Here is a 144,179-nt window from a genome sequence, read left to right on the forward strand (position 1 = left end):
CGTTAGTAGTATATAAAAGCACGAAATTTAAAAATGAGGTCTTTGCCAAAATGCTAGAACTGAAATTTTTATTTGCTCGTCCATACGTCCGTCACAGCTTATCGATCGATAGGTAGGAACTTGTATTCAATATTCATTCTACTACAACAGATCTGTATTCATTAAAGTAAAAGTATTTAATTACAAAAGACTACTAACACGCGTCGCACAACATTTTGTTCGGAATATTAATAATAATTCAATGATACCTACCATTTCATTTTATTTTTAATCCGTGCATAGGTAGATATTCTTCATAAAATGTTTACAATTGATAAAAATCTTTGTTGCATATTATAATATTATATGAGTTCATAAGTGCAATAGCTTCATTGTTATATTCTCGAAGCGTTTCGTGACTTAAATGAATACCAAGCGCAGGCCTAGGGCTTATTAAATAATGTCCAAGATGAAAGATAACTCGGCCAATTGTTATTCTAGGATTTGCTACATGACAAACGCTATGTCTGAATAAATAAGCCTCCAGCTAGTCGTGGGTTTAGGTAATGTAGCATTAAAAAAAAAACTTATCACGCGTACCTACTTACCTAAATTATCTACTATTCATTATTATACCCGCTATTTTATTAGCTTATAATGAAGCCTAAAACCGTGCTCGTTAAGTCATTATCCGTTTAAATCCTTATTTTTTAAGTTAAGCTAGAATACTTCAAAGTACGCAAAACCCTTTTCCTACTGTTTTGTGAGAACCACTTGAGCTTTTTGAATACAGCTAAGTAGGTATACTGCCATATTCTTGTCTTATCTCATAGAATTAGGTTATTCTATCTAATATTTTACTGGTACACATAATTATTACATATATTACAAACACATAATAAACCGCATACGCCATCGTTACTAAGTAGGTATACTATATATATACATGATCAAAGGTAACCATTTGTTGCACTGTAAGTATTGCCTGACAATGAGAAGGGGAACTTGAACCAACGAATAACACACGCGCGCCACTGTGAGTAATATGCAGTCGAACGGAGAAAAGAAAAAAATACCTTATATGCATGAAATTCTAATTGTTCTATCTGACCATGTAGGAAACAAGGCAATGAGTTGGATAAATAATTCAATCGCAGAACAAAACTAACTGGAATTTCTAGGCGTAAGAATTTATCTGAAATTATGGAGGTTTATCTCCTAAACCAGGAAAGCAAATTGCTTAAGCTAAAGATAAGGTTTACCTAGTGTAATTAAATTGTCAACGTGTGAAATTGTTGACAAATACGTACCTATACCTAGGGGCAACACACGATCAACTACGGTATGCCCAACTTCGAGAAAGAGGTGACCCACCGAATTCAACTCGAATGGGCAGCGTTCGGGAAACTCCGTGACATCTTTTCGTCCAAAGTATCTGATTGCCTAAATACCAAAATCTTCGAACGTGGTCGTGGTCACTGACTATGGGTCTCAAAAGAAAGCTCGAAGTAACTCAGCAGTCGATGGACAGAGCTATCCTCGGAGTATCTCTACGTGATCAAATTAGGAATGAGGAAATCCCTAGAAGAATCAGAGTTACAGACATAGCCAAACGACTAGTGGAGCTGTAGTGGTAATGAGTGAGGCACATAGCTCGGAGAACGATGGACGTAGGGGTCCTATGGTGCTGGAATGGCGTCCCCACACCATAACACAGAGGAAGACCCAGACACACATAATACATATGGATGGAATGTGTGGAAGAGGATCTCTAGAGAGTTGTGAAGCAGAAGGTGAAAGAGAGAACCCAATGGATAAAAGAAATACAGGAAGCTAAGAGCCACAAAGGGTTTTAGAGCCGAAAGAGTACGTTAAAAATTAATACTTATTTGTTTCATATTATTTGCAGTGCTATATGCATAATAAAAACTTAGAAACCGTATAATAGTTAACCTAAGTCGTGAACAGTAACTAGGTTCTTTAAACCCTTACATCGGTAAACGCAAAACCGTAGAATAATCAGACTACTAATCAATTCCTAATAACAACTGTATCTCCCTCGTATATCTCCCTATAACCCACGCACCCTATAACTCAAGCATAAGTAAGGTAAGCATAAATATGAAACTTTCACAAAGATGTTATAAGGATTCGAAAAATAAGTTGTTTTCCTTGTTTCCACGGCCTCCTTCAGAATTTGCAAAGGCTTCGACTACGTAATATTCTCTCACTCGCCAATTTAAACTTATTCAGTCGACCTCGAGGGATTGAGGAGAACGGTCGCTGGTCGGTACTCTGTCACCATCTTGTAACTTCAAACTGCGCGCCAAATGTGTTGTGATTAACTTTGAAATGTATTCTTAGTGTTTCAGTGGGTTTCAAGTGCTACATATACCAGCACATTTGTTTTCAGTACTACTGTGTATATGATATATTTGGCGATTGCTTGTGGTTAGTGAGTGTTTGTTTTCGTCTTTCAACTGTCTTTGCCGGATACGTTTTTTAGGTGAGTCTAATTTTATTAGTTTTTTCATTCCTGTTTTTGTTTATTTCAATATTAAATAAAGTGTTTCAATACTAATAAATACCTAATCTATTTTTTTATACTACCTACTAGGTATCGTGTTTCTTTTTAAAGATTATAATTATATGTGATTAGGTACCTATGTGGTCCTAGGTACCTACTAAGTTTTGTAGGTATAGGTATATAATATAAAAAAATTAGCGATATTTATTTTTTATATTTATACCTAGATGTACGTTCCTATACGACATATTAATATCCCTTAATGTATCTTCTCTACGTTCTCTACAATTTAAGCTTTTACAGATTTACACTGTTAGGACGTTATTAAAATCCGAAGAGTCATAGGTTCGGTCCTTAATATTAGCCTATAAAAGCGGTGATAGCCTAGTGGGTAAGACTTCGGCTTTCCTTTCGTGGAGGAGTTACCTATGTGCGTTTTAATTTTAGCAATTTAAATATGACTTACTTTAAACGGTGAAGGAAAACATCGTGGGGAAACCTGCATGCCTGAGAGTTCAACATAATGTTCTCAACGGCGTGTAAAGTCTTCCAATCCGCACTTGGCCAGCGTGGTAGACTACGGCCTAAACCCTTCTCATTCTACGAGGTGACCCTATAGTAGGCCGGTAATGGGTTGATGATGATGATGATAAAATAAATTTAACTATCTTTACAATAGGTAGTACTTACGTATGTACTTCTACGTATTCAATAATATTTTACCTTTATTTTTTTCGGCACGGCTCAGAATCGTGGAACTTGGAACTCCCTACAAAAGACCTATGTCCAGCAGTGGACGTCTATCGGTTGATGTGATGATGATGATGATTACAGTTGTTACACAGTTACCTTATACAGTTCGATTTCAAATTAAATTTTAACTCAAGTTTTATGCAGGTAGATAGCTGTATACTAAAACCTCTAATAAACAAAAAAATATTACACAATCAAAACCTTAGTGCCAAAGAACTCGCCGCTCGAATCTAACCTTTCCGAACAAATTGAAAGTTATCTGTGGTGGTAGGTTTCTGCTTCATTTACTTCGTTCTTATTGACGTCATTCAGTTTCATATATTCGGACCTACATAAATATGAGTGTACCTATTTATTACATAAGCTCCCATTAATTTATATAGACACTAATGATAAGTTAATTTCTGTCTGGTGGAAAGATTTCGGCTGTCATCTACCGAAAAATACGTGCCGCCAAGCTATTGAACGTTCCGGTACGATACCCCTTAGAAAACAATTGGATGTATGGGTTTGATATAACTGCCACATCTCTTTCAGCTTGACCCGCTTCCATCCCTGGCTGCATCATTATTTATCGGCAGGTGATATCGCAGTCAAAGGTGTTCACTTTAATAAACTAAAAACGAAATATTTTTTTTTTCAATTTCAATTACATTATCTAAGTACACACGTTTCGCTCTGACACCGCATCGCATCGCGTCTGGCATCGCATCGCGTCTGGCATCGCATCGCGTCTGGCATCGCATCACAAAATAAAATAAAAGTTAATAACAAAATTGAAACACAGATTTGTCTGGTTCTCACGAATAAATAGCAAAGTAACTTGTAACCCAGCTTTGCTTCAATTCAATAGTCCTTTTTTAAGTTACTATTTTCTTTACTTTCCTTGTTTACTTTTTATTTTTGGATAAGACGTACCTACTTAGTTCTGAGTCCATTTCTGCATGCCAAAACGTGTATGCAAAATCTCATGATGTCAGTTGACTAGCTAAGTTTTGTAAGCGTGACAAACAAGCAAACCCACATAATTTTTCAACAGAAATTATTATCATTATTATTTCTTTAAGTATCATTGACTTTTGCAAAGTGCCGCCTTTTTCCATCCAATCACATCTTTTGCGTGTCGGCCATTAAAAATCCAATGAAGAATAAAATAGAGGAACTTTTTGTGGTCTTTCAAATAATTATCGTTCGATAATTTGCTACGAATTGCAATATCCGAATTCGTTGAGCGAGAAGCCGTGCATTCAAAAAGCTCCTTTCATCATTCGATAAAATTTAATCCCGAAACGAAAACGAGGAAAGTCTAAATATTTTTTTACGTTCCTTTTTTCTATACATACCACAGTTCTTTTTGTCAGACAACTACCTACTTACTATACCTACCTAATAGCGTTTTTGTTAGTAAAAAGTTCCAATGTACAATAAAGAACAGAATGTCGGTCTGTTACATAACTACTGAGTACTGACTGGATTTCGCAGAATAGAAGAAAACTATTAACTCTGCCTCTGTAATGCCTTTTTAGGGCCGGAATAATATAAACAGTTTATTTTTTCAAGATATTGCTATATCTATATATATATGTATATGTATATGTATATATATATATATATATGTGTATATATATACCTATATATATATATATGCACCCTTCAACAGTATTTCGTAATTCCGTTACACGTTGTATATTATAGCCAAGCGGGCTATATCTTTTGGATGCCTGAGTATATTTCATGATGATCTCAATGTACAATTTGGCCAGCGTGGTTGACTTCGGTCGAGGCCCTTCTCATTCCGAGAGAAGACCCGTGGCATGTAGTGGGCTGGTAATGTGTTGATAACGATGATGATGTCTGGACTTAGTCCTCCTCTTTCATAGGAAAGAGGGATTTAGAGTGTACGCTGCGCCCAAACGCGAGTTGAGGGCTATGTTAATTGTTTAATGATTTATGTTTTCCCGGAAAATATTACCACCTTTAAAGGCCTTCTGGATATATAATAGCAAAATGAACTACCTTTTTAAACATCTATACTATAATAGATGTTGGTATATTTATCTAAGTTATAGGTAAATGAGAATGACGTCATGTCACTGTTGACTGCTTCCAACCTACGCGCCACCCGCGCTTCACACCTCAACAAAAAAATGTATGAACATCTTCAAATACGGGCAAATATTGCTCACGAGTTTTTTGTTTGCACTGCTTTGGTGTATGGCCAGGGTAATCTAAAGCGGAATAAATAATCGGTAAAAAAACAATAGTAATATCATTGTCTTAGGCCCGATTTCGTTTATAAGATCAAGCTGTTTACGTAGCGTTAAACTGTGTTGAGGGCTACAGTTTGAGTATGGAGGGTAGAGGTAAGGAGAGTCATCTGTGTATATGAAAAAGTGTCGTCAAAATGTATTAAATTAGGATGGCGCAACATTTGCATCAGGGTAACTCTTAAAAGAAGCGCCAAATATAAATATTGTTAGAGTAGGCTTGAAAAATAAACAAGGAAGTATGGAGATACAAGGAAGTAAGGTTATATTTACCACAATATTTTGTACAACGTAAGTTGTTGAAATTCTCAATAATTAACTACTTTAGTCGATAATGACATTAAATTTTTTAACTCGGCATACTTCAATTCATCTACGATTGCTACATTCATACCATACCCTGTGCATCCACCAGCGCCATTGTGGAGGATTTTTGAACTGTTATTTAGCGCATACACTGGACACTTTTTCAACTTTTCTGCTATATAAGATGACTCTCCTTACCTCTACCCTCCATAAGTTTGAGCATTTGAACGTATCGCCAAACGTAGTTATAATGGTTTCCAAACCAATGGCGAAAGCCCTTAGTAGGGTTTGTAGATGTGACATTATGACGGTCGATTTATTTATCTAAAGAAAACGATAATAAAACTGTCATGAACTATTTTGCTTACAATATCTGAAGTATAAAACTAATTACAAACTGAAATATAAAATATTTCACGAATGCTATTTTTTAGTAATCTTTTACTCTTTACTTTTTTACACGTGCCAACCGTTCTTATCCTTTTTACACGCTTTTATTAGCTTCACCTGTATGTTTGTTTCTATGTTTGTATATTTATATGTTGGTATGTTTGCAACCGACTCCTTTTGACTTAGTTTTGACCCTCTTCAAAAATTCTGATTTCGTTAAAACCTTGTAGATGTTTTGAGGACCGATGACAATAGACAAATTTTATAAGATTATTCCATTTTTCAATATGCAAAATAAGTTTGTTAATTTATATTAGTTTACTATAGTCGATAAGGTAGGAATAATGCTTAAGTCGATTAGTTTTGCTCTAATAAAATAATAGTTTAAACAAAAATCTAATAAAGCACGCTGTTATAAATAAAGTTTGGATTTTATACCAAGCGTGTTTTTAGTCTTTTTGAATTTTAATTTTTGGTTATTCCCAAATAAATGGATACGAAAACTTCGTGATTCCTTGATTACTATAAATCCATCATCAGGAATTAATTATCCTCGTGGTACTTTTAGAATCGCAACGAGCCGAAAATTCTCCTGCTTTTCGTGGAGTAAGCGTAATTTTCATAGTGGAGAAACCTCGAAAAGTTTACAGTTTAAATCCGTATCTTCTTTTAACCTGTGCCTAGCATCCTGTAATATGCTTTTGCTAGACTAAAAGCCTCTGCCAACGAGAGAGTTTGCCGATAGTCACCAAGCTGGGCAGAGACGGGTTGATGATCGCAGTAGCTGATATCTGGTAGTGTTCTGATCTGGCGCTAAGAATTCTATACTTTCTATACTTTTTTAAAGGAATATCTACACTAGATTGCCTTAGGGTACTTACTCAACCAAAAATACCAACACAAAGTGTAATATCAGAATCTAGTTTTAACTTTAAGGCTTAAGTGTGTCGTGCAGACGGGCAAGTCCACCTGCGATCGAAGGTCGTGTGTCGAAAGCTTGTTCTACATTCGCCGGTAATTGCATGGAACAAACCGTTTTGGGTTTGTCTCTTAATGGAGGCATGGTTAAGTAGGTAGGTATCTGTCAGAGTTAGCATTGTTCCAAATTCATCTGTGTTGCCATTTTTAGCTTACTATTTTTTTATAACATGTTTAGCTAACAAATTTTGTTCTACTGCAAGTTTCTCCTTGACTTGCAGTTACCTGGTAGAAGTGATCATACGGGTTCAATGGCTTTACCTGGTGAGTGGTTTTACCTGGGTGAGGTATTAAACCTATTAAGAACATACATGATACAGAAACCGTATACACCACTAATATTAAAGCATCAAAAACTACTCCACTTTAGTAGTGTTTTTCGAACAGGCGGTTAGTCACTTAATTACATTTAGCAATTCAATTATTATTTTACCTCTTAATGTTCTAAATTTTATAATAAACAGGTAAGTGGGAAAAGTTTGTGAACTAGCAACATTCCACGTGCGTGAAGTGAAACGTGCGCGGGTCGTTATCACTGTTTTCGCGCACTCCATGAAATAATGGCTGAATGAGGGTTCTGTATGTTCTTAATTCTGTGCCCATACTATAACTTAATCCAGTTTTACGTGGCATCTTAGCTGAATGCTCAACTGCCTAGCGGCACGTGTTTGTCGGTAGCTAGCCACGGCCTAAGTCCCCTACCAGGCCAGATCACAGGATGTTAAGAAATTATAAATTTTTGCTCCCGCCTGATTTATTTTGGAAAGGCCTCCATACTAAGTAAGGGTCAGGGTCAGGGTCCAACATTTTTACGACTTCAGCGAACACAAGTATTTTAATAATCAACATTGACTTATAATTATATCGACGTAAAGATCCTTTTATGGATTCTTCTGCGTAACCAATCGGCTACACGTGGGAGTGTTAAGGAAGGTGACTTTGAAACATCGAGTTCTAAGGCTGGTAATATAAAACATTTACATTTAAACGTTTCCAAAATTACGTAATTACGTTTATTGCATTAACGTTTTAAAAGGCTTATGTGGGCACGAGGTCTGCAAAGGACAATGAAACCATTCTTTGAATCAATCAAGCCTTGATCCATTATCATAATTAGATTACATTGATATTTAATTTTACCATCAAAAACCATCGCCTATAAACGCAGCAATAGTAGGCAGAGCATGCAAGGAACACGTTCTACAATTTGCCGCCCTGTGCACATTAACCTGAGACGTAGGTGTTATTTCCCATGTGCCTGTATTTTCACCAGCAACACCAACCTTCAGATCAGAACACAGCGATGCTTCTTAGCGGCACAAATAACGAGGAGCTCTGCAACAAAAACTACTACTAAAAACTAATTTTAATGAAGAGAACTAGTAGAGACCCTTATTGTTAATGTTACGGTAAAGTCCCAGAACGGTATCTTGCCTTGCCGGCACTTAACATTTTTAATTAAACGCGAGGGTCCGGTAATGAACAACGCAATCTAGGACCCATGCATTCTATTGCTAGCCTCTAAATACCTACTTGCAAATAAAATAAACGTAAACTCTTGTTCAACTATTTTTTACGAAAGCTGTAGGTTATCTTTTATTTTCTCTAACTATAAAAGGCTTTGCCCTGACTGACAGACAGCCCAAACGGCGGAACTGCGAGATTCGAAATTTTACTAAGATGTTTTTTATTTAAACCGCACGGGGTTTAAATAAAGGTTGAAAGTTTGTATGAACAGAAAATTTATATTTTAGATTGTATTTGCTTTAAGTTTGGTGCGTAGTTGGTTTTCTAGAGAGGGGCATTGGCACCGCGGGATTTTTTTATGGCACGAAGCCCTAACCACTAGGCGATCACTGCTTCAAAAATATATGTATTTAAAAATATATTAAGTTAAACATTAAAATAAAATTGCAAAGTTTATAAAATTGACCGATTGGTTTAATGGGGGAGATTTTATTGAGTAAATGTTATCTAGTTAGTTACAGTAGCAAAAAAATCTAGGTTCCACGCAAGATATTTAAAACATGCCTTCGAAATGTTGACTTATGGGCATGGTACCCAAAAAGCTTGCGCTATTAGTAGCTCTTTAAATAGCTAGACTTAGTTTAAAAAAAGAGCCGAATCCTTCCGACACCGCGTTATGCCTTTTCCATTTAGTTTTACTCACTTTAGCTGACTACTCGTTAAAAGCTCAAAGTAAAGTAGGTATTTATTTTTTAGTATATTTGCGAAAATCTGTGTCTTTAGTTTGTTTTTTACCTATCTTCGGTATAAACTGATCTTGCTGACATTTGGCACACATGTCGCTTGCATGGACGTAGAATATTTATCCCGGCATGCTTGCAAGCTGCAAAGTAAAGCTGCAAAGTAAAATTTTACCGAGAGATAAAAAAAATATCATTTGTTACCAATGCATGGCTTAATCTTTAAATTGGAGAAAACACCCAAAATAAACGCGGACATAATCGCGGGCAACACACACACAGGCACACATTAACCAACTGCTATTTACCTAGTTCAGCATGTAACAATATTGGATCATCTTAGTACCTTACGTTTAAGCGGCACAAAATAAATGTTGCGTAACACGATCCCATCCTCGGAAAGTACGCGTGACGTTTAAATAAAGCACTCGTAATACTTGGAAGCTCAGTAACCAAGGTAAATCTAATTTGACAACAGCTTTTATGCAGGTCCATTTATCCATACTTTAATATATTATCATCCTTACTAATATTTTAAATGTAATGTAATCAACTTTGTTTTTAGCAATGAGTTAGTTTAAAAGATTGTGTTAAAGGTGTTATTGTTGTAACAAAGGATACATTTTGTCCCAGGAAAACAAACGGTTTTCAAGGGATTCGTAAAAAACAGTAATAAACATAGACGAAGAATCGGTCAAACAGCTAGTAATGTATATTTCAATTTTTTTTGAATCAAGTTTAGTAACTGGTATGTAATAAAACATAGTTTTGCCCTAAGTTTATAGTATTAAGTTTTTATAGTAAAAATATAATTTTACGAAAAATATCAAAAAAGGTTTTTAGCTATCTGGTAAATCACCCAATTGTTGTGGATGTTAAGTAATTCTAATTCATATATTTAAGTGAGACGGTGACATAAAATTTTCCTACGAATGTCCGGGCTTGAAACAGCTCAAATCTTGAGTTTAAATTGGGTTAATGTAATAAAATAAATGTTATTTCTGGAGGGAGAAACATATAAAAGTTACAAAACAATATTATCCTCCGTACCTTAGTTTTGAGATCACGTTAAGCCTTAGATCCCGGATGTCAACATCACCATAACATGATATAAATCTTTTACTCATGTCACATTACTGTATAAATAATATAGCATCGCAGATCTCAGAATTCCATCCAGGTTTGCTTACCAGCGATTCAGCCTAAGTCGGGATGAACTTGCGGAACACTAGAGGTAATAAAATCTCACTGGCAATACAGGCCCTGATACAATTTATCAAGACTGTCGTAACATGGTTCTAAATACATGAATGGTGGCAACTCTTTAGCAATAGACCTAAATGCGAATCTTCACAAGTAATGCGTATTGTACAAACATCACGAACTTGCTATTCTTTGACAGATACAAACAATTAGTCGTGACATTGCCTCAGCATGTACCCCATTATCATCTAAATTACTTGCCCCTAAATGCTAAGTTTGCTTGAGCGTTTCGCAATCGTAGATACTAGACTTTTTTAGTTATAGTCAAAACATGATCTATTATCTATATATGATTTAAGTGTCACGATGTTTGTCAGGGATAAACTCCGAAAATACTGTACTAATTTTACCTTTTTTTTTAATCGTGTATTTTATTCCTACTTAAGAAATAGGATACCTCAAGCTATAATTTCAATATTGTTTTATTGCAATTTAAATAATAATTGAACGAATTACAAGAAAACCACAGCAACGCGTGGCCGGGTCTGCTAGTTTTACCATATGTTTAAAAATGCCATCATGATATTAAGTGTTTTTAATTCAACTTGTATTTAATTGATGGTGATAATTTCGTCGAGGGTTCATTGCCTTATTGAAAATAGTTCTCATTCTATATCATTGCAGATGCAGATAAAAAGAGTTATATTACTAGTGTTAACCACATCAATATTATGTTTTTAAAACTATACCTTCTAATTGAAACATTAAGCAAATAATTTGATGTTAATTATAAGTATCAAATTCAAAAATGTTTAATTCATATAGACCTTATCACAGGCACTTATGAAACGTTCATACAGTTAACATGTTAACACATTAGTGTTAACATGTTAACTGTATGAACATGTTAACACATTTAACTTTTAAAAACTGCATGTTAAACTGCATGTTAGTGATGGTGTTAAAGGCTTCCTTTAACTTAAAACTAAAGCTAGGAGCTAGGAGGAGGTATCTTATAAGAAATGCACAGAATTAAAAACATACCCCCCATTAAGCCATTATTGCATGCAGTTCATTGTGTCCAAAAACTGTGGAAACGACCCGCGAACATCCCTCTTCACACCCAATGACGCTACCTCACAAACTTATCCCATTTTTCACATTTTATGGTAAACGTTTAGAACATTGGAGGTAAAATAATGAAGCTAAATATAATGAATTGACTAACCGCCTGTTCGAGAAACACTACTAAAGTGGAGTGGTTTTTAGCTTCAACATTGGTTACTGTATGTTCTTAATTCTGTGAAGAAATGTATGAATGCATTAAATGACCACTTAACTATATATTTTAGTTAAATAGTTCTGACCTTAACCGCTCGAGCTAGTTCATTCGACAGCAATAAATAGCGTCGCATTGAATGTAACCAACATTCCATCCCAAAACTTCAACTGTTTAACATATGTGTATAGTTTTTGCACATATATCTTTAGACTACAATATATAAGTATTTTTGTCTACCTATATTTCCTATTATATCAAATATTGTTCACGTAGAGACTCTTATAATAGATATATTTGGGTTCAAGAGTTCTTTTAACAAGTACTGTGAAATCTAACGATATTTCTACACAACGGAACCTAGTTTTTAATAGCTGTACTGTAGACATAGTCTTGGAACATTATGTAGGTACGTGATGTCACGTGGCTGCCATGATGGTTTTGATAAGACCTACTGTGGCAAACAGCCTGTGACATAGGTTTTGCTTGAGGTTTTTTTAAACAAATGAGTTACATAACTTATTACAAATTAATTTGAGTTGCTATAATAGCCTGCCTCTTTTTGTATCATCACTATCATGCAGTGGCGTGCATAGAGAGTATGCACAAGGCATTGTAAGAGTTATCAAAAGCCTACCCTTAAGTATTTATAACTCGTATTGGAGATTTTCTTCATTTTATATCATCTGCATACCCTGTGCATACCCTCTATGCACGCCACTGCTATCATGACTACTGTACTACAGCGAAACCCAGTCCATCTCTACGCAGTGCTGTGAATGAATGTGTAACTAATGTGTTTTTTTTAAATCCCCTGGGAACGTTATCCTTCAGTTTTTTCGGGATAAAAAATATGCTATCTTGATTTCCAAGATGTAAGCTATAATGTGCCACATTAAAAAAAAAATAGTGCGCTAGATGAGTGAACATTAAGTCAAAAACAATCATACAGACACACTACCGCTTTTATTTGAATTTAGTTTGAATTAAGCTAATATAAAATAAGTATTTAAGTAAGAAACTATTTTACGTAAATTCAAATCGTGCTTACGAAGAAATAAAAGTTGGTGGGTACGCTCGAAACGACGCGGCGACGTTTAAACGGCTGTGGTTTTTCGGATTGTTATTTTTTTAGAAAAATCTCGCTAAATAAAACTCGTTTTCATATTTTTTTTAATCTATTTAAAGAGCTATTATTCTTAAGTTACTTTACTTATTAAGTTGGGCTTTTGTGTTTCGAAAATAAAATTAATCTACACGATTATTATCTTTTTCGAACGGGCTAAAGGAATGGAAATAATAGATCACATGAGGAATAGTAGATTCGCATGGTATGATGAAAACATTACCGCTACGAAGCATGTTAATTGTAAAGTAAGGAAGGAAGGACAAAGAAGTGGAGGAAGACCAAAGAGATGGATGGATTCTGTAAAAGATAATAACCCTGTAATAGCACTCCTATGATTGCGAGATGACGGATGAAGTGCAAGACATGTTCACCGACCCCACTCAGCGTGGGATAAAAGCAAGAAGAAGAAGAAGATGCAAAAGGAAATTTACTAAGTGAATAGGAATTTGTATACTAGACTATTAATTAAAACTATCCGTTTATATTACAACGCCGCAAATATTCATTTTCCCTAACAATAGGTTGTTGAGGATTCTCAAAACAGACTTTTATAATTCTAATTTGGTACACTTAAATCGTGTAAAGAAAGCGTACATAATAGTTGTATCCTTATTTTAAAAAGTTACAGTTCTGTCAAAAGTATTGTTGTATGGACGGCGACATAATATTATGTCGAAATATTATTGTGATTCATAGGTACCTATAGAGGTATTTAGGTAGGTGACCATATAGTAAAATAATAGACTATCAGTATGGGAAGTTTTCATTACTAAACAAAATGAAATAAAAATTCCTAAATTAAATACCAGAAAACAATGTATTTTAGACTATATACCTAAGGCCACGGTATGTACCTGCCGACTTACTTTTATAGGTATACTCTATGCCATTTTATTTATGATTTAATATTTAAGTATCTAATAAAATAAGCCGTCACGTTGCGCGTATGGCGATATTTTTATGGTCTCAACTAAATGCCAGAAGCTGATTGGTAGTAATTGTCACCTTGATAGAAACCGCTTTTATTTTATTATTATTATGTAACACAATTGACAACAATATGCTCCTTATAGGTTTATACAACGTGTCACCGAATTACGAAATAATGTTTAGGGATGAATAAGAAAATTTCATAAGGAATCACCCCGTAAAAATATTAAATCAAAAGGAGAATATTTAATTTTCCATAAAAACGAATTAAAAATATTCTAACTGTTTACTTATGACAACCCTATTAAAAATAAAATACCTACACGCGCATAGTACGTACCTACGCCACACGATGTGTACCTAATAAAGTGGCAGGAGTCACATGTTTTTAATTTGCATGTGATGTCAGGGCTGTATCGGACTTCTTTAAGTAAAAATTATGGCAGTGGTTCACTCAAAATCTATTAGGTTTTCGGCTTCACGGATTAGACTCAGAGATATAACATAATCTTCCTATAAAGCCTGAATTATTATTTCAGTTATATAAACGTTGTATATATAATATATGTAAACATATAAGGAGCATATTGTACTTTCATTAATTGTATTGTAACTAATCTCTCTAAACTAATCTATATTTGTATACGTGCTGGCCTTTTCACAACGTTTTATTAGGAAAGTGTTGCACTATTTTATAATTTGGGTTTACGCTTTTATAAAATGATACCGAATGTAATATTTGATTTACCCAAGTTTGAAAAACGTAGGTGGTAACCATAATATTATATATATACACAATTGTTGAATTTCTAAGTGGCAAGACTGTTGGAGGCAGGACGCTCCGCTATCGTCTCACAAGTCAAAAAATGATTGTTAAACTGTAAAATGATATTTTAAATATAGAATAATCTACTGAGTCTCTTGACGGCTTCTTCTCGCTACAAACTGCCTTCCAAATCAATGGTGGCGTAATGGGGCACTAAAACATGTACTGTTTGTAGTGCCTCTACCACCGGTTTGTAACTTGACGTTTCAATAGTGCTTAAAAACAGAATTCATTTATATCAATATATTGATTTAAGAGATTTATTTAGACACAACTGAATGAACATTCACAACAACTGAGTGAAAAATATGGCACTTCTTTAACACCTGTCAGTTTAGGTTAGTTTTTAGATTTGACTCCTACAGAATTGGCAACAATATCTTACCTTTAATATTCTGGCAGTCATGTTGGTTATATAGGTGCTTTATTTTTACCACCTAAAAGAAATCTCAAATTAAGACCGAACGAAAGTAGGTACACGAATAAGAAATTATAATAATTACAACCTACGTAGTTTCACGTATTGAGGTAAATTCATGTAAGACATACCATCACGTACCTATGCATAATTGACATTATTTTCAAATTCTGAACCGTTCTTATTTTCCAAGTATGGCATACTTACCTACCCGAAATTATAAGTGTTAACCTTATAAAGTGTTTATTTTTAATGCAGAACGATTAATGACGCTTTCACAAACATTAAGAACTATGAAATCTGACAATGCTTCTGAATCAACACTGTAGGTTTCCCCATTCTGATTATGGAAAGATTTAATTAGTTACTTAATTACTCAATAATCTATTTAATGAAACACTGTTTTCTAATGTGTGGTGAGACTTTATAAGATACCATGTTAGTGTAAATGGGAGTAAGCATAAGTTGTTATTTTCTTCCAGGTTGGCATGATTATATCTGTTTATAAATATACTCGTAATTCTTCTTGGAAAAGTACTTCATGTATTTTCAATTCATCGTAATTCGAATTAATAGTGAGTCAATTGGACGGGCGCCAAGTACCTTTCAAAACTTCCACTGCCTTAACACCCCATATTATAAATGAGAAGGAAACTATAGCTTTAAGCATAAAACCTCGAAAATTTTAATGTTACTCATGTTCGACAATCCTTTATATATTATTTCCAAAAGAATCATATTATATTAAAAATATATAAGTATAATATTTTGTTCTAAATTATTTATGCAACAACAAATGATTTACTTAGGGCTGATTTTTACTTAAAATTCAAGATTTATCTACAGGTAAATTCGTATAAAGTTTTAGAAAGACACCGTCGTCGTGTTTATAGTTATTTCCAAATATCGCCGGTTCGCAAGGCAGATTGTACGGAGAAAGTGCTGGTAAAATACGCAGCAGTTGTTTTATTCTAAATTATCTTTAATCTGCCAATTTATATCAAAATGGATTGTGGTGCGTGTAGACACACGCACTACAATCCATTTTAATCCGAAAAAGTCTATAATGGCTTGGCCGATTTGAATTTTTCATTTTTTTCCATGTTGTGGTTGTTAAGGAACAACAGATTTTTTTTTAAATAATCTGTTGAAATTGCCATGCAAATTAAGCTAGCATCGGTTTCATATATTATAACGCCCATATTAATTATATCATCGCCTAAACTTTTGTGTGACCATAGACATATTTAACGCGAATAAACTCTCGTGTATGTGCTAATGAAACATAATGACAATGTAATTTACCTGAGATCAAGTGTCGTGGGCGCAAGGACATGACGTCATGCGCAGGCGCAGCCATCTGTGCGGTTCGCGAGCTTGATTTCCGCACCTGAGGTGATCTGAGCTGATCGTGTCATAGCTAGATTATAATTATTATTAGACTCGATTGGTCTATAATATTGATTCAAACTTTTACTCTACCTTATACAGAGTATAGACAGTGCATCGCAATAAAATATAATTAAAAAGTTATATGGGTAAAGTTTTTTAATAACGCTAAAAGGTATCTAATCTAAGTACTTATAGTTGGTTTTTTAAAACATCTCAATTGCTCTCGCGTTAGTATTGACAAAATTATCGATACTAATTCTCTTCTGGTGCTGGCGAAGGAATCCGGCAAATTCGATGAAAATCTGAGATATATACAAGTGTATATTATTCTTCAAAATATTCGTCAGTCATCTTAATACCCATAACACAAGTTACGCTTACTTTGGGGCTAGATGGCGATGTGTGTCGTAGTATATTTGTTTAATATTTATTTATATATGCATATAAAAATTATCGTAACTGAAGTCACGCTTTACTAAGAAAGATTTTTTTATTTCGAAACTCGCGTTTATCTCTTGTTTCTTTTAAAGTTATAATTGACGGGCCCAGCTAATGGTAAGTGGAAAACCATTGCAAAAATACCGCTTGCCGGCAAAAATGAGCATGGCAGTAGTATGTACTTCTAGCTCTGTCACAAAATGCTCTACTGCCTACAACTGAGACTTGCTGGACTAGATTTGAACCCCTAAACATGCTAGAATATATATACTACTACAGCTACTATATGCTGAAAGTGAGGCGAGTTGATTGATTGGAACCAACAGTTGTCCAATTGCCAGACCATGAAACTAATGGGCCTCAGTACAGGTACTACCGAGCTTCGGCCTAGCCTAAGGGTTAGGTAACTTATAGTTACTATGGTCTGGACCATACTAACTATAAGTAAATGCTGGACCTTGTACACCGCTATCTGAATTAGTAGCTATCGTGAGACCTATTAAAACGTATCTGTTATCTATCCACGCCATTCGTGATTCGAATAGTTCGAAAGGTTATTAGGACCTGCTTGATATAATAGACCTTACACTGAATCCGCCTTTGAGATTTTATTGTCTAAAGCCAGCTCATTTGTTAATAGTTCACGACATGCACATTACAGGTTTAAAGACTAGGTTGCTCTTTGGATTAAGCTTTCCATTTATGCTGTTGCTGTCTAACTAAAATGTAAACATCGATATCAGTTATTACAAAATAAGTGAACTATAAAAACTGAACCCTTTAATTAGAAGGCAGGATGAAGAGTATTATGGTCCGATCCAGGACCACTAGGTATATGGTATTATTTCATCATAATGAAATTTAAAGTGATCTCAGCATCCACGCGTGACCTTTGTGACGAGTTTATTTGCATATTTGGCAGATAGGTTTTATTCAATTTATTAGTATAAATATTGTCGTTCAACGTCAAAGATTGTCGCGAGATCGCTTTAGTGATAAGACCGCCTTTGCACGCTCTATTTTCTATTCTAAGTTTCTCTGTGTATGTTTTTACTGTGTATAAAATGTGTGTCGCAATGTGTGCAATAAAGATTTCAAACAAACAAACAATATTGATTTTCAGAAAACGACCATATTCTAAGCACACTAAACGAGAAGCTCTTGCTTAAATATATTTTAACTCCCACACTCCTTTTAACGGTACTTGCGGAACATCTATCGTCGATCTATGTATACGAGAAGTTGGTATTCTAAAGCTCTAATAGGAAGCATTACAATCAAACCCTTACTCAATTACAGCCACAATGATGAATGTGTTCAGACAAAGGATAATAATTAGCACGCAGTTCATTACGACGCAGATCTCGTGCGGCGATGGGGCGATGGTATGCATTGCTTGCCAGTTGACTGCCGGGAAGTTATTATGTAAACACCATGAGAATGAAGGATAGAGATTTATAAGGTATTGTAGACAGTGGCGTGCACTTCATACATGCGCAAAAGCAGATATAACTAGTATTAAAGCTATACTAGTTATATCTGCTCTCTATTTTATCCCATCTTCCTGCTTAATGCATACCCTAGTCGCCACTGATTGTAGATCGTGTATAATAACATAAGGTATTTTGTGTGTAAATAAATAATAATAGGTAATAGTAGAATTAATAGATAGTAGATTAAATAACGACAATATTAATCAATATTTAGTATTAGTGATTACGAGTCACGAAGCTGAAGTGAAAATGGACGATGCACATAGCTTGGAGAACCTATTTGGGGTCCCAAGGTGCTGCCAAAGAATGGCGATCCCGCACCGGTATTTGCAGCGTTGGTGGGCATCCAACATGTAGGACAGACGACTAACGACCACAAACGAGTCGCTGGGAGTCGCTCATTCATTCATTCATTCATATAACAACGTGATACAAAAAAACTGTTGGACACTGGGTCCCACAGAAATGCTGTTATGGCCACCATGTGCCGAACACGCAGCTTTGGAAGACCCCAATTAGATAGACTGACGGCATAAAACGAGTCGACTTAGACGGAAGGCGCTTGACACAGGCGGCATCAGATCATGATAATTGTAAATCAATACAAATTCACACCGCCTCGCCATTTGGTAACACGAAGATTACTTACAAAATAGCATAGCGTTTAGTAACTATGGAAACAATGGTAAGCGTTCGAGTTGCGTTCTCTATTAAATACTTAATATGGTTTATTTATTAAATAGTTCCTATTTGAGTAAAATTTATGAGGTCGTATTTATTTGGTGCGACACGCGATTTGAAAACGCGAGGTGCCACTTTAATGCCCAAATGCCAAATAAGATAACATCCTAACTACTTTTAGACCGTGAACGTAGTTTACTCTTTCATAAAAAGGACTTAGATGATTTTGAAAAGGATGACGATAAGGGCACATGGCATGTTTTATTATTGACATTGTATTTGGCACCATCAATTCTGTCATTTCCATAGTATAAGCCAATAACCTTGAGATGCCAGTTTAAGCGTCCCATACTCGAACCCGTTGGCAAAAATCCAGTAAAACGTCACATTTGCTAAATATTTCAATTTATAACTTGTACCTTGCATGTCGCATGTAAGCTGCCAAACGCGGGTCAGAAGCAGTGACCTTGAACTAACGTCCACAAGAAGTCACGAAGTTTTGAAGCATGTTTTCGTACTCCGTGACAAGGTCGCTGCGACGGATCTTGTCAACTAACCTTTTAATATGTATAAGAATTAAGTAAGTCGCAATTTAAATATTCAAATGTAGCTACCTTCCATGACTTAATTGATGTAACTTCCCAAATGGAGCATGGTTAAGCACCAGTTAACGATATGATTTATTTATAAACTGTTTGATGAACGGTAAAAGCCTTGTGGTAAACACTTCGGTGGATTCGGCTTTTTGGGGAGAACCTACAACTTTTCTAAGTTTTTAATTTTTGCAATTAAATATCACTTGTACAGCTCTATTTCACGTAATGTTTTTTTTAAAGATTAAGTAGGTATGTACTATTAAAGTGGAAGAGCTTGTGGTTCGACCAGGAAGGCCCGGGCATACGTTCGAAATCGTGGTAGTTTTTATTTAAAATGCCACCCGCTGCAAGTTGCAACATGCCAGTGCATTAACTATTTCTAACACCGCGCTTTGCTACTAGGTAATTTAATTATGTTTGTTAGCGAGCCCATGAATTCAGATAAACACGTATACCCAGAATCGTCCATAAAATGTTTCCCTCAAATTACAATGTTAGAAGGAAAATATAAAGAGACAAAATATCCGTGTTAAAATAACTAAAAGTGTGTCTAACAAAGCGTTAAGAGCAAACGACTCAAAGTTCTATATATACTCGTATATATGTAATGGTACTACCTACTTATGCAGGTTCGACCTTGCTTAGAACAAGTCGTGGTTTTCCTTTATTGGTCATCTCAGGTGACGTTAAGATGTAGATTACATTGTTACATGGTTGTTTAGTGTTTACTTAGGACAAATGTATTTTGTCGTTAGCGACAAACATCTTGGGGATGTTTTTATAATATGTTTTAAGTGGAGATGGTGTATGCTCTCCCAAAGAGCAGTTTTTATGTTTGCCATTATATTTATATACATTATATATATATATATATATGTATATATATATATATATATATATATATATATATATATATATATTTATTTAGTTTATAGAAATAATTGACATACTAAGCTAATGCCCCACCTGATCGAATATGGAAACCTATCGCATATGAACAGAGCACCGCTTCGCAAGGTATGCGAAAGATACGTCCTGCAGAGTGCCGCCCTGGGCCCATCAATCTGAGGCTTAGATGGTGTAGGCCTCATGTATATAATTATACCGGCAACCAAACCTTTCAGATCGAAATATAAGAATCCTAATAAATATTACAAAGGGCTTTGGGGTAAACAAGTTGCAGGAAACACTGCAGCTTTTCTTCAATTGTGCTTGAATCTTGTCCCTACAGATCTTGACCTTAAGATGGGCTTGCATTAAGATGGGCTAGGTTGCGTTATCATTTTCTTAGGTTAATTCAAACTAATATCCATTTATATACCTACACTCACGTACGTTTGTACTTCAATACGTGCAATTCATTGTCAAGTGTCCAAAGCCGTTTTACAAATGGAGGCTTTGCAATATGAATACTAAATATCAAACGAACAATAACCCGTACCGAATCCATTCGACTGTTTGAATTGTTGTGACGTATTGGATATGCATTTTATTAATATAGGTACGTAGTTATGACGCTAGTGTGATTACAGTACACAGTAAAACACTATATATGGCTATAAAAGAATATTACAAGATGTTCTAGTCAATTCACAAAGTCACAATTTCAAGTGGCTTTGTATGACCTAAGTATCAGGTTTTTTGATATTAACTATTTTTTAAATTTCAATTGCATTGATTGCAAATTATGGAGCATGTTTGGCATTTCTTCTAATGAGAAGCGCCAATTATGGAGTCCTAGTACAATTATTTGTATTCAGCGAATAAACTTTGTCGTCAAACATATCTCTTGTACTTATATGTCGATTTCATGACTTCCGAAACCAACCGTAGTCGCACAAGTTCAGAAAGCTCTTTGAATTGTCAAATGTCAGACAATTTGCAGCAATCTGCCACTGTGGCACGACAGTGGCAGTATAAAATGTGACTTCTTTAGATATAAACATTCAAGAAAGTAATTTAAGGTTTTGTACTATTTAAATTTTGTATTCTTTTAAATATAAAGTTGGCCAGCGCTTGTTAAAAACAGGTGAAAAAAAAAAACAAAAAACGTACTTAATGCTTCATTCAAACTATTTAAACGAGGCAATTCAAAGCGCATTGCACAAATAGTTACTAAACTAGTAATTTATTTATTTACTTAATAAAAATAATGTTAAATGCCAGTCTGTACCAAAGTGATATTGAAATTATCGGGATTGTTATGATTAGCTGAACTTATGGCACTCTCGTTAAAGTTATGTATTATAGCCAATAGTTCAATAGTGTCTACCAATAATTAGAAAGCATTGGGATTGACGTATTGTCAGGTAATCAGAAACTGAATACTGATAGAAGAACAGAAGAAGCATGTAACTGTTTTAAAGAAAGATCCTCCTTTGAACATAGCTAATGGGATGATAATCTTCGCGATTACTGCTGTTATTTTGTCATCATCAGTAACCCATTATCATCACACTCTAGGGCACAGGCCTCCTCTCAGAATGAGAAGGGTTTACGCCGAAGTCCACCAAGCTGGCCCGGTGCGGTTTCGTAGACTTCACACGCCCTTGAGAATATTATGATTAACTCTCAGGCGTGCAAGTTTCCTCAAGATGTTTTCCTTCACCGTTAAAGCAACTTATATTTCATTGCTTTAATTAAAAACGCACATAACTCCGAAAGGTTATAGGGTGCACGCCGGGAATCAAACTTGGTGCCCCCGGTAAAGGATACCGATACTATGTAATTACGTACCAGTATTAGCGAATAGCGAAGTTGAGTTGTATATTTTAAAAACCCATTATTCACCGTTTGTATTACATTTCCAGTTGGATCGGACCAAGTAAGCTGTAGAGCGGTGCAAGGCCGCTTGGTCTCTCGCCTCGCCTCTCACGTCGTAATACCTTTAGTGCAAGACTTACATGCTCGCAAACGTGGAGTCGTTTTCGAATATTCGAACACTATAACATCAAAGTAAAATAGACTTAATGTGACGCATGTTAGAGTCAAGACTTCTCTACTACTGATTTATTTTTAGCACTGTTCCGACAAAAGCGCACGCTGTAAGAGTGTACACGAACTTCAGCTTTAATGTAAGTAAAACAACTTCCATTTTACTCTAATATCTTAGGGTACCAATATTCGAAAGCGACACTACAATTGCAAGCGTGCAAATTTAATACTAAGGTTAGGTATCTACCGTTTAATAAATTGTTATTGATATAACTTACTGACAATAGCTTCCTGTATTTTTATTTATTTATGTACATAGTTTACTGGAGTACGAGCGATTGATTTTGTAAATTCCTGCGCGAACTCCGAGCCAGTAAATAGATAAATTAATGGCTTTTATTCTTATTTTGTAAAGTATATTGACAGTATAGGTTGGTAAGTGAGTGGATCATGAAGTATGTGGGCATAAATATTACGTGTAGGCACGGTGTTATAATGAAGTTTCTAACGATCTTTTACGATAACTCACCTACCTTTCTCAAGCTGAATAATTACTCGTATAATATAGGTACTTAATTCGGTTATCAAATTATAAAAGCTAAAATAATACGCAGTCCGAAGTCGTAGTAGATTACGTCAATATTTAGTCTTAGCTAAAGCTGGTCTCCAAAGTTCTACATATTAAACCTATTGTTTAAATTAATAAATACTTTCATATTACTTATACCAACGCTAAAAAAAATTTTGCTACTAAGTAATACAAAAATTAAGCTCTGTGAAGAAAGTAAACGCCAATTCACGTTTCAAGGTTAACACTTCTTACTAACTGGATTGGAAAAAAAATTAAGCTGCCATATTAATTTGCATTCCATACAAACATGTAGGTAGTAAATATGTTTAACCAACCACCAAATAAGTCGGAGGCTGTGTTTTTTAAATTTAGGGAGATGTCTGGGCCGAGGTTCAGAGGAAGGAATAAAGTATAATCACATTTCTAGAGCATCCCCAATTGACCAAAAATTCATTCGATCTCGGTTACTCTTGAAATGTGTTTATTGATTGTTAACGCAATTTCCAGAGCATCTATAAAACTGAAAAGTATACTTAATTGTAAATGTAATATAATCTACCTGTACTACTGTACTGTGTGTATCTACCACCCAAAAAGAACAGGTTAGGTACCTGTCCTTTTGGGGTGGTAGACAGTGGGGGGTGTACCTATAGTCAAACAATGAGTAGTTACAAGTTATAGGATGCTGACAGACGGACAGATGGAATCGATATCTCGATTCCACCTGTCCGTCGATGATCGATTAGATATATGACTCTGTTTCAGTCGATTATGTACCTAAGTTAAATGCAATTACTGCACTTGACGAATATTGGTACAGATTAATAAATAATCAAGAATGCCGCGTAGGAGTGGATTTTTTAAAATTAAAATTGAATCAGTTGAAAACGCAAAATAGCAATATTTTACCCTAAATTATACCCATCAAAAATGTCAAAAAACAAGCATATGATCAAGTCGAGTACATAGGTACAATGTTTTAGTGTATATATAAGTATACATGTACACGGGCCGCTTTCAGTTCATAGTCAGAGCATGTCGAGATCATCGGTTGTGTCGACCAGTAAGTTTTAAAAGAGAAAAGAAGTACTCAATTTAAAAAAAAACGCATTTATTGACACGTAATTCCAGTCAAAGCTATTTCTACGTGACGCAGACTATAACGATAATTATTATCTGTCCTCGGTCCAAAATAATAATATTTCTATCAGTAAACATTGATATACCAAACAAGATCTTACAAAAGTGATATTGTAATGACATTTAATTAGCAGTTTATTTTTGTCAGCAACCGTTGATACTGACCTAGAATCTAGGTATTAGTGCGGATAATGAATTGCTATGCTACGACACTAAAAAATTGGCCTAAACCATTGCTCCGTGCTCTCAAGGGCACTGTGAAGTAGCGTTGCAGGTTTTAGTTAATATATCTCTTTATCTACTGGGCAGAAGGCTTATTTTCAGCAGTTGAAATTGAATTAACTTGATGATGGTCATAATATCCGCTAGTGTCGGGAACGAGGTTTTCGATGAGGTGCAGTAATCATAAAAAACGGAAAAATCCAAATCCGCTACTATGAATCATTAAAACTGTAGGGTAGGCAGTGCTTTTATTTCATGTCTGAATTACATACCCACGTTAGCTTAAAATTTGTTTAAAATTCTTCAGCGAGGACTAGCCAACGGCAACTTTTCATTTTGCGTTATACATTTTATCGCTTTAGCCTCTCTGTTACTAATAAATTTATTTCCATGTCTCCGTTGGTAACTCATTAACAATTTGTGTCAGAAATGCTTTACATTCGCTTTCTCAAGGTCGTAGTATAAAGCGGACTGTAGGACCTAACAACCGTATTCACAAACATTACTATGAAGTGTCACAGTGCAGGTGCTACAAGCATTTACTGGATTAAACCTCTCAGAAAAACCTTGCCGAAATTCCAGCTTCCGAGTACTATGCATAATATTATTATTTGATTATGAGAACTACAAAGCTGTTCGTTCACTCGTTTGTTGCAGTGGCGTAGTTATTACCAATGGCCCAGAGTCAAAATCATAATTGGGGCTCTGTTAAAAATTAAATACCATTGTCTTATAGTTCGTGGTTAATTGGTCTTGATTCGAATATGGGATATTATTTACCAGCTGTTGCCAGCGACTCCAACCGCTTTTTTTCCAATTTTTAAAAATCCCGCGGGAACCGTTTCTTGTGCTCCTAGATGCTAAAAGCAGCCCATTGCATGCCTTTTCTCCAGTGTGCACAGGGTTTTGGACCAGGTTAGACATAAAGAATAAAATGAAAAAATCCTACTTATACCTACACGAATTATATTAAAGCGTAGGCAGTGCTTTCGTGCATGTATGAAGTGCGCGCCACTGTTATTTTTCTCAAAGGCAAGATTGAAGATTTGCATTACAATTGTTGTTGACCAATTTGCACAGGCAGAGTTTGTTTTTAGCAAAATTGTATAGACTATAGATCCTTACAATAGCTGCAACCTGCGGTAAAGCCTCTAACAAAAAAAGAGCAGTAACTTAATATATAATAGTAAATAAATATACTACGACAATACACACATCGCCATCTAGCCCCAAAGTAAGCGTAGCTTGTGTTATGGGTACTGAGATAACTTATGAACATTTTTTATGAATATAATACACATAAATACTTATAATATACAGATAAACACCGAGACACTGAAAAACATTCATGTTCATTACACAAACATTTTCCAGTTGTGGGAATCGAACCCACGACCTTGGACTCAGAAAGCAGGGTCGCTGCCCACTGCGCAGCTCGGCCGTCAAAATATTATTATTATTATATATTGTCAAATATCTGCATGAAGCAAAAGTCGCAGTGTAGCAGCTAGTTCACGGAGCTCGTGCCATTAAACGAGCTGTCGTCTCCATCCAGGAAGCACAAAGGTCCGCCGACCGGTATTACATAAATCTGATTCGCCCGACCCGTTTCGGAGATACGGTCGGAGAAAAGGACATTGTGGACAGCCCTGTTTTTCAACAGGTACGTATTTCGGACGATAATTATGTTCGGTGTATTGTGTATATGGTTTTCTATATTATTAGAGCCTGCGCACACCGGATGTGACAGTGCAGAGCATTTCTATCCTTCATCATCATCATATTATCAAGCCACTACAAGGCACCGATCTCCTCCTGAGAAGAGGTCTGGCCGAGGAATGTCCACCGCGGTGGACAAATGAATTAATCCTTACGCCTTATGGTGGACGTTCAGGCATGCAGGTCTCCTAACAACGTAAACGATTATAGCAAATGATATATATGCTTTCTTAAAACGCACATAACACCAAAAGTTTAGCCAGAAACCAAAAGCCAGAATTCGAACTCGACACATTCAACATGATTGAAGAAAAGATGGCGATTGTGCTGTTTTTAATACATTAGTGCTGCAAGCCAATTCAAATAATTAAAAAAGGATTTTTCTATCTATAGATAAATATAAAAAATATAATGTTAAATAAATCACAATAATCTGCACATTATTAAATTAAAAAAACTTTGAAGGTTATTTAGAATTGCTGTTAAAGATAAGTATTGGTAAAGGTAAGTAAACCCTAACACTAAGTACTATTACTGTTTTCCTTGTATTTTTCCTTTTGTGTTGTGTTGCAAAAAAGTTTTTGTATTCTATTCTAATGTAAAGTTTTACAAAAATAAGATCCGCCAATTTTCACGATTATAAAGAAATATCCCGGATTGCGTTTACCATTTTTGGGTCGTACCTTTTCCGTGCGTACAATTCCTTGCAAAGAAATCGGCCGCGAAGCCCGTCGCAAGTAAGGAGAACACACTCCATGCCATTCGCGTTTTGAGTCAAACTAAATTTTAGTTTATTCTACTTATGATGATATGTCAATGTATAAAAGGTCAAATTTGCCCGTTTGTACTTTGAAGTGACTTTACCACCGCCGAAGGCAGATTTATACCTAGGGAAAACAAATTGATAAGCATAAGATTTTATCTATCTAAACTTGGAACTTTTGTACATATATGGCTATGTTATTCTCTGTGCCATGAACAAAAAATATGTCGATGCTATGTTTAAAACCAAAATAATAGTCTATTACGGGTACGGTACACTTTTCCGCAATAAAAAGTAGCCTATGTTTTACTCCAGACTATAATCTATATCTGTGCTAAATTCGATGAGCCATTTTGGGGGTGATTGTATTAATTTAAGCTTTCTCACCTAAAATATTGTAAAATCCTTACGAATTAGTTTTTAGGAATTTCTCAAGACGATGCACAGGTACGTAAAACTCTAATCGTCGATTTCAATTACATTCCAACCATAAACCTACGAATTGCTGTACCATTTGCACTTGTTTCCTAATTATGTTATTAGATAACAATGCAACCTGCAATGCGATAGTCAAATGCCACATCTAAGGTAGGTCGTCGCCTACAAGCCGAATATTTGTTACGTGTGAAGTTCAAGGGTGGTTTGACGAATATGTAAAGGTAAAAGACCTTGAAAACTCGGTAAAAACGGTTTTTGAAAACTAAATTTTACTCTGTCCCTGTATTTTGTGTGATTTATTAATGTAGAGTCTCTGTATGATTTTTATTCAGCTCTGTTTTTCTCAGATTTTTGGACGCTTTTGTTTGACGATTCCTTCGTATATTATAAATGGAAATTGTTTTTTATTTGGTTCATCATCGTTTACGCAACTGCAAAGTAACGTAATGAATATTTGCACAGAGATCATTTATGGGCCGGAGAGTCATGAAGCCTCCTTTTTGCAGGGAAAGTGCAGGATTCCTAGGAGATAAATTCGAGCGTTATTGCGTTGCTTCACACTATTATTCGGTATTAAAAATATATTAAACGCTCAGCATTAATAGCGTGAAGAGGTAATTTGTAATTAACTTCATGGTGCACTTTACCTAAATGCTGAACGGATTTTAATGAAATTTGGATATATAGGATACATACACATAATATACAGGATACTTTTCTCCTCCAAAAATGATTTCACGTAACAATTTTCGCATTTATAACATCGTTAGGAAATAGGGAAATACGCGAATAGGTACTCTTAGATAAAGCCGAATGCAGAGTCCAGTACTTAACATTTATTTACAAATTGCAGACGTATAGTATAGTACTTAATATTTACATTAATGCCATGATATAATACCAACACTTATCGCATTCTAAACAAAACTAAATAATAGCCATAAAATTAATTGTATCAATGAATTCAATTAATATGTTTTTATAAGTTTTCTTGTAAGTATACAAACAATAAACCTCATCGTAAAGTGTATCACATTTTAACAATTTATTGAGTCATAAAATGTACACAGAATAACCAGTTTGTATTTGAAAAGGTCAGATTAATTATCACACCCTAGACCAAAACAAATATTTAACGAGACTTATATTCAATGCAATATATTATATACGCTTTATGGAATTCAGGAAGTAGGAAATTCAGCCTCTTTGAATTTTTTGTTAGTAATTGGTCCAAATCCAACGTTTTCAAATGCGACAAATTCATTTTAACTTAGTACAATTTCACCTGAGAAGAAGAACTCTGAGACCTCGAGTGGATTGTACTTAATTGACCGAGCGAAGCAATTATCTTTGTATTCGCTTTAACATTTCCTACTACCGACATATTTTTTTAAAAGGTGCAGTCAGGATGTAAAAGAGGATTCAAACCAACTAATTAAATTAATATGCATGGATACCACACATTTATAAATTGCCACAGGCCAAACCAAAACGCAAAAAATCATAAGAAGAGATAGCTTTCCTAGAACTTTCTCGAACTCCCTAAATCATTTCCATATTCCTTTGGTAGTTGTACGGTGATAATAAATACTCAAAACATGAACATAGACGGCCGACTGGCGCAGTGGGCAGCGACCCTGCTTTCTGAGTCCAAGGCCGTGGGTTCAATTCCCACAACTGGAAAATGTTTGTGTGATGAGCATAAATTTTTTTCAGTGTCTGGGTGTTTATATGTATTTTCTAAGTATTTATGTATATATAATTCATATAAATATTCATCAGTCATCTTAGTACCCATAACACAAGCTACGCTTACTTTGGGGCTAGGTGGCGATGTATATGATCTATTGTCTTGGTATATTTATTATTATTATTATTATTATTTAATATGACACTAACACATTTCATGCTACTTAATGCTATGCACTAAGTACTGAACAACTAGTAAAACTCTGGGTAATCTGCGAAGTCCCCGAAGTTACCAGAAGTCAAGCTTATCGAAAAACCCATAAAAACTAAATGGCGATATAAAAAGCAAATAAATGAGCAAACACATAAATCGAATGCAGACCTAATCATTTTTTAAAAGGTTTCGACATTTCGATTAGCCATATTTTTTATTGTAATTCTTAAACTTACAGATTAAAATATATAACGCGGAAACATCGGAATCGGTCCAAGCCAAATTAGTCCCTGCCATATTGTTTATTAGCTTGAAATGTCAATATTTAAATACGTTAATTATCAGTAAGTACTATGGACGGTCATAAATTGATTGTTAACCACTATAGTTATGAATTAAAAAAAACTTCACTATCAAAGTGTTTATAGACTGCCTTTTTGGAGGCACAATTTGAATACTTACTGGATTTTGAACACTAGCTTATTAATTTTTTTTCTAAGGAAATCATTTACCAGTAATGTAGGTACATTAGGCTTAACACAGCCTCGGGTTGATGGACCCAGGAGGGAGGATTTCCCACTTTGCAGGATGTGTTCCTTGCATGTCTTGCGAAGTGTTGATGTTGTTTATAGTCGGTGGCTTTTCACCACCACACACCACACAAGCCAAAACATAAACTTTAAACTCTTAAGGCCAGCGCAATGTTTAAAGATCGACACGAGATATCCAATGACGCAATGGGATCGATCTGTAGACTTTGGAATCTGCATCATGTTATCATACACATGAAGTAACATTTTTTTTAATAAAATGTTCCGCCCTACAATCTGTGGTATGCGCTGGTAATTAAAGTAATTAAAATATCAGGTATGATTTGAAATTAAATTATAACGAAGTTATAACGAACTGTATAGAAATTAAAATTTATTAATATTACCCATTCTATGACTCTTATTTCAAAAATATAAGACGTACACACATCTTCCACCTCTATTTCATCCCCTTGGGGGTGGATATGTGAAATACTTTGTTAACCTTCAACCTAAACCTTTTTTTTTTATTTGAATCGAGGAGGAAAAAATCCCTTCGGACTTCTACCGGATGGCAGGGCATCTCCGACTTGCACGGACTAAAACCGGGGTGGTTTTAGTCCGTGCAAGTCGGAGGTCTGCCAGGTCTGCACGGAACCGCTGGGCTTCATGCCGACCTAATTGCCTAATACTTAACTAGGATAACCTTTTTTAATTTCTACGTGGTACCTGAATTTTCGTGATTTATCAGTCAGTCATTTCAGTTTTAGGTGTTAGTTAATAATAATAGTTTACCAGTTTTATCATTACCTACTAATTTGTTTTAAAATACCTCAAGATCTCTCCCCGCGATAATTATATTCAGAAAAAAATGTTACAACCGCAACTTCACGGAATTGCCGAGGATACTCGTAACTAAGTCGTGATTTATGTTTATAAAAATGCAAAAATGTTTTAAGTATATTGAATTGAATGCGAAATTAAATGGCTGTTTTAAGAATCATAATATTACGTAAGAGTTAGGCAGTTCTGCGAACCATTCTCCTAATCCCATCCTAATGTATATTTTGATCCCAAGTATAAAAATTTGCTATTGTTTTCCGGCCTAGTGGTTAGGACTCCTCCTCTCGTCCTTCAATCCGCACTCGGCCAGCGTCTACGACATTAACCCCTTCTCATTTTATGAGGAGACCCATGCCCTGTAGTGGACTGCTAATGGATTGATATGATGATTGTTGATAATTACATGTTCGATGCTCCCTAGTATCTTACTCGCTCGCAGGATGCTTGCTAGGTCACCGATTGTTGACAATTTGAATTTATGTATTTACTGTGACTTTGGGGCTAACTATTCATCGCTTATAGCAGTATTTACTTGTTTTAGATTAAAATGACATACATAGATGTCAAGAACAAGAGCTCCTACAATATACAAATAATACTTTTGTAGCTGCTTTATGCGACGGCAGTAACATAGACTCTTGTTTGGGTTTATTATGCCTGCCCATCGAGTAAATTAACGTCTTTTAGTTATTTTGGATTACCGAACTCCCGATCGAGCTTTCATGCTCGTTTATCTTTCTTTCCACAATCTTTGCAAAGTATTAACGGTTCTGCCTAAGATATATTTTAATTGAGATTGAAATTTATTGAACTCGTATACAATAAAATACTCATTCCTGCGCTATGACATAACCAATTTCTTGGAAGAACTTCCAATTATTTTTGATTCATTACCTTCGCGTGCAAAATGTAATCACATTGAACGCTGACAAAATGTTAAACAGATTCATTGCATGGAAGATGTCATTATTAGGTTATTATTTTTATTATTATGTTATTCATTAAGGCTTTATTATCATTAGAGCCCTATCATTTATGATAGTTGCACTTGATTGATTTACTTTGACTGCGTTAGATATTAAATTTATCTTCTATACATGTAAACTTATATAATATACTTTAAGCCTTAAAAATAAACCTAAAGTAACGTCGTCGGAATAGTTATTTAGTATACGCTTATATGTAAAAAGGCCTCTGGAAGCCATGGACTGCTTTTTTGTCTGCACTCTAATGGAAACATGAAATGGTGTAAAATTGTATGTTTTGGAAAAGAGTAACTACTTACTATGTTCCTTTTCGGTCACTTTAGTATGACTTCTACAAATCTATTAGTGTACGTAGAACAGGTAATCTTTGCATTTCATTAACGACCATGGACCTAAGATAACCCAGATTTTTTTAAGGACTTTATAGCTAAGACTTTCTTAGGTTGTAATAGTTACGACAGACTATCGTAGGCATTTAGGCGCAGCGACATAATATTCGATAGTGCGAAATATTGTCAAGCCGCGTTGTGAATTTTGCGCTGGCTAGACGCATCGGCTGTGTCCCACAAAAGTGTCACCATTTCGCTGTCAGTCAGACATCCAAAACAGCGTACCAGCCGAATAATGTATTACTTCTCAGTTCTCTCACTTCATCCTAATGATGTATAATTAGTTCGCACATAATTCAATAACGATCCAACAATACTGGCTCTCCTTGACCGTAACTGTTATAAATGGTATGACAGGTGAATTGGACAGCACCTGTGGATCTTAGCCCGATAAGAATAGAGATTGTTATGCAATGGCGAGGTTGCATTATCATGATCGTTTTAACATGCAAAAATTGACCGATTTAGTTGATTGTGCATAAATGTTTTACTTGTTTGTTTAGGAGCTTATGAGAAACAATAGCTGGTACTTATTGATAAAGAAAAACATGAGTCTTTAGCAATTGGTGTCAAATTCGATGCACTTAACGCTAATTAGGTAAGTACCTACACCTTCATAATTATCAAGCCATAAATGGTCTAATACAGGGCACGGGTTTCCTCTCAGAATGAGAAAGGCTTAGGTCGTATTCCACCACGCCGCCCAAGTTTGGATAAATAGACTTCACACGCCTTTGACAACTTTATGGAGAACTCAGACATAAAGGGTTTGTCACGTTGCTTTCATTATACATATATCTCCGAAAAATTTAGTGTAAATTCGGTTCCTTCCAAATCAAAGCTGAAGTTATATCTTAAATAGGTATGACTTTAGCCTATCAGGCTATCATCTTCGTTTTTTACCTACCTAGCCTACCTACCTCTTAATTCGATAAAAAGAGTTTTAAAATATCATAAAAAATCTCTGCTACTTTTGCTTTAACTAATAACATTCCATACCATACTTTAAAGACAACGAAAAAACCTTAGCTGGATTTCTGTAGCATATGCCAGTCACCACTTATGGTAATGGAATATGTCTTAAATTCCTTCCAAATTTAGCCGAAAAATTTGGCCAAGGCCTTTGTCCAAAAGTATCTTTGTAACTATGCTTTTAATTGTTGAAAACCTTGTTCCACTTGTAGTCACAAAATAGATAGCTCTAGTCAAAGTCCTTATCTCAGGCACGAGTATGGGTCAGGTCTTTCGGGATGCGGGCCTCCGGAAACCATAAAATCCGTAAGGGACTGGCCGTCAGATGACATGTCAGGGTAATCGACGGCATTAGTATTACTAGTTTTGATTTGGAGTGTGCGGCTTCAATACAGCAGCAGCAATTTGTCATCTCCAGTCTATAAACATAAGCCGAGGATAAAGAGCTAGAGCATTGAACCACAGTGCTGCTCAAATGCGGTATGGCGGGCTTTAGCGATTATTATCATATACTTACTAATTATAATACGTTTCTACTTATATTTTATACTTAGTGCAAGCTATTGAACTGCGGAATACGCTCATAATGGAAGCGGTAGTCTAAAATCTCTTGCTATGTTTTAAGCAAGCTGTCAAAAATTGATTTTATTAATGACAAGTTGCAACCACGCCCTTCAAACTTCAATAGACACAGAGAGGAATGTTGCAGGACGTGCTCCTTGCATGCCCTGTGAAGTTTTGCTCTGTTTATAGATGATGGGTTTCCAATTACTATGAGGTTCGTAATTATCACTATAAAAATACACAAAGTAACGCCTGCTTCTATGAAATATTAAAGATTTTATTATCTCATTCATAAGACACTTCAGTTTGCCTTGTCCCTATCTATTTAGCATAGACTATTTGTTACTTGACCGTAACGAATGGTTTGACAGGTGAATTGGTCAACACCGGTAGAATGTAACCAGACAGAAACACGGTTTATTAGTTATTACATTCATGCGTACTGCGACTTACTAATATTATAAATATGAATGTAATTCTGTATGTTTGTATGTTACCTTTTCACGCCTAAAGCACTGCAGTAATTTTACGATAATTTGGCATAGAGATAGATTTGGGAGACTTCCGTAATGGTGGACATTATCTGTTGAGGTAAAAAAATAACGTGAAGGGAGTGAATACAGGAATGCAACATTACATAGATCACGTTTTCTCAATATTGTGGTATATACAAAATCCCCTGTAAAGCCATTTTATTTCAGGACTAAAAGGAGGTTCAAGATCGGTTTTCCTGATAAGCCGAACATATTAATACTATTACAAAACTTATCCCGCGAGATTTTTCGCGATGAAAAGTATCCTATGCTAAATTTCATCAGGTCGTAATAAACAAGCTAATCAACAAAAATACATATTTTATCATTTATTAGATGAGATAGACTAAAACTTTTTTAACCTTCAGACATAACCGGGATAAACCTGCCTACATCCGTAGTCTGCAAATATTTCATCAAAAAATACACAAAGTTTTATCAAAAACAAGTTAGCATTGTACCGACCCACGGAAACATTTCGATAAGATGGTGGAAGCCCAAAATGGAGACGCAAGGTCCAATGACCCATTATCTGTCACCTTGTCTGAAAGGTTATGCGTAAACGGGAAAGTTAACATTTTGTGTGTTTTTTGCAACATGTAATTAAACATCCCAAAGAAAATTCAATAAAGCCCTACTGCTAAGCTTCACTTTTATCCGTACTATTTAATATAAAGGATTACTTACATACGTAAATAAGTAAACAAAAGCTTTAACAGATAGAAAAAGCCAACAAAGTGGTGCCTTATTGTGGACTTCTCGAACCTTTCGAGAGTTCTCGAACGAACTTCGAGAACTCTCAGGTATGCAGGTTTCCTCACAATGTTTTCCTTCACCGTTGAAGCAAGTGATATTTTAATTGCTTAAAACGCACATAACTCAGAAAAGTTAGAGGTGCGTGCCGGGATTCGAAATTTGCCCCACAAAATTTAAGACGTAATCCTGCCCTCTTGGCTATCACCGCGTATTTGCATATGTACATAGTATATGTACATTATACATTGTATATACTTACCGCCTGTATCATATGCGTGATTTACTTCTTGGATTGGTAAGATTGAGACTGTAGCGTGTGTGGACCATGTTATTGTATATTAAAATGCTGTTGCTCACGAATATCCAAAATAATCTAAATTTACATTTCTAAAAACGGTCTGGTGATAGGCTTATGCCGTGGCTAGTTACCACCCTACCGACAAAGACGTGCCGCTAAGCGAGTTAGCGTTCCGGTACGATTGCGTAGAAAACGATTAGAGGTATGGGCTTAGTATTACTGCCATACCTCTAACAGGTTAGCCCGTTATCATCCCAGGATACCAGCAGGTGAGATTGCAGTCAAGGACTAACCTGTGGTGGAATAAAAAAAAAATTACTATAAGTATAGAAACAATGCGTGATGTTTTAATGCGCTATCATATTAAATTAAATCGACTCTACTATTTTGAATGTTCTTATTCTTTACAGAATAGTACCTATTACTACTTTAAGTATTGTAAGTAATCAAACGTATGGCCATCCCATAGTTGGCAAATCAATACAACCAATAACTTCTTAAAAAGAGTTAATCTCGCTATAATGAAGAGAAGCACTTTGTTTTGGTTGCCAAAATGGGCAAAACCGAGTGACACCGCTCAATATTTCAATACTGACTGGACAACAGTTGAATTTTAAGTATATGACGCCATTTCGCTTTGAAATAATTCATGTGGAACGCGGATTGGATCAGTTTTTTCTTTTTTTGCGTTCGTTGTCTTGATTTATATTTTAATAGGTGCCGTTTTACTAATTCCGGTAGCTGTACTTACAGTTATTTCGATTTATATAAGAAACATAGTCGGATATATAAGGACTTGCGCAAAGGTAATCCACTTGTCAGAGTTGTGGCCTTGGGTAAACACCTACCTAAAAGTCAGTGTAAGACGGATTTAAAACTATAAAGCAAATTAATGTAGTAAAAGCGTTAAAAGCGTTGATCTGTCTGTATGTCTGTTTTGTATGATGGCATGGCAGAGTAGATGTTCAGAAAACTGGTAAACAAAACGTACATAATTATGCGGTCAGGAGCTCTGTACTCTTCTCTCAGTGCTTGACGATTATATCTGAACTACGCCGGAATGTACCAAACAACTTGCATGGAGACGGCATAACGCTTTTTCCTTACGTGACGATCTCCACCAGATAGCTCCTGTCAAAGGCCGCCTTAAGGAAATATGTCACTTCAACACTCGCGAATCGAACGAGGTTAAACTACCGTCGACCACCTACAGTGGCATGCCAAACTTGTATCCCTCTATAACGTCATCTTGTGTTTCGTAGGCGGTATTCGTGACGTCATTCATTGACCATTGCCGTACCATAACCATTATATCAATGATTCATTCATTTTCTGCTCGAGAAATTAATAAAGACCACCTTAGTAAGAAAAACGACCTCGTTGGTACGGTGTGTAATTTGGGTTGGATTTTGTTCTAGTCTGGTGTAGTCGGAGGCCGTGGCTAGTAACCACTCTACCAAAAAAGAAGCGATTTAGCGTTCCGGTACGTTACGGTAAGCGCAATGACCTATTTTGGGTGTGGTTTTCATATGGCTATAACCCACAATAGTTTATCCCGCTACCATCTTAGATCGCATCATCACTTACCACTAGGTGAAATTGCAGCCGAGGGCTAAGCTGCAGCAGAATAATGCGTCATAGGTGCCTGGTGCCTACTCGAATGAGGGTCTTTTTTATCTCTTTTGGGTTTTTTTTACTATTTTGGAAACGGAGCCCTAGAAATACTAGACGCACAAAGATAATATACCCGCTGTATAGGTTAAAGCAATAGCGATTGGCTACAATAACCTCACGGTTACATAAGGTATATTATCTTCATATCAATTAGATTGCTTATGTTAATGCTCAGAGATTACGCATTCAGTCTAAAATCGAAATGAACCAGCTTGCTGGATAAACAAATTCATTGACCTGGAAACGCGAGCAAATTACAAAACTAAGTAAGCCTACTACTAGTAAGACTAACGACACTAGAATTTAAAGCTTACGATTAACTATTAAAAAGGCATCAAACCATTAGTATGTACGTTGTATATAGTGATAAAGGTTACAGCATAGCCGCTGGACCCAAGCGCCACTAGACCGTGGTATTTAGAACTCACTACAAAATAAATGTTCAGCAAAGGACGTCCATTGGCCGACATGATGATGATGATGATATACACTTGGTGAAGGAAATATCATGAGGAAACCTGCACGTCTGAGAGTTTGCATAGACGTGTGAAGTCCACCAATCTGCACTACGCGAGCGTGGTGGCACATACGGCATACACCCTTCTCATTCTGGGAGGAGCCCCGTGCTGTAGAGGGCCGCTAATTGGTTGTTAATAAAGATGATCGTGAATAGTTAAAATGTGGTAATAAATGCGGATGTAAGAATAGTCGATGAAGAGTTATTCTATCTTTCTTTTCTCACTTGTCATTATATGATTACAGGCTTTTCATAACTATTTTGTTTAAAGTATGTTTTAAGAATAGAATAACTACGCTAAGGTAAAATATTGTTTACATTATAAGTCAGGTTAAAAAAATGGACTTAAATTTGCACTCGTAATAGTTGAAATTGTTTGGTAACTGTATCAGATTTCGAGATAAATGCGGATGTATCGTCGACGAAGAGTTGAGTAGCTCATTAAGTAGTTAATTAAGTAATGTTCAAGAAATTGTCTGGAACACGTATGTTCGAACTATAAATATAAATATGGATTATATTCTAGATATTAATTGGACAGAGTGGGTAGTAAAACAAACGCTACAAACGAAATATGCAGTTCACTGGGTCTATGAAAAATAAATAGAAATGCGCTGGACACGTGATAAGAAGAAGAGACAATTACTACGGAAAAAATGACTACGAAGACAATGCTTGTGGCCTGAATACCAACGCGAGAAAGAGAGGCAGATCATCTTCAGATGGAGAGCGATATTGTATTGTATTCTTATTTGCTCAAAATCGAAAACCTTAACATGTCCGGAAATGTAATGGTTTCTACTGTATTTTTCATTATTACCTACACAATAAGTGGGCTTCTAATAATAACAATAATGTTCAAGAACTATAACAGAATCGCCTGAACAAGAGCTTTCTAAATCTTATAATTAAAAAAAAACTCAATAATCATAAGTTGTACATCAGACAAGAAAATACAATATAAAACAAAAACTTTTTGGTTTCTGATATTTATTTCCACCGCCGTTTTTTGTGACGTCACCCACCCAGCCTCACTCCTACGGTTACATCAACCCGTTATGGCTTTAGTCCTCGCTTAATGAATACTTAGTTGAGAAGGCTAGTGTCCGCAATATTGCTGTTCTATGACGTTACCAATCAAATCGAATCGTGACACAGAATTACTAAGAATCATACTATCCATCTGAAAATTATAAAAGCGGTGATAGCCGAGTGGGTGAGGCCTCGACTTTCCCTTAGTGGAGACTGAATGCGAGCCCACTGACTTTTTGGAGTAATGTGCTTTTTTGCAACAAATACCACTTGCTTTAAACGGTATCTTGAGAGATGATAGCAAATCGGCCTGCTTCCACATCTTGTTATTAAGAAATTTCGAGTCCATTAATGGGGTGGAAATATTTCAAAAGTTTTTTGCTTATTAGGCTTTTATACACATGACTATGCTAAAAGATTTAATTATCTTTCGTGTACTAATTCGTTACATTCGATAAAAAATGACCGTTCGATAATTTCTTTCTTTGCAATAAGATCTTTAACGTATCTACTTATATGTAATATCTTTGCGTAGGTACCTACCTCGTTACGAGTAATAGGTTGGTGAAACTATATTGCAAGCTGCATTACAAAATTATTGACCGCTCAAAAATGCAAAACATTAGTGAAGTATTCATGTTTGGAGATTATCATCTATATAGTACAGGCATAGCCCCAGTGATGTGCATGATTAATGAATTACAGTCATCGATTGATCCATCATTGACAGTTTTGATATATTAAAAACATTAAAACGAACGTCTGACAAACTAACAATGTTCACATAATATTATCAGTATTCGAAAGATACAGAAAACAAATCTCTTGAACAATATTTTTGTAAATTTAATGTCTTATTTATGGATGGATTACATAATCATCGTTTTTCTTTACTTAAAATATTGATAATATTGATGTATCGTTGGATTATCGTAACAGCCTCGTTGATGTACTTATTACTAAATTACAACGTAATACCAAAAATATTATTTGAAGGGTTTAATTCCTTGAAATTCGCAGTACCATCAAAGAGACTTTGGAATTTGTCGCTATCTATTCCAGTTACTCAGAAAAGACAATAAGCGATCGGTTTCGATGATTATCACTAACGTGTGATAATAAACACAAAATAACCCGCCATCCAAAAATGGAGTAGCGTAAAGGATCTACAAGCTCAAAATCCAAACCCAAGTAAACCATCGGTCCTCGCAACTCACAACTCTAAATGTATTCAGACAATTTTAACTTTTTAAGATTTTCAAATAAAAAATTATAAAAAGTAAATGTTCAGTTATACAATACATTCCATAATGAAATCATTGGCTAATAATTCACTTAGATAATTTACTGATAGTGTTTAGTATTTATTACGAACAATTGTTTCTTTAATGAAAAAAATAATCTTGATACTAAAATATAGGTAGTCAGTTTGTATTGTTATTCATAGATGCTTTTCTTGTTTCAGAACATGATGCGGCTGCGAGTCAAAATATTTTTTTGATCAAAAGAAAAAAACTGGACTCATGTTTGGAAACAGATTAATGAGGTAAGCATTTAAATATTATAATTATTACAAAGTTCAACATTTTATCACGCAAAAGATTTAAAAAAACAATCAGTCCATTAATTTCTTAATGTAACATAAGTACACCTTAGAAGTTTGCGATCAATTAATATCGGCTTCCAAGTTGTGTTATATTAAAGATCTACTAACTAGCTCATGCAAGCAAGCTTGATTCAGTTACCAACATTTACAGATAAATATATCGATGAAGCCGAATCCGTCGAGTTAGTCGATACCGATCGCCAACCGAGGTACCAAAACTCCGGTACCTCTGAAACCGATGTCCAATGAAACTGGTATCAAGGCAGAGACCGCGCAAGTTAGCGATGGGGTAGCTAAAACCGAGACCAAAGGTACCGAAACCAAGGAGAAAGAGGGAAAACAGAGATCGGTGTCATTTAATAGGGACGTACACGTGAAACGATTCGGTGAGTGGCCAATGGTCCGAATTTCGTTTGGTAGCCCTAGGAAGTCTATTTGTTTGCAATGTTTATTTTTTCCGATATTGGTTTATCACCATAAATATTACCAAAATTGGAAACCAAGCATAGTCATGAAGTGCCTTCGGAAATTAAAGCTTAGCAAAAGACCTTCATTAGGAATTAGGAATTACTTAAAATTTTATAATTTGCGTTAAATATATACATACATATATATAGGTCATCAAACTAGGTATATGTTTAATTTTAATCTAAGTATCGATTAGATTTCTTTTGTAGGAAAAAATATTTTTAAGCTATTTTTGTGTTCAATATACAAACTAAGCCTTATCGTTCGGTTACTATGAATAGCCTAACAAAACTAGGCTACTGATATCTGTTCATATTTAGTACTTGAGTTGCGATTATGTTAACAAAACCATATAAGATACAGTTAATAAAAAAGCAATAAATTTAAAATAACTAAATATATGTATTTGAATAGATTTATATTTTTGGGTTAATTATTGAATTAATAAATAAGGGAAATGGTAATATATGATGTTGTAATAGTTGTTACGTTTTAATGATTTTCACCCAGATTTCGTAACAATCATATTTATTACGACATTTATACGTTTCTGTTCTTCTTTTTGTGTACTTTGGAACCTTCGAAGTTACCATGCATACTATTTGAAGAGCCATCTAGAAGTTCGCTCATATAATGTAGATCTCGTATAGTTATGAACATTGCAAATAAATTTACTTTTCCGTAGTGCTGGTCTCTGTAGCAGGTACCGATTAACCGACTAATTTACATAATCCTATTTTATAACATTTGGGGTATCTATAACAGCGACAACCTTCTATTACTAGGTTCTTATTCTATTAATTATATGACTAACTTAAATGACTAATAGTTCTCTCTTTGTAGAATGCTTCTGTGTTGTTTGTTTTTCTTTATAGCATGAGTATTTTAAAATGTGTTTCATGTAAAGCTATTTTTATACGTGTAACTTATTAATTAAACTTTATTAATAAATAAAGATTTCATTAAGTTAATTTGTTTGGCCTGAATTAACTTTTAATTTTTTTTTAAATCCTTAACTGTTTTATTTTGCTCCATGAAGTGACAATTATGTTTTCTGTGTAAAAAACACCCAAAAATCTTTTATGGGGAAGTCTTTTTACTATATTTTTATTGTTTCTTTCTTTCTTCTTCTTTGCGGCAATGGAAATACACTCTTTGTATAAAATTCAATTCGTGACAAACTTTCAGCAAACATTTTAGAGTTGATAAAACAATAAAAATATGTTTTAGATAATTAAGTTAATTAAATGTTTCTAGCTAAATTATTTTTTATATCATGGAATATATATTTTAGTCTTACAATTATATGTGAAGACAAAACACTGAACTGATTTAATAGAATGTAAAATAAGATTCGAAACTTAAATATATTAATAGAAAGAAACATTTATTTTCACATCACTTCCCGTGATTGTCAAGACAAAAAATCATATTACCATCATTGCATCAACGATTACGATCTATGTCACGATCGTGATCGCGATGACCCTGATTCGAGCCAGCTGTTTTTGCTCATCGTTGCCAAAATTCTTGTTATTTAATCGTCGATTGGACTATGCTTTTTGTGACGTGAAAACTATCTAAGTATATTTTATATTTTTAAAACTCTATATATTTTGACGCCTTTCTGGCGCAGTGCTGAACTATGTGGTTTTAAGTAGAAGGTCCTGGGCTAGAATTCCTTTAGGAAAAATTCGGGAATTCATAATTTCTAATTTATCTCTGGTTACCACCATAACGACAGACACGTGACACCAAGCGATGTAGCGTTTCGTACGATATCTCGTAAGCCGATTAGGGACTGGCATACGCTTATTTCCCAATCGTGCTTGAACTCACCACCGCAGTAACATACCGATTATTATTCAAAGGTTGTCCAATATCTACCAAAAAACATTATTAAAAGCTCATGGCTAGGTGATCTAGTCAAATTTTTTATTTGATTGCTTTTTACATACTCGAGTGACCTTTACTCAACGACTTCATAGATTTATATCGATGCCTTTGCTTTATCCGTCAAGTACATTTTGATATCAGATGTTATATCTTTGTGTGACAATAACGAGTATAATCGTTTTAGTTTTTAATGCCTTAAGCACATACGTATGATTAGAATTCGTTAAGAGTTCATTGTCAAGATTATCTCTTAAAGAATCTGAGAAACTGAGTTCTGAATCTGAGAAAAAAGATAAGAATTATTTGATTTAATAAATTATTATAACATGTGTAATTAAACTCGTTTAAGTGTATTAACCAAAAAAAAGTGTGTCCAAATAACTAATAACTACACCTTAATGAACTTATACTATGATTATTTGAATCGAATAACCAAATATTCGATTCAAATAATCAAGGTATCATAAAATGGTGGCTGTCTGTCTGTTTATCTGGCCGGGACTTTTGAATGGCTGAAGCGATTTTGATGAGGTACTTATAGAACCTCCAGCAGTACAATTACTACATAAAATAACTATCTTTATTGGTATTTACAACAATCACTAAAGGTGTGGAATAGGGGATGGTTGTTTTAAATACACAAGCGTCACATACTCGTACAACCGCTCTAAATAAATAAGCTTCACTAAATCGTCGTCCAATTAAATTTTTATTCCAAGCTAACTAAAAAATTGTTAATTTGGAACGTAAATTCACTTACAGTTTAATGATTTTTAAATGTGCTTCTGGTTCAGTTCACGATTTGTAGTTAGAGTTTGTCTAACAAATTTCGCAAATACCTGCAGGCGGCAGTGTCGATACGGATTCATTACGTAAGATTTGCTTAGCTACTGTCACATTTGTTCGAAATTGCAAGGAATATGTGGGCTTATTTGCCTGAGAAAATTTCTTAGTCAATTTACGATTAAGTATGTCTGTTTTGTTGAAGCGGTGATAGCGCCGTGGGTAGGAGCCGGACTTTAATTTCGGGAGGCCGAGTTCCAATCCCAGTACGCAGCTCTAACTTTCGAAGTTATGTGCGTTTTAAGTAATTAAAATTATCTCTTGCTTCGACGGTAAAGGAAAACATCGTGAGGAAACCTGCATACCTGAGATTTCTACATAATGTTCTCAAAGGTATTTGGAGTCTACCAATCCACACTGGGCCAGCATGGTGGACTACGGCCTTAACCCATTCCCATTGTGGTAGGAGACACGTGCCCTGTAGTGGGCTGGTAATGGGTCGATATGATGATGTCTGTTTTATAGAACTTTGTGTTTGCGTTTGTTTGTTATTCTGAGCTAGATTAGAGAGGCTAGAATAGTAATTAGTATTTGACCTCCACTTATTTAAATGTTTACAGTGTAACCACAGTCACAGAATCAGTTAACGATATTTTTATTTAGTACGATTATCTTTATCTATGCTAATAATAGTCCACCAATGCGCAATGGGCCAGCGTGGTGGATTACGACCTAAAACTTTCTCATTGTGGGAAGAGTGCCTCAGTCCCGTGCCCTGTAATTGGCCGTTTATGGGTTGATGATTATGATGCTTATAATAGTGGTGAACTACAGTTTAAGCCCTTCGCATGCCGAGAGGAGACCCGCGCACTTTGGTAGGCCGGTAGCTAGTTGTAGTTATAACGATAATTAAATATGCCTCATAATAAAAGTGTAACCAGACAGGGTGCCCAACTCTTTTTCAATCCCCAAAAGCTGATTACCCATCTATTTACTGTCTTGAGTTAACTTTGCGGACCAGAGTCCTTGGTCTAGCTGTTACCTGCGGTTTCATCCGTGCGTAACGAAATGTTAGAAATACCACTCCGGTACTCGTACATTACTCGTAAACGTTCCTAAGCTCCCGACCCGTACGGATTTTAATTTCTCAGTATCTCCTAAGTTATATGTCAAAATGGCATGATGTTAAATGCAAAGCTTAGCTTCATAAGATTTTCTTGATAATAAAAAACATAATTTTATAGGTCATGAAGATGACTGTCAACTTTTCATTTATAAATTGTAATGGTTAGGGCTATGCACCTTTTTTCTGACCAACAAATAAGGCCAATATTTTTGAAGGGCAAGGTTGGTTACTGCAATATTTATACAAGATCATCGTTTTCATGTAATTATTTTGTCATTGTTATATGTCGTAATAGAAAAAAACTATATTTATTTTTTACTCAGCGCATGTGAATAAAGCACCAAGTTTTCTTCTGACTCGTTTTAATAATACTATAAATCATTATTATTCAAGTAAATATTCAAAGAAAACAAAGTTAATTTGAAGCGTTTGAAATCAAATTGAAATAATCACGGTTTATCTTACACTAGCTCTAGTGTAATATGCCTAATAAATCTATCAAAGGCTCAAAACAAATACCTCCTGCTAAGCTGGCCTGCCACCAAAATTATCAATTGGGAAATGAAGTTCCCGCACTGTTAAAATGGGGCATAGACCTAGTTGTGGTGATTTTGCGAATTTTGGATTGACGACGCGCACTGGTTGGTTATACGCGTTTACGCGCAGTATACGCTACTGTAAATGTTTATGTCAGCGTTTTGACATCAAATACATGTTCATGTACTAAATGAATGAATAAACGAATGATTAAAATAATGAATAGAAGAATGGTTCAAATAAATAATAAATAAATCCCTCGCTACGCAGACTCTCTAGTGGGAAGCTAGCCTAGCAAGGACTACCTTGGAATTTAATTCGACCGACAATGATGTTATCAGCAGTTTCTTACTAATGACTAATAGTTTGTATAATGAAAATTCATCCTACGAGATTAGTTAATGTATTAGAGTTTTTCACTCATGGAATTTATATTTATGCTATATCACTTTACATCCGTTTCATTAGTAGATGATATAAATCTTGTTATATTTTATAGAATATGTGTCAATAGAATTATTTATTGAACTTTATATTATACTGTCCACTCCATCCATCTTGTGAAGAGTCCCATGATGCATTACCAGAGACGGTGCAACACTTTTTTACCTTATTTTTATAGCTCAAGCTCTTACTCGACTTACTTAACATCAGGTGTGTTTAGTTAGTAGAAAACCATCGCCTTTTACGAAGCAAAACTTCGCAGGAGCACGAAAGAAATCCATCCTACAAAGTGCTGCCCTCTGTCCATCAACATGAGGAGTACGTTTTAAACCTCATGTGCCTGTAATCACAGCGACAACCGCGCTTTAATTCTACTCGTATAATAACTCAGAGCACAGCAACGCTACTTGGCGGCAGAAATAAACATGGCGGTAGTACCTACCTACTTGCCCGGGCGAGCTGTAACATAAACTTATGTATCCCTTTGATCATTTTTTTTTTATCTTATTTTATTTTGATTAATATTTTTGAATGTATTTAGATTTCTTGATAAATATCCAGTGAACAGTGGTAATTTTAAAGTTTCGAGGTGGGCGTGTTACGCAGTTTCATACTTTAACAGTGATCATCGTTTCATTCATTAGCGATTAAGTTATGTTATTGTTCACAAATAAATTTAAAAAAAACTTAAGCAATACCTTGTGAACGTAATATCTATCGGTCCTCCGTGGTACGTGCTAGACGGTTGTAGTAAATGAATTGTGTAAAAAAAAAAAAAGTACTCTCCGAACTCTAGAAGTGTTAAAAAAAATAAACTTGCTCTTCTTTTGTTAGGGCTTAGTAATTTTGTAAAATTACTCAATATACTTTTTACTTATACTTATTATCAATGATAAGTGATGTCCCTTGACGATTTAATCGTTTTTTTTGATAAAATTTACTCATCAGAAAGTTAGAGTAAAGCGATTAACTCATCAGAAAAAGAACAGTAGGTACTTAATAGAAAGAATAACACAAAAAATACACTGGAATCGATGTCAATACTGTTTGCGTTCGGTGCCAACACTGTTACATAAACGCAATTACAATTTTACAACCGGTATCAACACTTGTCGGAGTTTCAGCTGGGATTGCTTCATGTTATACTTCAAGTAGGAATATACTTGAGTGGAAGTTGTTCTCTAAGCATTATCTTCAACCCGCGACTACTTTTGACTGTATTGTGTAACTTAGTAAGCCTAGCCTATGTTTTCTTGTTTTAACGAATTAATCGTGATGCTTATTGAAAGAAGTTATTTAGTTAGCATAACGATAGATGGTAAGCAATCTTCATACATTGCACACCGTGATAGATATCACTGAATATAAGAATAAATAATTAAAAATTAATTAGGTATTCTAAACGAGAACAAAAAAATGCTGTTAAAAGTTCACGCCAATAAATTATGTTTCGTTAATAATTAGGAAATATTATAATATCGACCAATACCGCACTTTGCTCTTTAAGTCTGCAGACAGCTAATAAACTAATAAATATATTATGAGCATCGTTATTAACGTAAGCATCTAATAACAATAAAAGTGGTCCAAGAACGTTGCCCTGCGGCGGTCATTACATTCGCGTGGGCAAATTTGGCCGGCGCTACACAGACATACCGAAAAAGGTATCCGATGACTGTGCTTAATCTAAAGGTGCAACTTCACAAACACCTCCGTATATTTTTTAAGATGATATCATGTTGTTAAATTATATTCAGCCCAGTAAGCTACACCGATTTTATCTGTACTAACATTTTGGTGCTCCACATATGAAGTCTCGTGGTTCAAAGGTGAGAATATCTACTCGTTTATCTATTGGTACTAATTAAAGCTGAAGAGTTTATTTTTAATTTGTAGGTTTGAACCAAAACGGAGTTTTGATTTTGATAGCCCAATTCTTGAGGAAGTATCTCACTATATTATTACTTTTTATATTTTCACTTCTAAGAGGAGACGTTTTTAAAGTTTTATCGATGAATATTGGTTTTTTGGTTGGGTTAAAAAACAATGAATTACATTATTTAAGAATTTATAAAATTGTGAGGACGGTAATTAAACACCACGCTAAAGGCGACGCGGTAGGCAGAGATATATTTTATAGAATAGCGAAAATTTATTTTTATGGGAAATTTAACAGAAATTTTATAATTAAATTTTATGTGGATTAAACCACATAAAATTTCGTGGACCACGAGTTTAAACAAATAATTAGGTTTTAACCTACGAGTATATCTAATCTAATCTAGTCTGGGTACAACAAACAACTTTAAAAAAAATTTCTATCTACTATCTGAGGCATGTTATATTATTTTTATTTAGAAATTGCAAAACCTCTTTTAAGCAGAATCATCTCATGTTAGCATTATTTAGAAATATTTGATTTTAAATAGAATAAAATATATTTATTTGAAAAATACACGTTTTTTACTTGGAAAATAAAACACTGCACCGCAAAATTAATTGAGAAATTTTTGAGCAGTATAACTACTAAACTTTTTTTAAGTAGCATACGTGACAAAAATATGGATAAAATAGCAGCTTTAAAGATTCTTCTTAAGTTCAGAACATATGCGACTCGGCATTGACCGGACCATCGATGGTAGACCCATTTGCGGTAATCTTACGAAACCTTTTGCCAAGTCTGGTAAAATTATTCGTTTGCGTGGATACATTGATCCGTGAGATACAAATTAATGTTTTAATTTGCATAGGAACCTTGTCAACGTAGTATTAAATATCGATTCGTTTGTAATTACAAAGCAATTAAGATTAAATGTTTGTTTTGGTGTGGACTGCTAAGTCAACCATAAATTCTAAATAACCTGATCCAGGTATAATTTTGTTTAGTTTATCGGAAAAGTCCTCAAAAACGAGTTTGTCTAAGAATTAATAAGACTTAAGAATTAAATACTAGATCACTAATCCATGGTTTATTGTTTATAATACGTTTGCTTTCGAAATATTGGTTATATCAAACAAAAGACAATTCTGGACACAAAAGTTTAGGAGAATTATTTATAATTTCATATATGACCCTAAAAGTGAAGTTGCAATACAAAGAGTTAATTGTACGTGTATATTTAATACATTAATAAATTATAGCTACGATTCACCTCTATAAATATTTACAAATCTGTAATATATTTTTGAATAAAATAATCGCATAGTGCAAATATAAACAAAATTACACAATCTGGTTTCATATTACAAGAGCCAAAATCTGTAGGTACTATGTTTGCCTTATTGTCATTAAGATTGGATTTCCGTAGCGAAAACAGATTTCTAACAGGTTTTTTCGTAACAGCGTAGGCCGAATTAATTTAGTCAAGAATTGGATTGATTACAGTTTCTGTTTTAGGATTCTAGTTAAATATGAACGATTTTTCTCATAAATTTGCGAGGTCATTAGTCTTCTACCCGTTCGTGATTAAAGGAAGTATTGATATCATTATCTGACATAAAATTGAGTTTTTTATTTTTGTTTGCTATTCGATGACGGATTTAAATTATTGTGTTAACTACATTTTGGTTCACCTGATGGCCTCTGATAAAATTCAACATAATATGTTAATAGGTACAAATTACTAAATAAAATCTTTGAGATGTCTCTAAATAAGTTCAAAATATAGAACGTAAGCTTATATAAAAATCCTATTATAGTATCAAGGATTACTCAAACGATAAAAAAGCAAAATTACTTTTAATTGTCTGTGAGATGGTGATAACAAAAAAAATACCCGGCAAAGTTTGTTGTAGGTCAAGGCGCGTATGGAACCCACGTAGCTTTAGGTTTGAGTTGGCGAACTTAGTTATCACCACTAATATATCTGTATGAACGCTTCATAATTGCCTATGATAAACATAAATGAATGAATATTTTTTTAATTTTGGACGTATCTCATCTACGGAGGTTTCTAGAGCTAGCAGGTACCTTGGCCAAAGAATTAGGTTAGCCATTCAAAGGGATAAAGCTGCCAGCATCTAGGGTAGATAAAATATGCCTCGTTGCGGTGCAATTGAAGAAGTTTTAAATTAAATTTAGTTTTATTGTATTACGTAGGCTATTTTTGTTTATAAAGGGCAATTGACAATCGCTCGGTACTCTCAAATTCTAGTATGTTGCACCAGCTGGGCAAAACAACCATCAATTATTGCCGCGAAAAGCCATCATTGAAACCCATCATCTAATAACAATTACGTCTTGATTTTAGAGGCCCTGAATGCCTGAATATAAGTCTGACTAAGCACGTTTTATTCAAAAAGCAAAATAGACTCTAATTTTGTAACTCTTGTTTATTTAATATACAGACATTAGTAGACTACCATTGGATTTACATATACCTAAGTACGAATCACAACTATTATGTGTGTATTTATAATTTTTTTTAATTAACAAAACAATGTGAGAAAAGATATATTTTTGCATCACTATTCGTCTGTTTTTACAACAGCGTGTTTCACAAATTGTATCGTTTCTTTACTCTGAATTTTTTTTATTTTAATATGTAAGTTGGTTTACATAACGTGACAAAAACTGCGTCTACAAGAGACCTATTGTTACACGTCCCACATAAAGAATTCTTCACATTGACCTTGTATCTAGCTGACAACTTGTGCCGATCACGGTCCAATATTCAGACAATAATAATATTATGTATTGTAACAAAGTGAATCACGTAACATAATGTAATTATATCTAGATAGCAGTGGCGTGCACAGGGTGTTTGACAAGGGTATGTATATAGAAGGAAGATGGCAAGAAGTGGAAAAATTCTTCTTCTTTATGAGACCTACAAAAATTTTAGGGTAGGCAGTGCTTTTGTGCTTGTATGAAGTGCATGCCACTGCTTGTTGCACCTGTTGAATATAAAGACGAAGGATTACAACTATATTCTAATGCCATCACCACATCCTTTTTTTCTTGCTGGTGTCTCTCTGTGCTACTACAGACTACTACCATCAACTGCGATCACTAATCCGTCTGCCCAGGTGATAATCAACAAACTCTTCCGTTGGGAGAGGCCTTTAGCCCAGAAGTGGGCTGCTATAGGCTATAGATGAACTTATGGAGATATAGCCAACTATATATTAAATATAATTTAACTTATATAAGTGAACTCATTTTCATCTCTCCTGTACAGTATTTATAATATAAAAGTCGTATGCTGTGTTGACGCACACTCTTAAATTCAGGTTACCGTACCGTTGTAGTCTATAGTCTAGTTAAATGTTTAATAGAATATTTAGTTTGTTAATGTGAACATCGGGGCAACTACATGTAACCTTGCTATATTGGTTTTGAAAATATGAACTTGGTTTCCACGGCACACAAGTAGGAGGCCCATCTTATTTAAACGCTGTTTTAAATACACTATATATACAATTTTCAATATGATAAGTGAAACATCTTAACGTGTGACCGGAAGCAGTCAAGGCTGACTGGTTAGAGCGCGAGTTCTTATTTTAACCGCCGGAAGCTTTTATTTATATTTAAATAGAGGCATCACCGAACCAAATAAGCATTTCATCAACGCGACCTGACATTTTCACCATTAACATAAATAGAGATATCAGGCATTGTTGTATCTTAACAGAGTGCGATATCCCGATATGAAATATTAACTCAAATCAGGAAAATTTTGAAACGGAAGCATTAATAAAATATTGGTTTCTTTCTAAAGCACGAAAATTTCATAACCAAGGTTTATGAAACGGTTGTGCTCGAGAAAGGAAACAAAAAGCCAAGTACGTAACAAAGTAAAGCCTGATGCAAAAATGTGTTAAACTTCTATTCCGTGTGTTAATTCACAGATCTAATCTTTTGTGTACATACGTAGCCAAATCATTATAATTAGCGTGCAAAGTCATAACATCATTTTTGCTTGTGATTAGGTACTTAAATATGGTAGCGAGGAAGTATTCAATCAATAACGATATTGTGTTGGAGAATTAGTACTACTTACGTAAGTATAAGGCTACCGTTTGTCGAAACGACCTTCTGTCTGTCGAATGAGAAATGACGTGATTACCTATGTATCAGTACATCGTGTGTTTGTAGTTGAATCAAATAATTTCTTATTCCAATTTTAACTATATGCCGTCTGCATATATTTCAAACTCTAGCATAAACTTAAGGCATATAAATTGCAATTTGTTTCGTCTTGAATAATAATTTTTCAAAGTTTTCATTGTATGCTAGCAGTAAAAACGTTATGCTTACGCGTTGAAGCAAGAAAATCTACGACTTGACAATCTTTTGATCCAGCTAAAAACAAATTGGCGGTTTTTTGATGTTATGTACAATTATCCTTAAAAGTATGGTTTTGAACAAAAGTTTTGCCATGTACTGTCCCTTCCTTACTATATCACACTTAAACTGGTGATTAAGTCGTTTCTTGCGGTGTAACTACCAGCTGTTCTACCAGTATTAACACTGGTAGACACACCTTGAACAGCTAGAGATCGAGAAGATTGGAAAAGGTTGAAGGAGGTTTTCAATACTCAGAATGGTCCTTTCACAAAGATATAGCAAAAGTATTATCTGTAATCATCTCGAATTTCAAGTCGAAAGCAATAATAATTACTTTTACATATTACCGATTGTGACCTCAGAATCATTCTCAGAATTTTAAATTCGTTAGTTGTGACGGATGGACAAAGTAGCATCTGTGTTTGTTTTAACATTTTGGTAAACGAAAAAAACAGTATCGTAACGACTGCCTCCGAAATTCGCTGTGCCTTGGACGCGGCCTACTCGGTTTGATATTTATAAATAAACATTAATGTCATACTTATCTTGGCTGTGGGAGTGATACTGGATTTGTATATTCACAAAAAAATGCAATATGGCGACGACATATACTCATAATAAAACACTAAAGAGTCGAACTCTGTAAGTAGAACATATTAAAAAAAAATATTTGGGGGCATTTTTGTCTGTCTATCTGTCTATATCTTGGGCGTGCATCACACCGATACTACTGCATGAATTACAATGAAACTTGGCGTGATTTGGGTTCATACTACGATTTACATAGTATACTTTTATCCTAAAATTCAGCACTGATCCCTTCCCTGAATACTTAAAATTGTTTGCGAATCCTTATTTATTTGAATTTTCAGTAATGATTAATAAGCATTCTTGTCTTTTATGTGCTATCACATTTTTTTTTTTTGTTATCGTCATAATACATTCGTCAATACAGATGTATCAGCGTACCTCGTCACGATGCATCTGTTTACACACATGTAAATTCATGGATTACAACAAGATTTTGCACAAAACTATTTATATTATGACCTCTAAGTGAAATAACGAGTTATGCATGAAATTGTAAAGTAAATTGTAGACTTTCAAAACAATAAATACTTGCGTGGCTACCTGTTTGATATTTTCGCTGTAACCTTGGTAATTTAAGAGTAGAGTTAAGGATCAGTATATCAACAATTTTAGTAGGAGTACAGGATTTGTAGCAGAGCTCGTCCGGGGAAGGACTTTTGACATGTTTATTGCTTTATTTTCTGTATGCCGCATGCCGGTGTAAAGGGCGTAATACCGGTGTAATGGAACCGGGAACTGCCATATGGACACAGTCGGCACTTTGTAGTAGGTTCGTGTTTGCATGCCCTGCGCAGTATGGCCCTGTTTATAGACAATGGTTTTCCACTTATCATCAAGTCGGCCATCTACTTGGTATCGGTCGGCAATTCCAAAAATATGAAAAAGCAAAAACTGTCACAAGCAGAAGCATGACAACCATAGCATCAGCTGTCACATTCAAGGTTAAATGGGGTCACGGATGACTATCACAAAAGATAAAATGTCTTAGACAATATTATTATATTTACTTCTTTGTAAAACTGAAATAATAAAGTAAGTAAGTAAGTAAGTAAGTAGCCTTATTTAAATTTATTGACACCACTTCAACTTTATCGGACCTTTTTTTAGAGAGCCTTATTTTTGACCACCTCCCTGGCACAGTGGTGACCGCTGTTATCATATAAGCGAAAGGTTCCGGGTTCATCCCCGTCCCCGTAATTTGGGAATATAAATTATATCCGAATTTACTCTGTTCTAGTTTGATGTGAGGCGCTCAGGCCGTAGCGATTTAGCATTCTAGTCCGATATCGCATACAAACCGATTATAAGCCATACCTCGGCTTATATCTGCCTCACCCCCAGTGGCGTGCATGGAGGGTATGCACAGGGAATGCAAATGATATTAAATTTAAAAAAAAAACCAGTACGAGCTATAGAAACCAAAGAGTTAAGGTTTTTGTGACTCTTACTGGAGACTTTTTTAATTTTGTATCATCTGCCCGCTTACTCTGTACATACCCTATATGCACGCCACTGCTCACCTCTAACATGTTAGCCCACTACCTTCTTAAGCTGCATCATCATTTACCACCAGGCGATATTGTACTCGAAGACAGTCAGTTTAGTGTAGTGACACGATAAAAAATAAAAAGAGCCAAACGCAGCCGGAATTAGTTTACTCTGATGACTCCGGTGTATATTTTCTATTACATTCAATGCCACTTAAGCATGAAATTTATAATTGAAGTAGGTATGACAGGTCAAACCTACGGCCTTTCGAATTATGACGGAATACCCGATCGCCGTTGACCTATTGACGTTCTCTATATTTTTGACACATATGTCGCAACCGGCATCATTTTCTCTCATGAAGCACTGTTGAAAACCGTGTTGTTCAATCAGCCGGTAGAATCCGTTCTAGTATTATTATTCATTCCAAATATACATACTCACATTATAAATAAGAAAGTGTATCCGTCTGTTAGTTCGTTTTTTTTTTCGTTATCTATGTTCTGCTCAACGACAGAGCACCAAGTTTGAGGAATTTTGGTCATATATATAGCAAACGTCCTGAAGATGAAAATAGAATACTATTGCTCCCGGGTAACATTTCCCAGAGTTTATAAAAAATAACTTTTGTCTGCGTGAAGGCACGGATGGTTTATCAGCTAAACCGATCTAACATTGCTGGAAATTGAGATAGCTTTTGTCAGGCAGGCCTGGAAATATCGTAATAATAATAACTAAGAATAATAGAATCTAGAAACGCAGATTTAATCTAGGCAGCATTTTCGTGTCCTAGCTATTTCTTCCAGGAATCCTTAGGATTATGACAACGTAGCGTGTTAAGGTTTAATACGCAATGATAACCCGGTACAACAAACCGCATAAGAGCAGCGTGGAGAGTCTTAGAAGCTGTAAATCTCCAAATTCTTGCACAGAAGAGCCCTATGACCAGTAGCGCGACTTATATAGGCTTGAAGATGAAAATGACTTTAAAAAGCCCAAAGTTTTTAGTTGTATTTTTCCCAAAACCATGATTTTGACCTTACAATTTTTTAACCGCAAAATCTTATCTGATATGTGCAGAACAAAAAAGTGCGACTGATATAAATTTCATGAAAGCTTAAAACGTAATTTAAATGCATTAAATTAATGAAATACATTAAGCCCCCGCAGAATCGGTAATTCGCTTCGATTCCTCCATTATTCAGTGCAGATTTATTGACGGCATTTCCCAAAAATATTTTAATTACGTCTCTGATACGGGCAGTTATAAATTAAGGGAACGATATAAATATCAGATTACGTAGTATATAAAATTTAAAACATAGTTACTCAAACCACTCTCACAAAACGTTTTATCTTGTTTTGAACTAATACACATTGGGTTAGATTTAGGGTTGAAAGTCCTTCCAAGGTCTGTGATTCCAACAACCTTTAAAAAAAAGTCAATATACAAGCGCTTCTTACCATAAACCACATAAACACAAAAAAACTCTCCTTTAAATTCTGCGTAGATAATAACGTTTTAGTACTTACAAGATCAGCAGAATAATTTCGTTTATGTTCTGTTGAACCTTAAAAACCGAACTGATGTGTTTCTGCAATCTCTTTTCCAAATTTATTCTGTTGATAATAAGCACCAGTTCCCATTTCGATGAGAAAATAAATTGGAAGGTAAACGACCCCCTAATGCCTTTTCGAGCTCCAAGGATAAAGCAAACTGAAATGAATGTGATGTATGTATGTGATTATTTATTAATTTCCATGATTGTCATTACAGCTATCATTAAATGTAGGTACTTACCAGTTATTATTTTTTTCAGCCAAACTATTTAGCAATTAATATTCATTATTCACGTATAAACACTATTCATACCTAAAACATAAATGCAACTGGACGATTTCTGTTCATTACTGAAAAACACTAGTTTTTAGAAATCGTATATACGATTATTCATGGTTTGGTAACCACAAATATATAATCTCTCCCACCGCTTATTATAAGATGTTCGTGAATAAAATGTGTCATTTTTTGAATTCCTTTTGTGAATTTGAAGAGTGCATAATCGTACTTACCTACTATGGAAATGCCGAAGGCTAATTATACCTGATATTACTATTATGTGTATATTTGCTTAGTGTAGAACCTACATAATTTTAATTTTATAAGTATTTGACCAGATTCTTTTTACTGAAAACTAGATTGAATGTCCTATTAGCCGTGAATATTTTTTATTTCAACATTATATGCAGTACTTTACCGTAAAATAACGTTGTGTATCTTATAAATATATGTCAATAGCTAAATAACTCGTCTTTACTGTTAAGGAATCCAGTTTTAGACAAACGGCGTAAATTGACCGTAACTTTACGTAAATAAAACACAAATATAAGAAATAAACGGTTTGGCCGACGCTTTACCTACACACTTTGAAGGCCTATTTACATTTTTCTAATATCGATGTTTGACTGGTACCTACTCTACGGGATTCGAAGTCTTCATCATCACCATCATTATGAATCCATTACCGTCCCTTATCCGTCCATTACTACGGAGCACGGGCTTCCTCTCAAAATGAAAAAGGTTAAGGCCGTAGTTCAATACGCTGGCCAAGTGCGGATTGGTAGACTTCGCACACCTTTGAGAACATTGTGGAAAAATCTCAGGCATGCCGTCCATCCCTCGCGATGTTGCAACACCGTTATAGTAAGTGATATTTCGGTTGCTCAGATTAAAAAACGCACATAACTCCGAAAAGTCAGCGGTGCGTTCCGGAGATCGAATTATGTCCCCCGAGAGGAAGACCGAAGCTCTACCCATTAGCTATAACCGCTTTCATCCACCGCATCATCACTAGTCTATTAAAGTCCAATGCAGGTTAATAACAGGGACAGAAGGCTTAACGTGCTTCTTTAAGCACGGGGACAGACACTGCCTATTTTCTAACTCCGGGATGGTCTTAAAAATATTAAACCGCTGAAATCAGGATCAGGACCTCCTGATCTATATAGTTGATAACCCTAGGCACTAGACCAACAAGGTCGTTAAAATTCAAAGTCATATTTATATTCAAAGATTTCTTGTTTTGTATTTTATGTATAATTATAAGTTATCAAGTCATCTTAGCCATACCTTCCCTGTGTAACAGTTTTTGTGAGAGAGTATTGACTCGTGACTAATATATGTGGGCGAGGCTGATTTTTGCACCTCGAATAATAACTGTAACAATCGACAAACGCATATCGAAGTCGTCTAAATATAATATACAGTTCATTTGTCCTTAGGCATTTCAAATGTAAACAAATCTCAGATGTATTCTCGCAGAAACACTTTGCCTAGCGCTCGATGAAAAGGCTTAACTCGGCGTCTAGCCGGCGTTTCTAGAGTCACGCGTCGTATAAAATTGCGTCCAGCGTGCGACCAATCACAAACGCGCGGTCGAATAAGAGTGTTTTGGTTGGGCGTTTGTTTTGACGTGTCCAAACTTATAGGCATGCTTCAATCTTTCTATTTACTCGTAACACGGAAGACAACAATGTATTCTTTTATAATATAAGGAAGATTAAAATAATAGCGCATAAGTATCAACGCTACACTATAGGAACAAGGCTTCTATAGGTAGGATGGCTGCGTATCATTACTCTGTCCTTACCTTGTATATCCAGGCCATGTAGGTACTCTCCTGGTGGGTAAGCGATGACTACTTTCTTTTGCCAAACATCGAATTTCTAAATCTTAAAACATATAATTGTTCTGTACTGGAGTAACAGGAACGCTTCGAATGAAATTTTGTGTAGTAGTATTTCAATTCCCAGATGTTTGGAAACACAAGCGGACCCGGTAGGTGGCGTTGTTTTATCGGGCCGGACGACACGTCTACCGGATCCGCTAGTTTTACGTTTTATGACGCAACATTGTTGTTTTCGAATTGTCGACCCCCACTGCTACGCGAGTATTTATAATTAGAGCTGTACAGTGGAGGCACATTCTGTCTACGGACACTCAAGTGACAACAAGTCTATTTAATTTACTTCTTTGTTTATATTTTGATTAATTTTGATTGTTGATTGATAATTAAATAATGATGAGTGATAACAATAATTATAGTTTTATTGAACAACGGTCACCATTCTTACATATAAATTAAGTAGTTGTTGTTCTTTTATTGGTTCTCTTTGCTTAATGTAATTTCAAGCAAAATATTCAAAATACTCTTCCTTGAGTTTATTAGGTTTAATTATATAAATTTTCTCGAACGTCTAATTTATCCGTATAGTTTTTAACAAGAATTGTAGCAGCAAAAAAGTATTGTTTTTTATCTTTAAACTTTCTGACATATATTATTATATGCTTAGTTGAATATTGTATCTGTACTTTTTATTCGAAATAAATAGTATAGATACTACTGTGTAAATACTTAAGATTTCAGATTGCTACTTACACATTTTGCGAGCTCTCTTAGTTATAAACATTCCTTAAACATACGCCGCTTGAATCCTTATCAAGACACGATTTCGGCTGCGTGTCGGAAACTAAAGTATAGCGTAAATCTGAAACATGTATATGGGTTTTGAATTTAAAAAAACATACCGTCTTCACATTCTTTACGGCAATAACGAAGATAAGTTCAAACCAATTAATAAAAAAATGCTATTATATAATTAATATGACCCTGCCTAAAGTGACAGACTTTAATTTAACACCGTGGTCGTTGCTTCTGTAATAATATTTTAGTTTTTTTATGTGTAAGCAGTAGGTACTGAATTTACTAACTATCTAAACGGCTTGATTCGGTGGCATGATAAATTGATAAATTAAGTTTACTGCTTTTTAAGAATTTACCAAACAAATCCATTTGACATTTTATGTTAAGAACTAATAGGTATATCTTTTACTCTTACTATACAGGATTAGGGCATGATTACTACACAAAAAGACATTATTGTTTTATTTTTGAAATTTTCATATTTTTCATATCTTTTACATTTACTTATAACTTTATAGAAATTTGATAAGTTAACATATATACCGAGAGTAAATTGCTTTCATAAAACAGAATTATTTACCGGTCTAAATTTTTTCGTAAGTATTACTTAAATTAAATCTTAAAATTAAAAAAAAAAAATATTTACCTTATAGACTAACTCTGCACGCATCCCCAAAAACAAACGTGTTGAGATTCAGTCAAAACCTCACAGAAGTTGTTTTCGCCGAAACCGGTTAAAAATAAGTATGATCGGTACATGACGCGCCGACGACACGTTGTACACAACTCTCATTGTAAAACAACATTTTATTTATGGCTTTTACACTCTCAGTAAAGATTGCCTTGATGATGCTAATTTTTTACGAATTATGAGAACTGACACTCATTGATTAGTATCAGAGTGCATTCCCGGTTGTTCAACCGCTCATGGTATTTATTTATTAGTTTTTACAGGGAAGCTGGATCCAAGCGGCATAGAACCGTGGAATTTGGAACGCCCTACAAAAGACCTATGTCCAGCAGTGGACGTTGATATGATGATCATGACAGGAAACTAACAGTACTATCTATATATATAAAAGAAAGTTGTGTTAGTTACACCATTTATAACTCAAGAACGGCTGGACCAATTTTTATGATATCCGGAATAGGATAATAAATATTAAAATATAACATTCATTAAAAAAAAATGATCCGCGGTGCAAAGCTCGCCGGGACAGCTAGTTACGAATAAAAATACCTAATGTCCTTTATTTTATCACATAAACGAATGAAGTTTCCATTCATAATTGGACCTAGCAGATAGTCGACCTAATGGTTAGTTGAAAACCATAGCCTAAAACATCATGCATCAAACGGGTTCGGTAAATTGCCGCCCTATGTCCATCAACCTAAGGCGTAGTAAATATTATTTTATTATACTCAGCCTATTGATTTCCCACTGCTGGGCACACGTTACGTTACGTTTCTTATGAAGAAAATAAGGGCATTGACCCACCTCGCTAATAAAATGGCTGGCGGGCTTCAGCGATTGCTATCACATATTATCTATAGTTATCGGACCCGAAGACGGGGTTTCACAGGGGTTTCAGTCTCTCAGTTCAAGGCTGCTACTGAAAATTTCTTGACAGAGTAAATTAACGTACGTCTGGCAGAATCCCGAAAATCGTACCCAGGACCTTGTGAAACTACGGTTCTCGAAATATAAACCACTGCACCAACAAGGCATATTTATTTATTTATTTTATTTATACTCTTTATTTGTACACCACTCAAACAAAGAAACAAGACAAAAAATGAACAAACACATGAAGAATGAAGCAGGATACAAAAGGCGGTCTTATCGCTAAGTAGCGATCTCTGCCAGGCAACCTTAGGATTAAGAAAACTAAAAAGTAACTAACTAAATTACTTAACTAAAAAAATCTAAATATATTGAATGATAACTTTTTGTTAAACAAGCATTCAAGCAAATGTTTACAAAAAAATATAACCTATTCTTTATCGCATTCTTTATTACTTATGATTCTATCCGGATTCTAGTGTTGTTTTTGCTTTTTGATTGAAATCATGTAGGATGATCTGCCTTTCTGATAGCAACTGTAAGAGGGAAGCTCGTGGGTGACTCTAATTACACAAAGTGGCGGGGGAATTTTATAATTCCTGAATTTTCTTTGATCTGGTCTGGTTCGAGGATTCGGGCGTAGATAGTTACCGACAAACACGCGAATAGCGTTCCGGAAGTATGCCGCGTAGAAACTGATTAAATTACAGGTTAGCCCATTTCCATCTTAGACTTTATCACCAGGTAAGATTGCAGTAAAATTGTAGTGAAATGAAAAAAAATATATTGGTCCTATAATAAAAAAGTAGGCTTAAGGCTTTCAAAGCACGAGTAACGGTTCAAATAAGACATGAAGTTTCTAAGTATTATATATCAGCATCAGATTCATAATATAACTAGAAATTTGAATTAAAGTATTCAATACAGAATTTTGAAGGAGAAGAAACACGTAATTGTACGTATAACATACAGGAAAAGAAACTAAGGAGTATACAGTACACAATGTATACATGTAAAAGCGGCCTTATTGCTGCAAACAATCTCTTACAGGCAACCTTTATAGTGCCAAGAGTGTTGATAGATATTCATAAAAACCAAAATGTAAAGATACAAATACATAAATAATTTAAATAAATAAACGTAATATATAAATATAACATATAAATAATATTTATAAATATATAACAAACATTATATATATAAGTAGATTTTAATACCTAATTTAATAGAAAGATTTTAATATAAAGAATCTAGGGTAGTAGTCCTTCAGACGACTCTTAAATATCGGAAGGTAACTACTTCCACGGATTTAGATATATTATACAAAACTTTAGTTTGTATAATTATATACCAAAAAATAAAAACTTTAATGCTACACAACCGATGCACTGTAGTAACGCCACTACTTTTTTGAATTGACATCAATTACAAGGTTACAATTACAATTGACATCAATTAACAACTAAAAGGAAAAATGGACTATATTAGTCAAGACAATCAAACAACTACGTATCACATAGAGTTCAACGGGAGCGAGGCTATACAATTTATTGAATGCGTTCGTTGGTAGTTGAATAGACGACGTAACTTTGAAGTAATTTTTCTTTACGATAAAAATATGTTCATTATTTTCTTAACTAACGAATGATTTTCAATAAAAAGTATATATAATATAATAATCTTACGCTTAATGCTAATTAAATGAGAAATTTTTTTTTCTTTAATTCCTAGGGATTTCATACCATAGACCGAGACCAATTGACAGACGTTAAAAACAAACTTTTTCAGCGACCACCTTTTCCGTGCACATGAAGCTACTTTGAAAAATACTATAGTATATTCGAAACATCTGATTCTAATCACATACTTACCTACTTAGCTAAGAAACTTTGGCTACCAATTACACTAGGTTGAACATAATTTACCATGTCCTACACAAAGCCACATAATTCGATAGTGTAATACAGAGAAATCATTGCGTAAAACTATAAAATTAACGCCTTTTTTGAAACAATAAATCAATAAAAATTTTAGGTCTGTTGGTCGGAACCAACCAGTCAATTCATTCACAAAAAATAATAAAGATGTATCCATAACATGTATATTTTGTTCAGTTTGATAAAAAAACTTGAAAACACAATCTTTGCATACGAAACCGGACTTAATTGAATAATGACCGGTGACGCAAAAACGGCTATTTTGATGTCCGAATTATCATCACACGAGGCGTCTCTAATGTTCTTTATTATACTATATTATGTTTAGTACTAATATTTCATTTTTAATTCCCTAATATGCCTTTGTATTAAAAATAAACTAAATTACATCCTCACGGTAATGGCATATGTTACTCGAAAATTAATGTTTTTCAAATTTGTTTTAATTCTAAAGTTGGATTTTATTTAAAGCGTTGTTATTTAATTTGACCAGTCCAAATCGAATCAATTATGATTATAAATTACATTTTGTAAAACCATATATACTATTAAGAACAAAACAAAAAAAATATTCAAAACATTCCATTGCTTTTACTACTATTGTAACTAAACATAATTTTCATGTTATAATAACATAGATGTAGTAGTTATTAACTTTACCATTTTAACAAATTAAATCTTTATGGATTTCATGTGGTTTGTAAAAATTACTGACCAATAAAATATAATCAAATTCTGAGAACTAATAAATCCTTATAATTGAATGAAACAATTAATATGCAATTCTTACTAAACCATTAACTTTCCTTCTTAAATATGTTACTTATTTGCCTCTTTTCAGGTAAACCGCGTGAGCGGGGAACCTCATCTGACCAGCCACCATCAATACGAAAAGAACCTTTTACACATCTATCCGAGAAGGAACTAATAGACGAAGCTAACAAAGTTATTGCTCAGGCTCAAAGTGTAACTTGCACATCGAATCATCCACCTGAAAAATTCTTCTCCCTACCTCATAGAAGAAAGTTTAGAGAAGACAAATCTGTAAATGTTGACGAAGCAGGCTCTCTTGTAAGTGTCGGAAAAACTCCACTCGGAAGGTCAACTAGTGATGTAAGTCCAAAAAGAAAAAAGGAACGAACATCACTATCAACCCTTTTCCGAAGAGCACATCGAACTAAAAGCCCTGATTCACCAGTTGTCGTCACTACAAAACCTGCTGTAATAGTTAAAAGAAGTAAAAGTGACGTGTCTGATTTAAAATCAAACACTAATCTTAATAAGAATAAACCTATTCGTAAACGATCGGGAAGTGAAACAGAAGAATTTCTTAAATCGTTACGAAATAAGAAAACTCAACTTTCCCCTATAATTGAAAGTTCACCTCGTGAAGATTATTTCAAAAAGATTTCACCGTTAGATTTATTACATAAAGATTCCGAAAAAGGGGCCAGTAAATTATTGGAAGACCAACTTTCAATAGAAAGTAAAAAAGTAAATCCAATTGAAAAACCACCTCGAGTTAAACCTCTAGATAAACAAGAACAGAAACTAGATCAAATTAAAAGCGATAAAGCACCAGAGAAAGAACAGTCTCCACCAATAACAGAGACACCTAAACGATCAACTGAAATAAAAAAGACTAATCTCATTGATGAAATAGATTTTTCTAAGACGAAAGAAGCACCCATCGAGGTAAAAGATAGAATAAAAGACAGCATCAGAAAACTCGAAGAAAACGTTTATGGTGAAAGTGAGATGAAACATAGTAGCCAACAGCCACCAGAAAAGCCACCACTAACCAGGGGTCAAACCGTTGATCATATTGTGCGTATACTAAAGAAAGATCAACATTCCCCGCCTCCTAAGTCTCAGTTAATTTCGCCGTCAAACGGCACTAATATTAATCAACCATTTTCATATACAAAACCCAGTGCTAGTCCTGATCCTAATTTATTCATTAGGGCTACTAGTCCTGATAGAGTACCAAGTCCTGTAAACAAGATGACAGATAAGGGCATAGTTTACGCTCAAGTTATTAGAGATAACGGTGATAACCGTCCTCAATTTCCTAAGCAAACAATGCACAAAACTTTTTCTCCACCTAGAGATAAGTATGGTAATATATCTGATGAAGACGAGGGTCTTGGCTATGAGGAGAGGTATAAATATTCAGCAGAGCGAATTAATGATTACGAACGAAATAACAAAAATAATGACAGTGGTTATAACATTAACGGTAGTTTTAATATAAAAGAATCACCCATTAGGCCCAGGTTTAGAGAATATAAACTAATGAGTTTTGAGGACTTTGAACCAACTTATGCTAATGGTTGTGCAGACAAAGAATCTGAAATCCATAAGCCCTTACACAGTTACAGGGGTAGAGCTGATGGGATGGACACTAAGAAAAAGATATTTGAATCAGATACGAAAATAGACTTAGATTTTAATGAATTAAGTCACAGAAGAGAGCTTTTGGAGTCTCGTCTGAATGCAAGACGATACGAACGCGAGAGAATTAATTTAAACGAACCCATTACTAAGTATATTGTAGAAAATGATCCTATTTACGAAGCAGAAAAGCGTATGAAGCAAACGGAAAAATACGTTAATGATACTGTAAAATACTATCGCCATACGCTTGAAAGAGACGGTTTTGAAAGTACTATTGGAGAAGATTACAAATATGACATTGATAGTCAAAAAGTTAAATATAATACAGAATCGCGTTCTTTTCAAAAAGTTCCTAAAGGTGAAATAGATAGACGTGAGTTCATTGACAACTTAGAACCCGGCAGATATAAGGAAGACAGGAAAGAATTTCCACCAGAACCTGAGTATGAACCACCTAGCCTTGAATCTAATCCTGGCAAACCTATAGCATCCCCAAATGAATACAATGAAAAAAAGTACAGAGTAAAAAAACACTTTACGTCTAGTCATGATATCGTCCAAGGCGCTCAAAGGTATAAAATAAAAGATGATTGGTTTGGTAAAAGGAAAGGTCATTACGCATCTAATCCTGAAATAGCGCAAGAGAGAGAAGATGACTACGCTAATCTAGGCTATAACTCCAAGCACGAATCATATCATAATTCCTTACGCCGTGTTAAAAGCAAAGACAAAGACATCAAGACTCATGACAGCATACGCAGGCATGATTCGGGTGATAGCAGGGACTACTACCGAGAAGAAAAATCGCCACGACGTTTTGATTTTGACAGTCGTTTAGTCGATTCTGGAATTGAGAATGACTTTAGACATAATTCAACTGGAGAAATCTATAGGTCCAGGCATAGACGTCATGAAAGTGATGATGATGCCCAAAATACATCTTTGTTTTTAGCTAGCGAAAGACAACATACAGAAGATAATTATCCGAGTGAACAAATATATGCAAATGGAGAGCATTTGGCAAACTATAAAGGTTACAGGGAAGACAATAGAAAGGATTTTATTCCTAGAGATAGAAGCGCTGAAGATGGTTTACTCTTAACGCCTAAGGTACATCGTTATGAAAAAAGTCCGAGCAGATATGATGATAAAGTGAGTGCGAAGCCACCGAAAATGACTAAAAAGCTTTCTGGACTTGAAAAGGTAATTAATCTAGAAGGTTACAATCTGTACTATTACAAATATGACAAAGTTTTTATGTACCTTTTTATTTGGGTGGCCATCCATTGCTCCCAAATGCTGAGCCTTGGCTGTAATTTTAGCTGTTTAAAAGCAAATAGTCGCTCATATATATATACTGCACAAATTTTAATAAAATTTCATTATTCGTTAAGATAGTAATAAAAAAAGTTTTAATAGCTCGCAATTTATGAACAAAGAACAAATTATTACGTACCATACCTGTGAATTACGTACCTACTCGGTATTTTACGCTCCAAAATTAATCTCTTAACAGATGAAACAGCTGTTCTCTCGCGACTCTTCTAAGAAGAGCAAGAAAGAGAAAGAAGTTGTCCAGCCAAAAACTCGCACTCGGGTGCTCAAGAGCCCTGAACATCTTGCCAAAGACGATCCCGAGTATAGAAGGTATTCACTCTACTTAATATTTAATCTGAAAATCTGTACATTAGAATTGGTTGCACCAATAATAACTAATTTAAATTCATAAAAATAGTTTGATTGCGATTAGTTTTGCATTTTTTGTTTTTTATAGGTACACCGATCCAGAGCCTAGCGACCTCGACGTGAGAAAAAGAGAGGATCCCATAGAAGAAAAGAGGTATAGGCGGTCGAGGGAAGATCTAGATAGATACAGAAGCTCGGATCCTCGTGAGAGCACAGAAAAAAGGAGAGAAGAGAGGTACAACAATTTTTATAGTTCGTTCATGTTACTGTCAAACCTGACTTAAGTATCCCCATCATTATCAACCCATTAACGTTCCAGTACAGGGCACTGGTCTCTTATCAGAATGAGAAGGGTTTAGGCCGTTGTCAACCGTGCTAGCCAAGTGCGGATTGGTATAGACTTCACAAACCTTTGAAATCATTAAAGGGAGGAAGGTTAACCACTGGGCTCTCACGGCTTCCAGACCCCAATAGAAAAACTGAAGGAAGGGTAAAAGAAAATAAAAGTCCAGTTTAGCACGCTAAATCGATACGGCTTTTCAAAGCCTATCTATTTAAATTTTCATGCTGTAACAATAATAACATATAACTCCCCGTGACCAGATGTGGTTTTGGGACAAGTGAACGAGTTAATTTTTAAATCCATACTAATATTATAAATACGAAAGTGTGTTTGTTTAATTGTCCTTACTTCACGCCGTAACTAAGAAACCGATCGACTTAATATTTGGCATAGAGTAAGTTGAAAGGACAGAGTATTCTCTGTATATGTCTTACTAGGACAAAAAGTAGCCTATGTTATTACATAGTCTACTTTTTATTCTAGTAAGACATCAAATTCCAAAGATAACAGGAACATATATATTTTTTTTACACCCAATATCCTGTATGTCCTAACAAAGCAACCAAACGACTTAGCTAGTCTAAAATAATAGTAAATCTCGCGTTCAATCATTAAGCGACTAAATTATGATACTGATTCACCTTAGGGCTCATCCTGCCCTCACTTGAGTTATAATTTAAAATCGAATTAAGAAAATACATTCCGTAACCATGTTCACAGATTGGAAAGAACTTCAAAAGAAAACAGGCGCTATAAAGAGCACCGCGAGGACAAGAGACGTTACAACTCGTCTGACAGAGACAGTGATCATCGTCCTTCAGACGCTGAAAGTGACCGACGAAGAACCAGATCTCACACGGCTGGACCTTTGGATTCACCAGCTTTGGTAAGTTTATTTACCAATTAAGGTTTATCCTGAAAACGAGACGGTGTAATTTACTAAAAATAAGAAAAAAAGCCTTTATAATGTTCTTCATACAGATATTTATACAGTTATATTGAAAGAAGCCAATGGAGAGAGCTTATTAAATAAAGCATCGCTGTTGTACACACTATTTAACGATTGCAGAAGTCTAATACTTGACTAGGGTAACATCATTTTGAAGAAACAATTTATACAATATTTTAATATAGGAAACAATAACTTGTCTTATAAGCTATGTCAGAACAAGTTGACCTATCCGACTGTCGTAAAGGTCAAGGGTCCAATACGAGGCGACTGATTCATCGCTTTTTCCGACCTATCGCCTGCCGTGCTTCCTTATGCCTGTCTGAGTTGAAACCTGACTATTTTAAATTGCCTCCGAAACCATATTAATATCTAATTAGTAAAAACTTTCTTTCTGCTAAAAAAAATAAAACTTAACTAAATTAATGGATATTATTACCAATATTTAAAATATAGCATTTATTTTTCATCTTTATTGTATCTGCGTGATGTAATATTCAAACGATTTTAAATGCTTGAAGAAATCATTATAGATCAATTCTAGTTAAAATAGACCTTAATTAAATTTCCGCTTCTGATTAATTAGTCATATTTGGAAGTTGCAAGTTTCCTTTATATTGGTCAATTTAACGCCTGAGAACTATCATGGTTGCAAATTCGTTGGTTGCACGTCTTATGGAATGCCCTAAGGGTGTGTGGTCCATTTAATAAGAAAAGCGTCGCAATACGATACCTTATTACAGAGATGTAGACGAATAGATAGCACACGGAATACAAAATATGTTTTTAATATCAATATCGAATGGCGGCGTATATTTTTTGCGTAACTTTTTTTCAGTTTATAATGCATCTTCAGCATGCGTTTTGTCCTACTGAGCCTCAGGACTCCTCTCTCTTAGAGAGAAAATAGAACCACCCCACAACTTCAATATGGGTTACGCTGGTACTTAAAATTTCTAAACAGAAAAACGCAACACCAATCAATTATTTACCGTGCTGACCTAGAGCCTTGCGATCCTAATCAGACTATAGCTCATGATAGCCAAGATGCACTGATGTAATATCAATTAGGTCGGTGCCAAGATGGCTACCTTTCAATACTTCACAATTGCTTTACATTAAGGTTAAGGCACTTTACAGCACTAAATTATATACAAATTATTTCATCAATATCATCAGTATTATTTCATCATTAGTTAAATACTTATTTAAGTTTTTTAATTATTTTTTTTTCAATTATGACCGGAGATAACAACGATATAATTGATTGTAGACAGAATTTGTAATTCTAATACATATATTTTTTTTTCATGAATGTAGTTAAAATTAATTGCTGGTTTGTCTTATGAATAAATAAATAAATAAATAAAATAAACTTACAAAGTTACTTCAACATTGTTCATACCTTCTTATTCTATTATTAAAAATTTAATTTAGCATAGCAAATTCTTTTTACCTACAAGCTTTTAATAAAATCGCTTTATACTTATAACTTTCAACATATGAGGTAAATAAGTGAAAGTCACGCAGCAAAGGGACCACTCCCGATCTCTGCCTGCGTTTATACCGTATTAGAGAGGAATTTAGTCGCGCAACTCATGGTTCCTATTTTTTACTTTTTTTAGTAAAGTATTGCGTAAATATAGTGTCTGACCGAAACTGTGCCACATATTAAAACATCGCGAAGCAAGCATTACAAAATGCTAAATGTTACTAAACTGACCAATTATTTCAATTTAGTTATTTTTTTTTTACTCATATACATCTTGTACATGAAAACAAAAATAATACTTCACAGGCATTAACAGGAACATTATGTACTGCCTCTGAGACTTATCTTTCAAACCGAAAACCTATAAGTTACTAGCTGTTGCCCGCGACTTCGTCTGCGTTTGATTTTGTTTTTAAATTATTCAATATCGCTAAGCCTTAAATGAGTATAGTAGTATATATATATAAAACATGTGACTGTCAATTATAGACAAATAATTTGCAAAAAAATAAAATTGCGACTATAATTAAAGATCTAAGCTATCCTATCTCTTAAGTTGGACCAGACTGCTCACGGTGTGCCAATTTAATTAAAAATCGGTTAAGTAGTTTAGGAGTCCATCGCGGACAAACATCGTGACAGGAGATTTATATATATTAAGATTGAGCAAACCACTGCCATAGTTTTAACTGAAATAAATCAGATACAGCCCTCACATCACATACAAAATTAAAATCATCTAACTCCTGTCACTTTATTAGTACACAACGTGTAGCGTAGGTACTACGCGCGTGTCGGTATTTTTTCTTCAATTGAGTTGTCATTAGTAAACACATAGATTTGTAAGCATTTTGTTTTCAATTCGTTTGTGTAAAATAAATATGCTTCTTTTGATTTAATATTTTTAGAGGATGATTCACATAATTTCGTAATTTATTGTATAAACAGCTAAATTTTCCAGCGATCTCGTCCACGTGGAATTGTTTGTCAATATGAATCTCTACAAATATAGATATGCAAAAAATATGTAGTTTTTTGTGTTGCTTGGAAAAAGTAAAAACACGCGCATTTTCATGTATAACACAATAGGTGTTTTCCGTAACTTCATCCTCGTTTGTTGTTGCTTTTGAAGCAACCCATAATACATCCCTTAGTAGCAGTAGCATTAGCAAAAAAAATTGGTTGCCTGTAAAGTCGGTATACGGGCGAAAGTTTTACGTGACAACGACTTTGAGTGGTAAAATAATTTTAATGTGAATATTCATTCGTATAGTAGGAAGAAGGATGAAATAATAATAACAATTTAAAACATTTATTTATACAAAGAATTATATTTAATACATTAATTTATACAAAGAATCTCGCACTGAATTTCATATTAACAAAATTTTATTTTTACCTTTACACATACATACGTATTTATATACAAATATACATACAATAACAATATACAATATATACAAATATACATAAAACAACATGCAATACATTTGCGTACAATGAAACAGCGTTTACTACAAAGGGACGCGTGCCTTTCACTTTTTATGTCTCTCGCTCTTAGGCGGGCTAACCATGCCCGAGTGGAAGGGACGCGTGCCTCTCACTCGCTCTCATTGTGAGCGCATAACGTGAGCGGAGCGTAACGCAGTTTCTTGAAGTGTCACCCGGCAAACCAATTTATAAGACGTTGTCACGTCAAAATAGTCGAATACTTTTTTTTATTTATTTATTTATTTATACTCTTTATTTGTACACCACTCAAACAAAGAAACAAGACAAAAAAAGAACAAACACATGAAGAATGAAGCAGGATACAAAAGGCGGCCTTATCGCTAAGTAGCGATCTCTGCCAGGCAACCTTAGGACTTACTTTCTTACTTTCAGTCTTTCTTTTTATTATATAAACAAAAAATCTTTCCCCTTTATAACATTACTTATTATAGAAATAAGCTAGATTGCTTATACTAAAGACGCAATGTTAACTGGGTGAAAAAATAATAGTGTCACTCTAAAGGCGACAACGGAGTGAAGAACGGATGCAAATAAAACAAAATGGAAAATCAGAAGCATATCAGTTAGAAAAAGCTTTAGGGAAAGCATGAATCAAGCAGAGACGTAACTACCCTACAACCTGGCTCGGCAATGGCCCGAGAAGTCGAAGCTTTTGAAGCATCTCACCAACGATGAATGAATTTGCGATCTTTAACTTTTTGGCTCCTATCCAACGAACCTTGAACGGCTCGCACTGGAATCCCAAAAAAATTAAGTCGTTTAGCATCGTTTAAGTAATTAATAAAAAATTATCATCAGCCACTGCTGTTGGCAATAAAAACACATACCTAACAATTTTGTTTTAATTATTTAGTATTTAGTTTAGATAGAATCCCACTTAAGTCTTCGCTTCAAGGCCCTTGATTACTAAGTTACGCCACTCGTGTGAAGTGCAACCCCCTTATTGCCAATGGATTTCTAGCTGGCTAAGCGCCACGCCTTCCAAAGCATGTTCTGTCTACACTAAAAGAAATCGATAGGTATGCTCTCACAAAAGAAGTAATTTCAATGGTTCCACTATATAACGACAAAATCTCAAGTTATTACGTTAAATGGGTGGAGTCGACTCAATATTGCAGGTTTCCAAACTCATAGCACGAGTGATAGGTAGGTAATGTTCAGTAACATAAATGTCAGTGTTAAAAACCTTTCATAACCACTCAAATTTTGTATGCTTAGTGTCAATACTATTTCGTACTATTTTAACTACTTTGTAGGAAGTTGAAAGCAATCATTTTAGTTTGGAAAACAACACCATTTTTCATTCGTATTTATGTTTGAATTTTTTTATATAATTGGTAGTTTTGCACGACTCATGATGCGAAGCATCAGAGAGTGCTTTACGATAAATTTTTTTCGCCTCATTTCGGCGGCTATTTTTATTATTATAGCCTTGTTAGTTCACGGAATCAAGATATTTTGCATACTATTGTCGAGATAATTTAATGGAGATTAATTCCATACTTTTAAAAAATTGATTTACTGCAATAGAATTGGAAAAACAACACCAAAATAGGTCAAAAATTTTTCCTGTCCGTCATGTGTGAAACCCGAAAACACTCTAACTTGTGAAAAAATCCATTATTTGAGTTAAATTTTTTTTTTAAAATTCTAATCGACGATTGTAGGTCACTGAATGCGAATGATTAATTAATTCAGTGTAGTTTAATTGCAATTAATAAAAAACGAAAACTGCAAGACTGTATATCTATATATATCCATGTAAAATTAACATGGATGGTGATATATCTATATCTATAGATATTATGTACATTTTATTCCACCAGGGGCGCCTGTGCATCACTTTCCTAGTACAGCTGTTTTAAAATTTTTTTTTTTTTTTTTTTCAATATTTGATAATTAAATGAGCATTATGAGTCGTGCACTTTTGGATTTTCCAAATTTTTTGTTTTTTATTTATCATCATCATCATAGTCATATAAGTTTAAAGTTTGGTTTTATTTTACGTACTACATAATATGCATCTAACAATGATTATTATTGATAATCTTTTTGTACATATACGTTATTACATTTCTTAAACGACTATCTTTTATTCCGGCTATCTCTGTCCATTTTAATAAAGGTTTCAGACTGGAAGAAGTTGCTTCAAGGCTTTAATTTTCGCGTAGGTATAAACAAGTTGAAATTTTAAAGTGCCCTAGGTCACTAGATGTAAATATGTCAAAAGTGATAGCGTGTGGCAAACCTCGGACATTATATATTTCTGGTGGTCTTACTATTAAAACGAATTAGCCGAAATTAATTGTATTTCTTTTAATATACCTGAGAGTTATGTTGACGTGACATCATGGACCCAAAAATGCTATTCACTTCTCACACGCCTCACACGTCCACAGGCTTTTGTTCAGTGTTATTGACCGTAAGAAGTTTTTAATACATTTTTTTTGTCCCATACTCATCAAAATATTTTCACGTCACCTCTCTGAAAGTCTAAATATACAGCATTCTCAACAGCCAGTCTAAACTTTTTTAGGTACAAATAAAACTTCTAACATGTCAGGGATCTAAAATCATACGGATATACGAAGAGCTTGTATCAAAGCTTCTTTTCATACTTAGCAGGTATAAGTGAAGCAGTGAAAAATTTCTAAAGGTTCTTGAACTTAGTATACATACTAGTTTGATTTTAATCGTTAACTAACGAATAAATATGTCATTTTGCCAGTTTATTTGACAGAAATTTTAAATTTGTGAAACCTTTCCTCACTCCTAATTAATATTGTTTTCTATTTGTCAGTATGCCATAGTATATATGAGTTTATTTAAAAAAATGTTTTTAGAAGTTTTTTACCGAATTCGCAAAGTTTGTGTCAGTAGGTACGTGATGCCTATCATCACGTACCGTATTAATTTGTATATTACGTGAAAAAAAAAAACAGTTTAGAGTTGACAGATATTTGTGATTTAATTATGACAATTTGATGACAATAAATGGTAATATAGTGATATGCATTGTGATTGATGATGGCATTGAGATGAGATAAGGTTTTTTCTCATTTTATTAGTTTTCACAAGCATTTTTAAATACATTAATGATTACAAAGCATACCTTCTGTTAAAAAATGTGTTTAAAACGTTATAAGTAATAAAAAAAAAGCCTAAAAAATTAAACCAACTTTGAGTTGTTGTTGTAATATAACTAAATGCATTGCAATATATTAAAGTATATTTTCAGATGCTTATCTACAAACTAAATTACCTACTAAAACGCTTCTATACTGTTGATGAAATCATCGTGAGAAATCTTGTTATTATCTTAAGTGTACGTTTATATGATTTGATATAATACTGATGAGTTTCAAGACAATAAAAGAATATGAAAATTAGACATGATTAATATTCAAATACATAAAACCTATGTAAATTAATACTTTGACCCCTACCACTATTTTCAATGCTGAAAGTGATTTTGTTGGTTTGTTCTTCTTCAAGAACAACGGATTAACGATACATTTTATATAATTCAGATAGTTTATGGACCAAAAAGTGACAGAGGTTACTTTTCTCCCGGTTATATACGATTTATAACTAACTTCCTGTGGGATATATCTAAAGCGCTCTCCGTTCATGTTAAAATGATCCAACGGAATTTGCTGGCAAAATCGCTTATAGCCAGTGTTATTTTTTAAAATGGCAAAGCTTATCGTCCCTTAAATTAGTATTATACCCGTTGCCCTTTTCTCTTGCTACGCAGCATCGTACCAGAACGCTATATAACTTGGTATCACGTCTTTTTCGGACGGGTGGTAACTAGCCACAGCCGAAACGTCTTAGCAGACCAGTCGAGAGAAAATTTAGAAATTATATATTTCCCCTGCTGGGGATCGAACCCAGGACATCACACTTAATTAAAACAACAGTGTTCACCACTGTGCCAATGAGGGCGTCCAGAACATACGTACATTCATACAGTACACTCGGGCAAATCCGCGGGCAGTCTATAATTAGAAACTGGTTGGACTATGTTGAACTATTCGTAGTATTTGTTGTTTATTGCTATATTGGTCATTCTATGATAAACAATGGTTCATGTAATGAATTTATCAACGTCATGCCTATTTCAGGCGAAGCTTGTGTCATGCAAAGTTCACGAGAACGTACGTGTTCTATGCTCACGCGCAGGACAGTGGGGCATAATAATCAAATATACTTTCAAATAAACCCTTTTCTTTTATAAAATTAATAGCAATTGAATAAACTGGGGTATAAATCATTGCGGTAAAGTTGCTTTTAAAAAGTTTTAAATGACAATATGAGATTGTGATAACAAAATGAACACCCAGTAAATTTTCCATAAAGCTACTTGCAACCTGGATTGTTTTCTCTTCACAAGTTAGCCCTTGACTGCAATCTTACCTGGTAGTATTGAAACCTTAAATCGGATTCTATGCGATACGCTCAAACGCAAGCGTTTTTACACTTGTGGCAGGTTTTTACCGGTGGGCTCCCTCCCAATCATTTCCCGCGGGATGATTTCCTTATAATTTTAAGACGCTCCTCCCATGCCTTAGATATTATATGACCCAACAAAATAAAAAGACTTTACTTCTACCTAACTAAACCTCAATACCTTTACTAGTAAGACCCGTGTCCCCACGCAAGCTTTAAAGAACATGGATTTTAGAAGTAGGTAGGGTTGATAAAAAAAACTATCTTACAAGTATTTATTCAATATAATAATGTATGATATTGTTTATTATTGCGGTCAATTGTACCGAATCATAATTCCAGTGTCATATTTTACAACATCGATCAACGACTATAGCTGATAATGCAATGACCGATAGGACGTTGGGCTTGGGCGCAGCATAAAACAATGTTATCGTTTATTACCTATTCGCCAATAACTTACATTAATTATGTACGTAGTAGGTACAAAACCATCTAGGTATGTCAGTACTTTTTTTTTACACAATATCAGCCTAATAGGTGCAACTTTTCCAGATTCGTATTTTTAACTAGTATTGAAACAATAAACACGAAAATACGAAAATACTACGTGAAAAGTAGTACGCATATGAACGGTGTAATTTATAATTTATCTTAGCAATTTATAATTGTAAAGTCTACCGAGTTGCTCCGGTGGCGGAGCGAAACATCGTGGAAGATGTGATTGGTGTGAAGTAGAAATATAAAAAAATATATAAATTACACCGTATAGATTCTCCTGCTTTTCGCGGAGTGTAGGCTTCATGTTCATTGTATATCGTGGAATTCCACAAAGAGCTTTTATCCTAGTTAAATATATAATAGTCTTTAAAAGATTGTAGAAACAATTTCATATACTTGGATAATCTCACCTAAAATTTACTTAAATAATGAACCGTAACCCTGGCACTTATAAAGCCTTAGCTACCTTGTTAGCATTTTAGGCTAAGGACCACGTCTTCCTAGATTAAATACATAACATAAATATACTACGACAATACACACATCGCCACCTAGCCCCAAAGTAAGCGTAGCTTGTGTTATCGGTACTAAGATGACTGATGAATATTTTGATAAGATTTGAGATTTGAGATTGGATTCCCGTGACATGAGTAAAACCTGGAGTGAACCAAAGTGACATTGTTCCACCGCCGTGTTTTAGAGAGCATGCTGAGCTGTCGGTAACGGTTATCATAAGTAAAATTTCATAACAATCGATAAAACTATATAGATCAGTCTCTAGGGGTCTGAGTTAAGTAATGGGTTCAGTAATGGAACGCCTTAGCGTTCCATTACTGAACCCATTATTTAACTCATTCATTACTTAACTCTATCGCTACTAATCAAATAATTTATAATAACTTTTAAATATTGTAATTTTTGCAGCCTAATACCTAAAGATAAAAATAAAGATTTACCTAAATCCTAAAGATTTCTTAATCTAAGGATTAATTAAAGATTTCTTAATCTAAGGATTAAGAAATCTTTAGGCTGCAAAAATTACAATATTTAAAAGTTATTATAAATTATTTGATCTCATCTTCTTTTTGATGGAGTTGACGTTTTATACATTAAAATACTTGCCTTAACATTTTAATACCTATCTTTTCACAAGTTGATTAAGCTCGTCTCGTTATCTCAACGATCTTTCTCTCATCTCAATTTTTCCGAAAATTTGAGTATTCAACTTACATGCTCATATTATCACTCATCTCTTTGTCTCAGATGAAATTATTTAAAAACGTGTTAACAGCTGACGTCACGTTGTCGCCGATGACATTGACCTCCCAGGCTGTTGAACTGCGATTTTGGCCTTTTGAAAATATTGACTCTTAAATACCCGTCTACAGGGGCCAAAATTCAGTGCTCAATGACGCGATGGTACATTAACTCCTATAGTTTACACATCATCGGTAATGTCGACTTTTCTACTTGAGAGGCGATTTCAAACGTCAAAACGCTATTCCGCCTTAATTTAATTAACTGGATCGTAGTAAATCGTTTTTATAGTGTGCAATTTTGTGCTCGAAATTGCTTGTCGTTTGACTTGTACAAAATAGTAGTTGAATGAGCGACCTTGAGGGAAAATCTGGATTCATGTTGTATAAAATATATTTTAGACACCTTTAGCCACTTACTTGGCTACTAACCGTTAAATCAAGTGATATTCAATTGCTTTTATTAAAAACGCACATAACTCCGTAAAGTTAGAGGTGCGTCCCGAGAATTGAACTCGGTCCACTCGAAAGAGAAGCCGAAGCCTTCTAGGATACCACCGCGTCACCCTATTAGCTTAATTTAAGGTCCCTCTTCTTAGAACTGTCGATCGTTACCTGGCAGGGATCGCTACTAAGCGATAAGGCCGTCTTTTGTATTCTATTTCTATTTTCATGTTTTTTCGTTTTCTTGTATTTTCCTTAACTGTATAAATAATGAGTAATAATAATAATAAACACAAAATCAGCAGCAATACAATTCTGGCTTCAGTAGACATTTCGGTATCTTAAGTGCCTTTAAGGCATAAATATTGATTGGCGTCTTAATACTTAATACTTAATATCGCAACAGCCATTCTTAATACAGAATGGCTGTTGCGATATTAAGAGCTTACCAATACTGTACCAACCGAATTCAAGTTTTAGTCTACGTTAAGCTTAATATGAAGTTTTTCGTTATAAAGAGTTTACACTTTTCATTTAAGATCCTCTTTGTTGTACTTTTTTGCAACGCGAAAACAAAGATGATATTAATCGTGACTAAAACAACCGTTGATCGATTAGCTGTTCAAATATTGAAAGAGCGTGCTGTAGTCATACAATAACTTAGGTACCAATTAGAAAGCTCTTGTCAAATGTCTGTAAGATATCAATCTGTGTACATAAGTACTTATGGGTTAGTGGGTACGATTCCCGTTGTCCTCTGTACCTGCTGAACCCTTAGTATAACATTTGAACTCGCAAGGGAAAGTCGTTTTCGCATATCGAAACGCTACAACTTTTAAATAAAATGGTCCCAAATATCCTCGGTTTAAAGTCGCACACATAAAATTAAAGATTCATTAGCTTACACGATTTTAGAATACGCCGAATTTCGCATATGAAAACGCTATAACATCAAAATAAAACCAATCTAATTATAAAATAATCTTGTTTTAGTGTCGTACCTACTTCCTTTAACACTGATTTATATTTTACAATTATTTCGACTTGGCGGTGGAACTGTGGGCAAACTTAAGGTTTCAGATAATATAAATAAGGCCCTGTTTACACTGAAGTTACAGTTTCTCGATACTCGAAATCAAAAGTACGATTTTGAATGAAAATTTCTTACTAAAGGTAGGTATAAGAATAAAATTCTTCAGTAACCTGCTATTTTATTCGCGTAACACGATCGTAGAATACCTACTACATACTATGCTTGAACGATTCAATACGACTGCGTATCATTTTCTAGTAGGTATGTTAGGTAGTTACTTAGTTACTATCTTGTCTTGTAGTTGCAGTGTTTTGGTTATTTATTTCCACTTGATCACTCAGTAGCGGTGTACAATTAGGATCTCAACGGTATTTTTTGACAGTTTGTTTCTCTCTGCCACTAAAAAAGCTAAGGTTAAGCCTATGTGCTACCTTCGTCTGTGCAAATCATTTACGACCAATAATAAGACGCGCGAGTTTGAGAACGAAATTTGCGATTGGCTAGAATTAGAACGCAAATGTAGACGCTACCGCGGATTCGCATTGGGAGCGCTGTTTGGCCTTGCCCTTAACTATAAGCTCCTTCGGGGATTAAAATGATCATAAAAGAATGTGCAAGTTGCCAATAAAAAAGGACTTTCTGTAGTGAGTTCCTAAATCCACGGTCCTGGGCTGCTTGTTTCCGACGACTCGTTTGATGTGTGTCCACCTCGTTGGGGACCGAAAAAACAGCTATGACACAATCAGGATGTCAATCGGTTGAAGTGATGAGGTTGATAATGATGAAATAAAAGTCTTACTTCGATAACTGGCCAATTCTGAGTAAGTTTGAAGAAGTACCAGCTCGGAGCGAAATGGTACTCAGACCCAGATTAGGGCTGTTGCTTGAATTTGTTTTGTCTTTTGTATGTTGAAATAGTAGTAGTAAGGTTCTGTGACAGAGCTTGTTTGGGGAAGTGAGGAAGGTGGTATCCTTATTTATGTCACATAAGCAAAGTAGCATTGCTGTGTTCCGATCTGAGGCACTTTGTAAGATACGTTCTAGGCTTGCCCTGCGAGTCCGTCGATTATTACTATAAATAAACAAGCTAAAGCTACGTTTTCCAGTCTCCAAATAAATTCTAGCACATAACTACGTACGTACTATCTGTAGGTGCTGTTGACATTAAAAACTATAAGCACAGCACCATATCAGGTCGCATACAGCATGAGTCAAGGTACTTAGCGCAAGCTTATATGGCCACTGTAAGATATTCTGATATGTTCATTTGCACAGGCATAAACCTCCACTTTTGGTCAAGAAGTGTGTATGTTATAATAATAAAGTCACCTACTTACTTTAAATTACAATTTTATTCGTACACGGCTTGATACCGGCGGATTTGTCAGATCGTGCGCACGTAGTAGAAATTCTAGGTGTTCCGTACTATTGAAGTACCTCCGTTTGAGACTAACTCGAAGTACCTCCTCAGAAGTTAATAAAATAATAATAAATATACTACGACAATACACACATCGCTATCTTGTCCCAAAGTAAGCGAAGTTTGTGTTATGGGTACTGAGATAGCTGATGAATATTTTTGTGACGCTGTAAAACATTCATGTTCATCACACAAACAATTTTTTTTAGTTGTGGGAATCGAACCCACAGCTTTGGACGCAGAATGCAGGGTCGCTGCCCGCTGCGCCAACCGGTTGTCAATTAATAATAATACAGGTGGTTAGCTTTGTGGACTAACAGATAAATGTGGCAGAACGTCGCAAACAATCTATAGCCTATAGGTACCACTACTGGACTAAAGGCCTCTCCCATGGTGGTTGGTGATCGCATAGGATGGTAGAAGCAGCACAGGGGACGATGCTGTCCCTCTCCGTTACATTCCCTTACACCCGCGGGAAAAGGAGGGGTGGTAAGGGAACTGTATTCTGATCTGCGGTCACCATGCGGCACTTTAGAAGCAATATACAAACGTCACAACACTATTTATAATCCAAAATTTTGACGATGAATTTAATCGATATGAACTCCATTTTGAAATACATGTTCACAGTAAGGTCACGTACCATATGGCAGGGCTGATGGCCTTGCGAGTTAAGCTCGGATCAATGAAAGCCCTGTGTTCCGGTACGATTGCAGATTGAAATACCTTATTATTTATTATTAAAGAAATCACTTCAAGACAATAACTTTTGATATATAATCGTCATCAACCCATTACCGACAGGGTACAGGGTCTCCTCTGAAAATGAGAAGGGTTTAGACCGCCACCACGCTGGCAAAGAACGCATTGGCGGACTTCACACGTCGTTGAGAAAATCTTCATTGTGGAGAACTGTCAGGGACGATGGTTTCCTTCACCATTAAAGCAAGTGACAATTAATTCCAGAAGCGCACGTAACTTGGAAAAGTTAAAGGTGCGTGGCGGTCCTGCCGAACATGAAGCCGGAGTCCCACTCACTAGGCTATCATATCACTGCTTATAAATATAAAGTCAAACTAAAAAGTTGTGTAATAGATGCTTTGAATATTATTGCAAACAAACAATTTTGTATTATATTTATTTGCAAACAAACATATTTGTATGTGTACTTACCTATAGAGATTTATTTTTACTTTGTTCGTAAATGCTCTCTTCTTGAGCTGTGTTTAACGCTTGCGTGTTTAGCGATAAGGCCGCCAAACTGTATACTTTTTGTTAAATTTTCATTTATAAGTTTTCTATACGTTTATGTGATGCACAATAAAAGTGTATTCATTCATTCATTCATTCATTCATGCTACTACCTAAAGTAATTAGGTATGCCAAATGAAATTTCGTAATCATCAGATGCCAATTGGGAGATACTTATGCATATAGTTATGGTCATGACTGTCATAAACAAGCAAATATTAATATAATTATCACAACTCTTTTGGTCCGCCGTAATTGATTGCTCAACTTGTTTCAAAATGTGACTATTCCAAAAAAAAACCAATAACAATCCAAAACTAATGACCGCATCATTATTAGATATTTTTCTAGAAGGTGGTAAGAAGTTGTGTCGATGAACCTCAACTAAAGACGATACTGCCTGTGAGAGGGCTTTTAAATCAAATCTAGTTCTATTACGCTATACGTAATCTTTTTTTTACAGTAATTTAATACATTTCATAAACAAACTGGAAAGTCTAGACTACCATTAATTGTTTTTTGTTATGGGTCTATGCATTAGATTTTATATTGGTTTCTCAATTCGTAGAAATAATACAAATACAAAATTCTGTATTAATGCTTTTACTACAGTACCTTACAGTATATTATATTTAGAAGAAAATATCAAGCACTCAATTTTAATATTTATCACCATTAGATTAATGAAATCCCACTGACTTTGGCCTCCCTTTTTATCAACCTGCTGCCCCTGCAGGGCTAGCATGCTCGACAGAGTTACCTATGTCTACCCATTATCTCGTCTCTCTCTATAAAAAAAAATAAGAGTAGAGATAATTATCTCGTGGCGCGCATGCTAACCCTACTGGTGAACGCTACGGTTTTTGGTGTTATCAGTAAAGTGAGTCTCCTCGCTATCCTCTTACAAAAGAGAAATTTGGATTGTCTTCATAAGAAAGAGTAATGAGTGCATCGGATGCGTCATGCGTGCCTAACAGCTTTGTCAATAATGACATCGCGTAGTATGCCTAGCCTTCTCTGTCTACGGCCTAAACTCATATTTTAGAAGATATAATTGATAGAATCGCTATGTTTCATAAGTTCCAAATTAAAAAAAACACAAACATAAAGCTAATTATTGCAGTAATAGGCAAGCATTGCATTTATTAAATTACAGGCTGAAAGATACCGCGAGAGACGCAGATTGGCGACTCCCAGTCCTACTCCATCTCCACCGCGTCGTGAGCCTGCACCTCAATCCTCAGGCAACTGGTTCAAGTCCATCGACAGGCTGGGCAAGAAGCGAGAGAAGAACGCTAAGGTAACTATAATATACATGTGAAAGTGTGGATGTTTGTTACTCAAACACGTGAAAATGGCTGAACGGATTTGGATGAAATTTGGCATGCATGTAGCCTTTGATATGAAAAAACATCCCGCTACTTTTATCCTCTATCCCGATTCCTTAAGTAGTTCCTGAGGGAAATGTGTTTATTAACTAAGCCGCGGGCAGGCAGTTCTGAAATTTGGTGTGCATGTCACCTATGCTATGGAAAAGGACATGTACTTTCTATACCGATCTCTCAAATAGTTCCCGTCTGCGTGGACTATTTGAGAGATCGGTATAGACCCAGGCGAAGTCGCGGGCAGAAGCTAGTATTATATGAAAATTGAAATCAATCAAAAATTCTCACTAATTGTAAGTGCGAATGTGTGTTCTTTTTTGTTTGTTGGCCCTCCCTTTACGTCCTATTGATTTTGGCATAGACATTTACAAAGGCTATTTTTTATACCAGTAAATCGAACGGTTCCAAAGGGATTTGTAAAAAAATTGCGCATATATAAATGGTGTATTTTATGGCGTACATGAAGAAACTAAACAACGTGCCTACTATAATCCTTAGGTTATTAAAGACTTTTGTAACAGCTGAACATTTACATATTACAGGTCGAAAAAGAAAGCGTGATTACCACAGAAGACGAATCAAGTCGTCGTGTCTGGTCCAAACCAAGTAAACCATTAAACTCCCCAGCGAAAAATCTTCGTTTCTTCGGTGACACCGACCATGAATCGGACACAAACACGAAACGGTCCGTTACTAAAACCAAGAGCCACCCAACGAAAAGCCATGGAACTCTACGAAAGACCATATCCAATTCCAGTGCTGGTCTCGATGAAGTCGACCACAGTGAGTTATCAAGCAAAAGTTACTCTTTATCAAACCTTCATAAAGATAAAAGCGAGTCACCAAAAACAAAGGAATATTATAAAAGGAACTTGAAGAACATATCGGAGGTCCAAAGTAATTCAGAGAGCGAGAGCCAGTTCGGAAAGAAAATGGCGGCCAAACCTCCTATCAGTCCATATGAAAGGTCCAGGAGTCATAGTAGCTCGAAGACTCTAAAAGCAAGTAAAGGAGACATGAGGAGGCATAGGGGTGACGACAGAGGGAGTTCTTCAGAATTGAGAAGTAGTAAACCGGAGCTGAACAGGGATTTAAAGTGAGTGTTCATTATAAGATAGACTTTTTTACTATTTGGGTAGGTACAAAACAAAGATGCGGAAATATAAATAGATATCGTTCTCTAGCTACCGCTCACGTACCAGATGTATTAGAACCTATTGGTTTGGCGCGGAGCGATGGCAAGAGACCTGATGGTATGACGCTCATACCTTGGAGGCTTGGAAGGTCACTTCTGTGGGATGCAACTTGTGTTGATACCCTAGCTGCATCACACATCCAGGCCACTTCGTCAATGGTAGGTGCGGCTGCTTCTAGTGCCGAGCAGGCCAAGCGGCGTAAATATGAAAACCTGGATAGCAGCTTCATTTTTGTGCCTTTTGGAGTAGAGACTTTGGGACCGTGGGGTCCGGAGGCAAGAGCCCTTTTCAAAGAATTATCGAAAAGGGTTATCGAGTCTACCGGTGATCCTAGAGCGGGCAGTTACCTTGGCCAACGAATTAGTTTGGCCATCCAGAGGGGCAATGCTGCCAGCATCTTAGGAACTCTGCCTCGCTGCGGTGGTTTCGAGGACGTTTTAGATTTTATTTAGTTTTTAAATAGTTTATTTTAGGTTATAGTTATGTATTAATAAAAATTATATTTTAGAGATAATCAAATAAATAATTATTCTTCTTTATAAAGATTAATAATATAAAATATATTAATAATGGTTATAATATATTAATGGTTTTATGTAAATTACTATCTACTATAGTAACATACTTTAGCATTGATAGCCTAGAGTATCCTCAGTAAACATACTTTAGAAGCATTGATGAGCTATAATACCTTGGGCTTCGCCTTTCCTTTCGGAGAGACCGAGTTCGATCTCCAACATTTCGTTGTACCTAGGTTTTAAGCAATTAAATATAACTTGCCTCAACAGTGAAGAAAAAGTCGTAAGGAAACCTGCATGTCTGAGTTTGGGTGTTGATGCATAGAGAAAAAAACGTTTCACCAACTCTTAGATGATGACTTACAACGTTGCAAAGTTACGACACCGATTCGGCGGTGCTGTTGTAAGGGAAGGGAAGTCGTAAAATGACACTTGACAGATAAAAAATATATAAAATCGGTATTTAATAATAACTTAAATCCATACAAAAAATTAAAATAAAAAATGTTAATGGAAACACAAAATACCACACCTTGTGGCAAGAATAATAGACAAGTTAGGTTATTTGAATTACCTAGTGAAAATCGATTGGTGAAAGGTATATCTACCTAGGAATATTCTTTGATTAGGCGTAACTTACTTAAGCATTGTCTTGTTTGTCGTTAGTTAAAACGGGTATAAATAATTTAAGGTAGCCTAGTATGGACTATACAATATAATATACTAGCTGACCCGTGCAACTTCGTTGCACCAAATCGGGTTTTACCGGAATACACAAATAAAATGACATTTTCTAAAAATGAATCCTAGCTAGATCGATTTATCGCCCCCAAAACCCCCTGTATACTAAATTTCTTGAATATCATTGGAGCCGATTCCGAGATTCCAATTATATATATACAAAAATTGCTCATTTAAAGAAAGAACATAGTATACAATATACATGTACACAATATACAGATAAAGAAGCTAATATATATATCTGTGCATATATTGATAACTACAACTTTAATGTCTTGTTGTCAGACCACATCGCCGCACTCCGGTAGCTCACTCCGGCGAGAGCAGCACAGAGGGAGACTCTAGCCACCAGTCGCAGCGGAGCGTAGTCTATCTACATGCCACCACTGGTATGTCAGTTTTAACCTTCAGTGATCGCAAATGACGGGAATGTAACAGAGATCGGGTAGCAGCGTCCTCTATACTACTACTACCATCTACTGTGATCACCATTTCTGCCGGTTGTGATTATGGGCTAACCTTTTTGGTACTAACCTTGCAGAGGACTCTTATTGGCTATGATTGATTGATTGATAGATCGCAAAAGAAGTGCCTAGTACAAACTGCACTATACAGCGTATAGCTACGCTATTGATAAAACAAATCCCAATGGGGCCTTGTATCGACGTGCGTAGTTTTGCGAGAACTATAGTCTTTACCATATCAAGTTTGTAGCTTTACAAGAAATATAACAAGTATCATAACAACACTTAATTAAACGCATACTTACTTATAATAAAATAAGTTCGTTCGTTGTTTGTGCTTAATATAATTATTACACTACAGATCACTAGTCCCTGGGTTCGATTCTTAAGTCGGGTCGAAAATTTATGCTTAGCTATTTTACTGCGAATAAATTCGCAATAGGCCCTCCTTTGTGAATTAGTTATATTAGCAGTCATCAACAACAGATGTAGTAATAATAAGCGTTAAAGATAATTAATAATTAATTAATAACTTATTAGGTACTATCCATGTGAAAATAATTGTTGATGCCCGAAAGCATCGTCATTGGTCAATGTAATTTCCTCTCTCCTATAAGAGAGTAGACCTTCTCACTTCTCAGCAGTATTAATGCGATAAAGATTATGATGATGAATTTTATTCCAGTCGGAGACATCCCAGATCCAGGCCGTGTAACGCGCCACCGATCTAGAGACGACGTCTCCTCGGTCATGTCTTCGAACATCCAGGTTCGAAGCACAACCAAAAGTTTTTCTCTCTTTGCGCCATGGACTCCGCGCCACCACAACGATCAGTACGACGTTCACTACGCACAGAAACCGCGCAAAGCGAAAAAAGAAGTAAGAAAAGAAGATAAACCGTTACAGAAGAAATCCTACAGCCAGACAACCCTGAATCGACGCCCGAACAGTCAAAACCGACTAACAAGTTCAAGTACCACACTTTACCGCCAAAAGAGGGGAAAGGAGAACGATATATCGCAAGGTACGATATCACGTAGGGGTCCGACTGAGAAGAAAAGTCAATCAAGCGAGATACTAAATAGGGATGATCGTGAAAGAGTTTCCCGATCGATATCCATACCGAAGGATAAAAAGGCAGGGTGGTTTAAATTGTCGAAAACTAAAAAGCAAGAGAATACCCGTGTGCGATAAATAAGAAACTGAAATTTCTAAGTTTTGTAAAGAAATTATAGTTATATTTTGTAAAGTAAATTATAAAAACTAATCGTTTATATATACACCGGGGCGTTCTTAAAAGAGGATCGTGGACTTTCCATTTTTAATAAAATATTATACAAAATGTATGTATACAACAATTTATTTTAATTCATAAATAATTAATTGCTTCTAATGTTATTATTTGTATAACTTTACTTCCTAATCGACTAAATTATAAATCGTAATTTAATAATTAAGAAAGGTTACTCATAGTGCCATTGCAATAAAACTTAAACGTTACCAATTCTTAGATTTATAGTCAGTTTTAATTTTAAATTCATGTAACAAACTTCTTCTATTTTCCTTACAATAAGCAAATAGTAGATAGGTTTATGTACTTTTATATTATTATTTGCTTCGGGATCTCTACTTATAAAACACCTAATTAATGCAGTTATATTTCGTAAGAACGATGAAGATATTGGCGTTATAGAGTTGCTTATGTAAACAAAAAATATTAATATTGTATTAATTTTAAGGATAATGAATTTTAATTACAATAAAATTTCTAATTTGAGTGTAAGCTTTTATTTAGGTATCTTTTATTAAAACTAAGAAATACAAAACGACGACAATATTTAAAAAAATAATAGATACTGATTTATGAGATGGTAAATAGCTTCTGTGCCCTGTGGTGACGGCCAATCAGAATACAGTACACCACCTACTCTTCTTGCGGGTGTCGAACGAGACAACTAAAGGGAATATAATGGAGATTGAGCAGCATGCAGCGTCCTGTGCTACTGAAACCATCGACTGCGATGACCAACCCGTATGCACAATGCAGTAGTTATGGGCAAATCGGCGCCTAATTGGTTGTCTAGCCAGTAGTGACACCATTTTCAGTTAGTTTTTTCATAACAATCCACAAATGTCTAACTTTTTGCATTTCTAAAAAGGTCTGAAAGTATATTGATTTTACTTTTGTAAATATAACAAAAAAATTAAGAAATCTACCTATTTTAATAATATACACTATATAATTTGAATAAAAAACTGCTTTTTTAAAACGATTCTGCTACTCGATACTAGATGACGCTATTCAAAATTTTAGGTGAGTGAAGAAAAGTTAGTAACCTAAAATTGTTAGGTTATTATAGTTTGAGTTCATTTTTAATTAACCTTAATCTTTATTCCTTTTTTATTTTATTTGATAGTATTTATTTAATCCAATACTTTAAAAAACTAATATAATCTGATTCATTGATATCACAATGCTAAAGAGCTAAATGAATATGACGCAGTGTATTTACTACCAACTTTAGGTAGGTACCAAAAACGAAAAAAAATATACATAAAAGGTTTTAACCTAATACTACATGTGTTAAACGTGGCTATCATCTTGATTACGGAACTCGGTCATCCATGGGAGATTTTAAAAAAACTTTCTATTCTTATTAAAATAAAAAATGCGAACAACTTAAATGTCATTTTTTTTATTCTTTATAATGTTTTTTGGACATTTAAAGGCAAAAGCAGTAACTGAGAACTCCAAAAGAAGTATTGTTTGAAACACCTGGAAGCCGCACTTAATGTTTTATCTGTGGAATATTACACATCATCAGAGACAGTTTGTAAAATTGTGAAATGTCAACACTTGTCATCACTGTCATGTCAAAATGTCGGCGATTTTGTTGGATCGAAACAAACTTTTATTTTTAAACTAATTAATGTTAGTCGCAATTGTGCTACTAGGATATCAAAAATAACCTAAAGCTATGGCTAGAAGATACCGCGATGCTGCCGCAAAATTACAGGAAAATGTTAAAAAGCACTTGCAAACTATAAAACATGAGGTTTCGTCTTCGGAAGACGAAGAACCGTTTGAACAGAATGTCCTGGACGGTGTGCTTCAAAGCTATTGTAGGGGAGGTGGCGACACACGTATGTTGGAAAGAACTAAGAATCTTCTTGAAGAGGCGATTAGTGGTAGGTCTATTACTTGCTTAATATGTATCGGTTCGATAAAGCGGGTGGACGCGATATGGACTTGTGAACACTGTTATTCCTATTTCCATCTTTCATGTATCCAGAAGTGGTCAAACGACAGCATTAGCTTACGAAACGAGGAACACCATGGCCCAATTGCAGTGTTCCGTCCCATGAAAATTGAATGGTGCTGTCCAAAATGCAGACATTCGTACGGTAAAGACGAAATTCCTCGAAAGTATCGTTGTTTTTGCTACAAAACTGATGATCCTGCCTACCATCCATGGTTAATTCCTCACACTTGCGGAGAGGTTTGCGGAAAGAGGTTATCTTTAGGGGAGAATTGCAAACATAAATGCTTGTTGCTCTGTCATCCAGGCCCTTGTCCCCCATGTCCTCAGACAGTGAACAGAGTCTGTTACTGTGGAAAAGAAAATAAGAGAGTCAGATGTAGTGCAGCTTGCTGGTCATGCCGTCAAAAATGTAGGAAAATACTGCCCTGTAAATCACATAACTGTGAAATTGAATGTCACGACGGTGACTGTCCACCTTGCAATTACACAAGCTTGCAGTTGTGCCAGTGTGGAGCAGAGAAAACAAAGAGACCTTGCAACGATCTAATATGGCAGTGTCAAAAACTTTGTTATAAACCATTTTCATGTGGATATCATAAGTGTGAGAAATTATGTCACTCTGGTAGTTGTGGATCATGCCCTCACTCTGGAATTCGCTCTTGCCCATGTGGCTCCAATGAGTGCTTCATACAGTGCCCTGATGTTATTGAGACTTGTGTCAGTACTTGTGGGAAAAAACATGAAGATTGTGAACATAACTGCCCTGCAAAGTGTCACAAAGGTCCATGTCCTCCATGCCTTGTTTTAATTGAAAAGAAATGCCAGTGTTCGACGCATACTCGGCCATTGCCATGCAGTAAAGAGTTCAGGTGTGAAACAAAATGTAGAGGTACAAGACCCTGTGGTAAACATGGATGTGGACGTAAATGTTGCAATGGAAACTGCCCTCCTTGTGAGAAAATCTGCCATAAACCCCTTCAATGTGGCAGACATAAATGCACTACAGTGTGCCATCATGGACCTTGCTATCCTTGCCCATTAGAATCTAAAGTAACTTGCCGCTGTAAAGAAACATTTATAACAGTCCCATGCGGTAGAGAAAAGCACACTAAACCACCAAAATGTAATCTTCCATGTAAAATTAAATATAAATGTGGGCATGCTGAAGAAAATAAACATACATGTCATTTTGGAGATTGTCCAGCATGTAAAGCAATTTGTAACAAAACTTATGAATGTGGGCATGACTGTGTGGCCACTTGTCACCAAAATGTGTTGGTTGTATTTAAACAAGTTGAAAAACCAGCTACACCATGGGAAATACAGCCTTCGAAAACCAAAATTGTAAAACTGGATTGCCCACCTTGTGTTACTCCAATCTTGGTCACATGCTTTGGAGAACATGAGACAGATTACCAGCCATGCCACACAGCAACTCGTAGACCCTGTGGTCGCGAATGTGGCAGACCACTGGCCTGTGGAAATCACCAGTGTGAACTTCTGTGTCATTTGCACGAAAATAGTCCTGACTATCCAAGTGTGCCTTATACTTGCAAACCTTGCAATAGGGAATGCTTAAAAGTCCGCCCTGAGAAATGCTTACACAAATGTGCAAGACGTGGTTGTCACCCAGGTTCCTGTCCCCCATGTGAGATCTTAGAAAGAATTTCATGTCATTGTAAAGTGACAGAAATGTATATTCGTTGTAGAGAGATTGCAACTTTAACAGAAGAAATGCTAAGTTGTAAACAGCAATGCCCAAAGAATTTAGACTGTGGTCATCGCTGCAAAAAGCTGTGTCACTCAGGATCATGTAAAGATAGCCAAATATGCTTAAAGAAGACAAAAGTAAACTGCCCCTGTGGTTATTTGAAAAAAGAAGCATCATGTAAGGCTGTTAGGAACTCTGAGATACAAATAAAGTGTGATGAAAGTTGTGAGGCTAAAAAAGCTGCTGTTAAGTTGGAAAGGGAAAAAGAAGAAAAAAGATTGAAAGAATTGGAACTCGAGAAAAATCGTAGAGAATTAGAAGAGTATGAATGGAAACTGAGTGGAAAAAAGAAGAAATACAAAGAGAAGAAAATTGTTCTTAACAAGAATGACAGAAGTTGGCTACATAAATATTGGGTTCCTATTCTGTCTATACCAATAGCTATTATAGCTGCTATTTATTACATATTTCATCCTAATATTTGACTCAATGCAGACTGATTATATATCAATAGAAATAATGTGCATTGTGTTATTTAGATACTAAATGTTGAAACTTAAAGGAGCCTTACATAACTAATGTGTTCCATCATTCTAAATGCTATTTATTGTTTTTACCTAGGTGTACCTAATATTAAGACTGTTATCATTGCACAAGATACACTATGTATCCAGTTTCTATTATTTTTTGTTACTTATTAATTAGTTTTTTAAGTTTGATTTTAATTATAATTATTATTTCTGTTTTGAATTTTGTGTGATATGTAGGACCGTTTTTAATGCATTTTAAGCATAATAAAGACTGGATTCATCGTTTTATGTTAATTACGAATAAGCATATTCCCATTGCTGTTTTTTTGAAGTTTTATTCATTTACATTATCAAAATTAATAAAATTCAGTTCTACTATATGTAGAACTATTTAACGTAAATACATTGGTATATTTCATTGTTACCTTATGTGAACATGCTCAATAATCATTACTTTGTATTTTTTCTAATTCATATGTAACACATGTCAAGATAGTTTACCTTTTGTTAGGTTCGGTATAGTTAGGAGTAGAGATCTTAGGTACATCCGCTCACTTTACTTCCAGCGCTTCTGACCCAGCAGGAATTCCTATAATAATTACAGCTAATTCGAGTATTCAACACTGATTACATTGTTTAATATGCGATCACCTTAAACATGGAAAGACAATACGGTGTTGAGGAGAGGTAAATAAAAAGAACTTCATTATATTGTATATTATTTTATTTAATCAGCCTTGTCCCAACAACAAAGAGCTGTTCCAACACCAATGAAAACTATTCCAAGTATTGAACCTGAAAAAGAATGAATCCAGTATTATTAGCAGGTAAGTAAGTACAAGTAGTAGTAGAGCTATTTGAGACCTAAGTAAATAATAACGCCATGTTTATTTCTACCGGCTAAGGAGCATGCCTGTGTTCCCGTCTGAAGACGTGGTTGCCGGTGTTATACAGAAACATGTGGCTTAACACATGCGGCTCAAGTTTTTGGAGACAGGACGACACTTTGTAGAACACTTTTCTTGTATGCCCTGCGAAGTTGCTCTTTTTATGGGAGATGGTTATCAGGTGAGCCATCTGCTTCGTCTAATTATTACAATACAATAATAAGTTCTGTTGTCTTGGGGAATACAATTCATGTTTGCAAGATCCAACTCAGTTTGAGAAATGATGGAATAAATAATTAATCGTGTAAAAGTTTCGTCATTATGGCATCTGTGTTTAAAAAAAAAATAGTTACTGTGATAGTGGTAAGGACTTCGACTTCCCTTGCGGGGGGACTGAATTCGAAACCCGGCACGCACCTCTTAACTTTTCGTAGTTATGTGCGTTTTCAGTAATTTAATATCACTAACATATTTGATAGTTCTTCATATTCAAAAAGGTGTACTTAGGTGTCAACCAATCTGCACTTGGCCATCGTGGCAGACTACGGCCAAAACCCTGCTCATTCTTAGAGGATAACGATGACTGAAATAAATAGTCTCCGAATGGATTACCAGAGTCTAAAGGCTGTTCGGAGCCAACAGCGGCACCGGTGACTGCAGTAAAGGCAAACGCCAAGCTGTTAGCGGCTGGGACAGCGAGCGACAATGGCACGCGTTGCACTGCTACTAGGTACACCAGTGAACCAACTTGGTTCACCAACCACGGAAGGACGTACTGTAAAACAAAGAAAAAAAGAAATTATCTTATAACTAAACTAAATGCCTAACATTACAATATTATTAACGTTATGCACCTAAGTACTAGATGTCTAGCCAAGATAACGCCAGGATAACGCTTTTCATGCGTGGCACTAGCTGGTAAAATGTTTATGCTCAGCAAAAAAAATGTCTACTTTGAAAGAGCCAACCTCTGCACAGCTTTCGAACGTTGATAGGGATCATGATCATCTTAACTTCCTGCTAACGCTAGGTACTACAAGTAACGAAATAGGGAGGTTTTTATTATAGAAAAAGATCCGACATACACTCTTATGTTATTTAATTATAATAAATTCATGCCATATCGCGAATAGGCTGCCTACTCAAATCGCGTACGGTTAATGTTAAATTTTATTTTTTTAATAAAATTGACTAAATCTATTACCCTCATTAGTTTTTTTTTTTTAAAACTTACACCAGTAGAAAATATCATGCAGAGTTGAAAGAGTGCCTCATTCCCCCTGTGCCCAACTGTGGAGTGGCCAGGTATAAGCAGGTGAGTACCTACAACTGACCTATACTATTATTTCTTATCCCTTATAAAATAACACATGTAAAAATATTATACCGGAAGTTAGACTATTAGGTGCACTACTCCTAAAGGGCCCCTTGGCTATGCGCAAGAACCTACAATGCTGGGATTTTACTTCGCTAGGTATCTGAAAGGCTACAGTGACCAGAACTTGGCTCTTAAGGTTAAGAATAACAACCAATCTGACCTCAAACCACATTTGGCTTGAATTGGATAGGCCACACGGAATTGGCTTAACTTAAATAAGTTAAGCCAATTCCGATTGATATATTGATATTAATTCCGATGAGCTAATTAAATTGGAAAATGTACCTATCTATTAGATGGTTGAGGTACTGACATTGATGCTATTGGATGTTAGCATAATACCTCAGGTTCATGCATTGTTGCTATTGCAAAGTTCAGGACAAAAATATCTTTATTCAAGTAGGCCCATAGGTGGGCACTTTTGATGCGTACATTACATGAGTATTACACGGTAGTGAGATGATTGCGATAACCATTATTCGTTAATTTAAAACTAAAGCTAAACGCGTCCTGGTCTAAGAAGAAGCCCACAACAAATTTAGCCGGGTGTTTTTTTTTGTTATCACCATCTCACAGTGTCATTTAAAATTATTAGAAAAGCAACGTAGTTAGAGCAATAATTCACACCCAAGCTTTTTATCGATTACGTAGTCCTTTATACTATAGGACTTTTCTATAAGCTTACGTTTACTACAAACTTTGAACTTTTTAAGATTCCTCTCCAAGATTTCAATGGGTTTCAGTTTATTATAGAATTGTTTGCACTTTCCTATACAAACGAAATATGAATTATGAATTTTATGTAATGCTGATTGGATATGCCTACCACTTACCTTCATAAAAAAATCTGTGACAATTTTTCAATGATTAATAAACCGCATACGTCGCGATTATAATTAAATTTATATTTTGCAATTTTGTCTCATTTTAATTACCTTTTTCTAAACAAACCTGATTTAACAAAAAGTCGCTCTTATTTAAACAATAAGGCTTATTTAATACATTAAAAAAGTAAATGTATACAACCTACCCTCCAATTGCCCAATAAGAATGTTATTTCTGCACAAGCCTGGCCAAACGTTGTGTCTGCTTTCACTTTGCGCAGTCCGCGGGTTCCTTGTCGTATGAAAGGGTTTGTGCATCCCCATAGCACTCCGGTCAAAAGAAGTAGCCCTGTAAATATATTTCAGTAGGGTACCTCCCCTATTTGAATTATAAATAAAATACAGGATGTTTGGTGCATCGTGTGCCAAATCGAATCTGATGATTGGAGGGGTCTTTGGCTATCTCTTCAGCCCTCGTAAAAAAATCTTGCTCAAACGGTTTTTTTTATACTGATTTTAAATTGTTTTTTTAAAAATTGTAAAAATTCTACATTTAAATTTTAATAAAAAATAAAGTTGTTAAGTATTAATTAATTTTCTTTTTAATCTTTAATTTGTAACGTTTTACGCTTCTTTTGAAACTAGAATTACACGCCAGCAACATCTAGTTTTTGTTTTACAGCCCCGCAAAGTTTTTTTTACGTAAAAAAATAAGCTTGAACGTCAACTTTCGGTTTTAATAAAAAAAAAACTAAAAGTGATCATGTTCTTCCAATTTTTTTAAAACATCTCTGGACTGTCCCCTTTCTAATGGTGTGCAATATGCCATGAAAAGTAATTAGTAACATCACTAATTTTCAAATTTTCTAAACTTGGTCGCAATTTTCTAATATTCAACAGGTGAAAGAAAAACAAGGGTTTGCGTAAATAACACTCACAAGCAGGTAAAATTTTTAAATTTCGTAGGTTTTACTTGAAATAAAAATAATACATTGCATTTGAAACATTTATTTCATAATTTTTACAAATTCTGCTCAAATTGTTCACCCCTGTTTCGAATGCAGGCCCGACATCTTTGACGTATTGTTACAGTTGTAGTCCGAAGCCGTATAGAAAATTTGAAAATTAGTGATGTTACTAATTACTTTTCATGGCATATTGCACACCATTAGAAAGGGGACAGTCCAGAGATGTTTTAAAAAAATTGGAAGAACATGATCACTTTTAGTTTTTTTTTTATTAAAACCGAAAGTTGACGTTCAAGCTTATTTTTTTACGTAAAAAAAACTTTGCGGGGCTGTAAAACAAAAACTAGATGTTGCTGGCGTGTAATTCTAGTTTCAAAAGAAGCGTAAAACGTTACAAATTAAAGATTAAAAAGAAAATTAATTAATACTTAACAACTTTATTTTTTATTAAAATTTAAATGTAGAATTTTTACAATTTTTAAAAAAACAATTTAAAATCAGTATAAAAAAAACCGTTTGAGCAAGATTTTTTTACGAGGGCTGAAGAGATAGCCAAAGACCCCTCCAATCATCAGATTCGATTTGGCACACGATGCACCAAACATCCTGTATAATTTCAAAAACTTAAACCTGTCTGGAGAAATATTCAAGTTATCACCACCGTAGTTTCAAATTAGTAGAATATGTGGCCTTTTTAAAGGAACGTACGTGTTTTCTACGTTTATGTAGTTCCTATAAATAATTAATTTCTCCAGTTTGTATAAGATCTTCATTCGTTTCAAATTCTAGACTAGCTGTGTCTGTACATGAAAGATTTTTGCAAACAGATAACTAAGAGGCGTAAGAAATAAGCAGGGTAGGCTATGTTAAGGAAATTGGACACTATGTAGTACTACACTGCGACCCGTAGTTGACGCGAGCGAAACCGCAGGGCACAGCTAGTTACATAATAAATATATTATATTAATTAGGACATCAACATATTATATTAACAAGGAGCATCTTCATCTTTGAAGGAACAAAACCAAGAAAATTCGATAATTCTTGTTTATCATTACTAAGCAATAATGATGTTGGTTTATGACACTAGATTTTGTTATGTGCTTATGATAAGCACATCTTTGATGTTTCTGTATTTATACAAATACTTCTATGGTACAGAATTATGAATTTGTATCAATTATTAAATATACTATAGTACATTCATTAATTAATTATAAATATACAAAATTGGTATAATTTTGAATAAAAGTGGTTATACTCAGTTGCTACTTAGATAAGTATGCCCAAAATGTTTAAATACTATTAAAAACAAAAACTTTCTCACGTACACTGACTAAAATTACCTTGCAATATAATATGTGTTATAAATTGTGTATACAACCATGTGTTACAGTATGTTTAATATTTAATATAAACAAAATTAATTGAAAAATTAAATTTGTTCCTTCAATTACAAATTCTTTTTAAATTTCAATATTATTTAAGTTTGATAAGACCTTTTATTGATAATAAAATAAAAAAAACTTAAAACTAAACTAATTACTGTACAAGCCACGCCTGCATTAGTAGACCTATATCCAAAAAATATAGAAAGATCCTTGCATGCTCACTGGTGTGATTAGGGTGGAATAAAAAAACTCATATGTTAAAAAGAGTCTATATTTCATATAAAAAAGAAAATTATTAAAAATAATCAAGAGACCTTATACGCCAGCATATCTTACAAAAATGCTGATAATTTCTGCTGTTTAATATTTTACCTTAAATTATATTGCAAATAGGTACTTTCAGTTAGTTTATTAATCTTTTAGTTTATAATAAAAGTTATAAGATTTTTTCATCCAATATAGTAAAGATTTTGAGATCTTACTAGGCAATTTAAATAATTTAGCACTTTGGTTTTTTATTTTAGCATTCTTACAATATTTTAAATTCTATTTCTAAACCTTAATGTCTTTTTAATTTCTAGTTTTTGAGAATGCAATCACAGTATACTGTTTAGTAATAATTTAAACTATAAAATTAATAAAAAAATATAAATATATTATTTATATACATAAGATACAAATCTGACTAATATTATATAATTCATTTATGCTAATATAATATCATCTTAACTAAAAAATATAAATATCAAATAGTTGTATCACAAAACATGCAAACAATATATAAGGTATATCAAAAATGTTAACTGCCCAGAGGTGTGCCGGGAGTCATAGGTTTGACTTCAGAAAACAAACAGTGATTGTCATCAACCCAACGCACAAAAGGTTCCCCTAAGGCTACAGCACACTGCAGAGCCATCAAACAGTCATTCTCAGCATGATGAGCATCTACAGCTTCCCGATTCAACAATCTGTAATAGATGTCCTTCAGTTTATATTTTTCTGCTGGCTTCTTGCCTTTACTCCATGGGAACCTTCTACGTGCCTTTGATATAGCTAAAGAAGAATGGGGTTTTTGGGGAGTTTTATTCCCACATCCAATAACAGTACGTTTGGGTGTATTTTCATTAACTGCTTTAGCAATAAGTGTATTGTCACTATAGAAGTCAATTTCATCTATTTCTGGTAGCTTTATGCTATTGACTGTATTTTCTTCATCAATTAAATCTACATCTGTTTTAGGTTTTATGTTAACTTCTTTCATTTCCTCCATAATGTCGTAGAATGCATGGAGACAATCTGCACAGGTTAGATCATCAGCTAAACTTATACCAAGTTTGACAAGATGATTTTTGAATATTGGAAAGTCAAAATTATGTCCATTTTGAGCTATCAAACAAATTGGTTTGGTTAACAGGTTAAGAAATGTATTAATAAGGGTAAATACTTCCAGGTTAAAAAAAGGTTCATGTTCAAGTAGATTGTTACACAGGCCTGTCACCTTTGTGCCATCAGGATGCACCATCCTGCCAGGATTAAAGCACATAGTGAGCTTATGCTGGACACGGGGTGCACATCCCTTACGCGTATCGAGAATATGTTGCCTTTTTACGGCAACCATACTTATTTCAGTTATTTTTGTCTTGTTGTTCTCCTCTTGCGGCAGACCGGTAGTCTCCAGGTCGATAAATACGAACGTTGATATCGCGGACATTGTTGAAAATAATTTAACTGATAACTAATAGCTTACCTAAATACGTCCACATTCTGGTGAATCAAACTAATAACGATATTAGTTTACTGTATTGGTGACTCATTTCAATTCATCTTCTTATCAATGTTCTGTGCATCTGTGTACATTAGCTTTTTACCCAGTGCATTTGTTTGCAGTGTTGCAGTTCTAATGCAACACAGATTCATAAGCTAATGAATATGATATTTTAACTGTACAGCACGATCTATAAAAACTAAACTTTTATATAAGTGGGATATTTAGAATCCAATACGAGCTACAGAAAAATATTAACAACAATCACAACTTGATTGCCATTTGCCAAATCAGTAATCAAGTCACTGTCATTTTTTTTGTTACCGTAGGAAAAAGGCAGAGGTATATCACCGTACAGCCACGTCTTCGGTGTGTATTATTCATATCCTAATTGATTGTAATGCATAAAGTCATGTCTTTTGTGTTTAATATTGACATTTAATCTCATTGTAAGGCATAAAGCCATGTCTTAAGTCTTAAACCTTAACACCACTCGTAGGGGAGTAGGGCACCCTATACACATTTGCGTAATTTTTTTGCCATTTCAAACAACACGGACTCGCGATTCTGTATATTCCTTGTTAGATTAAGAATAGTGACGGCTACAGCATATAATTTAGCAGATACGTGATGTTGCGGTCCTTGGTCCCCCTAGTGTAGTTACATAAGTTGAATATTAAAAGGATTTTTAGTTTTTTTTTTTTATTCTTAAAGATTTTTGTCGCACTACTCAGAATTTATGAAAGTCCTCAAACCATTGACCTCTATTATGCGTACTATAGTATAAAATAGGTCAGTGCCTCAAACCATAAAGCACAGGATAAATAAAATCACACAAAGCAAAAAAAATCACGATTACATTTATTCCCAAGAAGCAATGAAAAAATTGCTCCGTGTCTTATCCTGTGTAATATCTTGAAAATAATTAAAAAATATGAGTAATAGAATGCAACAATCAAAAATAGAAAAACAGAAATTTTAAATAAATATGCCTGCAATAATAAGTGGAGTAAAGTGATGATTCAATAATTGAAGAATGGTTTACACAAAAAAATACATGGTTAGCCATGTAATAAATATTAAAACTCTGAATTTTTTTTATTCATCGTTTATCGTTAAAAATGCTATCATAATGTTTCGGATTACCCACCGACAAGACGTGCCGCTAAGCGATTTATCGTTCCGGTACGATCTCGCGTAGAAACCAATCGGGGGTGTTAGTTTAAAATAACTGACACAGGTTAGCCCGTAACAATCTTAGACTGCATCATCACTTACCATCAGGTGAGATTAAAATCAAGGACTAACTTGTAGCGGAATAAAAATAAAGCTAAAACAACTTACTGTACTCTACTGTACTTACCGTACTTTTACTGTACAAACCTTAACTAAACGATTTTATCGTACACGGTTTCTGTATGTTCTTTATTCTTTACTGCAGTTTATAAGCTTTCTGTAATTTGAAGCAAAAATAAAATTTAACACCTATCACCAACCATTTTGCAAGGGTACGTACAGGGTACTCACGTTTTACATTAAAACCCACTGCGGGCTGCAGGCCAATTCTTTCTCGTGCGGTTAGGACTTAATATAATATGAAATATAAATAAAATAAGCAAAACTACTTAATTGTTCGAATCGTTTACTTACTCAAATGTATATACATTATAATTTTATTTCCATAAATATTGCAAGATAGTTACAAAAATATTTATTACAAAAATAATACTAGAAATAAAAACAAATTGCAAAATATTTTACTACGCCTACTTAACATAAATAACTACGCCTACGTAGGCGCCTACTTATCTTATATTTAATGCACCCAACAGTGACGATTTCTCTAATTGTTTTGGAAAACCATAAGCATAAAATATGGCTAACAGTATAGATATACAACGTGTAACCGGTTTACGAAGTAATGTTGAAGGATGCATGTGTATATTTCATAAGGAAACACCCTATAAAATATTTAATTAAAAGAAGCATATTTATTTTTCCATACAAACAAATTTAAAACATTGTTAGTGTTTACTTATGACAACCCTATTGAAGATAATAGACCGACACACGCATAGTACCTTCGCTACGCGACGCGTACCTAATAAAGTGACAGGAGTCACACGATTTTAATTTTGCATGTGATGTTATGGCTGTATCTGATTTTTTCCAGTAAAAACCATGGCAGTGGTTTACTCAAACACTAATAGGTTTTCGGTGTCACAGATAAATCCCAGATACATTTAATAATGTACCTCTAATACCTGTGAAGTATTATTTCGGTTTTCATACGATTATGCAATCGTGAAATAATTCAAATGATTTCAACCCCCGAAATCTGTAAAAGTTTTTACAGTTGGTAACGGGTAGCAAACTGTCATAGAAAACTTTGCGATCATTAAGTTTACAGTAAGCACTGGTAACATAATATGCATTTTGCACGAAGACGACTGGTTGGCAACCTGTCAGATATATTGCAGAATACCGCACTAACCGGTCTAGAATTCTTAGATGACTTGGAAGAGGGACCCCCTGATTGCTGGAAATTGGACGTAAGGCCGTACTACGGCCTCACCTAGAGTAAAGGCACGGGTCCCTTACATGCAGCCTAGTGCAGGTGCTTATACGTCTCTGCTACGATCTAGCAGGTACACCTAAATGTAAGATGAGAGGTGTCGCCAAAGTGTCGTTAGTGTGGTGCAGCTAAAGACAAGGCGCAGCGTATCGTGTTGAAATTTGTAGCTTGGAAACTACAGAAGCGCGATTTTTTGTTCACTCCGAAAGTTGGTCTTCGTTCTGTAGGCAGCGAACGAAAAAAAAAACATAGGAGTTGCCTTTTCTAACAAATTGTCATTCGCAATAGGAATCAAGTCATGAATAGAATAATGTGTGACCAGCCGTGATTGCCCGTCAGTTCATATGGCAATCCCTCTGAGTCTGATTTCGTTAGGGGTTACTTTTGACCAGTATCATCCCATGACCAGCATCTATTATTTTTCGTTCGCTGTTTGAAGGAGGTAGCCCAGAGGAAAAGTGGGTGTTGACGCTAACCCGATATACAGAGGAAGACCGGCGGCTCTGGGGTTGCCGATATGTATGTCTTCTATCACTGGAGCAAAAAATTAATGGTGACAGGGCCGTCGAAAACGACGGGGTATGAAAACCATATTCCGGTGTCTCTGCATGACGTTAAGTCTGCGCTGGATTTTATTAAATATGGCCTTCTTGGTTTCCGAAAGTTTCCGGTAATGCATTCGCATTGGAAGGGCTAAAATGCTGATGAAGCCTCCACGCTCGCCCTAAGCCGCAGAGAAAATTCGGAAAAAAGGAAAACCTTCGTGACCTGCACATCCGATGACGTGTTATCTTTAATCTGTTTACCACAACCTATGTGTAAAATATATACCTACGTTCGCGTCTGCTATGCGAAGTGGTACAATCATTTAGTTTACTTTATTCTTTATTACCTTTCTTTAATTAAGTCCTCTCGTACAGATCGTACCTGTGTACATTTTTTTATTTTTTTATTTGCATTGCAAAGATGTCTTTGCCATATTCTGTAGCCAATCCAAGATCGACAGAAATCGCCACTGCTACATACCCAAGACTAATACTTTGAGATTATTTAGCTTTTGAATATATCTTTCTCATTGCTTAGGCGTAGGTCTTAGGTACGTAAAATACCCATATACAATAAACAGACTAGAGAGCCACTTTTTAAGTGGTGTGCATATTTTTTAAATGAATAATACCTATTTACTGTTAACTGTTTGTGTCTGTTTTGACACCGGTTACAAATACCATTCGTCTGGTGAAGATAATGGACGTAAAAAACAAGGAACATAAATAGAGGTAGTAAAGTACATACTACTTACATACGTAAGTAGATACTTACTTTTACGGCTAATCTAAAAAAAAGTTAACCTTATAATGGCGCCAATTCTGTTGAACACAAATATTTAAACTGAACTAAATTGACAAGTCAAAAATAATGCTATGCTTTTTTCACAAATAACAGTACAGTAATTACCTACTTAATCAATTTTGTTTTGACACAATGCATGAGTAGGCATATACCTACTAGGTATATGGATTAAAAGCTTAAAAGTTGTAAGGTATAGTACAAGTCGGAAGCATATTTTTGACGATTTAAAGCTTTGAATCCTTTAATTGCATTCGTCATCATAGTTTCTGATAAGATCGACCATTGTGTGCAGCCATTGTATAGAGTTTCGAACACTGCGTTCTTCGTTGGCCAAATTTCTTCGTTCGGCGAGTAATGCTCTCGCTCTATCGGAGTCCCGCGATGCTGCGCGAGTAATGTGAGCAGATTCCACTCGCAAGTTCGTGTTTCGTTTGTGAAGGTCCACAATTTCTTTTTTTCGAGCTGAAATTTATAATCCGAATAGTTAAAAAAAAAAAAAAAACTACTGTCGTTACTAACCTTAAACTAATGCTGTTTAAAAGAACTCCTTTAATATTATTCTTACTTCGTACTCTTTCAGTATATTTAATAATGAGAATAATTAGTTAGAAACAGCACTAGTTTTGAGACAAGCATCTACCAGCTGCTGCTTTGTAAAGTTGATACATCATAATGAATTGCATTAGCAGCAATATTTCATTTGATAATACATAACATCTCAAATAAAACCGCAGGGTAATAACCCTGCGGTTTGTTTGCGATAGGAGTAAATCTTGCAATCACTGCTGTCAAACGTCACTTTTGTTTATTTATTGTATGGAAAAGTGACGTTTGACAGCAGTGATTGCAAGATTTACGCCTGTCGCAAACCTGTCGCGAGATACGTAATCACCCTGCGGGTCTCCGACAGGGTGATTACGTATCTCGCGACAGCAATTCTTTTGTTTATTTATTGTATGGAAAAGTGACGTTTGATTCCAAGCATTCGCATTGCTGTCGCGCGATACGTAATCACCCTGCAGGCCTCTCCCAATGGGATTGTCTGTCCATAATCAACAATCTGCGCAGACGTGTTGGTGATCGCAGTAGATGGTAGAAAGTAGCGCAAAGGAGCCCGTTTTTCGTTATATTCCCTAATTTATGAGATTATAAAATTGATACGCTCAAACTGGACATTCATATTATGCTGCGGTACCAAATCTGTTTCTCTAAATTAAACTCAATTGACAGGTATATTGAATGGAGTCCCACCCCTTTTACTATGTTCTTTGTAAAAAGACACTTATTACACTACTTTTACACTTTTGGTTTCAAGAGAATTGTGTGTGAATTGACACCAATTGTCTTATTAAATTTACCTACCAAGTATTAATAGTATATTTTGTACTTAACAAAAAAATATCTATCCAAATCAAATCAATAGTATGAACTAATCAATAGCGTGCTGAATAAATAAATTAAAGGGCCTATAAGAATAATTTAGTAGTAACTAACAACATTTAATTCATGAAATACCTGATTCATATTCTTTATAACTCTTCATAATAACTTCAATTCCTGGCCAACTACTCATCGTGTCTGCTTGGCAGCTAAAGTCTTTGACTTTTTGCATATTATCACAGAACATTTCGTTAACGCCGGCAGCAGAGTTTTGTGGTTCATCCATAGAAGTTGCTTGAGTCGATGTTACTAAACAAGAACTTTGGGTACTTTTTAAGGAAATAATTTTAGAAATATTTGGAATATTTATGTCGGGGTAGTATTTTCCTGGTTTCGTACTTGTTTGGATGTTTTCACCTCTTAACTTTTCGTAGTTATGTGCGTTTTCAGTAATTTAATATCACTAACATATTTGATAGTTCTTCATATTCAAAAAGGTGTACTTAGGTGTCAACCAATCTGCACTTGGCCATCGTGGCAGACTACGGCCAAAACCCTGCTCATTCTTAGAGGATAACGATGACTGAAATAAATAGTCTCCGAATGGATTACCAGAGTCTAAAGGCTGTTCGGAGCCAACAGCGGCACCGGTGACTGCAGTAAAGGCAAACGCCAAGCTGTTAGCGGCTGGGACAGCGAGCGACAATGGCACGCGTTGCACTGCTACTAGGTACACCAGTGAACCAACTTGGTTCACCAACCACGGAAGGACGTACTGTAAAACAAAGAAAAAAAGAAATTATCTTATAACTAAACTAAATGCCTAACATTACAATATTATTAACGTTATGCACCTAAGTACTAGATGTCTAGCCAAGATAACGCCAGGATAACGCTTTTCATGCGTGGCACTAGCTGGTAAAATGTTTATGCTCAGCAAAAAAAATGTCTACTTTGAAAGAGCCAACCTCTGCACAGCTTTCGAACGTTGATAGGGATCATGATCATCTTAACTTCCTGCTAACGCTAGGTACTACAAGTAACGAAATAGGGAGGTTTTTATTATAGAAAAAGATCCGACATACACTCTTATGTTATTTAATTATAATAAATTCATGCCATATCGCGAATAGGCTGCCTACTCAAATCGCGTACGGTTAATGTTAAATTTTATTTTTTTAATAAAATTGACTAAATCTATTACCCTCATTAGTTTTTTTTTTTTTAAACTTACACCAGTAGAAAATATCATGCAGAGTTGAAAGAGTGCCTCATTCCCCCTGTGCCCAACTGTGGAGTGGCCAGGTATAAGCAGGTGAGTACCTACAACTGACCTATACTATTATTTCTTATCCCTTATAAAATAACACATGTAAAAATATTATACCGGAAGTTAGACTATTAGGTGCACTACTCCTAAAGGGCCCCTTGGCTATGCGCAAGAACCTACAATGCTGGGATTTTACTTCGCTAGGTATCTGAAAGGCTACAGTGACCAGAACTTGGCTCTTAAGGTTAAGAATAACAACCAATCTGACCTCAAACCACATTTGGCTTGAATTGGATAGGCCACACGGAATTGGCTTAACTTAAATAAGTTAAGCCAATTCCGATTGATATATTGATATTAATTCCGATGAGCTAATTAAATTGGAAAATGTACCTATCTATTAGATGGTTGAGGTACTGACATTGATGCTATTGGATGTTAGCATAATACCTCAGGTTCATGCATTGTTGCTATTGCAAAGTTCAGGACAAAAATATCTTTATTCAAGTAGGCCCATAGGTGGGCACTTTTGATGCGTACATTACATGAGTATTACACGGTAGTGAGATGATTGCGATAACCATTATTCGTTAATTTAAAACTAAAGCTAAACGCGTCCTGGTCTAAGAAGAAGCCCACAACAAATTTAGCCGGGTGTTTTTTTTTGTTATCACCATCTCACAGTGTCATTTAAAATTATTAGAAAAGCAACGTAGTTAGAGCAATAATTCACACCCAAGCTTTTTATCGATTACGTAGTCCTTTATACTATAGGACTTTTCTATAAGCTTACGTTTACTACAAACTTTGAACTTTTTAAGATTCCTCTCCAAGATTTCAATGGGTTTCAGTTTATTATAGAATTGTTTGCACTTTCCTATACAAACGAAATATGAATTATGAATTTTATGTAATGCTGATTGGATATGCCTACCACTTACCTTCATAAAAAAATCTGTGACAATTTTTCAATGATTAATAAACCGCATACGTCGCGATTATAATTAAATTTATATTTTGCAATTTTGTCTCATTTTAATTACCTTTTTCTAAACAAACCTGATTTAACAAAAAGTCGCTCTTATTTAAACAATAAGGCTTATTTAATACATTAAAAAAGTAAATGTATACAACCTACCCTCCAATTGCCCAATAAGAATGTTATTTCTGCACAAGCCTGGCCAAACGTTGTGTCTGCTTTCACTTTGCGCAGTCCGCGGGTTCCTTGTCGTATGAAAGGGTTTGTGCATCCCCATAGCACTCCGGTCAAAAGAAGTAGCCCTGTAAATATATTTCAGTAGGGTACCTCCCCTATTTGAATTATAAATAAAATATAATTTCAAAAACTTAAACCTGTCTGGAGAAATATTCAAGTTATCACCACCGTAGTTTCAAATTAGTAGAATATGTGGCCTTTTTAAAGGAACGTACGTGTTTTCTACGTTTATGTAGTTCCTATAAATAATTAATTTCTCCAGTTTGTATAAGATCTTCATTCGTTTCAAATTCTAGACTAGCTGTGTCTGTACATGAAAGATTTTTGCAAACAGATAACTAAGAGGCGTAAGAAATAAGCAGGGTAGGCTATGTTAAGGAAATTGGACACTATGTAGTACTACACTGCGACCCGTAGTTGACGCGAGCGAAACCGCAGGGCACAGCTAGTTACATAATAAATATATTATATTAATTAGGACATCAACATATTATATTAACAAGGAGCATCTTCATCTTTGAAGGAACAAAACCAAGAAAATTCGATAATTCTTGTTTATCATTACTAAGCAATAATGATGTTGGTTTATGACACTAGATTTTGTTATGTGCTTATGATAAGCACATCTTTGATGTTTCTGTATTTATACAAATACTTCTATGGTACAGAATTATGAATTTGTATCAATTATTAAATATACTATAGTACATTCATTAATTAATTATAAATATACAAAATTGGTATAATTTTGAATAAAAGTGGTTATACTCAGTTGCTACTTAGATAAGTATGCCCAAAATGTTTAAATACTATTAAAAACAAAAACTTTCTCACGTACACTGACTAAAATTACCTTGCAATATAATATGTGTTATAAATTGTGTATACAACCATGTGTTACAGTATGTTTAATATTTAATATAAACAAAATTAATTGAAAAATTAAATTTGTTCCTTCAATTACAAATTCTTTTTAAATTTCAATATTATTTAAGTTTGATAAGACCTTTTATTGATAATAAAATAAAAAAAACTTAAAACTAAACTAATTACTGTACAAGCCACGCCTGCATTAGTAGACCTATATCCAAAAAATATAGAAAGATCCTTGCATGCTCACTGGTGTGATTAGGGTGGAATAAAAAAACTCATATGTTAAAAAGAGTCTATATTTCATATAAAAAAGAAAATTATTAAAAATAATCAAGAGACCTTATACGCCAGCATATCTTACAAAAATGCTGATAATTTCTGCTGTTTAATATTTTACCTTAAATTATATTGCAAATAGGTACTTTCAGTTAGTTTATTAATCTTTTAGTTTATAATAAAAGTTATAAGATTTTTTCATCCAATATAGTAAAGATTTTGAGATCTTACTAGGCAATTTAAATAATTTAGCACTTTGGTTTTTTATTTTAGCATTCTTACAATATTTTAAATTCTATTTCTAAACCTTAATGTCTTTTTAATTTCTAGTTTTTGAGAATGCAATCACAGTATACTGTTTAGTAATAATTTAAACTATAAAATTAATAAAAAAATATAAATATATTATTTATATACATAAGATACAAATCTGACTAATATTATATAATTCATTTATGCTAATATAATATCATCTTAACTAAAAAATATAAATATCAAATAGTTGTATCACAAAACATGCAAACAATATATAAGGTATATCAAAAATGTTAACTGCCCAGAGGTGTGCCGGGAGTCATAGGTTTGACTTCAGAAAACAAACAGTGATTGTCATCAACCCAACGCACAAAAGGTTCCCCTAAGGCTACAGCACACTGCAGAGCCATCAAACAGTCATTCTCAGCATGATGAGCATCTACAGCTTCCCGATTCAACAATCTGTAATAGATGTCCTTCAGTTTATATTTTTCTGCTGGCTTCTTGCCTTTACTCCATGGGAACCTTCTACGTGCCTTTGATATAGCTAAAGAAGAATGGGGTTTTTGGGGAGTTTTATTCCCACATCCAATAACAGTACGTTTGGGTGTATTTTCATTAACTGCTTTAGCAATAAGTGTATTGTCACTATAGAAGTCAATTTCATCTATTTCTGGTAGCTTTATGCTATTGACTGTATTTTCTTCATCAATTAAATCTACATCTGTTTTAGGTTTTATGTTAACTTCTTTCATTTCCTCCATAATGTCGTAGAATGCATGGAGACAATCTGCACAGGTTAGATCATCAGCTAAACTTATACCAAGTTTGACAAGATGATTTTTGAATATTGGAAAGTCAAAATTATGTCCATTTTGAGCTATCAAACAAATTGGTTTGGTTAACAGGTTAAGAAATGTATTAATAAGGGTAAATACTTCCAGGTTAAAAAAAGGTTCATGTTCAAGTAGATTGTTACACAGGCCTGTCACCTTTGTGCCATCGGGATGCACCATCCTGCCAGGATTAAAGCACATAGTGAGCTTATGCTGGACACGGGGTGCACATCCCTTACGCGTATCGAGAATATGTTGCCTTTTTACGGCAACCATACTTATTTCAGTTATTTTTGTCTTGTTGTTCTCCTCTTGCGGCAGACCGGTAGTCTCCAGGTCGATAAATACGAACGTTGATATCGCGGACATTGTTGAAAATAATTTAACTGATAACTAATAGCTTACCTAAATACGTCCACATTCTGGTGAATCAAACTAATAACGATATTAGTTTACTGTATTGGTGACTCATTTCAATTCATCTTCTTATCAATGTTCTGTGCATCTGTGTACATTAGCTTTTTACCCAGTGCATTTGTTTGCAGTGTTGCAGTTCTAATGCAACACAGATTCATAAGCTAATGAATATGATATTTTAACTGTACAGCACGATCTATAAAAACTAAACTTTTATATAAGTGGGATATTTAGAATCCAATACGAGCTACAGAAAAATATTAACAACAATCACAACTTGATTGCCATTTGCCAAATCAGTAATCAAGTCACTGTCATTTTTTTTGTTACCGTAGGAAAAAGGCAGAGGTATATCACCGTACAGCCACGTCTTCGGTGTGTATTATTCATATCCTAATTGATTGTAATGCATAAAGTCATGTCTTTTGTGTTTAATATTGACATTTAATCTCATTGTAAGGCATAAAGCCATGTCTTAAGTCTTAAACCTTAACACCACTCGTAGGGGAGTAGGGCACCCTATACACATTTGCGTAATTTTTTTGCCATTACAAACAACACGGACTCGCGATTCTGTATATTCCTTGTTAGATTAAGAATAGTGACGGCTACAGCATATAATTTAGCAGATACGTGATGTTGCGGTCCTTGGTCCCCCTAGTGTAGTTACATAAGTTGAATATTAAAAGGATTTTTAGTTTTTTTTTTTTATTCTTAAAGATTTTTGTCGCACTACTCAGAATTTATGAAAGTCCTCAAACCATTGACCTCTATTATGCGTACTATAGTATAAAATAGGTCAGTGCCTCAAACCATAAAGCACAGGATAAATAAAATCACACAAAGCAAAAAAAATCACGATTACATTTATTCCCAAGAAGCAATGAAAAAATTGCTCCGTGTCTTATCCTGTGTAATATCTTGAAAATAATTAAAAAATATGAGTAATAGAATGCAACAATCAAAAATAGAAAAACAGAAATTTTAAATAAATATGCCTGCAATAATAAGTGGAGTAAAGTGATGATTCAATAATTGAAGAATGGTTTACACAAAAAAATACATGGTTAGCCATGTAATAAATATTAAAACTCTGAATTTTTTTTATTCATCGTTTATCGTTAAAAATGCTATCATAATGTTTCGGATTACCCACCGACAAGACGTGCCGCTAAGCGATTTATCGTTCCGGTACGATCTCGCGTAGAAACCAATCGGGGGTGTTGGTTTAAAATAACTGACACAGGTTAGCCCGTAACAATCTTAGACTGCATCATCACTTACCATCAGGTGAGATTAAAATCAAGGACTAACTTGTAGCGGAATAAAAATAAAGCTAAAACAACTTACTGTACTCTACTGTACTTACCGTACTTTTACTGTACAAACCTTAACTAAACGATTTTATCGTACACGGTTTCTGTATGTTCTTTATTCTTTACTGCAGTTTATAAGCTTTCTGTAATTTGAAGCAAAAATAAAATTTAACACCTATCACCAACCATTTTGCAAGGGTACGTACAGGGTACTCACGTTTTACATTAAAACCCACTGCGGGCTGCAGGCCAATTCTTTCTCGTGCGGTTAGGACTTAATATAATATGAAATATAAATAAAATAAGCAAAACTACTTAATTGTTCGAATCGTTTACTTACTCAAATGTATATACATTATAATTTTATTTCCATAAATATTGCAAGATAGTTACAAAAATATTTATTACAAAAATAATACTAGAAATAAAAACAAATTGCAAAATATTTTACTACGCCTACTTAACATAAATAACTACGCCTACGTAGGCGCCTACTTATCTTATATTTAATGCACCCAACAGTGACGATTTCTCTAATTGTTTTGGAAAACCATAAGCATAAAATATGGCTAACAGTATAGATATACAACGTGTAACCGGTTTACGAAGTAATGTTGAAGGATGCATGTGTATATTTCATAAGGAAACACCCTATAAAATATTTAATTAAAAGAAGCATATTTATTTTTCCATACAAACAAATTTAAAACATTGTTAGTGTTTACTTATGACAACCCTATTGAAGATAATAGACCGACACACGCATAGTACCTTCGCTACGCGACGCGTACCTAATAAAGTGACAGGAGTCACACGATTTTAATTTTGCATGTGATGTTATGGCTGTATCTGATTTTTTCCAGTAAAAACCATGGCAGTGGTTTACTCAAACACTAATAGGTTTTCGGTGTCACAGATAAATCCCAGATACATTTAATAATGTACCTCTAATACCTGTGAAGTATTATTTCGGTTTTCATACGATTATGCAATCGTGAAATAATTCAAATGATTTCAACCCCCGAAATCTGTAAAAGTTTTTACAGTTGGTAACGGGTAGCAAACTGTCATAGAAAACTTTGCGATCATTAAGTTTACAGTAAGCACTGGTAACATAATATGCATTTTGCACGAAGACGACTGGTTGGCAACCTGTCAGATATATTGCAGAATACCGCACTAACCGGTCTAGAATTCTTAGATGACTTGGAAGAGGGACCCCCTGATTGCTGGAAATTGGACGTAAGGCCGTACTACGGCCTCACCTAGAGTAAAGGCACGGGTCCCTTACATGCAGCCTAGTGCAGGTGCTTATACGTCTCGGCTACGATCTAGCAGGTACACCTAAATGTAAGATGAGAGGTGTCGCCAAAGTGTCGTTAGTGTGGTGCAGCTAAAGACAAGGCGCAGCGTATCGTGTTGAAATTTGTAGCTTGGAAACTACAGAAGCGCGATTTTTTGTTCACTCCGAAAGTTGGTCTTCGTTCTGTAGGCAGCGAACGAAAAAAAAAACATAGGAGTTGCCTTTTCTAACAAATTGTCATTCGCAATAGGAATCAAGTCATGAATAGAATAATGTGTGACCAGCCGTGATTGCCCGTCAGTTCATATGGCAATCCCTCTGAGTCTGATTTCGTTAGGGGTTACTTTTGACCAGTATCATCCCATGACCAGCATCTATTATTTTTCGTTCGCTGTTTGAAGGAGGTAGCCCAGAGGAAAAGTGGGTGTTGACGCTAACCCGATATACAGAGGAAGACCGGCGGCTCTGGGGTTGCCGATATGTATGTCTTCTATCACTGGAGCAAAAAATTAATGGTGACAGGGTCGTCGAAAACGACGGGGTATGAAAACCATATTCCGGTGTCTCTGCATGACGTTAAGTCTGCGCTGGATTTTATTAAATATGGCCTTCTTGGTTTCCGAAAGTTTCCGGTAATGCATTCGCATTGGAAGGGCTAAAATGCTGATGAAGCCTCCACGCTCGCCCTAAGCCGCAGAGAAAATTCGGAAAAAAGGAAAACCTTCGTGACCTGCACATCCGATGACGTGTTATCTTTAATCTGTTTACCACAACCTATGTGTAAAATATATACCTACGTTCGCGTCTGCTATGCGAAGTGGTACAATCATTTAGTTTACTTTATTCTTTATTACCTTTCTTTAATTAAGTCCTCTCGTACAGATCGTACCTGTGTACATTTTTTTATTTTTTTATTTGCATTGCAAAGATGTCTTTGCCATATTCTGTAGCCAATCCAAGATCGACAGAAATCGCCACTGCTACATACCCAAGACTAATACTTTGAGATTATTTAGCTTTTGAATATATCTTTCTCATTGCTTAGGCGTAGGTCTTAGGTACGTAAAATACCCATATACAATAAACAGACTAGAGAGCCACTTTTTAAGTGGTGTGCATATTTTTTAAATGAATAATACCTATTTACTGTTAACTGTTTGTGTCTGTTTTGACACCGGTTACAAATACCATTCGTCTGGTGAAGATAATGGACGTAAAAAACAAGGAACATAAATAGAGGTAGTAAAGTACATACTACTTACATACGTAAGTAGATACTTACTTTTACGGCTAATCTAAAAAAAAGTTAACCTTATAATGGCGCCAATTCTGTTGAACACAAATATTTAAACTGAACTAAATTGACAAGTCAAAAATAATGCTATGCTTTTTTCACAAATAACAGTACAGTAATTACCTACTTAATCAATTTTGTTTTGACACAATGCATGAGTAGGCATATACCTACTAGGTATATGGATTAAAAGCTTAAAAGTTGTAAGGTATAGTACAAGTCGGAAGCATATTTTTGACGATTTAAAGCTTTGAATCCTTTAATTGCATTCGTCATCATAGTTTCTGATAAGATCGACCATTGTGTGCAGCCATTGTATAGAGTTTCGAACACTGCGTTCTTCGTTGGCCAAATTTCTTCGTTCGGCGAGTAATGCTCTCGCTCTATCGGAGTCCCGCGATGCTGCGCGAGTAATGTGAGCAGATTCCACTCGCAAGTTCGTGTTTCGTTTGTGAAGGTCCACAATTTCTTTTTTTCGAGCTGAAATTTATAATCCGAATAGTTAAAAAAAAAAAAAAAACTACTGTCGTTACTAACCTTAAACTAATGCTGTTTAAAAGAACTCCTTTAATATTATTCTTACTTCGTACTCTTTCAGTATATTTAATAATGAGAATAATTAGTTAGAAACAGCACTAGTTTTGAGACAAGCATCTACCAGCTGCTGCTTTGTAAAGTTGATACATCATAATGAATTGCATTAGCAGCAATATTTCATTTGATAATACATAACATCTCAAATAAAACCGCAGGGTAATAACCCTGCGGTTTGTTTGCGATAGGAGTAAATCTTGCAATCACTGCTGTCAAACGTCACTTTTGTTTATTTATTGTATGGAAAAGTGACGTTTGACAGCAGTGATTGCAAGATTTACGCCTGTCGCAAACCTGTCGCGAGATACGTAATCACCCTGCGGGTCTCCGACAGGGTGATTACGTATCTCGCGACAGCAATTCTTTTGTTTATTTATTGTATGGAAAAGTGACGTTTGATTCCAAGCATTCGCATTGCTGTCGCGCGATACGTAATCACCCTGCAGGCCTCTCCCAATGGGATTGTCTGTCCATAATCAACAATCTGCGCAGACGTGTTGGTGATCGCAGTAGATGGTAGAAAGTAGCGCAAAGGAGCCCGTTTTTCGTTATATTCCCTAATTTATGAGATTATAAAATTGATACGCTCAAACTGGACATTCATATTATGCTGCGGTACCAAATCTGTTTCTCTAAATTAAACTCAATTGACAGGTATATTGAATGGAGTCCCACCCCTTTTACTATGTTCTTTGTAAAAAGACACTTATTACACTACTTTTACACTTTTGGTTTCAAGAGAATTGTGTGTGAATTGACACCAATTGTCTTATTAAATTTACCTACCAAGTATTAATAGTATATTTTGTACTTAACAAAAAAATATCTATCCAAATCAAATCAATAGTATGAACTAATCAATAGCGTGCTGAATAAATAAATTAAAGGGCCTATAAGAATAATTTAGTAGTAACTAACAACATTTAATTCATGAAATACCTGATTCATATTCTTTATAACTCTTCATAATAACTTCAATTCCTGGCCAACTACTCATCGTGTCTGCTTGGCAGCTAAAGTCTTTGACTTTTTGCATATTATCACAGAACATTTCGTTAACGCCGGCAGCAGAGTTTTGTGGTTCATCCATAGAAGTTGCTTGAGTCGATGTTACTAAACAAGAACTTTGGGTACTTTTTAAGGAAATAATTTTAGAAATATTTGGAATATTTATGTCGGGGTAGTATTTTCCTGGTTTCGTACTTGTTTGGATGTTTTCGCTATCAAATCCAGGGTTCAAGTCTCTTTTCCTTGTATTTTGACCGCTGAAATGTTTTACACTTCTGTCTGCCATTTTAGATAATCTATTCAGCTCCGAGAAATTCTTTTCAGCAAGAACTTTAATACTTTCTCCGTCGTCACCATGTAAGTCTAAACGTCTTTTAATAAGATTATTGTTCTCGTTTACACATTTTTTTATTTCAGTGAGTATTTGTAACTGACCCTTCGGATCTAGTTCACCGATGTTGGACTGAAGTGTCGGTTTCTTTAATGTTTGCCCAGTTTCAGAAGGACGTTCCCTTCGTTCCCTCTCTTTTTCAATTTCTAGCCACACTTTTTCGTTATCTGAAACGTTATTATATTATTAATAGTTGTATTGCTATAATACACACTTATTTATACAAATAATATGGTTAAAAAAAGATTCTAAGTATATCTTTGAATGGTCTAGTAAGTAACTAACTTTGCTTTTGCTGCGGTGTAACTTTTTTTAACATCAAACCAATCATAAAATTTCGTTTTGAATGTTGATCTTCACTCAGGCATTCTTCTTTTTCTGGTCTTTTATTGTATGTTTCTGTAGTATTGCAATAATATTTAGATTTTTGAGACACATTTTCTTCCTGAGGAAGACAGTCTATTCTACCGGCAGCTATATAAGCACATGCTACAGAGTCTGCTCTAAGAATCTTTTCCTGTCGCTGTAGGTTTTTTTCTGGAAACACAAAGATTATAACTTATTACGTTCATCGTGATCAAAACATTTTAAGCATTAATTAAAAGAGAAATATTTTATTTTCCTTGCTCTGAGAATGGTTATGAAGTCAGGAACTTTCGCTGTTGCCAACATTGATTTAGCACTACAGAAATATGGTAGCAACAATCATATACTGAAGTTTTCTAACCTAAAAATTAAGCGTCATCTTTATGGAAATTCCTAGTTAATTGGCATTACAAGATCCTCCAAAATACGTTAACGACAACATATGTTGTAACGATAATTTGACAAGCTAGGTTTTCAATAAAAGGGGCACTGAATCGTTACTAGTATTTTTATCTGGCCTTTTGTGGACACCTATGCTTTACATATCAATTCAAAGCACATTTTTTCAAGACAAGATGGTGGGCAAGACCCTAGAAATTTCATTACTGACACAATTTTTTTAATCAATTCTGAGTCCGTTGTGCCCTGTGTCTAAGTTTTATATATCTATCAACTATGTGATCAGGAATAAATTAAGAAGAAATAATATTAAGATCAACATTAGTTGACGATTTCTGATGTGAGAAGGTTTAAGGATCCGTTGTCTCATAATGCTTTCTTAAAATATGTTGTTTATACTAGTCTTTGCGCAATACTTGTATTGTTTTAAAATAATTACCGTTATATTCGTTTTGAGAGGCTAAATTTAAATGAGCCAGAAACTCTAGTTTACTATGTTCGTTTTCTCTAGATTCGTTATTCTTCTGAGGATCTCCATATTCTTCTATTAAGGAATTATATATTAGTAAATCTTCTTCTTCATAATCACTGTCACTGTCATTACAATCCTCACGTATTATAATTTTTGTATTCGCAAATTCTTTATAGATTTCTGCTTTCATTTTTTCCGGGGTTATAATATTTTTAGCGCAATCTTGTATCTTTTTTGATTCCGGTTTTTGGGATTCATTTAAATTGGGGACGCTTTTTACATCACGGTTCGATAGATACTTTAATCTCCGTAACTTTTTTCTTTGTTCATATATGTCCAGGGAACTAACTTCTTCTATTTTAGGTATTTTAGGCCTTATGTTCGTTATCACAATCTTTGGCTGCAGTTTAGAGTCCATTTGATATGGACAAGTAATGAAAAGTTTGTCATTTGTTTTTGCTTGGTCGAACGCCTTTTGCGTTTCTCTTCTATGTGGGGCCATGATCGTTGGATATTCACCTTTTACAAATGATTGGTTCAATTTACTATCCGAATCTACAACCATTGGCACTTGATATACTATTTGAGGATTCATGATGACTTTCTGATTAGATGTTTGGAAAACTAAGTCTGTTTTATTATTTTTATTGGAAAGTGTTTGTATTGCATTATTGTTTGTTTTTAAAACATGAATTTCTTTATTATCGAGTGGTTTATTATTTATTATAATTGAATCGTTGCTAAAATTCGTGGTTGCAATTTCGTTAAATTTATTTTCATTAGTTGTTGCTCTCGTTTTATTGATATCAGGAATAACTTTGTTATTGTTTTTTATCATCATTAAATTAGCAGGAAATTGAACATTGCTCAAGTAGACAAAATTTGGCTGCAAAACAACATTTTTGGATTCTGTAGAATTGGGTTTGTCACTTTTGACCTTATTTTTTAAGTCTTGCTCTTGCAAGGTGCCTTGTGATTTCTCCTTCACGACTATCTTATTGCCATAAATCTGATTTTCAGTAATCAGATTTTCGAAGTCATTCTCGTCACAGTTATCTTGATGTAAACGCTTTAGTGAAACAACTTTTGAAGATGTTCCACTTTCATTGACGAGATCTTCTTTACATTTTTTTGTTTGGCTGGACGGTCGTGAAGGAGCTTCCAGGTTTTTTGGATTGAAATCAGTTCTTTGTAGCAGTACATGAGGATTTTGCTGCTGAATTGTTAGCAGCATTTTAGGATTGGCAGGGTTGTTTTTCTGTATAAATACAATTTGGTTTTTTGTTTCGTTATAAGACGAATCTGATGTTAAGCTGGCTTTGCTAGTTTCTATGTTTAGAGGATTAAAAATTGGTCGTGTTTGTACTTTCACGGCTGGAGCCGTAAATGATGTTTCTTTAATTTCATTCGATTGATCAGGCTTAGGGTCGGGTTTTTTAAATTGTGCTTCAGTCTTATTTATAGCCTCTGCAGCATTTATTAATGTGTTTATACTGTTTAAAGGTGTTTGTATAACTTTATCTTTTTCATCAGTTTCCTTTACAGCGCTTTTTATGACTATGTTACTTTGTATTTCTATTTTAGGTCCATTTTCTTTTATATTTGGAGTATGAAACGCAGGATTAAAAGGCTTTTTATGTGAGTAGTTTGGGAAAGTTGAAGACTCTGTAGAGTTGCTTACACATTTCATATCTATTTTACTTATGGGTATACTGGTTTTAAGACTAAATCTTTCAGGTAGTTTCTTTTTGATCTCGTTTTCAGATATTTGTAAAGGTATCACGGCACCTGGCCCTTGATTTACTGGTTCGCTGATTTTTGGTTCTGAAACCAATTTTTTATTGGTTTCACTATTTAAAGCGACAGGTACGATTTCGGCAGTAAATTTTTCTTTATAATCTGTATGTGTTTTAGATATTTCACCTTGTGCTTGCTTCTCCGGTGTTTTGACTTCAATCGTTTTTTCTTCAGAAATAGTTGGTGGTGTTTCCTTAACAGATGTAGAAAAAGCGAGAAATTCAGATTTAGTGGTTTCATTTTGAGATAACACCGTTGCATTTGGCTTTACTATTCCTGGATATGAAACCGGTTGAAAAGCTGAATAGCCGGGTACTGAATAAAGAAAGCCACCATAGTTTGAATAACCTGATTCAACTTGCTTTGTAGTAGTGACACTCGGGTTTGGATTTGGTATTGAAGACGGCGAAATTTTTGGTGATTGTGACATAGGTTTAGGTGGTATAAAATGAGGTTTATCTAAAAAAGGTGGTGGTTCTTCAGGTTTTGAAGGTTCAGGAGGCTTAGCTATGGGTGAATTAGATGTGGTATTGGGCTCCAAATTAGCTAATGTCGTTTCTTCTTCGGTTGAGGCTACTGGCTGGCTCGCTTTGCTCGATCTAGCTGTGAAAATAGTAAAAATATAATTAACTATTAATTGTTTTAGGTTCAAGCTAGTTAATTTAATTGTAAAAAAAAATTATAACAACAGAAAATATATTTTACACGGTTTTTTAATCATAATTACTTATAAATTTTATTGAAAGACATTGCAGAATTTTATATAAGACACTAAATAAGCTACTAGATTTTAGGGACAAGCAAAAAGTCTTAAGCAACAAAAGCTAAGGGACACAGAAGCACGAAGATCTGAATAATCTCACATCTTATTACCAGACAGTCTTTTAAATACCCATATCCGTAAAAAATATAAAATCAAAGTATGTAGTTCGATTATTAATGGATATAATAATAAATTATATATAATTCAATAAATTTTGTTAAATGATATATAATGTTTAGCATTCGTAAGAGTACATAAGTATTTCATGCATTGCTGATTTAAGCAATATTTCCCATAGTTTGTTCACGAATAGAGGTCAATTGTTATTTCAAACATTTGTAAATCATTTCTTTAATACCAGTATGGTATTATCAACAACATTTTACCGAGTACTAACTAAACCATAACATAAATATCGCAAACGATGTACAAAAAGCATAGGTAGGTAATAAGTGTTGAAGACATTTTTACATGAAATAAACTATTTTTTTATGGGGTTTATCAATTATTAAGAATTACCTAGCTTAGCGTAATTAAAGATTTTATACTAAGATTTTCGTGATTAATAAACATTTCTTAAATATAGTTCAACGGGTACATACCATCGTGGTATCGTGGTTCTTGTTTTTTTAAACGCTTATGCACGTTGGCGCTGTTTATTATTCATACTCTACGTGTTCTCGACAAATTATCACGATAGATATTTAAAGGTCCCTTATATGGGCGATTAGTCCCTTGCGAACCGATCCATCTGGTGTGTAGATATTATAAAACAATACATATTATAGGTATAGACAAGGAATATTTTTTTTTTGATTGCCTACAATGCTTTAAAGTTTTAGTAAATCTTATCTGTATAGAAGTCGTCGTACTTCAGCGGTGCAGACTGCACTCCCGCTAAGGCCGCCTTCTATCTTATATTATTGAATACTTACTCGTTTTGCAAGTTGCAACAGATATGCAATTCTAGGTAGGTACCCTGATAAGTATTCAGACCCTATTGCAATTACAAGTTCAGGTAAGGTATAGATGACGGTCTTTCTGGCCTTCCATGAGCCTTTCTAATTGGTAACTTTTTTGCTATGCAAATCTAGCAAAAAATTACCAATGAGTAAGTAGATATTATTTAGTAAATTTTATCCTACCTACAACCGTTGCCTTATGTGTTGTATGCAGACTGGGATTATAAGTCTGTTTTATAGTGTTTAGATTTCTTTTATTTCATTTTTAAGCCACGTATTTTGAATAATAAACGATGGAGTCGCCAGACCTCAAAATAACCCTAAAATAAGAAGCTGCCTTTGTTTTTGTTTACAAATCGCGTAATTAGCGTACAAATCTAACTTTAAACTGCTTGTCATGTTTCCTTCTTGTTTGGAATATGACTGAGAGATTTTGCGACCCTGAGGACAAGGGTGTAGCCGTGCCTACGTGGCTATAAAAAACTCCCCCTACTATCTTGTTATCCACCTGTTTATAGGACCACCGGAGAATTGTCTATATTGAAGTAATACATAGTGTATTTCTTTATTCAACTCAACTTTTTTTAACAACGTAGTTACGTAACAGTTTGTATTCTCATTGCTTTTTCAATGAACCTTAGATATATCTTGTCTACAGCTTAAGACGCTTAGGTAGGTATCTAATTTATTGCTGAAATACTTAATATTTTTCCCAAATAATCCCCGATATCCATATTCTGACTAATTTCAGGATAGGTTATTTTATGTTCAGGTATAGAGATAGATTTTTTAGCAGGTACTAGGTATACCCACGGTTCAGATCAATTATATTTGTAGTTTAATCATTGATTTAATGTAAGCACACTCGTGATAATTATAAAACAAGCTGAAGTCTCACGTTCCATCTTAGAATTCACACTCAAACTGAAGAGTTTATGAACCATTAATTTTAATTACCGTTAATCACGGGAACTATCAAATTCTAAATCTCTCTATAATTGATGCTATCGGGATTCGAACCTGATAGCATCAATTTAGCTTTTAGAAACTTGCCAGGAGACCACATCAGGTGTTCAGGTTTAAATTAAAATTTATTATTTTGTGATACAATTTAATATGATTCCAATTAATACTATAAGTAAGTAACTCTTTAGAATAGGAATTTAACAAGAAATAAATAATACTGCTGGGATTTTAATGTGGTACAGCTAAGTTGAATGACTTTAACAGTCAACGCAAAACAGGACGTTAAAGTATTTTCTTGTAAATAAATCAGTTGATATTTAAATGAGTTTAAATCATTTTCGTTAATACTTTCCAGGAAAGACGAATAAAATCCCGTTTTCCGTTAGCTTTATTTTTTTTGAATTAGATAAATTATTCTTGCTTTCATAATATTATAATGAATTAAATTTAACGCAAACTGAATTATTATAGATTTCTATGAAATACAATTACTACTGTGCACTCACATACAACAGTTAGTTATACCATACTTAAACCAAACAATTACGCAGACGCCACTCCAAAGAAGAATCCACCGACAAACCCAACGGAGAAGCAACTGTTTTTCTTGACGAAACTACCCACCTTGTCTATTATCTCTTGAGTCCTCCCTATGGCGTCCCTAACTTTGTCCCAGTTCACATTTATGTATCCTAAATCGCTAGCAAAATGGAGAAGGATAATACCGCCTCCAAGACCAAATGCAGCAACTTTACCAATTTTTGCAACGCCAACACCTGTTATCCATCCACTGATGGTTCCTAGTATCAAGTCTTTACTATTATTTTTCGATATTTTATTCAGCGTGTCGTCAAAAAATGCCTTTTCTTTAGATCCTATAACTTCTGTTTTTGAATGATGACGTAAATCAAAGTCTGGTATCGGCTTAGCCATTTGATAGCATATTTTATCTGCCTTTGGTTTATAGTAATAAAGAACGTAAGCATATGTAAATATCTATCTAAAGTAAATAGGATTTTTCTTCTGAGGTTTGTTTTAGAGCCCGTCTGGCAGCAGTTGACAATTTTTTGAAACTTCTCTTCTCTTTGGTTGATCCAAAGAGAATACAATTATTACGTTAGACTTATATTTAATTGGTTTTTGCTTTAAGCTGATGAATAGAGAACCTGCCTATTCTCTAGGCTTTGGAGGAGGCAGTGCCTGTTCCTCACCAATAGGTTTCATAAGTTTGTCTAAATAGTTAAACTTAATGCTATAATTTGCTCCACTTCTACGCTTTCAAATTGTACAAAAATTCGGAATGTAAATTGTAATTCCAAATGCTAATTCAAAGAAAATGGTGCCATGTTCAACAAACAAAATAAAGAAATAAAAATAGACTACAATTTCACACCCAGTAAAAGAACTTATCAGAAGCGAGGTATAAAAGGTCGTGCAAGTTTTACGGACCCACTCAAGATTGCTCTGTATTCACTGGAAGATATGCATTCTTTTGGTGCTACTGGAATAAATGTGCACCGCGACGAATAGATGCTACGCTAGATGAACGATTGAATATAAGCATCTAAATCCAGACCTGAGAAAAGTTTAGGGGAGGGGAAAAATTAGTAAGGTTCCGCATAATTTAGATTATAATCTGCGAGCGTTAGGTTTTTCTGTCAATAAATTCTCAGTACCTTCTTCCCAAGCCGCCCGAAAATGCTGCTCTCCACCCATGAACCTCGGAGAGAGCACGTTAAGCCAGATTTTAGGGGGTACTATCTTTGGGGCCTCGTCAGTGCAGTTTCGAACGTTTACAAGCGTAGTTTCCATACCTAATTAATAAATTTACTGTGGTGTGGGTCCGTTATATTGGTCTTGAGTAGTCGCCTTCTGTATGGTGTATGCATACGTAGAAAATAAACTGCTCAATGTGTTTTAGAGAAAAAGTGGAGCTAGCTATTTATCACACTATGATGAGTGGAGGCCGGTGCTCAGTAGGACATTTATAGGCTCGTTGAAGTTCATTGGAATCAGGCCTCTTCACGTTTACAAAAGAAAGATTCATTGTACTGTTCCAGTGCGGGTTGAGGAACAATTGGCCATATATATTATAGGAATGCTTTGAGGATTATGTAGTCCATACTCCATCCAGTCCAGAGCTAATCTACTGCGACAAAAATACTTAATTTTTAGCCATGTTAGGCTGCCATAATTCTTTAACATCTCCGTAATTTTAGGTAATTTTTTGCATTTTTGTAAGATAGACTTTTTGTATAGGTAGATTAGTTCTCAGTGAGACTTAGTAAAACTGCGTGGTTCCCATAGGATATGTACATCTGACGAACATTTATATTTCAATAGTCAAGCGCGACGAACCGCGATGACTGCACCTAGCGTAAGAGCAATTATTTGTTCCATATATTTAACTAAAAAAATTCAATTAAGTTGATTTCTTCGAAGTACCTAGACTAACTCGAGGCTAGGTCAGAACACACAAAAAACCGATAAAACCTTTTTTCAAAATTTTCTTCTCTGTACTTTAATTTTGTTGTGTTGTGTTTTGTTGTTTGAAGGTCATACTAATATGAACAATTTTAATTTTGGTTCCAGTTTATAGGTTATACTTAAATATTTAATTTATTAAGAAGCTTTGAAGTTTTTCTTACAGCTATCTTTTTCTCGTGTGTGTGTATTATTATTAAGTGATTAGTTAAAATTATTAACTACGCACGGTTGCAAAACTGTTTGCACATGCCTTTGAATCGCGTGTCATGTTTCTATTTTTGATTCTTTTTTAAATCTTAAGAGTCCTTATCTTTCCTTGTATTTACCTTAAGGTTTGCATTAACAAGCATACCCGAGAGTTGATCTGGTTGATCATTAAAAAAAACGCTATATTTTTGCATCCGGTTATCTGCCACTGTCCATCAGATTTTTAAAAATATCTTCAACACTTACGGCATATGATTGCAGTATATATTCCTACGAGAAAATAAACTTTTCGATTGCTCATGTGCATTACTCACTTCACAGTATTGCATAACCGTATAGTTAAGCCGAAAGTTATTACTTTAGCTTAAAATTTGTCTGCTTGTTCGTAAGATACTACTGTAACGTACTCAATACGCACTGACACTGCACACAGAAGGCTGCGTTTAGATGCGAAAACTGCCGAACGACAGCCAGTAGGTTACCGCGTTCACTCATACTAAACATATGAGTTATATTGTCAGCACAGCAACATTTACAAATAGGAATCACCTAATCCTGCAAAACGCGTACGCTTTTAATCGCTGCTAGCAGATTGTGAAGAATATATGTGATGCATAGATTAGGATAATGTTCCCATACTTCAGTGGAACTAATTGGAATTTTTGTCCCCATCGAGTCACACACTGCTGGACTGAAAGCAGTGGCCATTGGCCAGCAGTGGACTGTCATAAGCTAGTGAGGTTAATAGATAATAGAATTCACATTTTTCATTAGCTCTTGTGTGAACGCGGCAGTCAAGCGGCTGCCGAACGAATATTTCGCGTCGTCTAACTGCAGCCTGAGAAACGGAAACTACATGCGCTACCTCAAAGCGTGGAGAAGGGAAGTGGGCAGGGTAAACAAAAAATAAATAAAAACAACTACCACCCTCGAGCGTCGTGCATTCGCAGGGCGGTCGCAGGACGCTCGCGAGCTCGTCATGCATAAACATTAATTTCACTGAATGTATTTCAATAAAATTATATTTTTTTTTTTCACTTGTTAGGTATTGTCCATATGATGTCTAACTATAATGTATATGTACACGGCGCGGGCGTTATCGCCTAAATGCTTTGCGTCGATTAGAAATTAAACCGTGAAAAATATTGAACACCTATTAAAAGCTAAAATTAATAATAACTATCTAAGTTAAACGTACAAAGAGGTTTTTTTTGTTATAAAATTTCGAACATCTCCGAATTGCGGTCGCCCGGGCCCGGAATACTGCGGGGATTTTAAGTCTTATCACAAAATGCAGTAGTTATTTAATATCGCAAAGCTGATACGAAGCTCGAATGAGCTACAAATTTAAAGCCTACTTAAAAAAAACGGTCGTTCCCAGGCGGCCGATGTTAAAATCGATGACCTGCCAAGCGAAAACTCTTTCTCAGTGTATAAAATATATATTTCTACTTTATACTAAAGGTATGCACATAGCCGATTTCAATAACTTCGGACACGACGCAAACGTCTTGTTTGACTTCCGAATTAAAATAATAAATTAAAACAACACAGCAAGAAACGAAAATAATCTTTACTCATTATTTTGTCCTCGCGTACATATTTAGTAATAATACATTATAAAATCCACCCATTGTGAAATCGGCCAGGTGCATCTAAACTTGACCATTTTCGCTTGTTAGGACATAACGGTCGATAGTACGCATACTACATTTCTACGTATAGAAAACGGCACGTACATACCCACACAATATTATTTACACTTTTAAGTAAACGATTGTCGTTAAAATTATTAGAGATTAATTTAAATATATGTGGGCACGACCGAAATACGATCAGTTTGAAATATTTGAGATCTACCAACATAAAAGCAAAGTTCAGTGTAAGACCAATTGCATGAGTGTTGCAAGTTAATTATAACGAGAAATAGTTTTCCACCAAAATGTGTTTTTTTTTTTCAATGCTTAAAAGATGGTCTCTACCGTTGCCGCATCCTATTGGTATCCTAATACAATCACACAAAGAACAAAACAAAAAACTTTTATCTTAAGTTTTTTTCCGTAAAAACATTGTTCCGATTAAAAATGAAGAATACTTTCAGCATTAAGTACCAGCACCTACCAACAAACAGTATTATTATATAGATATTATAAATGTTAATACATAAATATGAATTGCTTTTTAACATAGAAAATAATGAAAACATTTCGATACCTGTACCAGGCAGAAAAGATAAGGATTCTGTTGTTGATTTTTCATAAACTTTGATTTGTACTTGATAGATCGCATGTATCAAAAACTAACCGAGTACTTAACTACACGCCACGCCGCAACTCTGCACCTGGCAGATTCGATTCTCGTCTTATTTCTATGACATTGGTTTTCAAATTCGTATTACACACTGTAGGAACTCAGTTTCTCTATTGCACTCGATTTGATATCGCTGTCTTAGCCTGTACGCGTTTGCGAGACAGGGATGCCGTATCGATGGGGGTTTAAAGTTGTAAGTAACAGAGCACACAAACGATATTTGTATTCCGAATCAAAGTCTTAGAAGTACTGAACTAGTTTCAATTGTTTAGTTACAAGAATGACGCCATACGCGCACCATGTCGACTTAACACCGAATCAACTAAAAATGATAGTAAAATCGGGTGTTGAGCCGATTTGGTGTACGAATACCATATCAGTCCGGGCGCCCTTTATGACGGCTTTGGAGACTCAATATAAAAATTATATAGCTAATAATAATTTGTATTTTTGCTCCGAATCAATATACACCGCACTTTCAAATTACACCAACTGTTTTTACAATAATAATAATTATTAATAATTTAATTCGATCGAGAAATGCAAATATATATACATATATATATTACATTAACAACTCGCATGCTGGTTGCATGAATGCTGATGAAGATTGGTGGCATATGCCTGTTTTAACAATATAATTATTAGAATTAATAATTGAAATATTATAATTAGCAATATTTGTTATAGGAAAAATTAATAAGTAATAGACAAGTTGTGTAAAAAATAGGGGTTTATATAATTAAAGTTGAATTTTCAAATAGTATAAAATAGTATGAAAAATGGAGAATTTGCTAATCGAAGAAAACATATTGTTTTTAATGAAAATTATGCTTACAATAAAAAACATTCACACCGAAAAATAAAAGACCGTCCCTGAGTCCAAGCTTTTTATAATTTAAGGTGACATTAATATTTATTTACTAAATAAATACTCCAGTAAAATATTATACCTACAGGTAAACAGTCTCATATCTATATCGCATGTTAGGCAAGGTTTATAACTCTGTTGTTAGTGATAAATATAAATATATCGAGTCTTGACCACAAAGTTCGGCTGTACATCCTTAGTATTTAATCAATAAGATTTCGTCTAAATTACGATTTTACGTAATTCGATTTACGTTAAAATAGACTAGAATGGGATTGTAACAGAAACTGTGGACCAATCGCATTAAGTAAATACTGACACGTAAATAGGACTTGCTTTTTATTACCGTCAGTTATCGGTTAGAAGAGCTAGCATATCTTTTGTAAACGTGATTAAATATCGTAGAAACACATTTGCGAAACACACTTTAATGTTCACAATTAAATTACCCGTCGTATTGCCATAATTTATGAACGAAGGGTACTGGTGTGTTTATCCCATACCATCAGCAACACGCATATCTGGTAGCTTGAGTTAGCTGTGATACTGTCCTGTCATGGCATGTGTGAGTGTCTAGGCAAAGGAAGAAGGAAAATTAAGGAACAGTCCTAAGAGACTATAGTCATATAGCTTTAGCGTGTTGATTCGCCATTAATGTGTCAAAATTTCCTGAATACATTAACCACAGGCTAAAGTGTTTGAAAGAGTTAAATTGTTTATGACGTTGTATAAAAACAATCTGTAACAATTAGATGCGCTAGCGTAAGTCATCATTGAAGTATCCATTTCATACTTGAATAGTACACGTTTTTTTCGTTGTTAGAAAAGTTGGTCTCTACTCATTGGTCTGGACGCACAAAATGCTACGATTTGCAACATAGGTAGCGTGGTTTTAATTTGGTTTTGTTTACGTGTCTCTACACAAATAATTGCCGCAAACTCTTCTACCAGGGAAAAATAAGGCAGCGAGAATCATAATGTGTCGACAAACAACATAGGTAGCGTGTTTTTTAATTTTGTTTTGTCTCTACACAAATAATTGCCGCAAACTCTTCTACCAGGGGAAAATAAGGCAGCGAGAAGCACCAGGTGTCGACAAACAACACTTAGTGTAATGGGTGGGTGGTCAAAACGTTAACTTGGTGTTGCTAATGTGTTTTTACAAATGTAATCGCCGCGAACTCTTCCACCGGAGGGAATGAGGCAGCGAGATGCAATAGGTGTCGACGAACAACAGTCAGTGTAAGTTGCGAGTGCGGCGCGCGCGCATCAGACGGGCGCGGGCTGCGGCGTGCGCGGCGCGGGTGCGCGGTGCGCGGGGTCGGGCGCGGCGTGCGGCGGCGCGGGCGCGGCGTGTGCGGGCGCGTGCGCGGGCGGCGCGGGCTCACCGCGCTCCTCCTCCTCCTCGTAGGCGTAGGGCCGGTAGGGGCGGTACAGCAGCGGCGGCACGCTGCGCGGCATGGTGTACGGCATCGCGAGCGGCGCGAGCGGCGCGTGCAGCGCGGCGGCCGCGAGCGCGTCACGTGCGCGGGACTCCTTCTCGCGTGCGGCGCGCTCCCGCTGCTCCTTCTCCCGCTGCTCCCGCTCTCTGAAAATGCGAAAATCCATGTACAGTTACCGATAAACCCCTTGAATATTATACTAACATTAAACACCCGCCGCCCGCTATGCAATGCAATGGGGAAATGGACTGTGATGCACTCTCTGTCACACTAACGATGCAATGCCCGAAAGTGCGACAGAGAGTATAACAGGCGGCCCGTATACCTATTTTGAGCCTTTACCACCAAATCAGCGTAAACGACAAATCAAAATTTTTCCAATAGAACGTTGAAGACATATTTAAATAAAGCTTCATTAATAAAATTTTAGATTTTTATGATTTATAGCAGCATCGCTGGCAGCGAGTGTTTAACATCAGTATAGGTGGCGTAGTGGGAGAAAGTTCGCGCATTGTGCAAAAATAAATTCGCTAATTGTAGAACACTCATATTTCTGTGATTACTCCATTATTAATAGAACGCCAAAAAATCTACAGAACATTATACCATAATTCATTCTTGAGTTACGATTCGTCTAATTGAGGCGATGCCGCATTTAGTAAGTAACACAACGCTTTAATATGGCATTTCATTTAAAATATATGGAATACGACACAGCGTCGATGCTGAGACGAATGTAAGGATAAATTCAGTCTAGCAGATTTTTTTTTGTATTTTTAATGCACAGTGGTGAAAATTCCAGGCTTTATAATTCGTCTGATTGACTGAGCTCTTCCAAAACATTGTATCGTCTGAAATTTTGTTCTTCTTAACCCTGTCTGAGTTGTATTATTACGTACCTTAACTCTCTTTCTCGTTCCCTTTCTCTCTCCCTTTGCAGCGCGATTTCTTTTTCTCTGTCGTCGTGCACGGCGTGGTGCGGCGGGTGCGCTGGGTGCGACGGGTGCGGTGGATGCGGTGGGTGCGGCGGGTGCTGATGCGGGTGGCCGTGCGGCGCGTGTGCCACGAGCGGCAGCGGCGGTGCCAGCGGTGGATACAGCGTGTAGGGTGGCAACCAACTGACGCCCATGCCGACGCCGACGCCGCCGCGGAACATGCGCTCGAGGTACATCTGCTCCTCCGCAGCCAGTCTGTGATATATGCTTTGGGTTATTACAATAGAAATCTTAAAAACGGGACACTAGAAATATTGTGTACGAGACACATTGTCGCCGCGAGACTCAGAGCACTCCAATTTTAATAAAACAATTGTAATAGTTAGCTTACGTTGTGAAAAACAGAAATGTTTTGGTATTTTGGTCGTATTTCAATTTGCAACTCCAAGGCGTTGTCATAGGATACAAATTATCCACGCAAACTTAGTTCATTGTTAAATTACCTGTATTGTAAAGCCGCACTGGAGTAGATGGAAGGATGCGCATAGTGCGAATAAGCCGCCGGCTCCAATAACGGAAACGACGCTGCCGCTGGGTGCGCTAACCTGGATGGACAAATGATATACACAACGTATAATAGAATAACGAAACAATATTGAAGGATGCATAAGGATGTATATTTCATAAGGACACACAAAGCAAACGAAATAAAAACATTCTAAGTGTTTACTTATGACAACCCTATTAAAGACAGAGGGCCGACACGCGCATAGCACCTACGCTACGCGACAAGTACCTAATAGAGTGACAGGAGTCACAAAATTTTTGATGTTAGGACTGTACCTAATGCTGTATTTCATAAAAAAACTATTAGGTTTTCGGATTCACATATAAATCTCAGAGACTACATAATGTTCCTCTGAAGTATTATTTCGGTTTTCGTTTTCACGTTGTATTATTATTATAGACTCTTTTTCCATAAGTAACATTATCAATTATTGATACATCATAATGCACGTTTTATCTATCCCTACTAATATTATAAATGTGAATGTAAGTTTGTTTGTTACGCTTTCAAGCGAAAACTACTGAAACGATCTTCATGAAACTTTTTATACATATTCTTGAAGGTATTAGAAATAATATAGGATACTTTTTATCCCGACATTAAGCTCGGTTCCTTTGGGAGAGGGGATGAAAGTGTTTAACGATTTTATGCCATAACTCCGACAAATTATAACCGATTTAAATAATAATTTTTGAACTTTAGAGGTTATAATATGTGTTTAATTTTGCCCAAACTGTGGTTGGAGATAGAGGACAGAACTCCTCAGCGGACAGCAGCAAACCCCTCATTTAAGGCTTAGCAATACTGAATACTTTAAATTTTTTTAGAACTACAACTAAATTTAATGCCACATCGAAAGACAAAATCAAACGCAGACGAAGTCGCGGGCAACAGCTAGTATTATATGTATATATAAAAGAAAAAGTGTGTGGGTATGTTCCGTATAGGCTCCGAAACGGCAAGACCGATTTCAATGAAACTTTCAGGGAATCTCTGGATTGACCTGGCGAGTAATCCTGTAAAGTTTGGTGACGATCGGAGCACTCCTATTTTTGAACTGTCAAACTGTCAAATAGTTGCTTTACTATGATGATATTCTATTGTTGGGTGTACATGGGTGTAGATAATGATCTTCACCCGCTCGAGAAGAGAATAGAAGAGAATGAATACGGAGAGAAATAAATGATTTAATATATTATGAGACTTAAATTAAAAATTTAATGATGTAAGTTTGTTTAAATAAAATAAAGCAAAATCTGGGTACGCTAAGTATTCAATAAAAATATACAAATCTGTTTTATGACAAATATTATAAAAATAACTAGCTATTGGCTGCGATTTTGTCATATTATCAAAATTAAGCTTAATTTGCTATACTCCGCGAAAAGCAGGAGAATCTGTGTGGTGTAATTTATAATTTCTTCAATCCTTATACCCCACACCAAACAGATCTTCGGCAATATACCCTCTACGCACGTTTCGCTCCGAAACCGGAGCATCATCAGGAGATGTTGACTTTACAATGAATAATTGTTAAGTTAAGTTAAGTTAAGTTGTTAAGTTGTTGTCTTAACAATTATTCATTGTAAAGTCAACATCTCCTGATGATGCTCCGGTTTCGGAGCGAAACGTGCGTAGAGGGTATATTGCCGAAGATCTGTTTGGTGTGGGGTATAAGGATTGAAGAAATTATAAATTACACCACACAGATTCTCCTGCTTTTCGCGGAGTATAGCAAATTAAGCTTAATTTTGATAATATATCATGGATTTCCGCAAAGTAACGCCTGCTTCTATCCAATGCGATTTTGTCGTTTCGTGATTTTTAAAGCACGCATAAACCGTATGTTTTCCCGGGAATAAAAAGTATCCTAAGTGCAATGCAGCATTATTACTTTGACCTGGCAACTTAATTTAACTAGACTTGTATACAACAGAATCGGCACAATTGTATTGTGCTTGTTACTCTTTTTTCTGTAACTTTATGGTGGTTATAATGAAATTATGTCGCTTGGCGTGAAGAAGTTCGCTGAGCTGACCGCCAACCTCCGGGACATGAGAGGCTCGAAAAGTAGTACAAGAAAAGTTTATTTACACTTATGTTGAATACTCACCGATCGTCAGGTCGGTAGGGCTGGAAGCCGCTAGTCGGTAGATGGTGGGGCGAGGCGCGCTTAGGCGGCGCAGGCGGCGGCTTGTCCTTGTTGCCTTCTCGCTCCGCGCTGGGTGTCGCCGTGCCTGCACACTCGCGAGGTCAGCAGCAATGGGGGGCGCACATCGTCAGCACTAAATTTGCCTAACGCTAGTTCCAATCAGCCGCAGACCACAGGTTGTTCACAGCCGGGGCAAAACTTGGCTCTTATCCTACCTTCCTTAATGTTCGATGATCATAACAAACTTTCAAAACAAATATTCTTTTAAGATGCCCACGGAGCACAGGGGGCCTTTCCAAGGATGTAAAATGCGTTGGAACATCATATGAACAATTAATTACGTATTACGACACGTAAAACCACTGGGCGATTTACCGGGTAGTTAATCCGATTTCTATTTAACGTAAAGGGCTGGCTCGAGTCACATGAAGTCATGAATTGAAATAAATTAAACAATGTTCTAGGAAGTGACACCAGCAACTTATTGCTTAAAGGGGTACCTAATATTTTATTGTTATTGATGTTTTGTTTCAGAATTATAATCCTGTGGGCTAACTACCAGAGCACATAGCAGCCGTATATTTTTTTAATTAGCGGTTACATAATATATCTTAGCGTCCTCAAAATAACATTATTATTCTGAAAACCACAATATGAAGCGTTATTTCTAGTTTAAGGTCAATAACACTGTCGTTGTAAAATTACGCTTCCAAAATTCGGTCTTTAAACACACCTCTATACACCTCACGGATCTTTCTGGTGTTTGCGGATTATAGCAAATTATTTTTTCATTTTTTCGCGATTATAACAACTATACCACGTCTAGAACAAGACTCTGTTCATTGGACACCAACAACGGATTCGATAATAACAAGTGACTGCCGATTGATTGGAATATTAACAACGATTAGGCAACTTTTGTGCTGACACACCCAATATTTCGATGTATTTTTGATAATCGCATATTAAACATATTAAGTTCTTAAATAATATTATAAGCGTATTATTTACTATGTTATATTAAATATAAATTCTATTACCTTATAAAAGTAGAACATTAAATAACAAACATGATAACAACCAATGGGTGCTTATTCATTTCTAAGGTTCTGTACTTAATTAAACGCTCCTGAAAGAAAAGTTAGTAAGAGTTACGTCTAAAGTGTTTCGTCTAAATATATCTAAAGATTAGTTTTATAGAATATATAACTTATATGTTCCTATCTCTTTCGACTAAACGTATTAGAAAGAGGTGTCGTACCTCTTTCTAGTGCGTTTTAGTCCAACAAGAAAGATTAGAACCATACAAAACGATCATATTTACTACTTTTAGATTGATGCCATGCCGTTAGGCCAGATGAGGTAGTAGTTGTAACAGATTTCGCGAATTATTACGACGCACATTTTTTTTTTAAATTCAAATGTTTAATGTTAATTGACGATTTATGTGTTGAATGTTTGTAATCATCATGTGATTATAATATAATTGGATCGTAGTAACACAGAATTACATAATATAATAATACGTAGGTATTATGGACTTTTAAACCCAACAAGTGCTTGCTATTTGTAAACATAAAACAAAATAAGAACGCTCGAGCAACTTTCGTAATAAAAAAGTATATTCAAAAGAAGACAAAGACATGTTACGAAAGTATTTTCATTACTCCTAAAGAACTAGTTGAGCGAGTAAAATGAGGTAAGTTTTATAACGGAGATGATCGAATTCTAGGAAATCTGTGTTCAAATACTTTTTGTATTCTATCTAGATATTTGGGATACTTTTCTTCGATGACAAGCTATCTTCTCTGTTGATAAGCAACAACGTAGTTATATAGAAATGTAGTGTCCACATGGGTACCCAATGGTGATAAAACCCATATACAAGATTGATTTCTATACAGCACTGGCAGACATGGCTTTATGATTATTGAAATAATTTAAGATTCTAAACAACTTCTTTATGAAGTGAAGGTGTATCTTCTAAAGTAAGATTTTTATAGGGTAGTATTTCTGCAATCGTGTTTTACTCTATCTATAATCAAACTTATACCGCATTTCAATGTCTAGTCTGCAACAAAGTTACAAAAAAATTATAGTTGCTCTAGCGTTAGGAGTGAGGACAAAAGCGCGTGCGACTTACCGTCTTTGACGTCGGGACCGGCGTTTTTGGCGAGCGTTCGTAACGCGGCCGCGAAAGGACCGCCCTTATTGGGCGCCAGATCCGTTCGCTTGGCAATTTTACTTGCGCTCACACCTGTAAAGAATGACAAGATTTCAACATTGAGAAGGTATTCAACACACAAAGAATTAAAACGCATTTGTACACCCGAAAACGTCAATGTTTGTAAGTCTGATGAAATTATTTCCGCAATATTAGTCAACATTTTAGAGCTTAAGCATAATGCCCGTTTTCACTAAAGGCGAACAAGGCACTGCCTAAGTAAGTAACGCCTAATCAAAGAAGAATCCTAGGAATACATTTGCCTTCCACCACAATTGATTTTCACTAGGCAACTCATATAACCGAACTTGTTATGGCAACCGGTTTATGGCATTTGCCGCAAATTGTAGTATTTGTATTATCATATTTTTCATTTTTCGTATGGATTATAAAAAAAAAAACCGAATGTCATAGTGTTATGTCCTATGGAATCTTGTTATGGGGTAAAGCAGCTGATATCGAAACTATATTTATATTGCAGAAAAGAGCTGTACGGTCAATAGGTATATAAACTTAAATCACGCGAATCCCTCCGTGAGAAGTTTAAAGAAATAGGCATACTTACTGTAGCTTCACAATATATTTATAACAATATAGTATTTGTAAAACAACATATTAGTCTTTATAAACAAAAAGTGGACATAAACAGTCGACTTACAAGAAATGGTCATAAATTAGTGTCATCTGCATATCGTCTGCGTAAGGTACAGGGATCATTTGTGGGATTGAGTATACGCTTTTATAATATGATTCCTAAGGTGATTTTGGACCTGCCAATGCACAAGTTTAAAGAATTTGTTAAAACACATTTATTACAGCGAGGTTACTATACAATTGATGAATTTTTTAATGACAAGGTTGCTTGGAAGCATCCGGCTCCACTTTCAGCTCTCACAAGATAGAAAAATGAATGTTAAAATGCAAAATGTAAATTGTTGATGTTAGAAAAGAGCAACTGCTGAGTTTCTTGCCGGCTTCTTCTCGGTAGAATCTGCCTTCCGAACCGGTGGTAGAATCACTACAAACAGACAGACTTGACGTTACAAAAGTGCTTATATTAGGCCTACTTGAAATAAATGAATTTTGAATTTTGAATTTTGAATTTTTCAAGTTTGAGTTTACGAGCCTTCTAAACTTTAGACAGCGCCTGATGTACTAAGACATTTAATAAGAGTTCGTGAAACGTAGTATCGCTAGGAATTACCTAGATCACTTGGCATCCGATTAAAGCGATTCCTAGGTCAAATAAAAAGGGCATAAGTATTATTTAGTACCACGCTCACGCCTATTTACGCCTATTGCGATAATAATTGTATACGAAAATCGCAAAGTGTAGTTTGCAATATAGAATAATATAAATTAAATGTTTATATTAACATTTATTTATTTTTTTGGAAACATTCAGAAAAACAAAGAAGCACTTAGGACAGAAAAGGCGGCCTAATCGCTTTATAGCAAGTTAGCCCTAACGATCATCAGCTCGTTACGACCTCGGTGCTTAGATTGTTAAGCTCGCTGGAGTGAAGTCTCTACCGTCGTAAACAGTCGTTGTCTCTTCTCACGACGCGTGGAGTTGCTTATCTTTACAAATGTTAAGCAAATAAATAAAATGCAAGGCAAAACCTTTTTCCGGGTGGACTGAACTTGTTCGAGCAATATATAAAATGGGCCAAAAGAGTAGTTAAGATATAAATTTAAAGAAGCTAAATTGGTGCATCATTAATACATAGTTGACAATTTCATTTTAAGAAGAGAAAGGAAAAATTATAATTAAAATATTAAAAGAAGAAAGTTGTGTTTATTTTCACTGACCCTTCACATTTATGTACACAAAAATATAACAAAATATTAAGATAAAGTAACAAGATTAATATAAGAAGTAAAAATAAACTTGTAGTGCAGCAGAAAATTAGTAATACATTTAAGAGTAATTGAATAACATTTTCAAAAAAATTGTCAGTTGAAATCCTTGAGATGTCTCAATAATTTCAAAGTTTATAAAACGTAACGTATAGAATAATCCTATAATAATATTAAGGTTTGCATGTATGAGAAAAAGCTTGGGTATGAATTGCTCTAACCTCATAGCTAAATATTAATTCGAGTGTGAGATGGTGATAACAAAAAATCCATGGCTAAGTTTGTTGTGGGCTATTAAGACTTAGACCCGAGCGCGTTTCCAACGCTTCTAGTTTTAGTTTTAAGTTAACGAATGTTCACCATCACAATCATCTAACATTGGTGGTAACATATTATTTGTATGGCCCCGTAGAAAATATTTATTTCTTGCTTTTTAGTTCAACTAGGACGGTCTTTTTTAAAAAAAAAAAAAAAAACACTGGGAAAATCGACGCTACCATTGGAAAAACTGAAGTCAATTCTGTTTTTCCGTGTGTTTTCTGTCTTTCCCTCTTCGCGGATTCGCGAGTTATAAATAATTTTAGGTCGAATGCAATTGAGCAATTGAATTTGATGCACATATTCGTAAAAAAATGTCAAAATTCGTTCTTAAATAACGCAATTAGTTATTACCGCATCACTTACGCTAAGTTAACAAATAATCTGCACAGTCACTGTCTGCGCTGGTCAGGTTCAAATGTCAAGGGAAGTTTGTTTCGAAAATAAAGCTATTAGCGCTGAAGCTGATACAAAGTTTCCGATGACTGGCAAACTTAGCAATTCCGGAGGCCGATAAATTACTCGCCTCGTAGACCACTTGCCATGGTTTTCGGATATGAGATGACCCTGTTTTCTAAATATTTATTCTTTGCTAATACACCATCTCCAAATGTGTTTTTTACAGCTGCCATAATTCTGTTCACTTTTAAAAAAAATTAATGCCACAACCTATTCAAATGAGATCCACTATCGTAGACCCTCATGCACCCACAAGTTTCTTTTTTCCCCACAGTGTATTTCGTCTTTGTTGGTCGAATAGGCCACTGGGAGTTGATAAAGAACACTTTGGGCATCATTCTTCCAGGAAGAAGGCTTATTTCCAGCGGCTTTGATATTTCATTTCATATTTTTTATATTCGATTGACAAGTTGAGAATGACAAGCCTTTAACAAAAGCAACTCAGGATAATAATTAAAGGATTACCTTGACAGCAAGGAACCTATGAAACCTCGAGTGTATTAAGCTATCGATCAGAGCCCTAATACGTCTTCTGGTAACTCTGCATTATAGAAGTATGTAAGGTACAACCTCTGATACTGACAGCGAGCCGACAAATTGTTTCCGCTCGGAATGCTTTTAGGGAGATATTCGATCAGGACAGAGAATTGAATTACCGAAATCGGAAATAGACAACTGGAGCTGAATGTAAATGTAGATATGACCCACGCAAAGTTGAATTATAACTTCGAGCTCATTCGTTTATTCATTCCAATGAAACCAAGAAATCTATTATTGGAAACTGTTTTATCCCCATACAAAATATCCAATGAGTTGACAGCTGTCGCTACCAAATTGTGCGTTTTGTATGAAGACGACGGGTTTAAAATTTATAGGAAAGTTAGTGAATAGGAAAGCTGGGGTTAGAGTCCTAGGTCAAGCCAGAAATTTTTAAGTAATTTTTTGGCTGAAGAAAGTTAGCCCAATAAAGTGAGGAGAAGGAGTGCCTTCGGCTTACAACATCTTGATCACGTTAAACCATCGGTCCCGGTTATTAAAACTAATCGTCTTTGGTAACTTTTTATATGTTGTTAAATTCAGTTGTTCATACTGCAGACTTAAAGCGATTGCCAGCACAGTTTAGGATCTGGGACAAACATTAGTAGAACGCTTTGCTTGATAACTTGTATATGGCGATGCGGCCGACTAGGGCCTTCTACGTATAAATATTGTAGGAGCCTGGTATATGTGTTGACAGTTATTGTGTTGTAGTTTTACGAAAAGTATCATTAATAAAGCCACGGTAAGCTATTTGCCACGGGTCGCGCTCCTGGTCGATCTCTCAATTAACCATTCCATTAGAGAGACGCTCATTCGTTGCGTGCTCGCGTCATCTCGGTATAAGCAGACAACATTTGCTATTTGTCGTTTGACCTTTGCGTTTAACCATTTAATGTACGAGTATGGTTGTACAAATACATTTTTCAGGTAGGTATGTTAAAATTGTTTGACTACCATACAAAATATCCGGAAAGATTTGTACCAATTATTTTATGATATTTTTTCTAGTTCTTTAATTTTTATTATATATGGAGATGCGGCAGACTAGAGCCATCCGAATGAAAATATTGTAAGAACTGGTGTAAGTAGGTACTTGTTATAATGTAGTCCTGACGAAAAGTGCCGTCAATAAAGCCACGGTAAGCTATTTGCCACAGGTCACGTTACTGGTTGATCTCTCAATTGACGCTTCCATTAGAGAGATACTCATTCGTTGTGCGCTCGCGTCATTTCATTTTCCGCAGAAAGCATTTTCTATGTTTCATTTGACCTTTGCGTTTAACCATTTTTAAAAAGAATAGTCATAAAACTTTGCTTAAACAGTGAGGATGTTGGTATTTTTTGACTATACAAAATATTCGGTAAGTTTTTTCAATATTATGTTCGTTCTTGTACTAATATGCGTCGGACTAGGGCCATCTTAATTAAATATTGCTTACAAGTATTTGTTGTGTTTATTAGTCGGTAGTAATCTTTACCGTTTCTGTGTTTCTATCCTTTTCTTACTTGAAACTCAAAATTTATTTATTCATCAAACAATCTTGGACTCTTGTAGAGTATATTGGGAAGCCGGAGACAAGATTCGATTCCAGTGAAGTGGCCCGGAGCAGAAGATTTCAAGCATTTCGGAAACGAGTAAACCGACACTTGTTGAAATACACATCTTAGTAGTTATGCGCCCCAAATCTATTTCAGTAATTGCTAATAGATACTGTTCTATTTTATATCTACTACATTAAATTTCATGGTAGGTACGTGAGCCCTCAGGGCGTAGTCCTACTTGCAATTCGATATTTTTTACTATTATGTACGTCCTACAAGAGAAATTCAACTTTTAAACACACCCGAGTGTCGGCCTTTCAGTTGTCACGCCCCATTTTATTTATATCTACCGAACCGAAAAAAATGTTTATGTATCGAATTAGGCGACCCAATAACGCAAACATTGATGTATAGCTATTTTACGGTTCCTCGGCAGCGCTAATAGGGTAGTCATTCAAAGTACGAATACAATGCGGAAAGCATGGGAAAGAACAATCAAAATATTTCGTTCTAGAAAATACATGCTAGGGCTGATGAATGCACTTCGACCACCATGATTAGTATAGGCCCACATTGGGATATAATTTGTATTTCAGTAGCGATACAGACAACCCTGAAAAGCTATGAGTAAGAGGGGTCAATATCGTTTAACCCCACAATTGACTTCTCGAATTAAAGTGACCCGCGCTATTGCATTGAGTGCTCCTCTCACGACCCAATGTTTCTCTCAATTAAGGTTATTCGAAATGGTAATAAATCTATTCTCTGACTGCGTATTACATAATATTCAGTTAAAATCTAGTGTCAATTCAATTATTAGATCAAATTTCAAGGTAGTAGTTACATACTGTAAAATCTTTGGCACGCCTTACTAGTTGATATCTAAACTTGAAATAAGTTTTTTGTTCAATCAATTCTTGAGGAAAGCTTTTGAAGGAAAAAGATTTTCACCCCTAAGGGGTTAAATAGGGGATGAAAGTTTGCATGTAAATATACTAACGTGGATTTTCGAGTTATCTATATCGATGAAATTTCTTGTTTAAGTCGACAATTCATGTTTCCGAATATAAGAAAATGGTACCCTCAAAGAGGGATGAGATGCAAGTTTGTTGGTCTTACAAACGCGCTTAGCTGAAGAAATACCATCCGATTTTTTTTAATTTGCATTTTGTAGCCAAATAAGTGCAAGGCATTAAGTATAGGTAAATAATCATCGCGCTACGATCTTCGTAGACCTCCGCAAGCAGGGCGACTTGACTTGATGGGTCAGGGTATATTGTGTGGAATAGCACAAGAAAGTTTATATGTATTTATGTTTGTATGGGAACCTAAGAAGTTGTAGGCAGACGAAGTCGCTGGGACTCGCTAGTATGTAGGTACGTATACGATTGCTTGTTTAGTATGGCGGCTGATTATGTGAAATATGCTTCGAGAATGATCCAATTAATTGCTAGCATTCTATTTCGCAATTCTTTTTTTCTAGACAATATATATTATTCGTTTGAAAAATCCAATAATGCCTGAGAACCAACCATTACATGTCCATTATTGACGATCTTTTCCTACATAACCTTACTTGAATATTCTTTTACGTTACACCTGTGTTCATTTCTACGAAGATTCTTATTACTCCTTACCTGTAACAAAAAAAAATACACATTATTAAAATTAATGATGTAGACTATATATTTTAGAAATGTAAATTACTAATTAAATATAGTTTCAGTATGCAAATTCATTCATGGAGGATTTTCGACAACAAAACGAACCAATAATAATATTTTAGTTTTCTATAAGTTATTTCACTAGGTATGTTTCCAGTGTTAAATCTATTTGGAATAAAATTAAATATGTCATCTAAATTACAACTATAACGAATCATATACAGCAAATCATCGCTATTCAATTAATTAAATATCAATTAATCGTGTAGTGACGTCACAACATGTAATATAGCGTAGCGGAGTTAATGTTTAGCTCAAACAGATATTCGGTATTAACCAAAGTATACAATAATCTTCAACACATTTTTTATATTTATAATACTGCATTTAATAACATTAATTACTCGATACGGAGTAATGTTGTCCCTTTCACAATGTATTCCGTGGAAAAAGATAGCACTATAGTCCTGTCAATGTAGTTTAGTTCAGACATTTATGAACAGCAATATATCGCAAGGAAAAACATAAACATGCCCATGCACGAAGCATAATATCTACACCCTTTTATCCATAGCTGAGCGCTTTTATAAGTAATATTCTTATAATGAAACTAATGGAACAATAAAAGAGACAAAATGGAGTCTCTATTTTCATTTTGTTTTATTGTATATTATGTCAATATAAAATTATACTAGGTGATTGACGAAAGCTGTACAAATTGGATATTGCCAGGTAACGGGTACTCGTGGGTTTTGACAAAATGTGTACTATAACTTTCTTCAAAGCCGCTCTCTTAAAAAAGCTTAGGTGTGCTAATAATGCCACTTTTTGTCGATAGGTACCTACCAACGTAAAACTTAAATAAGTACTTACTTTATGGAAGTACTTATTTAAGTTAAGCAGTGTGTAGGATCTATTCTCTGAAAATGTCTCTCCTAACAATTAAATTGAACTAAAATAGAAATGAAATACATGTGTGCCAGTACCTATGCTCTCATTGGCGTGCCCAGAAACCTTTGTCCGAACGCACACACAGTTAATGAATGAAAAATATATTTTTGTTTTAGAAGCAAGAAATTTAGAAACGAGAAAACTCTTAACTACTTTGACTTAAAACGTTTAAAAGTCATCGGCAGTAACATTAAAAAAAACCTCTGAAGGTGAATCCAAACCACCAATTTATTTCCATAAAATCATAATTATTATCACTTCAATGCAGGAACCCTTTAGCGAGGGTTGTCAACGAAGCGGCGAGCGGTAATTAATTCAGTCTGAAGCGCTAATTTGACTCGAGAGAAGTCACCGAGCGAGGGACGCCCCTTTTCACAACTCGTCTACGATTAGAAAACTTTAAAGCGAAGCCCACGCCACCGCTCCTAAATTGCGTCCTTGACAGTTCCTGTGTCCGACCGACTGCCGTTAGTGAGCTCGAACGCGCGCTTTTTGTAAATAGTCGTACGATTGACGCAAACTTGAACGCTGCAAACGAAGCCGCGATTTGACCTTGCTATAACGGATAAGCTAAATTTGAAGAACAAAATATAATTCATCCATACTTCCATATTAATATTATAAAAGCAAAGGTGTATGTTTGTTCACTTGTTCAAACTACATTATACTGCACAAATCTTTAAATTAAACATTATATAGCGTGCACTCTGGAGATAGACATAAGATAGGTACTTTTTATCCTTATAATATTTTTTACATAAATCACCTGCTGAAAACTGGAATTTTATTTTACGCAGATGATAGTACTGTCGCGGAGTGATACATGTCCAGTCCGCGTGTTATTGGAGTCGAAATACTTGAGCTTAGAGAGGCGACGGCTTAGTGCACATAATTCTGGCCTTGAACGGCGTGTCCAATTGAGGTGACGCCTACCTTGTCCAGTTTAATGCGACCATAACGCAAGCATGTTTGTCCATCGCTAAACGGAATCCTTTCCCTCGGACTCCTACTTTCCGAAATATTCTGACTTATAACTGAACCGATTACCAGCATTATTGAGATACTAGGTATTAATATATCTTCCAACCTAAACATAGGACAATGCATCGAATCCAAGGCTCCATACAACTACTGGCAAAAATCTTGGCATCCTCAACAAGGTCAAGCGGTACTTCACATCAGAACAGCTCGTAACCCTGTACCAAGGACAAGTTTGGTCATGCATGGAGTACTTACTGCAGCAATTTATGGGATGGCTCTGCTAAGTACCAGCTTGATGCTTTAGATTCGTTGGATTACCGAGACGATTAGTAGACTCATCAGTGACAAGGTATTAGTCAGTAGATTCCTTCTTCACCTTTCTACCGACGAATTGCCAGGCATCGTAAGGTTCTTCGTTACGTAGTTGATGTCTCTTGGACTGGTACAAAGCGTTTCGCTTCCTAGTTCCTGATTCGCACTGAAAAGGTCTGGTTATGTCTATATAGCACCTTAACCGAGTCAAATTGTTGTATCTTAAGAAACTGATGTTTGAAACACTTAATAGCAGGATTCGAGTGGAATCCTTAAATTAAATTGACAGTATTTCGGAATTAAATTCGGTTAGGTTTTAAAAAAATTACCGTTTTGTAAAGCGCGATCTAAACTTAGCTTACCTACCCAAAACAATTAATATTATAAAAGGCAATCTTCTTTATTCAGCTGCGGACACGTGCCTGTCGCATGTCTGTACGTTGACGACGTCGCGTATGGGGAATCGTCGAGACTAAATATATGCTGAGTATCACTCGGATGAAGTTATTACACTCGTCAATCACGAGAGCTTTAAAGACGGAACTAAAAAAGCGTGTTTTATTTTTGTTTTCAAATGAAGAGCTCCTCGTCTTTCCTTTATTAAATGACAGCAGCGCGGCGCGGTGCGGCGATTCAATCTCATTTCAATTATTTGCGGTCGTTTAATACAGAATAATTTAGAAAACTACTATAGAAACTGACTGGTATAGAAAACTTCAATTATTTCGTTTATTGCGTCAAATAGATCGGACTCGATGAAAAAAAATATAAAGAATAAATACCGATTAAAAAATCGCCTTTAATATTTCTTAAAAGCATATTCATTTTAACCGAAAATTAATTTGCGGCAACAATTTTAACAAGAGGGACTGAATTAAGCTCTCGCATCCCGTAGGTCGAAGGTCCATTTAACCCTAGACCGTTGAACCTATAAAATTTATCGCATAAACATTAAAATCTATGGTAATTATTATATTATAAACCACAATCAATATTTTTTTTTTTTAAGTAATTCAATTGGTATTTAGATTGAAAATTAAATAGTTAAATACTTGTTAAAGGACTTATACATATTCTACACCCAAAGGAGTTAAATACGCGATAAAACTAATCTCAGGAGATAGATAGCAGTCCAATTAAAAAAAATCTTCTTTTATGATAAGCCCAATTCTTGAGAAAGCCAGGCGGACAAGTCGACGCGGGTGGACGGAGTATTTTGTCTTGTAGTGGAGGAAAATCTGGATATTAAAGAATTAAAATGTTCAACACGTAGGCGGCGTAGCGGCATGAGCAACAGGCGAGCATTATGAATAATGCTCCTACGTACTGTGATATTCTCTCTATGCTAAGTATTTGTTTTAATGTTTAGTCTACTGAGGCGATGGTTTTATCAAACTTAACCTTTAAAATTCAACTCAAAAGTATTCAAAAGAAGTAGGTAGTTCAGAAATGAAATGATAACAAAAATGCTAAGGGTAGTTCGCAAGTCATGAAATTAAACCCTTATTGCCAGTTTGGAGGTTCGATATAATAAAGGAGGCTAAAATACAACATACTCGTAGCATGAACGAGTGTATTTGCAAACCAAGCGTTACTCACAAATTTTTATGCATGTGCAAAACTAGCAAGACTAGATTTTTCTACCAGTAAGTTAAAGTCGTGAGAATATCAGTTAAGCTGCCCCTGAAAATTAGCCCTTATCAAATATTGATTTAACTAATGATTTGGTTAAATACACAAGAGGCAGTTATTTTAAAATTAAAATTCAACTGTCGGCCAACTGTGATATCTTTTGAATATTATTTAAATTCAAATTAATTTATTTCAAGTAGGCCTAATATGTAGTGGCTCTACCACCGGTTCGGAAGGCAGATTCAACCGAGAAGAAGCCGGCAAGAAACTCAGCAGTTTCTCTTTTCCAACATTAACTATTCACATTTTTCATTTCTTTGTATGTTGCATGTATAGGTAGATAGGTATTGCGGAAGAAGAGGTGTTCTACGACGGCGCAATGCGCTACTCTGTTTATTTTGTTATACGCTACAAGTTATGAACGTTTGGCGTTTCATAATATATTTTTCGCGTACGTATTTAGTAGAGAGCTTGACTTCAATCACACCTGATGGTAAGTGATGATGTAGCCTGAGATGGAGCGCGCTTTCATAGAAGAAGCCTATTTACTTTCATCTTTGCGGTGTGAATCAAAAACGAGGATGCAAAAAGCTCCTTACACGTCAATAGTATATCGACCACGTAGTGATGCAGATACTGACGGTGCCTTGCGGTTTGATGGTATAAACGTGAGGGGAGACTAGATCTAATTTAATAGTTATTGAGTACACTCTTCGAAATATATCTTGAAGAACACCGAAAGGCAGGAAACCTTGCGATGATTCTCTTCTATGCCGTGCCATCCGCATTATCCAGGGGTCGTAGCGTAACGCTATTTACCCTTCCGCAATGAGGGGTTTTACAAAGCAAAAACAATTCATCAATTGAACTATATTTTCTTAAGTAAGTTAAGTAGTTCTAGAGTTTTCACCTCTATAACGTTAGTAAATACAATCATATGTATAATCTCGAAAACTATACAAAGCGATTTTTCATTTCATGTGCAGATTTAATAAAGTGTTGTTGACTTATAACTATCGATTGCTTTACTGTAATCGGTTATAAACGAGCCGTTTTCATGGTGAATAATGGGGCAATTAATTTCAAGTACGCGTAGACT

At 35.0% G+C, this 144,179-nt stretch overlaps 7 protein-coding genes across 13 annotated transcripts in view; 2 read left to right on the forward strand and 5 right to left on the reverse strand.

The window, feature by feature from the left end:
• Positions 1–2,253: 2,253 nt before the first annotated feature.
• LOC120623367 (zinc finger CCCH domain-containing protein 13) lies at positions 2,254–86,556 on the forward strand. Its single transcript, XM_039889354.1, has 11 exons — positions 2,254–2,485; positions 40,042–40,122; positions 40,334–40,568; positions 62,631–65,389; positions 65,703–65,833; positions 65,961–66,107; positions 66,936–67,101; positions 81,682–81,825; positions 82,453–83,006; positions 84,651–84,754; positions 85,515–86,556. The coding sequence occupies exons 3-11, from the start codon at positions 40,421–40,423 to the stop codon at positions 86,021–86,023; spliced, it is 4,662 nt and encodes a 1,553-aa protein (XP_039745288.1). The 5' UTR covers positions 2,254–2,485; positions 40,042–40,122; positions 40,334–40,420; the 3' UTR covers positions 86,024–86,556.
• A 1,119-nt stretch (positions 86,557–87,675) lies between these two features.
• LOC120637603 (NF-X1-type zinc finger protein NFXL1) lies at positions 87,676–91,044 on the forward strand. The gene has a single exon (XM_039909480.1). It carries the CDS (start codon positions 87,808–87,810, stop codon positions 90,286–90,288), a length of 2,481 nt encoding a protein of 826 aa, XP_039765414.1. The 5' UTR covers positions 87,676–87,807; the 3' UTR covers positions 90,289–91,044.
• Positions 91,045–97,835, reverse strand: LOC120637606 (transmembrane protein 234 homolog). Of its 3 annotated transcripts, XM_039909509.1 has the most exons (4): positions 97,529–97,835; positions 93,629–93,771; positions 91,833–91,995; positions 91,045–91,128 (listed from the first exon to the last, which is right to left on the reverse strand). In XM_039909509.1, the coding sequence occupies exons 1-4, from the start codon at positions 97,542–97,544 to the stop codon at positions 91,061–91,063; spliced, it is 390 nt and encodes a 129-aa protein (XP_039765443.1). In that variant the 5' UTR covers positions 97,545–97,835; the 3' UTR covers positions 91,045–91,060. The 3 variants fall into 3 exon arrangements, with proteins under 3 accessions (XP_039765443.1, XP_039765434.1, XP_039765425.1); XM_039909500.1 differs by lacking the exons at positions 91,045–91,128; positions 91,833–91,995; positions 93,629–93,771 and adding an exon at positions 96,489–97,077; XM_039909491.1 differs by lacking the exons at positions 91,045–91,128; positions 91,833–91,995; positions 93,629–93,771 and adding an exon at positions 96,489–97,167.
• A 3,776-nt stretch (positions 97,836–101,611) lies between these two features.
• On the reverse strand, positions 101,612–103,252 carry LOC120626235. Its single transcript, XM_039893653.1, has 2 exons — positions 102,987–103,252; positions 101,612–101,933 (listed from the first exon to the last, which is right to left on the reverse strand). The coding sequence occupies exons 1-2, from the start codon at positions 103,135–103,137 to the stop codon at positions 101,713–101,715; spliced, it is 372 nt and encodes a 123-aa protein (XP_039749587.1). The 5' UTR covers positions 103,138–103,252; the 3' UTR covers positions 101,612–101,712.
• Positions 103,253–103,314: 62 nt separating this feature from the next.
• LOC120629094 (transmembrane protein 234 homolog) lies at positions 103,315–108,289 on the reverse strand. Its single transcript, XM_039897899.1, has 3 exons — positions 107,983–108,289; positions 105,260–105,402; positions 103,315–103,626 (listed from the first exon to the last, which is right to left on the reverse strand). The coding sequence occupies exons 1-3, from the start codon at positions 107,996–107,998 to the stop codon at positions 103,315–103,317; spliced, it is 471 nt and encodes a 156-aa protein (XP_039753833.1). The 5' UTR covers positions 107,999–108,289.
• Positions 106,963–107,988, reverse strand: LOC120626072. Its single transcript, XM_039893362.1, has one exon. The coding sequence runs from the start codon at positions 107,944–107,946 to the stop codon at positions 107,035–107,037; it is 912 nt and encodes a 303-aa protein (XP_039749296.1). The 5' UTR covers positions 107,947–107,988; the 3' UTR covers positions 106,963–107,034.
• Positions 108,290–112,065: 3,776 nt separating the features above from the next.
• The window catches only part of LOC120626816, a 137,494-nt gene continuing 105,380 nt past the window's right edge, over positions 112,066–144,179 (reverse strand). For 4 of the 5 annotated variants that reach the window (XM_039894582.1, XM_039894599.1, XM_039894590.1 and 1 more), the window contains exons 18-26: positions 132,741–132,854; positions 130,559–130,682; positions 128,381–128,482; positions 127,842–128,132; positions 126,889–127,088; positions 115,105–117,537; positions 114,186–114,437; positions 113,441–114,067; positions 112,068–112,387 (exon numbers count right to left, since the gene is read on the reverse strand). In XM_039894582.1, coding sequence (XP_039750516.1) covers positions 112,167–112,387; positions 113,441–114,067; positions 114,186–114,437; positions 115,105–117,537; positions 126,889–127,088; positions 127,842–128,132; positions 128,381–128,482; positions 130,559–130,682; positions 132,741–132,854 — 4,364 coding nt within the window. In that variant the 3' untranslated portion in view covers positions 112,068–112,166. Of the gene's footprint in view, positions 112,388–113,440; positions 114,068–114,185; positions 114,438–115,104; positions 117,538–126,888; positions 127,089–127,841; positions 128,133–128,380; positions 128,483–130,558; positions 130,683–132,740; positions 132,855–144,179 lie in introns of all 5 variants that reach the window. The other variant, XM_039894607.1, reaches the window with a different exon arrangement.

Source organism: Pararge aegeria, chromosome 1 (assembly GCF_905163445.1).
Source record: "Pararge aegeria chromosome 1, ilParAegt1.1, whole genome shotgun sequence".
Taxonomy (NCBI): domain Eukaryota; kingdom Metazoa; phylum Arthropoda; class Insecta; order Lepidoptera; family Nymphalidae; genus Pararge; species Pararge aegeria.

Bases quoted from the DNA above. Each gene is read 5' to 3' on its own strand.
- LOC120623367 (XM_039889354.1), top strand. From the start codon at position 40,421: ATGTCCAATGAAACTGGTATCAAGGCAGAGACCGCGCAAGTTAGCGAT. The intron at 67,102-81,681 runs GTAAGTTTATTT...ATTAAATTACAG, and splicing joins CTTTGGATTCACCAGCTTTG to GCTGAAAGATACCGCGAGAG. The intron at 84,755-85,514 runs GTATGTCAGTTT...ATTTTATTCCAG, and splicing joins CTATCTACATGCCACCACTG to TCGGAGACATCCCAGATCCA.
- LOC120637603 (XM_039909480.1), top strand. From the start codon at position 87,808: ATGGCTAGAAGATACCGCGATGCTGCCGCAAAATTACAGGAAAATGTT.
- LOC120626235 (XM_039893653.1), bottom strand. From the start codon at position 103,137: ATGGATGAACCACAAAACTCTGCTGCCGGCGTTAACGAAATGTTCTGT. The intron at 101,934-102,986 runs GTATTTCATGAA...TATAAATTTCAG, and splicing joins TTATAAAGAATATGAATCAG to CTCGAAAAAAAGAAATTGTG.
- LOC120626072 (XM_039893362.1), bottom strand. From the start codon at position 107,946: ATGTCCGCGATATCAACGTTCGTATTTATCGACCTGGAGACTACCGGT.
- LOC120629094 (XM_039897899.1), bottom strand. The intron at 103,627-105,259 runs GTAGGTTGTATA...TTTGTTTTACAG, and splicing joins TCTTATTGGGCAATTGGAGG to TACGTCCTTCCGTGGTTGGT.